The 112,112-nt window shown below is 26.2% G+C and overlaps 13 protein-coding genes across 13 annotated transcripts; 4 read left to right on the top strand and 9 right to left on the bottom strand.

Moving 5' to 3' along the window:
- Positions 1–2,510: 2,510 nt before the first annotated feature.
- Positions 2,511–3,972, bottom strand: LOC128955229 (protein NDRG3-like). The gene has a single exon (XM_054300878.1). It carries the CDS (start codon positions 3,970–3,972, stop codon positions 2,611–2,613), a length of 1,362 nt encoding a protein of 453 aa, XP_054156853.1. The 3' UTR covers positions 2,511–2,610.
- Positions 3,973–6,189: 2,217 nt separating this feature from the next.
- On the bottom strand, positions 6,190–7,575 carry LOC128955263 (TOX high mobility group box family member 4-like). The gene has a single exon (XM_054300914.1). It carries the CDS (start codon positions 7,498–7,500, stop codon positions 6,199–6,201), a length of 1,302 nt encoding a protein of 433 aa, XP_054156889.1. The 5' UTR covers positions 7,501–7,575; the 3' UTR covers positions 6,190–6,198.
- An 18,189-nt stretch (positions 7,576–25,764) lies between these two features.
- LOC128956075 (dopamine beta-hydroxylase-like) lies at positions 25,765–28,169 on the bottom strand. Its single transcript, XM_054301758.1, has 6 exons — positions 27,758–28,169; positions 27,455–27,604; positions 27,061–27,360; positions 26,849–26,992; positions 25,964–26,761; positions 25,765–25,845 (listed from the first exon to the last, which is right to left on the bottom strand). Exons 1-6 carry the CDS (start codon positions 28,112–28,114, stop codon positions 25,765–25,767), a joined length of 1,830 nt encoding a protein of 609 aa, XP_054157733.1. The 5' UTR covers positions 28,115–28,169.
- A 3,289-nt stretch (positions 28,170–31,458) lies between these two features.
- LOC128956382 (probable very-long-chain enoyl-CoA reductase art-1) lies at positions 31,459–32,729 on the bottom strand. The gene is made up of 2 exons (XM_054302116.1): positions 32,667–32,729; positions 31,459–32,594 (listed from the first exon to the last, which is right to left on the bottom strand). The coding sequence occupies exon 2, from the start codon at positions 32,505–32,507 to the stop codon at positions 31,575–31,577; it is 933 nt and encodes a 310-aa protein (XP_054158091.1). The 5' UTR covers positions 32,508–32,594; positions 32,667–32,729; the 3' UTR covers positions 31,459–31,574.
- Positions 32,730–34,160: 1,431 nt separating this feature from the next.
- LOC128956358 (protein ROP-like) lies at positions 34,161–37,621 on the top strand. The gene is made up of 6 exons (XM_054302087.1): positions 34,161–34,462; positions 34,551–34,759; positions 35,733–36,149; positions 36,231–37,028; positions 37,099–37,348; positions 37,439–37,621. The coding sequence occupies exons 1-6, from the start codon at positions 34,435–34,437 to the stop codon at positions 37,501–37,503; spliced, it is 1,767 nt and encodes a 588-aa protein (XP_054158062.1). The 5' UTR covers positions 34,161–34,434; the 3' UTR covers positions 37,504–37,621.
- A 1,402-nt stretch (positions 37,622–39,023) lies between these two features.
- Positions 39,024–39,877, bottom strand: LOC128954948 (60S ribosomal protein L28-like). The gene is made up of 3 exons (XM_054300566.1): positions 39,771–39,877; positions 39,336–39,707; positions 39,024–39,237 (listed from the first exon to the last, which is right to left on the bottom strand). The coding sequence occupies exons 2-3, from the start codon at positions 39,681–39,683 to the stop codon at positions 39,139–39,141; spliced, it is 447 nt and encodes a 148-aa protein (XP_054156541.1). The 5' UTR covers positions 39,684–39,707; positions 39,771–39,877; the 3' UTR covers positions 39,024–39,138.
- Positions 39,878–39,931: 54 nt separating this feature from the next.
- On the top strand, positions 39,932–42,069 carry LOC128956364 (T-complex protein 1 subunit beta-like). The gene is made up of 3 exons (XM_054302094.1): positions 39,932–40,399; positions 40,473–41,225; positions 41,300–42,069. Exons 1-3 carry the CDS (start codon positions 40,121–40,123, stop codon positions 41,885–41,887), a joined length of 1,620 nt encoding a protein of 539 aa, XP_054158069.1. The 5' UTR covers positions 39,932–40,120; the 3' UTR covers positions 41,888–42,069.
- A 371-nt stretch (positions 42,070–42,440) lies between these two features.
- LOC128955333 (C-factor-like) lies at positions 42,441–43,492 on the bottom strand. Its single transcript, XM_054300997.1, has 2 exons — positions 42,967–43,492; positions 42,441–42,885 (listed from the first exon to the last, which is right to left on the bottom strand). The coding sequence occupies exons 1-2, from the start codon at positions 43,357–43,359 to the stop codon at positions 42,556–42,558; spliced, it is 723 nt and encodes a 240-aa protein (XP_054156972.1). The 5' UTR covers positions 43,360–43,492; the 3' UTR covers positions 42,441–42,555.
- Positions 43,493–45,052: 1,560 nt separating this feature from the next.
- On the bottom strand, positions 45,053–49,425 carry LOC128956295 (mucin-2-like). Its single transcript, XM_054301992.1, has 4 exons — positions 49,252–49,425; positions 45,857–47,102; positions 45,432–45,565; positions 45,053–45,348 (listed from the first exon to the last, which is right to left on the bottom strand). The coding sequence occupies exons 1-4, from the start codon at positions 49,423–49,425 to the stop codon at positions 45,295–45,297; spliced, it is 1,608 nt and encodes a 535-aa protein (XP_054157967.1). The 3' UTR covers positions 45,053–45,294.
- A 5,082-nt stretch (positions 49,426–54,507) lies between these two features.
- LOC128956074 (transient receptor potential-gamma protein-like) lies at positions 54,508–60,699 on the bottom strand. The gene is made up of 20 exons (XM_054301757.1): positions 60,494–60,699; positions 60,181–60,415; positions 59,934–60,050; positions 59,741–59,801; positions 59,561–59,628; positions 59,231–59,398; positions 58,980–59,016; positions 58,666–58,727; positions 57,664–57,898; positions 57,466–57,550; positions 57,323–57,372; positions 57,108–57,204; positions 56,956–56,998; positions 56,570–56,838; positions 56,350–56,472; positions 56,148–56,221; positions 55,854–55,975; positions 55,527–55,721; positions 55,244–55,436; positions 54,508–55,163 (listed from the first exon to the last, which is right to left on the bottom strand). The coding sequence occupies exons 1-20, from the start codon at positions 60,658–60,660 to the stop codon at positions 54,508–54,510; spliced, it is 3,057 nt and encodes a 1,018-aa protein (XP_054157732.1). The 5' UTR covers positions 60,661–60,699.
- Positions 60,700–62,943: 2,244 nt separating this feature from the next.
- Positions 62,944–67,497, top strand: LOC128954958 (E3 ubiquitin-protein ligase COP1-like). Its single transcript, XM_054300578.1, has 8 exons — positions 62,944–63,536; positions 63,634–63,693; positions 63,772–63,860; positions 63,939–64,003; positions 64,115–64,234; positions 64,345–65,871; positions 66,593–66,697; positions 67,322–67,497. The coding sequence occupies exons 1-8, from the start codon at positions 63,394–63,396 to the stop codon at positions 67,337–67,339; spliced, it is 2,127 nt and encodes a 708-aa protein (XP_054156553.1). The 5' UTR covers positions 62,944–63,393; the 3' UTR covers positions 67,340–67,497.
- A 658-nt stretch (positions 67,498–68,155) lies between these two features.
- Positions 68,156–74,167, top strand: LOC128954885 (protein SCAI-like). Its single transcript, XM_054300489.1, has 9 exons — positions 68,156–68,704; positions 68,839–68,934; positions 70,637–70,723; positions 71,072–71,267; positions 72,418–72,516; positions 72,603–72,776; positions 72,847–73,177; positions 73,295–73,866; positions 73,964–74,167. Exons 1-9 carry the CDS (start codon positions 68,391–68,393, stop codon positions 74,108–74,110), a joined length of 2,016 nt encoding a protein of 671 aa, XP_054156464.1. The 5' UTR covers positions 68,156–68,390; the 3' UTR covers positions 74,111–74,167.
- A 7,129-nt stretch (positions 74,168–81,296) lies between these two features.
- Positions 81,297–81,952, bottom strand: LOC128956146 (large proline-rich protein BAG6-like). The gene is made up of 2 exons (XM_054301827.1): positions 81,807–81,952; positions 81,297–81,750 (listed from the first exon to the last, which is right to left on the bottom strand). Exons 1-2 carry the CDS (start codon positions 81,879–81,881, stop codon positions 81,340–81,342), a joined length of 486 nt encoding a protein of 161 aa, XP_054157802.1. The 5' UTR covers positions 81,882–81,952; the 3' UTR covers positions 81,297–81,339.
- Between the last annotated feature and the right edge of the window lie 30,160 nt (positions 81,953–112,112).

Raw genomic sequence — 112,112 nt, 5'->3', positions numbered from 1 at the left:
CATTGATATTGCTATTGATTTTTTAGTACATTATATACAGTAGTTATTTAGACGAATAATTATTTTTAAATAAATATTTTTAAATAATATAATTCCTGTATTTTTATGATAGCAAACACGGATATGTCATAAAAAAAGTGGTTTTTAAACAAATATTAATTATTATTCTTATTGTTTATTTCAAAAAATTTAAATTATAGCTAAAAGTACACAGATATATTTTTAAATAATTTATTATAAAATATATTTTATAGTTTTGTTTTCTTAAAACATATTTTAATATTTTGAAATATAAGCTATAAAATTAATTACACATTTATAGAGTGACCGACTATTTTTCTAATAATAATAATTTAACATTAGTTTATTATTTTTTAATATAAAAGTAGAATAATAAATATAATTTTCAATTATATATACAATTTGCAAAATAATTAATTTCAATAGCAATAATTTAATTTTTTTACATAATTGAAGTTTATTTTAAAACAAAATTTATCTAGGTTAATTTTACAAGCTATTGGTAAGTCTATATTTATATATAATGATATTTGAAAACTATTTTTTACATATAATATTTTTTTACAAATAATAATCAATCAAATAAATATATTTCAAAAAAATTTCCATTATATAAAATATTAATGATATATACAAATAATAATATTTTTAATAAAATACATCTAATTGATAGACAGTAAAGTATATAAATATAAAGAATCGACAATCTATTTGTTACAACAAAATAAAAAATTGTTACAAAATTTTTATTTTGTATAGTTTTAATACTATAATAATAATTATTATTATTGAATATCATTGAATCATATATTGACTAAAATTTTAGATTTTTTTTTAAATATAACAATGAAATTGTTTATAATTATATCAATGATATTCATCAGCTATACTGTTTGTGAAATTGATGACAACAACGAGTTTATATTAAATCAAATCAAGTATATAAACAAAAAAAAGAGTGACCAGTGATGCCAGAAATACTGTCGGTTCGGAAAAAGTTGTAAAAGTGGACGAAAAATCAAATCCAACTAAAAATGAGACCAAATCTAAACCGCCGTCAGCAGCAGCAGCAGCAGTACCAGTGGTGGTGACCGATACTGATGGCCAGAAATCACTAATGGATACTATCGGTTATGATGGCCAGCGGTCGATGTCGGTTGTGGATCAAAATGGAAAAATATATATAATGAATACCAGAAGATTTTATTTAAAAAATAATAATACCAATAGCTATAGTGTCCAGATTTCTGATGAACCTGGCGATGGTGTCTATAAATTGACAATGGTTGGTAACCTGGACCAGTTTAACCCTGGTCAAAAAGCTGAATTATTTTCTAGATTTATCCTTGATAATACATCGATTAAAAAAATGAATCTACCTAAATTTTCAGACCCTCCTAATGCTAATATATCGTTTAAAGGCAAAATTTATTATAATAAATTCATGATAGATATGATTGGTCAGCTAAACAAATTTAGCCAGGTTGAATTGGCTAATAAATTAAAACAGTATATAATTGCCAATCCAAACCCTAAAGATGATATTGCTATTAGACCAGTTATATTAATGGGAAAATATATATAAATATAGCAAATTAAAAAACTAATTGTGAATTAATTAAAATTAATTAAAAAAATAATAATAAATTTGATTTAGGTTTGTTTTATTGTTTTATTAAAATTTTTGAATTTTTTTGTTTTTGATTTTAATCTAATAAATATTTAAAGTATTTGTAAATTTGATTATGATGCTATTTGATATGTTGTTTATTTAAAAATAAATTTTAAATGTTTATTTATTGACAAATTTAGTTAAATATAAAAATTTATTTAAAATACTTATTATTAATAATAATACTAAATATATATGTGTTTATCTGTACTGTATATTTTAAAATTAAATATTAATAATAAATACAATCATACTATATATTTAAAAACTTTATATATCTAGCAGTCATGTCTTAATAAAACAAATTTATCTTAAAAACATTAATAATTTTTAAAAAAAAATTTTAAAAAATATATATATTATAATTGTAATACAGATAAATTTAGACAATAAATTATAGCATATAGTATTGTAAAATTTAATTTTTTAACATTAATATTTAGAATAAATTATTAATTTTATAAAATTAGCTATTTATTTTTTTAACCTGAATGACTTTTTTTAATAATATTTATTTTAAATATTCACATAAATTTTATTATAATTTTTAAATAATTGCATAAATATTTTAGACAAAAATTAAATTATTAATATGTCTAATATTTTTTTAATTTATTAATAATTTAGATAATTATTATAAAAAACAACACATATATGCATAATATAATTAATATATCAATTAAATATACTTTTAAATATTAAATATAAGTATTAACCAAAAAAAAATAATTTAAATAAATGTCAATTAAAGTTAATATGTTTTTAACAAATAATTAAAATTAAAATAATAATTAAAATATATCTGTATATTCTGTGCATAGATTGTCAAAACAATAACAAAAATAACTTATTATTTGCTCTAATAATTATTAAGTGTATTAAAATTGTATAACAATTAATAAAATCGAAATTAATGTCTAAATCTCATGAATCACGGGAAACGCGGCCGAACTGTGACCACCAGTTGACGGGCCGCCAGCGCTACCACCATATAAGCTAAGCCGAGAGCTGGCCAGACATGGCATCGACATTCCCATCATTAGAGCCCTCTTTTTCCGATAGGCTTTCAACGTATAGCCCAATCCTTGGAGAAACAGCCGAAAAGTTTCGGCCACTTTGTGCGGCTGTTCTTCTAAGACCATCGACGCATCCGACAACTTAATCCATGTCGAGTCGCTCGGCAACAATCGGCTGTTCATTTTGACCGATTCGTCCACATGTGCCGAATTCTGGCCACATATCACGGCAACACTGCACCGAAAGTTGCGTTGTTTATCGTCGCGCGTGATGTCCAACGCTGACCGTCCGATATACGCGTCGATAAACAGACCGAGATTTCGTTTGTTAATGAATTGGCCGCCAAAGTATCGGCGATACATATCAACCGCCTCATCGTCGGTAACCCGATCGGGAAACTCGGTGTCGCCAAACAAATGCCACATCAGATAGTTTTGAACCGATTGAGGCAAACAGCTATCGTTGACTATTTGTTGGCCGCCGTTAAGCAATTGTCGGACATTCAGTTTCTGGTATATCCATTCAGTCCATGTGCTGGCCGTTGCTGATGGATGAATGAGAAACAATCCCTCGACCATATCGGGACAGTTAAGCGCAAACCGACTCAATACGTTAGCGCCGGCACCGTAACCAAAACCGATGAACGACTGGATGGCATAATGTTTGCATACATCGTGTATTTGTTCGGCCAACTGATCCATTGTCGGATAGACGTAATTGTAGGGCAAGTCGTCGGCATTGAACTCCTGTCCCGGAGCTGTTATATGATAGACTCGGAAACTTTCCAATAGTAACCGATTTTCCGATAGACTAAAAAATGATTCAAAATTTGACGAACTATTCAGTCCGATGTCATGATAGGTTAGGATCACTGGCTTATTATTGGCGGTACCAGTGCTGCTGCTGCTACTGGAGCTGCCATTGCTGATGGCGTCCAATTTGGTTACAACCAGTGATCCATATTTAGTGATAATCCTTTCATCGTAGTCATCATCCAAGTCTTTGAACTTCAGACGACTGGATTCAATGGAAAAACTTTGACTTCTGCCAGTGGTTTGTTCGCCGATTAGCGACTGTGATTGCGATCTATTGTCAGCTGATCTGGTGGTTGGCGTATAGATGCGATTGAGTTCAAGTCCATCGCTAGAACCGTTGGACCTATTGTTGGTGATCTTGCGTTTGATACCAAACGTAAACGATTTGTTGCCCTTTTCGATGAGATTCACGTCATTTGATGTAACTTTCTTGTAATAGATCGGCATTTTTTTGTTTGTTTGTATTATTAAATATAATTTAAAATTATATAATAATAAGTATATAATTATAAATTTTTTCCACTTTTTTTTAAACAATAGTTAATTTAGTTATCGTTTGTAATATTTAAAACTATATACAGTAATAATAATAATAATAACACTTATATAAAAGTTTTATTTTTTTGCAAAGTTTATGTCTATTTCTATATAATTTATATATAATGTTAAATATGTTTATTGAAATTTTGATTGATTAACTAAATACACATCAATTTTCAATTAAATATTTGCTTTTATAACACATACAACACAAACACATATAAAACACAATCAGTGTCTATTATTCAAATCCAATGTGTAAATATTTAACAATTAAAAACAATTTTTACATATTTTATTATCATTATTATTTGTATTTCACAACTATTATATATAACTAATATAATTGAATCAAATGAAAACAACAATCATTTAGTATTTAATACTAATAAATAATAATAATAATATTATTATTAGACATAAAAATTATTTTTTGTAAAAGTGTGAGAATATAGCAGTTAATCAGATACAGTGTATATCATATACATATGTTTATATATATATATAAAACAGATATATTAATATATAATATAGATATCTATTTTATTTAATGTATGCTAAATATGATATGATATCAAAAAAAAAATCAGAGATACAGTATTAAATTAGTATAACTTTTTTTTCAACAACAAAAAAATATATTATGTGATTATATCCTTGAAAAACGAGTTGACAATTAAAAAAAATATATAAATATATTTCGTATAAATATATAAATATATTTTTTGTTTCACTGAAAATATTATTATTATTATTATTAAAACTACTGTTTTTTTGGAAGCACACTTGTATTATAATATAATAAATGAAATAAATTTATATCATAATAATTATGATTAATAAAACATATTTTTCAATATACATGTATATATATATATATATTTGTATTTGTATATATATTTATACTAGTTTGCACAAAAAAGTTACCATGAAAACCAATTTTACAGTATATTTTAATACAAAAAAAATGTATTATTAATAATACTAATACACAAAACAAATGCTTACGTAAGGCTCAGAGAGAGAGAGAGAGAGACAAACATCAATGAAAACTCATAATTTTTTTTGCTAGTGTTTAATAAATATTAAATATATGAAAGTCATTATTAAACACATATACAATATATATATACAGTATTAATTCATGTGTGCTAATAATAATAATAATATATGAAAAACATAGGTATATATATATACTGTATATATACAGTATATATAACCCATAAAAACCGGTTACACCTATGGATAATGATATACAGGGAGAGAGAGAGAGAGAGAGAGAGAGAGAGAGAGAGAGAGAATAGTCTACTTAGAATTAGGGAGACGTGACATATCATAACATTACATACCAGTGCCCAGAGTAATGGAAATCATCCAATAAATGACTATCAATTAATTAATAATAAAATATTAATAATAATTCAATAAATCAATACATTAATCAATACATTAACTTTCAATTGTTTGAAATATTTTTTTTATATGTCATATAGAAAAAAATAACCGTAAATATCAGTAACAGTTCAATATAATAATAATAATAATAATAATAATAGTATTGTAATAACAATTATAATGATAAATATTATAATCAAATAGTTAAAGAATTTAAAAATATAATTATTAAATACCGTAATAATAATAATAATGGTTTGTTTGAAAAGTTTTAGTAAACAATTTTAGTATTATAACATAAATTAACTAATATTTGTTAGAAATAATGTGCAATTTTTTTTCTTACAAACAAACTATTATAATTAAATAATGATTATATATATAAAAAAGTTTTAAATTGAAAAAATGTTTTTTTATGTATTATATAAAATGACATTCAATTGTATTTTTTTCTAAAAAAATAAATGTTAACTAATAAATAAAAATGTCATATAGTTTTTAATAATAATAATAATAATAATTATTATTATTATTACTACTACTATACTATGAAATACATTATATAAATGATTCATTCATATAGAGATTATGAGACAAATGGATAATTAAATATTCAATAAAAAAAATTGAAAACGTTTTTAGAGACAAAAATAATAATAATAATTAAATTTTAAAAAATGAAATAATAATAATAAAAACATAATTATGATTATTATTATTTTTTTGGTATTATTATTATTATTGTTGAGTAAACTGTTGTTTTTGGACCCAATCGTTGAATACGTCGGCACAGTGGCGGACACAGCACTCGGATGAACAATACTCTGAATCCCATTCGTGCGAATCGATGGCATCGTTAGTACATCCCTGACGAATGCAGTGCTGATTGGGAGCGGCGACGGCGGCCATCGGATCAATAGACGGCTGCGGCGATGCCGTAGTCGACGACGATGACGACGACATCACTAAATTTTGCTGCAAATGTCCGCAATTATCGGCCGATATGTTGTTGCCGCCGCTATTGGACGTACTGTCACATACTTGTTGTTGGCTGCCATCAAATAGCTGATGATTTTGTTGGTCATTCATCATCAGCTGCTGACTGTTAGCATCAGTGGACTGATCGGGAACAGCTGTGGTGGTCATCATCGTTGTTGATGTTGTTGTTGTCGTTCTTTGGCTGTTCTTTGGTTTATTTTCAACTGTATTGCTACCGACGCCGCCGCTAAGTTTGGCCGCAACCGATCCGGCTAGAAGTCCGGCAATCTGTTGGGCCCGACTCGAGGCCAATGTTTTCAAATAGTTTTTCTTTTCGAGATCCGCCCGCTGTTTGTAAACGTTTTTTTCCCGTTTGTCTAATGCTTCCCAATTTTTGGCCACAACTTGCGATATTTCGCCGAAAGAAGCCGACGGATTGGTCGACTTAATCAAACTTTGGGCGTCTCTGAAGAATAAGGCGTAAGCGCTGACCGGTTTCGGCGGTCTTAGCGATGCTGATGACGATGACGACGACTGTGGTGTCGACTCTTTTCTGGCACCGGCGGCGGCGGCGACACCAGTAGTCTTGGCTTTTGTCCACTTATTAGTTGCGGACGACTTTTGTTTCGGCTTTTGATTACTACTACTATTAGTACTTAAAGTCTTGTAATTTGTTGTGATATCGGCGTTGAAGTTGTTGTTGTTGTGGTTATTGTTTGATGTCTCATACGATGATGTCGTCACCAATTGATTCCAATCTTGTTGTTGTTGGTCACCGAAAAAATAGTCTTGATTTAGTTGATTGTGTCCATTGATGTTATTGTTGTTGTTGTGATAATCAAAGTCACTATTGTTTGATACCATCAATGGTAAGCCATTTACTTGTTTTACTTGTTGTTGGGCTACCAGTGCTTTGTCTACATAAGCCTCGTATGCCAGCTGTTGTCCGCACAATAATGTGTCGACAAAACTATTAGTATTTGGGTTCAGTTGTGGTGATAAACAATGACCAGTTGACTGAAGATAATTGTTAGCACAGATATCATCAAACATACCATTCATTATTAATATAATAACATATTATTATTATTTGTAAAATCAATTTAATAATCAGTTAATAACGTAAACATTCAATTCATTCACAAAAAAAATAAACACAAAAATTGATTTCAAAAATATATTTTTCATTCAAAAACTTTTATTTTATATTTTATTTTTACAGTACTGTATGTGTAGTGACTCTCTCTCTCTCTCTATATTCACTATACAGTGTACTGTAGTTAGAGATGGGCAAATAGAAAGTTTCTAATAAATTTCCGTGAGAAAGTTTCTAGAAAGTTTCTCATGAATAAATTTCTATAGAAATTTAACTTTATTGTTATACTATGGGATCCCCATATCTATAGTTATTGGAAATACTATAAATATATTAATGAGACATAATATTGTACATGTTAATATTATACAAATGGGATACTTATATAAATAAGTATAATTATCCAATAATAATCAGTTTTGTAAAATTTTATTCATCATTTTATTATATTATAGTTAAATATAATTAAATAAATTAATTTTTACCTTAATTAATAATTAAAATACTAATAATAATATTTAATTATTACTTTTAATAAAAATGTTACAAGATAAAAAATATTGAAATAACATAATTAACATGGGGATCCCATAGATAGAAATTTCTTTTAGAAACTTTCTAGAAATTTCTCTTTTTTGCCAACACTAACTGTAGTATACTATACACTGTCTAGTGTTTAGTAAGTGTACTAAGTTTTAGGGGTTATTGTCTATACTGTATAATAACTACAGTATTGATAGTCCTATTCATAGATTACGTTACATTAGATTTTTATGTTCTGTTTTTTAACATGATAAAATTTTCTATTTATATCATTCAAATACATAGTAACCACAGCTAGAATAATTTCAAATGCAATTATAGTTAATAATAGTTAATAATAATTAATTAATAAAAAAATAATCTAGCTTGATTATAATTTAAAAAAAAAATTACATACTAATTGTCAAATTTTTCTTATTAAATATTTTTTCCAAAAAAAAATAATACTTTATATATATTGTATTTATATATGAAATATAATGTTCTAAACGCTATGTTATGAGAGAAATATAATTTTTGCAAATGTAAAAATGTGTTACACATTGTATGTACAGTACTGTATGTATTGTATTGTATTGTAGGTATGGGTGATGACATGTAATCTGTATTCTTAATGTTGTTGAGAGTGAAAGAGAGAGAGAGAGAGAGAGAGAGAGCGCACTCTCTATGGATTCTGCAAAAAGGGAAGCACTGATAGATAGATAGATGTGTACTGTATATCAATATATATATATATATATATATATATATATATTTGTTTGGTTGGGAGTGAGTGAGAGTCTAACCCAGTAGTAGCAGTAGTGGCAGTGACAGTGGGCTTGGATGATGAGATGCAGTTGTTGTTAGCCATCCATCCAGTGATTCACTGGTGATGGGAGACTGAGAGAAAAATTCATACACAATAATAGTGAGAGACCAGTCAGTGATGAGTCTCTCATCACTTACTATCTCTCTTATCCGCAAAACAACTCGTTATTCAAAAATACCAAACTGACTGACTGTATGGCTATGTGTAAGTCATACAACAGAAAATCAAGTAAGTATTGCATCTCATATTTTTTGTTAGTGGGTTGGGTGGGTATGGGTTAGGGTAGTGGTGGGTATTTGGTTTATTAATTTTTTTTCTGCTGCATACTATTTAGAGCATTGATTTTTTTGTGGACATATATATATTTTTTTGCACACAATTGTATGTTCATAAATGACTATACCGATTTTTTTTTGATGCTCAGTTATGCTACAGTATGGCACACACCTACTATAATATATATGTATATATGTGTCCTATTATTATTATTATTATTAGCAATATGTGCAATTTTATTATTATTATTTAGAAATTATTTATTATCTAAAATTTTTTTTAGAAACAAAAAAATATTTATATTATTCTAAATATATTATTTAAAAAATAATGTTATGTTTTTTCTCAATTTATATTTTATTTCAAATAAATTTTATATATTAAGTTCAAATCAGCCATACATATGCCTGCTGTCATCAGTGAATATAAATTATATGTATATATATATATATATATAAAAATATATAGAGAGAAAAAAAATCGTTTTATCGCCAGTAAAAAAATAAATATATATATAAGTAAACCTAAAATATTATTTATTTGATTTGATTTAATACCTTTCCTCACACAGAGTGTTGGTTAGCTTTTTTCCCTTTTAAAAATTGGTTAAAGCTTTAGTAGTAGTAGTAGTAGTAGTAGTAGTAGTAGTAGTAATAGTAGATATATATATACTGTAGAATTATTGTATTATTTATATATAATTTTTTTATATATATAAGTATTCTACAATTGAAACTGTCCGAAATTAAAACAAATTTTAAAGTTAATTTATTCGAAAACTACAAATGATAAAAAATCATAAAATTTACATCTGTTTCATTGATTATCGCCTAATATTTAGGTAAATAAACAATGTCATTTTAAAAAATTTTTCATATGTATTTTTTGCAAAAAAGTAAAAATGACATTTTTTACATCATGTTATAGTTTTAATTGTAATTTGTTTAAACAAATATTTAAAAATACAATTTAAAATTAATCTTAAAGTACACTAACAGGACTATATTTACAACTAACAATAACTTTATATTCAGACTCTTTTATTGTGTTTTAAATTCTTTAAATCACATACTTTTAAATAAAATAAGCATCATAGATTAATTCAATTGTTTTTTTTATTAAAATTTAAATATTAAATATAAACTATTTATTATATATTAGTATATATGTCATTTGATATAATAATTATAAAATTGATAGATATTTTCAATCAAATAATAAAATATGTTGAAATTATCACACATAACGAAAATTTTTTAGTTTTAAGATAAAATTATCTACTTAAATATAAATTTGTTTTTTATAATTCTGCTTATCATTAGTAGATACTTATATACATACTATTCATGAAAGAAAATTAAATATATCTCACTTAAAGAAAAAGTTAGACATAATTTTATAAGATATAGTACATGATTCAGCAAATTACAAAAAGTCATTATATTTATTTTTATATATTTGTCATTAAGAAGAAACAAGCTAGCTCTAACAGTGTGGCATTTAAAGTCAAGTATATTGTTAGACGGATAACATGATAACTTTAGATTTTTAACAATTATATGTAACAATATAATGCTAAACAATTTAGCTTTAGTTCTGACAATTATTTTATTATAAAATTTTAAATATTAATATTAAAATTTTGAAAACTTTTCTGAACAATCATCTAGGCTAATATTATTTAATGAAATATTATCACATTGGAATTTATTATTATAACATTTAAATAATCACTATAATTAAAAAATTTGTAGTCAAATTTGAATGTCTTTTACTAAAATGATAATAATTGGTAAAATATAGAAAAACTAAATTCAAATAATTGTAAAATGTAAATATAAATAATCGACCTTTTTTATTTAAAAAGAATCACATTTTTATCTTTATTAGTTGCATCATAATAATAACGTAAAAATTGATGTACTAAAACGGTCATTACTTGTTATATAATGCTTATATTTACTGTATTTTATTATAAACACACTTTCAATAAACTGTTTGGTGAGAGTGTATGTACAGTATGTATGTGTGCTCTTAAATAGTCTCTGTGTATACAATATTACTGTTATATAAAACGTGTGATAAAATATATATATATAAGAATTGATTTTTAAAATATATTTTTAACAATATTTTCGCATCTTTTATATATATATATATATATATATATATAGTATGTTATATGTATTAAGGGAAAGGCCTCCGAGAGACTCATCAATCAATAAATAATATGTGTGCTCTCAAAAAGCTCCTGTATGTATGTATGTGTGTGTATGTGTGTGTATGTGTGTGTGTATGTGCAGGTCATAGTGTGTCTAAATTAGATAAAACCCATTCCCAGTTTGACTAACACTCACTCACCCACTTACACACACACACACACACACACACACACTAAAAGTTTAAGATTTAACTCCTATTTATATATAAATTTTTATAAGATTTGCGAAAATTTTTTTGTCACTTAAAAATAATTTTTTTTTTAAAACTTATATATACTTTACTATTACTGTTACTATATTGTTATTTCATTTGTACAGTACTTTCTATTTATATTATTAAATAATATAATCTAATTTCAATGTTAAAACTATTTTATTTTATTTTTTTCTCTCTCTTTATTATAACTATAACATTATTTATACTGTACATTACAAATTGAAATTTACAACAATACAAATTGCCATTAAATTATTGCAATTCAAACTATTTGATTTCATACAAATTGCTTAGCTATATATATATATATATATATATACTGTACATTATAGTTGTTAAGTAAAACTTAAGTTTTTTTAACAAAAAAAAATAAAATAAAAATTATTAAGAAAGAAATACAATAGGAAACAAACTATCATTTATAATAACTACACTACAATAGAGGGAATAATAATAATAATAATTGACATAACGATTCTGTGTTGACAATACAGATATATATATATATATATATATTAAAAATATATGTTATATATATTGTATTTGCCATCAATTATTGCTGACGTTTTATTGTTAAATTATTTGTTGTTGTTGTTGGAAAATATAAGGATTTTAGAAAAAAAATAAAGTTTAATGTATTTTAAAAGATTATTATTTTATTTTATTTTTCTGGTAAAAACTATCTAAAGTATTATAGTTTATATGATATTATTGCGAAATCATATGTAACAGTATATTGACTTTAATTTCTAACAAATTTATTTTATTTTTTCTAAAATTATATTTTATACAAAAATTATTATATATACTATTATATAAGTATATATATATATTAGAAATTCTATTTTTATTTATTATATTTGATGCAAATTTAATTATGTATTAATAGTATAATTACACTCAGAGATAGTCTAAAATAAATTATATAATTTACAAATTTATTTTTTATTTCATTTAAATATCTTTGTTATATATATATACAGTATAATCTATGTATATATTTGGCAATTAAATTAATACGCTAAAATTAGTAGTAATAAAAATAAAATTAATAGTGTATATACAATATATATAATTAATTACCTATAACATTGACTTTACAATTAATAATAAATATTTTTTTATTTAGTCATTTATAATATCATAAATTATGCTTGACAAATTGATTAAATTAATTTATATAATATACCTGTACATTCAAGCTAACAATTAAAGTGTATATATAATCATACCAACAAATATATATATATATATATATTTAGAAAATTTCCGATAAAAATATTTATTTATTTAATTATTACTAATTTTTAAAATTCATATATTATTACTATATATATACTGTGTGTATAATATATTTTTTGATAATAAATTGATAGTTGATTAAGATTTTTAAATTATTATTATTATTACTAACTATTATTATTATTATCATAATAATTGGTATATTGTTTTCTGGGATCAATAACTTGTTTGTCTGGCTGTCTGTGCCATCCCTGAGCTGTGCTCTCAACATATAATACATAAGTTAATGAACATCCGTTCCCTACGATTCACTGAATTCCTGAATTGCTATGAACTTAATAATAATAATAATAATATTAATAATAATAATAATAATGTGATATCTGTTTTCACTATAACACTGGACATCATTTATTTGGTAATATATTTTACTAATCAWATTTGAKTCTTAATTTTGTGTGTGAGTGAGTGAGTGAGTGAGTGAGTGAGTGAGTGAGTGAGTGAGAGAGAGAGAGAGAGAGAGAGAGTGAGTGAGTGAGTGAGTGAGTGAGTGAGTGAGTGAGAGAGAGAGAGAGAAATAGAAAGAGAGAGAGAGAGAGAGAGAGAGAGAGAGAGAGAGAGAGTTATCATCAAATTATAACTATATTAKTAATAATATAAATTAAATTAATTTTTTTGCATTTTATTATTAAATCATTTTATAATATAGAAATTATTAATAAGTTGACAAAAAAATTATTGTTTTAGTTATTTTATGTGAAACTAATTTATCAAATAATGATAATTTATGATTAATAATATAATATTTAGGTTGTAATATATTATTTTCAATATTGTTGTTTAAATTAATTTTAAAAAATAATAATTTACATTTTCATTATATATAATTTGTAACAATCAGAAAACAATATTTGAAATATAATACATTTTAATAAATAATATAAAAGTTATACATATACCGTAATACAAAAATAAAATAAAATAAAATTATTTACTCATAGCTAGCATATAGTTTTTATCGTTATTATTATGATTTTTTTGGAGATAATAATAATAATGAACTTTTAAAGTGAAAAAAACAATTTATTATTTTAAATGGGAATAGATATTATTATTTTTGTTGTTATATATATATACCTAAAAATAATTGTTTGACTCGTAAATTACCCGTTAGTTGTCATATAATTTACTGGTAGTTTTATAGCAACTAAACGAAACCCTAATTTAATGTCCAAACATATTAATGTCTGGCAAACAATATTAGACTATTAATGTAATGCAAGACTTTAATATATAAATATATATATATATATAAAGATTATTCTCAATATATTATATAAGAATTTATTTATATATATTATATATATATACGAGAGTCTAGTTTTGATGTCATTTAAGATATATAACAGTTTGAAGCAAAATACTTATATATATATATTAGTTAGTAAACGCTTGAWTTAAGTCACCGAAAAATAATCAATTAAAACCCAATTATATATGAAAATATATTTATAATGAGATAAGCTATTAATTATATATACACACTGTGTGTAAACATAATATTTTTGTATATTTTTTAAATTTTATAAACAATTTGTAAATAAATTACTTAATCAATTGTGTTTTTCTTTTTGGACAAATATGTTATTATTTAATAATATCATATAAATAAAATSAAAAAATTAATTTACCAAAAAATAATATGAATGCAATATATGCAGCAGTAGTTAATATCAAAAAATGTTTATAACAATTGCAACRAATAGTGTAGTAATAATAGTAATAATAATATTTATATTTATTATAAATAATTTCAAGAATATTCTGTATCCTATAGAGGAAAGTACCAATAAATTGAGTGAAACATTAAAACTATTAGACTGTGTATGTATGTGTGTGTCTATGTGTGTGTCTATGTGTGTGTGCATATGTATGTATGTATGTGTATAAATGTGTTTGTAGTAACACTAATAAATTGTTGCCATTTCCTTACATATGATGTATTACTTATTCATCTCAAATACTTTACTCTAAATAATACTGAAATATATTGGGTAACAAAACTTGTATATAAATGTCTCCATAAATATAAACAGTATAACCTATTACAGTATGTTTATAGGAAATATCTAAGTAAGCAATTCACATCTAATTAAATATATATATATATATAATATTATAACACATTTCCATCACCCGGTCCTTCAATTTACTTTAACTACATTTAAGCGATTTATTATTATTTCGATCAAATAGTATTACAATATATTACTATTACTACTACTATATCATAGCATTTTTCATCTTAAGTTTGTTGCTTAGGTGTCACTGTACTATAAGTTATATAATCTTTACATATACTGTATATATATATAAACCTCTTTATGGTTGCTGTACTATTATAATGATATATAAATTTATATAATATTAAGTTTATATATAAACAATATATTTCCAATTTCTAGGTTTGCATTTACATTATACTGTATATACTGTATATATATTTGCATTTTCAATATTGAATTTAATTTTACAAGTTTGAACCCACACACACACACACACACATCAAATAATTGAAAATATATTTAACAAACTTTTACAATATTATAAAAATTTCTTTATATATATTTTTTGTTTCTAAATGATTGGTTTAATAAAATTTAAATATTATTTAAACAACAAATCTACTGTATATATTAAACATTAGATTTTACATTAAATGTTTTTTTTTAGTTTATATCGTAGGAAAAATACATAAAATAAAATCTCAATCTATAAATTGTTATATAAAATACAGTACTAACTAGTAGTGTATAAACTATACTGTATTTTATTTTTTATTTTATAATAACTAAAAAACAATCTGTCAATTGATTTGACATTAATTATATATATATATATATATATATATATATATATATTGTTTTCCCAATAGTTTTTAAATAATTCATTAGTCGTTTACGGGAAAAAACATGATTTTAATATCTAAATAATGATACTATATAATATATAGTATATATACATACATACATAAAATTTTTAACATAAGACTATCCATTAATTTGTTAAATAATAACAAATTTTTGTGTTTCTATGTTATACTATATGTTTAATTAAATTAATTTATAAATATAAATTATTTGTACTATAATTATATATAATTTTTTAGTCTAATATACAGTATATTAATAATAGTTAATTAAAATAGGCTGCTATACTAATGATAAAAACCCAAAATGACTTTCAATTACTTTCATTTTCATATATATAGTATATTTATTACTTAAATAATTAATTGATAACAATAATTTAGTTTAAGGGGTGCTAACTGTACTATTAATATATAAATATATAGCAAACAATTAAATTTATTATTATTATTATTATGAGAGCATTCATTTTATTATATATATATACTATAGATATAAATATTAATAATATTAATAATAATAATATTTTTGGAAAAATTTTTACTTTATTTTTCTACTGATATATAAAGTGTATATTAGTTGTGTATACTTTATACTAAAATAAACAGTTTTTGACGGTAATTGCTATTAACACTACAACAACTACTACTACTAATATTGCGGTCATTTTATATACCATTCAAATATATAAATTTATATATAAGTGTTGACACAAACCCACTCCCAATGTATCGGTGGGTCATTACTAATACAAAACAAGTATTATTTTTTTGTCAAAAGTTGTTATCAATCCGAGAGTTGAGCTGAGATGAGATGAGAGGAGAGTTGTGTTAAATATAATATAATATATTATTGGTATTTGAGTTTGAGTTTACAAATACAACAACACCACAAATGTATATATGATATGCAATACCACCTCTATATTAGAGAGAGAGAGAGAGAGAGAGAGAGAGAGAGAGAGAGAGAGAGAGAGATGACGAGAGAGAGGGTGCTCTTCGTGTTCAGTCATCAGTTAATGGCATTTATGTTAGTCAAGTGCTCTATACTAACAGACATTTCATGTCAAACAATGAACGGTTAGAAAGAAATAAAGAGAGAGAGAGAAAGAAACTGAACACTCTCTCTACCCATCCATTTGTTATGCCATTCCTTTTTATATATCATTCCTGATATATATTTATATACCGTATGTGTGTGTATAGTATACAGATATCCATCCTAAGAGTCCAATATAGTATAATATCATATATATATATATATAGTACTCTACACACACACACACACACACACACACACACACACACACACACACACACACACACACACACACACACACACTTTGAAATGGTTTTTTTAAGAGATTCATTCAATGACTTGACTTTATTTTTTGAGATCCATTTTTTCTATGTACTGGGGATTTATTTTACACTTGACTTGTCGTAGTGTTAAATATAAAAAAAGTTAGGGCCAACCGATTGTGTATTAACTCAGACACAYACACACACACACACACACACACACACACACACACACACACAYACACATACATACATATATATATATACACACACACACACACAACACTAACATACATACATACATAACAATGCCTTATACCTTATGGTATATATATTTTGAGGGTTTGTGTGTTAAAATTAATAAGTTTTCAAGTGGAAAACGGGAACTAACTGTGCTATAACTATATATATATATATATATATATATATATATATTCCAACAATACATAATAATAATAATGCCATTTATATTTTTTTAAAAAGCGCTATAAACTTAGTTTTTTATTGTATTATATTGTGTGTGTATATATATAATATACGGTACACACTGTATATTATATGTCATACAAATCATATGTAAGATATGAGAGTTAAGTTTAGTAGAAATTATTTTTTTACACAACAAAAATTTTTTATATTCAAAGTGATAATAAAAATTCATTAAATAATAATAATAATAATATACTGTAATAAATGATTATAAATTTTATGATTTAAAAAATAAATAATTGGATATAGAATAAAGTATTTATATTTAATAATGATTATTATTTTTTTAATTGTAATTAAATCTCAATTAAATTATTATTATATCAATTAACATTATACATATGCTTGTTAGTGATTTTTTTATACATAGAGATACTTTAAAAAATTACAATCATTTAACACTTTAAAAAAAAGAAAAGATTTATCAATTTTTTTCTATAAAACTTTTTTATAAAAAACAAAAAACAAATTGATCGACATTTTATGCAATAAACCTAATTTTATTTGTAAATTTATTTCTATATATATCACCCACAAAAAATCAATCAATTTTATACACATTTATTGAAAAAGTCAAAAGTTAGACACATATTGAGATACACAGAAAAACGACAAAAAATTTGCTTATTTTACTAATAGAGAGTACAGTATTATAATAATAATTGACATCAAAAAAACTAATATGTTATTCAAAAGTGTGATTCAAACATATACTGTATAATATATAAAAAATAATGATACAAATTGATTAAAAAAAATAAAGTAAATCATTGATCATCGATTTTATAAGATAACTACTTTTTTAAGTATTATATATATATATACTTTATATACCTATATAACAAATCGATGTATTACTACTACTACTACTACTACTACTACTACTACTACTACTACTACTACTACTACTACTTGTTATCCACATTTTTATGGACACAATTTCTCAACTATTCATTTATATATATATAACGAAATATAATACACACACATATATATACACCAACAAAAAAACGGTTACTATTATTACTATTTGTGGGGAAATTCATTCATCTAATGATTTTGGATATATATATATTGTATAATACTATGACTTTTTTTTCTCTCTCTCTCTCTTTATACATACAGACTCAATGGTATTGTATAGATTGAACTGACTTTTTTTTAATTACAAAAGAAATATAACTTGAATAGACATATATATAAAAAAAATTACTAAAATTTTCTTTTATTATTAGTTATAATTTATAACCATTTAGTTTACTATATTTAACATTATCTGATTATAAAAATCTATTTATTTGTTTGTTGTTATAGTAAAACATATTGAATAGTATGCAATATACAGTATACTGTATATAGAAATATATATAGTATAAATTAAAACAATATTTAATATATTGTATAAACTTATTTTTAGTAACTTTAAAAATCATAATGCTATAAATCACACTTACAGTTTGGTTTAATAGCAATAAAAAAAATAATTTAATATTTATAGTACTTTTCACACATCAAACAGTTATGCAAAACTTTTATGACAACATTCCCTATCATTATATGTCAGAAAATATTAGCTATAAATTTAATAATAATAATAATTAATTGGTTGGTTAGTTAGTTTAGTGTAGTGTATATAATTGTTACAAACAATTAACTTGTTTGATACCTATTGTCTAATATTATTATTATTTATTTATTTAATTTATCTGTTACTGTCAATTTGAATTATAATTAGACTGTAAGATAAAACCAAATTTAATTTATCGATATAAATATACAATATTTCTAAACATATAATATTTATTAATAATATTATATATATATATACAGTATATATGTAATCTTATACCACAATTATATTTGATACCCACCTAACGTTTGAATTACTATAGACTGTATATATATATATATTGATATATGTTTTTGGTTTTATATACTATATAATACCAGTACAATACAATAAATAAATATTACAATAATACCGTGATATTAATATGTTGTATAACTACTACAATACAGTATATACAAGATTAAGTAAGCTTAACATAAATTTTTAGGAATATTCTGTATATATATAAATATCAATAGCATATTAGTKGTATATTATATATATATATTTATATTTAATATAATAGTATTGTGATATTTTTGTTGTTGTTGTTGATTAACTCAATAAATTGCTAGAAACTAATGATGAGTATTAAATCAACAACAAAATAGACAAAAAATAAAATATTTTTGACTTTATTTATAATCGCTAATAAATTTAAATACAATATACAGTATATAAATTATATATCTAATAAAATACTATGATATATTGGTATTAGCACACAATTATTATTGTACACTAATAAATAATTTATATAAAAATAAAACTAAGTTTTGTATAAATTTTAATAATAAAAAAAACTTTCATAAACAATAAATACATTGCAAACAAATTTATAATAATAATGATAATAATATCACTGTATACATACAGTACATACAAAAACAAAACAAAAAGTTAGTGTCAACTCCTTGAAAATAAAATAGATGAAAGAGATGTATGTTTTTTGTTGTTGTTGTTAATAACAATTAGCTTTTAGTTTTACTGATAATAATAATAATAATAATAAAACATTTGTCTTTATATTTTTTTTGCCAATTAATTAGTTGTAAAGAGTGAGTGTGTAAGTGAGTAAAGTGATAGAGAGAGAGAGAGAGAGAGAGAGAGAGAGAGAGAGAAGAGAAGAGAGAGAAAGTTAATGTCATTTACAGACTCTCTCTCTTTCTTTCTCTCTCTCTCTCTCTCTCTCTCTCTCTATGTTTCCTTAATGACATGACTACTAAATTAAGGTTAATATGACATGTATTTTTTGAAAAGATTGATTATCTTTGAAAATAAAATATTTTAATTATAATTTTTTTTATAAAAAAAACTACAAAACAAAAATTATTTTACAATTTTTTTTTCGCTATTAATTAATAGTTTTTAATATTTAAAAACAATATGTAATTCAAAATCTCAAGACAAAAACAAACAAAACAATTTATATGATTTTAATTTTAATTTCCCAATAAAAAAATGTTTATAAAACACATTTTTTTTTTAAAAACAACACAACTTGAAAATATAATATATAAAAATAATTTCAATAATGACAGACACAAAATATAATAGATATTTGACATATAATAATTATATTATATATTTTATATAAATTAAAAAAATTAATGCTTTTACTGCTGATGGATATGCATATTATTATTATTATTATTATTATATTGATATTATTTTATATTTAAGATATATACTGTACTAATGCATATATTGAATCTACAGTATCAATAATATACAGTAATAATACATTTTTATGTAAAATATAAAATCAACAATGATATTACCAGACATAAAAATTTGCATATCTATAATATATTGTTGCGGTTTTATGTGTGTGTGTGTGTGTGTGTGTGTGTGTGTGTGTAATAGTATTGCTTTATTATTCAATGAACTAATAGTATGGGTTGCAGTGGTTTTAAGATTATATGTTAATATATAAATAAGTTCAATGTGTTTGTGTGTTATCTTAACTTTTTTTCCTATTCTCTTTGAAGACATTGATGAGGAGCACAGTTACACACACACACACACACACATACTTAGGACAGTCGTATATAACTTTGATTAATGATGTATTCAATAGACTTAAACCCTAAACAATTCATATACACAGTGGGTAAGTGAATGAGTGAGTGAGTGAGTGAGAGAGAGAGAGAGAGAGAGAGAGAGAGAGAGAGAGAGAGAGAGAGAGAGAGAGAGAGAGAGAGCTAATGCTTTTGTCCTTTTGCTACTCAAATGTCGACAGATAACAGGTCTTCACCAGTCTTTAATAGTGTATGTATTTTATCGCACATATACTATATGGCTGTACACAATATATTCAATATAAATTATATCAATATATGGATAAAGTGATGTATGTATGTGTGTGTGTGTATGTGTGTGTGGCATATCTCATAAAAATCACTTATTATGTTTATATTGTAAGTGATATACACTGTAGAATAATACTGTAGTATATATCGTATGGAAAGTATGTATATAAAGGGAAATGGCATCACATTTTTTGACACTCGGGTGTCAAATATTATTATTATTATTATTATTATTATCAACACTTATTTAGTGATGCATTTTTTTTGTTTAGGTTTCTATAGCATTGATTAATTTTGTAGCTATTTTTTGTTTGTTTTGTTGTCAGATATTATATTTGATGTTTTAAAGAAAACTAATAAAAATCATCATATAATTCATTGCATATATACTGTGTGTATAAATCAATATATATCTAATAATATTTTAAATTTACTATTAATATATTATATATATATAYATAAATTATTTTAAATTTAATCAAGTTAATTTTTGTGTTTTTATTTATTTAAAATTTAATTAAAATTAAAAAATAAATAATAATGTACAAGCTGTGATTGTCCAAACGCAATTCTTGTGCATTTAATAACCAAGAACTGTGTGGGGACATCAATGCTCGTACACAATGCTACACAACACACACACACACACACACACACACACACACACACATACATACATACACACATAAATACACACATAAATAGATACACACATAAATACATACACACATAAATACATACACACATAAATACATACACACAACACACACACATACACACACACATACATACACACACAAATACATACACAAATACATACACAAATATATACATACATACATATATTATATGTTTATAATATTTATTATATGCATATATAATATTAATTTTAACCATATGTATAAAATTTATATACACCTATACATTTATGTATGCACTCAAATTTTTAACTATTATAATATATTTTGTTACAGTATGGTTAAGTAAAATAACTTAATAATTTATTAAATATACAAATACACATATATAATATATCAAATAAATAAATAAATAAAATTTATATAAAATGTTTTAATAAAAATGTTTTCAATTTGGATATCAAAATATGTATTGAAAAAAACATACAGTAAGTGAAACAAAACATCTGTCGCTGGTTTTGTATACAAATATATTATAAACATTTTTGACTACAAAATTAAACTGTGAAAACTTGCGGCGATTAATATAATATGATATTTTTTTGATGGTATATATATAGAAATTAATATACATTTCTATTTTTAAAAAATAATTAAATATATTTTTAGTTTCCACATAAAAATTGTAATTATAACGAAAAATATATCCGTATATATATATATATATATATATATGTGTAACTTATAGTGTTTCAATTATATTTATAATAAGGAAAAATCAATTAATTTAATGTTAGTTTTATAATTAATTTAAAAATTGCTGTATCAGTAATAATATGGTAATTTAGTAATTAGTAATTTTTAAGTAACATTAATTTTATATTTAATAAATTACACTATATATATTAGTTTAATTGTTTAACTTAAATGTACATTAATAAATAATATATAAATTATTAATAGTTAATATAATTTAATTATATAAAAAAAATTATTTTTGTAATAAAATAAAGTAGTAATGTTTAACAATATTTTTACTTTAATTAATAAATAAAAAATATAAAATATTATACTGTATAAACATTAATATAATTTTTTTGCTAAATAACAAAATTGCTGTAAACATACAAAAAAAATATTTATCAATTTAATAAAATTTATTTATTAAAAAAAATAAAAATTCTCTATTTAAACAATTTTTCTTCAATTTGTATGTATATAAAAAATAAATGTCTATTTTTTAAAATTATATACGAATAATAAAAGTGTGTATTAAATATTTAAAAAAAAAAATTGAATTCAATGTAAATGTAAGTAAAAACTCTTTTATAGGCATAAAAAATTTGGTTGTCTTTTGTATGCTCTCTCTCTCTCTCTCTCTCTCTCTCTCTCTCTCTCTCTCTCTCTCTCCTCTTTCATCTCTAATCAACATATTTATTGAGAGTAAAGAGGAGTCGTCAAAAAAAAGTCGTGAGCTGTAAGTCAAAGTAAGTTATCTATTATAATATAAGTTATATATATATATATATATATATATATCCATAGATATGGTATTTCTTATTATTATTATACAGTATATTATAACTCTAGAGTACAGTATAGACAGTCAGCTCATAGAGTCAATCGTATGTGTATTATATGATTGCTTCTCTCTCTCTCTCTCTCTCTCTCTCTCTCTCTCTCTCTCTCTCTCTCTCTCTCTCTCTCTCTCATCCAATTCCTCACTATCTATCTATACATATAATATATATTAAAAGTGCATTTTTTCGTTCAATGCATCCATTGTTATATTTGGGATCACTATTATCACAACTTATATATATATATAGAAAAGATAATATATAATAGATTTGAAATTTACTATTATATTTTCCATCGAAAGTATAATTTTTATTATTTACTTATACGGGTAGTACTACTACTATATATATATATGTGCTCTTATATTATTCAATAAACGGGATATATATAATCACCCATTTGTATAGTCATTATACTTATACATTATATTATATAATACATACTATACTTTAGGAACAAAACAACACTAAGTTTTTTTAAATAATGCAATTTTCGTGCAAAAATTATTTAACGATTATTATATAAACAATTATTTGTATTATTATTGTGTATATAAAATAATAAGCTACTTATATATAAATATAGTATAACTATTTAATAAAAATCTTTTTAAAAACATTATTGTTTTATATATACAAAAATATTTAGTATTTAATATGTATATAATATATTTATATCAAAATTATTATTATTATTATCTGTTTTAAATTTAATAGCAATTGTTTTTTTTGTTGTTGTTATATCTTAATCAATTATCTGCCAAAAATAGTAAATTACTGCCAGTAGTAAATTTGTATGGCTACTAGTACTAGCACTGGTAGTTTTGTTGAAGCACTGTTATGTTAATAGCCCTTTTATTTAGTAATTAAATTATCTCTCTCTCTCTCTCTCTTTCTCTCTTAAAATAAATGAGATTAGATATAATTAAACAAAAATTAAACTCAATCTATATATAGATATACAGTATATTGTAGCTATCGATTACACAATAGGGATGGCTTAATAACCTGCTAATAAACTCTAGATTGTAAATACTGTCAGTCAGTTAGTTAGTCTGTATTATCAATAGCTGATGAGGAACAGTAGGTTTTTTTTTGGTGGGAGTACATATATATATATATATATATATATATATATATATATATATATATATCATACATACATGTCTATTCATGTATAATACTTTATTTGGAGGATTTAATTATATAATTTATTGCTTTTAAAGAGCACTTTTGTACAATACATTTGTGCAATATATTCAATACTGTACTATACTATAGAGTAAACTGTATTGTATATTGAAAATTTAGTAAAATATAAAATAATTATTTAAATATATATATATWTAWTAATTTTTACTTTAAATATATTAGATCGAAAATGTCTTCTAGTTTTTAAATTATTAATTTATTATTATTAATAATAATTGACAATTTATATATTTTTCAATATTATCAAGTATAGTTTTATATTGTCAATTAGGGTCAAATACCTTTATATTAATAAATTAATAATTAATATATGAAAATTATTTTTGTCATTTTCTTTAATGTATTATAATAAACTTTTTATATATATATATATATATATATATATATATATAATAAGCAATTACTCAATAACATTAATTTTTCAAAAAAATAAAATATTATACAAATTATTTTTAAGAAAATATATTTAAATAAATGTTCAAACATTTCAAAATTTTTCAACTATTAATTCAAATTTAATTTTTTATTTAATAATATATATTTTTTCAAAAATATACATTCAAAACATTTATATTAAACAGTATTTGATAAATAAAATTTGTTCCCCATATTTATTTCAACATTAAAACATTACTTAATATTAGACTATATATATATATAGTATATTATACTGTATATATAATATATATCAATTAGCAATTTAATATATATAATTTATTTTTCAATTAACAACATTATATATTAAAAACAAAATTATTACACAACTATTAATATATATATATATATATATATACTCTAAATACTGAACTTTATTTTTATTTTATTTTGTTTTTTTTATATAAAAAGTATAACTAATTTTTGGTGCAATGTTTTCTTGGTGTTTCCTCTAATGGGAAATGTATCTGAGGAATAGGCATACCATTCCAATAACCCTATTAAAGGTACGGTAGAGATGTTATTAGTAATAATAATAATATTCAATAAACATAAATCAATAAAAAAATAAAAAATAGTAGATTTATAATATTATCAAATAGTAGAGTATATTACCGGAAATCGTTGACCGGATGATTGATTGCATTGCATGGACAGTGGGGCCAAACGGTATAATCTGTCCAAAAATTGTACTCTATTTGGATTCCAATGGATTGATTGAAAATTTTCCCGAACACTACCATTGGATGCTAGAGTCGACTGTCCTTCTCTGGCATTCATATATCGGAAATATGATCGCAAATATTGTGTATCCATTGAACTTTTGCATACTTCGAGCTGTGTTTTCGGATAGTAATGCAAATAATTGACACACATTTCATCGGTAATTGCATGGCCACCGAGTGTCATATTCACGCGTCCGCGAGTATCAAATCGACACGTATTGATCAGTACATCGCCGGGAAATATGGTCACCTGTTGCTTAAGTTTACGTATCTCCTGAAAGTGTGGACTGTAATGATTATCGCGATTTATTTCCGTCAATTCGACGCCACCCCTGATATGTCGGGTCCAGACCCGTGTACCAGTCAAATGCGTGTGCAATTGTGATGCAAATATGTTAATACCGTAGACGGGTAGCCCGGATCGGGTACATTCAGCCGTACAATAACCAGATAAATCAAACGACTGTTGCCCGGGAGGTATAGAATTTTTGGCCGAATATTCCAAACCGATTTCTAGGATACCGGCGTCGTGTTGTCTTAATTGTTGGGTATAGTATAGTCTAATACCGGAGCCATCGATCCAGTCGTCACGTTGTTCAGGATTATTGTAGTGTATTTCAAGCATAACATACAGGGAATAGTTGCGACCACCGACAGGTAGACCCGTTTGTTTTGGATAGACCAGTGGCTAGTAATCAATAATATTAAAAAAAATTTGTTACTTAATAATTAATTAATAATTTTTTGAAGTTATATATTTATATAAACAACAAACCCCGGCGCCCATAGCCCAGGCAGATATTACACGACTACATGCGCTCATTGCCGCAGGTTTTTCGGGTGCAAAACAATTGCCACTATAATCGCTAAGTGAGTCTTCAGCCGATACCTCGCAGTGGAACAGTTCCATGTGATGAACCTTTTTTTTTAAGGATGTGATGTTATAATAGTTTTTAAAATTTTTGTTTGTTTGTTGTCTACACCTACCAGTGCTTCATTGCCTGAATCGATAACTGCCTCATACTGTATAATATGATGTTTGGTATCTTTGAACTCTTTCGGCAGTTTCAATAGCCGACACCAATAGGTTGTCTCAACGTTGGGTATACTGACCCGATCGTTGAGCAAATCAAATCGTCTGGTATTTGATGGCAACTTTGGCATTGTTTCCAACTTCTTGAGCAACTGAACCCTTTGGTAGCCGTATTTGTGATCAGTTAGACGCAGGCCATCGATCCGCTGGAGGCCTCCCTTTCCAGTGGCATAGACTATATGTGTTGTTCCCTCCTTGAAGTGAGTGAGAGAGAGAGAGAGAGAGAGAGAGCAGTATTTTAAATAAACAAATAACTAATTATTATAATAACAATCACACTATTAATACCTCAATTATATAGTCATTGGGATCGCAGGTATCAAAATCCCGGTGATAGGCAAACCTTAATATATGGTGTTTTCGTTCAATACTCAATAGTTTACAATCGTTGGTCAGGTCGTCGACAAACACAAAACTATTGTTATCGGTGTGTATGTCCTGAAAAATGGGGGGTCGAAAAACAATACAAATTACATACACACACACATAAAATATTGACTATAACTCATATATTTTTTAAAAAAAACAATACAACACACAGGTATGTCATACGCCATACCATACCCACAGRTCATACACCCGAATTCATACCTGAAAGTGTGTCTTACGATGTTTTCCATGTCGTCTATCCGTCCAAAACATACACATATCAGCTCCGCGTATATCTCCATAATCGGAGAATCCAATGGCAAACCAGTCGTTAATGTCCGCCAAAACCAATCGCAACTCCATTGTTACCGATTGGGTTTCATAGTCGACTGTCCAAAACAATCGGTATCTATCATCGGCGTCCAGTGCCGTCTGAAATGTTATATTAGTGGTCAACGGCTGCGGTTGCGACGACGATAGTAGCCGTTCATCATCGCTATTATTGATGGTATCGATAGATGCCTGTAGTAATTGATGATTAAAATGAAAATAAAATAAAAAAATTAGCGGCGAAAACATAATAAGATTTAAAATCAACAAAAATCGCAACGTCTTTGTCTGGGAACTGTTCAGTGCAAGTGTTAGATAAACTAAACAACGATTAACAACATCTAATGAAGAGCCAGAACTGGTGGCCATATATATGATATGAGAAGCAAATGATTAAACAGCGAAATACCTCAACAAAAAAAAATAAGTCGACAGAAGTTGAAGAATGAGAGARAGAGAGAGAGAGAGAGAGAGAGAGAGAGAGAGAGAGAGAGAGAGACTAGAAAAATATTTTAATATAATATAATAAATAATAAGTAATAATAATAATAATAATAATAAATGACTAGAAAAATGCTTATTGCTATCAAATGGATGAAAATATTTTCGGTATTTCATTTCATATATATATATATATATATATATATCATAGCATATCATCATCTCTTTTATCTATTACATAATTTTTAATGTCCAATATCTTATATGTCAAACAACCAACCAAGTGATAGAGCACCGGCAGCAACAGGTTATCATCAAATAAAAATTTAGTCAATATWWATAACTATCGATATTTATCTCATTAAACTTTAATTGACACAAAAAAAATAATTTTCTATATATAATAAATAACTATTTTTTACGATTCTTATGTGAATAATTGATTATTTTTTTTAATTAATAAATAAATCACTGTTTATATTTTCACGTAAGTCAATCACAATTTTATAATTTGGTGTAAAGTGGAAAAATTTTTTATTATAAAATGATATCATAAGGTATTTAATGCAAAAACAAATCAAAGAGACCCCTCCATCACCACCACCACTATCGCCACCCACCCAGTGATAGGTTTATATTAAAATTATGTCTGTCTTTCCTTGTAATGGAAAGTGTTGGATGAGATGGAAGAGAGTAGAGTGAGTGAGTGAGTGAGTGAGTGAGTGAGTGAGTGAGTGAGTGAGTGAGTGAGTGAGTGAGTGAGTGAGTGAGAGAGAGAGAGAAAACTTACAGTGAGAGAGAGAGAGAGAGAGAGAGAGAGAGAGAGAGAGAGAGAGAGAGAGAGAGAGAGAGAGAGAGAGAGAGAGAGAGAGAGAGAGAGAGAGAGAGAGAGAGATTAGAGAGAGAGAGAGAGAGTTGTACTGTATTTGCAAAACTTATGAACTCTTTTATCTTTTGAAAAATGCGATTATTATTATTATTATTAGTTTTTTTTAATAAATGGTTGCCTAAAAATTCCTCGATATTCTGGAAGTAATATTTGAATTCCTTATTGTTAGCCATCACTCGGAGTGTCATAAAATATTTTTGATGATAAAAGTGTTTTGCATTTTTATTTTTATTTTTTTGATGACAACATTCCTCACTATTTATAGATATATAAATATATGTCTAGATATAAATTATATATTATATAATATATATAATAATAATAATAATAATCAACATTACTCTTCATCTACTTAATAGTTATAATAAGTTTTATATTATTTATCATTTATAATGTAAATTATATGGTATATTGAATTTATAGCTATTAATAATTAAATTAATAAAATAGTGTTTTATTAGAAATTTAAAACTAATTGCGTTTTTTAAATGTTAAAATGTTTGTGTGTGTGTGTCTATAATACCTGTATATTTAATTATTTTGAATTTAAAAAAAAAAATTAGCATGCTGCTACAAACTAATTAATTTTTAAAATTAATTTTTTTATAACTAATTAGCTTTAACTGTATATATAAATAAATATATATATATATACGGTACAGTACAGTAATAATAATATAATTTAAAAAATTTATAGCAATTTATTTTGTCTGTAAAATAATAGTCTTTAAGTGTTATTTTTTTTGTCTTAAAAAACACTGTATAAAAATTGTAATGACTTAATTGCTGCTTATTGTTATTATAAGATATAATTAATTATTTTAACAGTAAAACCAGTAAAGTACTTATTATTATTATTATTATTATTATTATTATTAGTACAATACAAACAAACTTAATATTTAATTAAATATTTACGACTAATTAAAAATAAAACTTGAGAATAAAAATTGAATGTTTCCTCAAAAAAATAATATTTGTTTTACTAAATAAAAAATTTAGTTTAAACAAATAAATAATTTTATTTTTTTAAAATAATACATACAAAACTAAGTAATTTATTAGGAAAATTACAACTATGTTTAGAGAGAGAGAGAGAGAGAGAGAGAGAGAGAGAGAGAGAGAGAGAGAGAGAGAGAGAAAAAAAACAAACTTATATATCAAATAAATAATTAAATTAAAAATAGTTATTAAATAATAATGTCTAATATTTCTAAACACTTATGATATTTAACAAAATAGTGAGCAAAAAAATGTTTAATTTGTAAAATCATTGTTAAAATCAATTTACTATAGTATTAACTATAAATAATAAATTTTTAAATATACATATATATTAACATGCAATTTATACAGTAACTAAATTACTATAATTAAATTGCTAATTTTATTTGTGTTATATAAATAAATAAAAAAATATTTGTTTATAATTAGATAATTATTTTTTTCAAATACTGTATATTTAGTGTATAGCATATGCACTGTCAATCATTATTTAAGTAAATCAAATAACAAATAATAATTGTATTTAAATAATATTAATAATTTTAAACAATAAATATTAAAAAATTTTATAAAGTATATTTATATAAAATTATATTTAATTAAATATAAATTATTAAAAAATTTGAAATCAACTAAATGTTGTCATTATTAGTTAAAGTATAATATGGTATGACTTAAACCAACTAATCGTATGATACAAAGTCCGCCTTAAAAAATGTTTATTATTATCACATAATTATTATATCAAAGTCTCCAGTGATTTATTTTTAAAAATAAAGATTGTTTTTTATTTTATTTTAAAATCAAATTATTAGATTAATTTAACAATATTTTTTAATATCATAACTAAATATTAAATTAAATACAATGTATTACTATATATACACTGTGTGTAAACATAAAACAAAATTATTGCTTAAATTAAATTAAGAAAAACCATTAACCAATCAAATATATATATWTATATATATATATTTAGTTGTAATTTAAATTTTAATATATTATATATAATATTTATTATAATAATATAACATCATATATATATATAAATGAAAATTCTTACAAATAATAATAATTACCGGTATATAAAAAAAATGTGAATTTTTCATTCATTTACCGGTAATAATAATAATAATTATTATTATTATAATTAAAAAAATTTGTTAACAAACAAAAATCATATATAAAATTAAGAAAAAATTCTTCAATTAAACAAACAATCAAAAAATAATATATAATTCAATAAAATTGATCCACAAATCATTGGGAGAGAGAGAGAGAGAGAGAGAGAGAGATAATAATAATAATAATAAAATAAGACTCAAAATCTATCAAATGATATGACTTTTTTCCCCTTCAATACAATCAAATCTCTTAAAGAATAAACGGAACAATTGCTTTGCGATTGCGGGGATAATTGGGAAACTCTTTCTTGTAATTGCGATGTTTGGCCAGTGCCCAGATGGCCATCTGTATGAAACCGGCAGCGGTAAACATGGCCGCCGGCAAGCATTGAGTCATTACGCTAAAAGCGGCCCACGAATACCATTCGTACGCGTAGTTCGGACACGAAACGTACTGAAACAAAATGGTGAACGGGTTGGCGGTGGGCATCGGTATGCGACGTTCGGTACTGCCGGCCGGTCGCAGATCACGGAGTGCCAAATGTATGGATAGATTGCCGAACTCGAACAGTAGGAAACCGATAAGGGATGAGTAGACTTGAAGTTTGCCTAAATAGGGTTCGGTATACAGAGGATGGTTGACATAATAGCCGATATAGAAAGCGAATCCCCAATAGTAGGAACAGTTCTTGAATAGGTTCATCAATGGCATTGTCGAGTGAGAAAATCGATGGACAAACAATGTCTCAAGTATACGTTTCACGTAATGTATTGACCAACAAATGGCGGCCAAATGTACGACATAACTGATCGGTTGTCCGGCATTGTGGCCGTATAGCCAAGCGGGTCGCGTATAGGACAACAAATAAGCAAACAGTGGTCCGGCGTATTCGCAGATGAAAACTGTTGACCAACCGATTTGCGGTCCCAAGTCTTTTATGTATAGATTGCGTCCGTTTTGTAGATCCAATGTCTTCAGTTGGACATCATCTTTGAGTGCCTTTCCTCGGGGTTCCGATCGCAGAGCTTGTCGTTCAGGATATAGTGACCTTCGCTGTCGGTAAATGGCTTTCTTGATGTCGCCGACTGTCGAGTTTGGGCTAATGTCGGTCAATGTGACCAATGGTTTGGCCGCTGCTGCCGCGTCTTTACCGCCGCTGGCTTTCAATATATCCAAATCCATTGATTATTATTATTAACCGATGATTGTCTTCTGTAAAGAAATGTCAGATCCGGCGGTGTTTTTGTAATGCAAACGACAAACAACTGACTGAATGAATGAATGAATTCAATGAATGAATGATTGAATGAAATGTTTTTTTTAATAAAAAAATTTAATTACATTTTACTTATTATTATTATTAGTTGTTATTTGAAAACTAAAAACCCAAACGAAAAATAAAATTATTATTATTTTTCCTCAAAAAAACTAAAATAATTTAATATTAAATAATAATTAAATTATTATTTTTTGTTAACAAACTTTTAATACTTGTATTCATTCAATGCAATAGAGATATACTGTATATTAAATAAACATTGATTTTTAAATGACTGTACAGACAGTGTTAACGTCACAATTAAATCAGTGATTCGTTACAAAATAATTACAAAATTTTTTTTTATATTAATTCAAATGTATTGTTATTTTTTATTTGTGGGGAATCTCTATAAATAAAAATACTGAATATATATAACGCTATTTGTGAACAAATTGTATCCAAAATATATATATACAGTTAAACGCTCGGTATAGTAGTCATAGTCTTAAAAATATAATAATATTATTTAATAGATTTTTTTAAATATTTGTTTATTTTTAAACTAAAAAAATAATAATAACTTATTTTCTCAATTCATACAAAATTTACATTATATTTATACAAATATTTATATTGTTTTTTTTAAATATAATTGTGTTTAAATTTAAAAAAAAAATTATTAAAAAATTTTTATTTAACCAAAAATAATATTAGACTTCAAGTAAAATACAGTTTATATATGAATGACGTCATTGAATGTGTGACTCATATGCAGTGATAAAATGAATGATTGGTTTTTTTTTGATAAACAAATATAGAGTAACCAAACACACACTTTAGTTTATTTTTTAAAAATATAAAAATAAAAATTATCATTAAAAATACAAATGAAAAGCACAATAAAAAAAACATTTTATTTTTTACAAAATTTAGATTTTTCAACAACAAAAAAAGTTTTTTTTTTTAAAAAAAAGCTAAATAATAATTTTTATTTTACAAATTATGTTTTTTGTGGGTTAATTAAAAAATAATTATAGTTATTCAGTCACTATACATACGTATATATTTATGTATGTTTTTTATATACGGTATGTACTGTACGTTAGGCAATGCAGATATAATATTATATGACTAACGCTATTACTATTACTACAGTATAGTAACACTGTGTGTGTGTGTGTAAAGTACAGTACAGTACAAGTATAGATTACTATAGATTAGAGTATTACAGATTGTAAAACGGTTTGGTGTTTCCCAGTATTTTTTTATTTAACCAAACAGTTAACGGTTTTTTATTATAAACCAACAAAATTTTAAATCTAGTCAGTGCTAGACAACAACAAAAAAAACATAAAAATAATAAACATTTTACTATTTTTTAAAAAATACGGTTTGGTTTTTTTATCTATAAATAGTAACAAATTTAGATTTTAACAAAATTTTTTGTACAAACGGTTTGGTTCGTTAAACAGGAACGGGATTACGATAACACACTTCTAGTACTACTCTACTTCTACACTGTATGTGTTATTAATAGTCACTGCAAGTATTGAATGAATAATAATAATAATAATACTATTAATACTGTACTATACTGTAGGTGTCTATTGGATTGCATGGAGAGTATTGATGTCAATATTGTTATGACATTTGATTTACAATTGAATTCAATTCAATCAAACCATTCATACGAATCAATCAATCAGTTTGTGATAACTGTTTGTCTCCACTGAAGATCACAACAACAACTCAGAAGACATAAGAGAAGAACAACAACAAGAAGAAGAAGGAGGAGTAAGAAGTCTTCATCATCGGTGTCGACGATCGACAAGGAGGACGACAACGACGATGGCGTTGAAACAAATGGTCGGACAAAGTAAGTGAACAATTAGATGGTTGTCTTCAGTGGTCATCAGTTCATCGATGGTCTAACTGTTTGTTTTCATCTATATATATATGTATAGAGATTATCAACGACGTGGTGAGGGCTTCCAGAAAGAAGGGCGAATGGAAAGTCTTGATAGTGGATCCGTTAGGCATGAGAATGATGTCTTCGTGTACAAAGATGCACGAAATTGCCGGCGAAGGTATCACTATTGTCGAAGATATTGGCAAAAAACGGGAACCGCTGCCCAACATGGAAGCAATTTATCTGATATCGCCCACCGATAAGGTTTGTTTTGGATATCAATTGGTAGTACTCGATGTCCAGATATTTTGTTGTTTATTATTGTTGTTGTTGTTGTTATTGTTATATATCTAATAACTAACTCTTTGTTTTGTTTTTCGTTTTTTTTTTTTGGTATCAAATTGTCTCAAAAAAACTTCTTTGTTGTCAATTATCACTGAAAAAAATATTGTTTCCATCGATTCCTTTATCCCCTAATTATTTGTGTTTTTTATTTTCTTGTAATTTGTAACTTAAAAAAACAAAAACAAAACTTTTTTGATGTCTTACTTTATTGTCTCCTATCTATCTATCTGTCGCTACTATTGATGTCTGTATACAAATCACTTGTGTCTTAATCCACTTGTTGTCTATCGATGTCTTTAATCTCTAACAATGTCTCGTAAAACTGATCCAAAAAACCCCACACAAAAAAAACTTATCTAATAATCATCGGCTTCTCTGTGTAATAATAATAATAATATGACTGTTGTTGATCTAACCGTTTAATATATATACAGGAAGTAAGTGGTCTCTCATATAAATTGTAGTTTTTTCTAATAATAATTATTTATAATAGTTTTGATTTTATTATTTTTTTTATCAAAATTTTATTAACACATTTACCCATATTTAAGTGCTTATGTATATTGTATTGATAAATAAATAACAAAATATATATATATATAACTATGAATCATATCCTAACTATCTATCAATCAGTCTATCGCTCTTATCTACCTTTACCCGTATGTCTCTCTCTCTCTCACTTTCTATCATAGGCTATGATTCATAGCCTACCGTTTCTCTCCCCCGCCGGGAGAGTCCCCCTGCACTTCCCTAATGTTTGTTTATTGATAAACTGGTTACTTATATACTGTATATATTAATATACATATAGTGTACCGGTATATTAGATAATAGTTAGTAATTAAAATTGAATCCAATTTGATTTCACAATTTGTTTTTTGTTTTGCAGTCAATAAGACTACTACAACAAGACTTCCTGAGCTCGCGTATAGCCCTGTATAAGGCGGCCCATGTCTTCTTCACCGAGTCATGTCCTGATGAACTATTCAACGAGCTCTGCAAGAGTCCCTGTGCTAAGTATATCAAATCGTTGAAAGAGATCAACATTGCTTTCCTACCGTACGAGTCCCAGGTCTTCTCGCTCGACTGTCACGAAGCATTTCATACTAACTATAATCCAATCAAACAATCACAACGAACGGCAACATTGGAACGACTAGCCGAACAAGTGGCCACTTTGTGCGCCACACTCGGCGAATATCCAAGTATTCGGTATCGATCGGAGTTCGACCGTAATGTCGAATTGGCACAACTTATCCAACAAAAATTGGACGCTTATAAAGCCGATGAGCCGACTATGGGTGAAGTAAGTGGTGTTCGGTTTTTTTTGTGGTGATAGTTGTCTTACATGGATGTTCTCTCTCTCTCTCTCTCTTTCCCTTTTTAGGGCCCAGAGAAGGCCCGTTCGCAGCTGATAATCGTCGACCGGGGCTTCGATTGTGTATCGCCTTTACTACACGAACTGACATTCCAGGCAATGGCCTACGATCTGTTACCCGTTGAAAATGATGTCTACAAATTTGAAGCGGCCAGCGGTAACGAAGTACGGGAAAAGGAGGTTATACTCGACGACAACGATCAGACATGGGTCGAGTTGCGTCACCAACACATTGCATTGGTATCGCAGAATGTAACCAAACAGTTGAAAAAGTTTATCGAAGAAAAGGGTATGCGTACCAATGATAAGACATCGATGAAAGACTTGTCTCAAATGATCAAAAAGATGCCCCAATACCAGAAAGAGTTGTCAAAATACTCGACACACTTGCATTTGGCCGAAAGCTGTATGAAAGCCTATCAAGGCTATGCCGATAAACTGTGTAAAGTCGAACAGGATCTGGCTATGGGTACCGATGCTGAGGGCGAAAAAATTAAGGATCCAATGCGTAATATTGTACCCATACTATTGGACCAACAAGTCGGCATATTTGATAAAATTCGTATAATTTTGTTGTATATAATATCGAAAAACGGTATCAGCGAAGAAAATCTGGCCAAACTGATCCAACACGCGGCCATACCCGCACAGGACAAGACTATCATAACAAATATGTCGATGTTGGGCGTGAATATCATTACCGACAACAGTCGCCGTAAGACACACCAGATTACACGTAAAGAACGCATTACCGAACAGACCTATCAGATGTCCAGATGGACTCCGATAATCAAAGATATTATGGAAGTAAGACATTGATTGTTGTTGTTGTCAGCAATAGTACCGATAATTAATGTTTGTCTGTTAATAATAATAGGATGCAATTGAAGACAAGTTAGACGATAGAAAACTGTTTCCATTTCTGGGCGGTCGGACTCAGCCGAGTAATTTTGGTCGACCGGCGCCGACTAGTATGCGCTACGGCCAGTGGCATCGGGACAAGAATGCACTGAACATTAAGAACGTTCCGCGTCTGATAGTCTTCTATGTGGGCGGTCTATCCTATTCGGAGATGAGATGCGCCTACGAGGTGACCAATGCGTCGAAGAACTGGGAGGTCATCATTGGTCAGTAGTTGTTGTTATTGATATTATTATTATTATTATCTGAGATTTGTTTTCTCACTATATATTGATTTTTTCTGGTTCTGTTCATAGGCTCCGATCATATAATAACTCCCGAAAGCTTTCTTCAAGATCTTCGCGAACTCAGTAATAATTGATTGATTGGCGTTTTGCTGACCAAACCAACCAACCAATCAATCGCTTCTATGGATTCACACCAATGTATTCAAAAAATGATGATATATTATATATATATATATATACTTACAGTATATGTTTGTGAATACCGTTATTTAGTTTTTCTCTTAAAAACAACAAAAAAATTATTACATTTTAATCATTATTTCAAAGAAATACATTTTTAACAGATTTTATTATTAATATTATTATTATTATTATAAATTTAATTATATAATTATTAGTATTATTGATTTATGATGATTAATAATGCAATTGCAGTGAGTGATATACATACCGTACAATTAATTAATTACCGATTAATTACCCGATATAATATATATATATATACAGTATATATATATATATGATTGAAGTAAATTTACAAACCATACGGCAGTTTATATATATATTATGCCGTTAATTATTATTATTATTATTCCCTCGAAGCCATTCCTATTGAAAAATATATATTATTACAGTATATTTAATATGAAATCAATTGAGGAAAAAAACATTATTATTATTACCGTATATTATAATTGTTTTTAAAAACAAAATCATTATATTATTATAGTTTATACAGGTATATATATATATAATCTACCGTAAAGTTATTCATAACAGTTATTTAATTATAAAAAATGATAATTAAATTATTTACTAAATTATATCCAAAAAAAACTAGTCATCTAAAAGAGTTTATTATTATTATTATATTATTAATTAATTTAAAATATATTTATTTATTATAATATATTATTTGTTGCATAATTGTTGACATTATTATTATTATTATAAAAGTAAAAATAATTTAAAGTATATGAAAAATTATATATATATATATATAGAAATACAGTATATAAACAAACAAAAAATTATATCTAACATTAACTGTTATTATTATAATTATTAGGGAGTTATATCACTAATGATATACAGTATATAAATATTTGATTTTGACAGCTATTAACCAATAATTGTCAAAAACTAATGTGAAAAAAAAGTTTTAGCCTAAATAAGACATATTAAAATTTAATTATAATATTATAATTAAATTGTATACTTATTTACTATTAATTAATTACAATTAATTAAATTGTATTACTGTATATATATATACAGTAAATAAATAACTTTAAAATACGGCTTTAATTTTAGTGGCTAATAGTTTATACAAATTAGTTGAAACTTGAAATTAAAGCACTTATATATATATATATTTAAAATAAAGTATAAATAACTTGTATAATCAAATGCAATAACTTATTATTATTATTATTAATTATTACTATTATTGATAACAATTATAGTAACAAAAAATAAAGATTATTACTATTATTATTATTGATTACCGAAGCTATTGTTTTTTATTTCATACACACACTTTACCGTAGTATCAGTTATTATTATCGGTACTATTGGTAACCGATATCGACTGATCATTATCTCCGGGATTCCCGGACCTATTGTAAGGACCGTTAAAAAACGATTGTTTAGTCACAAAAAAATGATTTTTTTATTTATTAAATATCGGATTTAATTACAAATCATTTTATTTTCCAAACAAAAAAAATGTAATCAACAGTTAAACGCCTGAAAACGGATCTCTCTCTCTATGTCTCAGTTTTCTTCGGAGGCGCCGCCCGACGACTCTTCTTTGTCGGCTTCGGCTTCTGACTCCTCAGTATAGCACTGGCTCTGCGAAGACAGACCTATGACAAGATAAGACACCAAAAAAAGACAATTAAAAATCAAATCAAAATTATCTGTCAAAACAACAACTAAATCACAAATCAAATCAAATAATTACATTCTTCAGGTCAGTTCGGTATAAGTTTTTGTTACAAAACTTCTTAATGTTGTTCAATGTCCGACGGGCGTCCTTATTGAGGACAATTTTGGCCACACTTTGGCCAGGTTTTTGCTGATGACGGCGTTTCTTGTACTGCAAGGTAACACCTTTTCCCGATGAATTCGGTTCAACGGTCAACGCTTTTTGCTGGTATTGGCCTTCAAATCGCGGTACGTATAGACCTTTCGGATTGAATCGCGATCGGCTAAAGTGGCGATCAATGCCGCGTACTTTGATCAACGATGATGACCAGTTGCGGGTCAATACCCATTGCAGATCGCGGGACATACCGACACCTTTGACCATTTTGTGTGTCTGTGTGTGTGTTCACTAAATCAATCAATCAAATCATGGGATCAGTTGGTGATTTCAATCATATCAATTGATACTTACAATCACTTCAAGAGTGGAGTTGTATTGATGTCCACAAAAACTGAAGAGGAAAAGGAAGTACTTTTTTAAGACATAACACAAGTTATACATCAATAATGTCTACACAAAACACGTGGTATTTATTAGTTGTATATTAAAAAAATAAATACCAAATAAAGTAAAGCAATAAATACTGTATTAAAAAGCATTGAATGACTGGAAAGCATTGCATTCATTGTCTGAATTGTTTTCTTCATAGAAATTACACCCAAAATATAATAATAAACTTTTTGATTGTTTTTTGGTTATCAATAATTATCACCGCATCTGATCCATAAAGTCAGTCGACAACAACACCGACAACAACAACAATGCTTAATATACAGTCGCGATCACTGAATCCGGTAAACATTTTGAAAGGTGAAGCCGAAGAAGAAAAATCAGAAAATGCTAGACTTTCGTCGTTTATCGGTGCCATCGCTATCGGCGAACTGGTCAAGAGTACATTGGGACCGAAAGGCATGGACAAGATATTGTTGTGCGAAGGCCGCAATGAAGGCCGTGTCGAAGTGACCAACGACGGAGCGACCATTTTGAGGGCTGTCGGCGTCGACAATCCGGCCGCCAAAGTATTGATCGACATATCAAAGGTAAGGATTGACCGACAGATCGGTTACCGATTATATTATTAATGTCATTGACTTGTATTTAATGATTCGCCAGACCCAAGACGATGAAGTCGGTGACGGAACTACTTCGGTGGCTGTATTGGCCTCCGAGTTGCTTAAGGAAGCCGAACAATTGGTATCAATGAAACTACACCCGCAAACAATTGTGTCCGGTTGGCGTAAGTCGGTCAATGCTGCCCGCGAAGCACTCGAATCGGTAGCAGTGGACAACAGCGCCGATGACAAACAATTTCAATCGGATTTGTTGAATATTGCGCGGACAACCCTGAGCTCGAAGATACTGTCGCAACACAAGGATTTTTTCGCCAAACTGGCCGTCGATGCTGTAGTCAGACTGAAAGGTTCGGGCAATTTGGATGCCATTCAGATAATCAAGAAACTCGGGGCCAGTCTTAGCGATTCGTTTCTCGACGAAGGCTTTCTATTGGATAAGAAACCGGGTGTTCATCAGCCGAAACGTATTGAAAAAGCACGGATATTGATTGCCAATACACCGATGGACACCGATAAGATCAAAGTGTTCGGCTCCCGAGTTAAAGTCGACTCGATTGCCAAAGTGGCCGAAATTGAATTGGCCGAAAAAGAAAAGATGAAAGATAAAGTCGATCTAATACTTAAGCATAATATCAATGTGTTTATCAATAGACAATTGATTTACAACTACCCGGAGCAATTGTTTTCCGATTCGGGTGTTATGGCCATTGAACATGCAGACTTTGACGGCATTGAACGCTTGGCATTGGTTACCGGCGGCGAAATTGTCTCAACATTTGGAAATCCCGATAAAGTTTGTGTTTTATTGCTATTTAATTTATTAGAAAAAAGTTATTAATTAAATGTTTTTTTGTGAATAATTTTTAGGTACGTTTGGGTACGTGTGAGCTCATTGAAGAGATAATGATCGGTGAAGACAAACTATTGAAGTTTTCGGGCGTACCAATGGGCGAGGCCTGTACTATAGTCCTGAGAGGTGCCACTCAGCAGATCCTCGACGAAGCCGAACGATCCATTCACGATGCACTGTGCGTACTGTCCCAGACAATCAAAGAACCTCGTATTATCTACGGCGGCGGTTCAACTGAGATGCTAATGGCCAACGCTGTCTCGTTGTTGGCCGCGCAGACTCCCGGCAAAGAATCGTTTGCAATGGAAGCTTTTGCCAAAGCCCTGCGATCGATGCCCACAACTATTGCCGATAACGGTGGCTACGATTCAGCTCAACTGATATCCGAATTGCGTGCCTTTCACTCACGCGGTCAACACTCGATGGGCTTGAATATGGATTTGGGAACCACTGGCGATATGCGCGAACTGGGAATCATTGAGGCGTTTATTGTCAAACGTCAGGTACTGCTGAGTGCTGCCGAAGCCGCCGAAATGATACTACGTGTCGACAATATTATCAGAGCTGCTCCCAGAAGACGCGAACCCGACCATAGAGGACACTAAATCATTGATTGATTGATTGATTATTATTGCATTAATTAATAACTGTTTTTTTAAAAATAATTTTTGGCGCATATATTATGTCATCAATTAATAATAATAATTTTTTGTGATTATTTTTTATTTAATTATCGGATAATAATTTATAACATTAATTAAAAATCAAATAAAAATGATAATAAAACTATAATACAGAATAAGTTTAATAAATAATATTTTAAAATTTTATTTTTTATAATTACTACTACTATCACTACTACTATCACTACTACTATCACTACTGTTACCATAAACGGCCATTACTTCGAGTAGCGACACTCCGACGGCGATACTGACGCCTACGACTGCCATATCGACGACCAAAACGGTGCCGGTCGGAACTGTAGGCGACGGTTCAGGCCGCGGACACCGTGGGTTTGGTGCCACAGACAAAGGGAGCCACGGGTTGGTACGGCGGTTGTTATTATTAAATTATTTTAAACTTTTTTTTTTAAACATTATATAATTTATTTATTAATTAATCAATCGATACATAATTTTATTTTTTTAAACACAAAAATTAATATATAATTTGATTACCGGTAATAAAAAAAACATATATTTATATTTTTAATTCAATTATATCGGATATTATTGTTGTTGTAGTATTTCATCAATAGATGATATGAAAATCACAGAGGAATAGGTTTGCCGTCATAGTTAAGAAAATCACCTAAAGTTTTATCATTAATCGCGCGGATAGTGTCCAACATTTTCGACACACTCTCGCCGGTAGTAATCAGGGCATTAGGTCCGCCCATATCTGTCTGTACCCAACCGGGATGTAAAGCAATTGCCCGAATATTATCGGCCTTCAGATCGATGGCCAAACTTTTGGTAATCATATTCAGCGCCGATTTGCTCGATCGATACGGATATCCACCGCCGGATGTATTGTCTTCGACTGAACCGACTTTTGACGATATATTCACAACAGCCGTCTTGCGATTAGCCGAAGCAGACTTTGGTAGTGGACATGAAATATAAAGACATTTTAAATCAATTGAATTGATGAAGACTTCCAACTAATAACAATACAATACCTTCAACAGTGGTAACAGGGCTTTGGTTAGCATCAGTGGTGTAACCGAATTGATTTCAAAGTTTTTCAACATATCTTCGGCGGTAACCTTCTGTAGGTTACTGTAGATCAAAATCCCCGCATTGTTCACCAATGTGTCCAAACCATCCGAACCGACAATTGTGGCAACTTTCTGGACAAACCCGTCGTAACTATCGTAGTCTTTGACCTCAAGTTTGAGTACATGTAACCGATCGGGATTAGTGGACACCAGTTGATCCAATTCGGGATTTGCCGACTGTCGGGACGTAACGATCAAATGTTTCGGTGGCGACTGTGTGGCCAACAATTGGCGTACAAACTCCAGTCCAATACCACGATTAGCACCGGTTATGATCACTGATTGGAGACTCATTGCGGTGTTTCGGGCGATCAAAAAAAGTGGTCAATTAATTGATTTAAATGATTGAACAAACAGACAGACAGTGTGTTTGACAAACAAATAGCAAATAGTTTTTCAATACAATAACAAACTGTGTGTTTATATACTGTACTAATCTATAGAGTGACCAAAAATTTTTTTTGTTTGTTTGCCCTGTATTTGTATATACAGTATTGATAACTATATTTATATATTAAATTAAAAAAAATATTGTATTAAATATATGTTTAGATTATTCATACAATATGTATATGATTTTTATTTATATTTTAAAAATCAATAATTTTATTATTAATTATTACATTTGATACACACACAAAAAATTTTATATACATAATTTACAGTATATTTTAATAATAATAGTAATAATACAGTAATTATTACAGTATGCACCTGTATGTTTGGCTAGATTTTTTTAAGTCTACATAAAGTACACTATTGAACTAAACAGTTATTATATTTACTATTACTGTACAGTATATTTAAATACTGTATTTTAAATGCACTAAAAATGCACTCAAACTTTTATTTTGTTAAATTATTGATATACACTATATATCTAATATTATAATTAATTATTTTACTATAATAGACATAATTTTCATAAATTAAAAAAATAAGTAAATGTTTTCTATCAAATTATTTTACAGTTATATCATTTATATATGCAGAGTATAATACAATTAATAGTAATATTTTTATTTTATATGATTAAATGTATCACAAAATAATATGTTGTAGAAAAATATAACTACTGTATAATAAATTAAAAATTAAATATCTTAATATAATTATTTTAATAAAAATTTATATTATTATAAATTTCTACTAAAACTATTAATAAAATTATCATAAATATATTTTTATAATGATTATTAATAAATGAAATTATTAATAAAATTTTATTAGTATATTTCTATATTAATAATTTATTATTATTTACTAACTGCTATTATGTATTATACTACTGTATTAAATGCACTAAAAATGTACTCAATTTTTAAAAAATAATTTATAATTAATTTTTACTAATAATATTAGATAATTTGATATTTTAAAAAAGTAAATTTTGTATCAATTATTTCATAGTATAATACATTATAAATTAATATACTAGTACTTTACATACAATATTATAATACTAGAGTTATTTTACTAAAATTTTACAGATTTATAACTAAATATAATAGATAGATATATATATATATATACGAAAATTGTTTTAAATAATTAAAAACTATTATTTAAATTATCATAAACTTTTCAAACAATTTTAAAACATTTCGACAACTTTTATTTGAGTTAATATCCATTGAAAAATTATTGATTTTTCAAAATCATAATAATTATTGTTAATTAATAATAATAATAATAATAATAATAATAATAATAATAATAATAATAATACAGTATATTTTAATTTAGTTTTTTTTGTTGATAACACAATAATAAATATTTGGTATTTTTTTGGATCATTTTGGTTTCGCACAAAAAAAATAAAATCTAATAATTATAATTATTAAATATACAAATAAAACTTTTTTTTATATATATTTATATATTAATATATAATATCATTAATTATTACACAAAATATATATTTTTTAATATTATATTCATTGAATATAATAAATCAAAATTAATTAATTATAATAATAGGCGACAATATCCGATAATACAGTAGACAATAATTATCATAAATTAAATTATATAAGTAGTAGTCGTAGTAATAGTTGCTAATACTTTGAACAAAACTAAACTGTATGTAAATTAAATATCAATTATAATAATTATTATTATAAATAACTTTTTAATTATTTTATTTTATAAATCCAATGTTTTTTTTTTATTCAAATATGTTGGTAAAGGTATGTATGGCCACACAGTTACGGTAGTCTTGTGGTTAGTTTAACTGGTAGTAGTAGTCGCCTCCTGGGCTACGGGTGGCTGAACTGCTGGCTCCTGGAGTTTATTAACAGTCAAACAAAAAACAGTTACAATACTAATAATGATTGACTAATTAGTTTTTAAAATTGTGGCTAAACCTGTGGGGCATCGGTGGTGGCGACGGCGGCGGTGGCGTCAGCGGTAATGTTGACCTCCTGTTGCAAACTAGATCGCGGAGCCGGCTGTGGACCCGATGGTTGCGACGACGGTTCTTCAGCCGATATATTTGTTACTGTATTTAAAAAAACAAATAAATTATATACAAAACAAAACAAAAAACAATTTTAATCATTGATAAACTTTCCTTAAACAGTACTAATAAAAAATTATTTGCTAATAAAATGCTAATAATAATAAACCTAATTATTATTATTAGAAGTTATTTTTAAATTTTATTTTTTTCAAATAATTAAATTTGTAAAACTTATTGTATGCCAAAGATTTTTTTCCAAAAAAAAAATTATAATATATAGCTATACTCTATGTTAGTATTGTTTGATTGATTGATGGATGGATTGATTACCTGATTGTTGTTCAATAGTTGGTTGTGTTTCAGTGGTGGTTGCGGTAGTTTTAGCCGACTCTTCATTGTTTGGTAATTCGGTTGCTGTTTGTGTTTGTCCAACACTGGTCTGATCTGTTTCTGACTGTAAGGCCGGGGTTGCCGCCGCTGTCGGTTCCGCTGGTGCTACCGATTCAACAGCATCTACTGCTGGTACTTGTGGTGTCTCAACAGCTACTACTACTGGTGCTTGAGATGTTGGTTCCGGTACTGTTGTTGTTGTTGTTGCTGTTTCTGTCGGTAATTGTGTCGTCGGTAACTCTGCTTCAGGAACTTCTGGTGCGACCACTGTTTCCGGAGTAGTTTCTGTTGGTGTTGTTGACTCTGCAACAGCAGGTTCTGGTACTACGGCTACGGGAGTCGATTGTGGCTGAACTTCCGCTTCTGAAACTAGTTGTGGTGTAGTAGTAGTAGTAGTCTCCGGTTGTGAAGTAACCTCTGGTACCGATTCCGTTGTTTGTGCTACAGTTTCGACAGCAGTTATCGGTTCCGGTGCTGACTCTGTTGGCGGACTCTGGGAAGCAGTTTCCGCGGCGATAACGGGTTGTGCTATAGTTTCGGTTATAGGTTCGGGTTGAGATACAACCGCTGGCGCTGTTTCGGGTGTCGACTCTGCAATCACTTCTGCAGCTAATTCCGGTGGCGGCTGTGCTATCGATTCTATAGGTGTTTCTGCCGACGAAATTGGTTGGATCTCAGCCGCCGCTGTGGGCTCTTGTGTTGGTTCAACCACTGCTTGTACTGCAGATTCTGTTTGCTGTTGTTGTGGTTGTTGTTGTTCTACTACTGGATCAGTTGGAACTGTTGTTGTTTGATTAGTCTGTTCAGCGACAGCTTCTACTACGGCGGCAACTGTTGACGATTCTGGCAATTCTGGTGGCGATTGTTGTTGTTGTTGTGTTGTGTCGGCTAACGGTTCCGCTGTTGGCTGTTCTTGACTTTGTTGTTGTTGTGTCTCAACAACAACTGGTGTCTCTACTTGTGGTTTGGCTGGCGTTTCGTCAGTTTTTACCGAACTCTCGGCAGGAGTTTCGGCGGCGGCTGTCGGGACTGTCGTTGTTGTTGTTGTTTCTGGTGTTGTATTAGTCGACTCTTTAGTTGGTTCACCACTGGTTGTAATGTTATTACTATTGACATCATTTTTCACAACTTCTTCTTCTTGTTGCTGTTGTTGTCCACTATTTTCTATGTTATCTGAATTGTTAGCCTTTTATAGTTAGAAATACATATAAAAAAATTACATAATTATTAGAAAAAATATATTTAAAAAATTTAGTAATTTATAATATATTCTCTAATCTTAATTAAAAAAATTATACCATATTTAACATTAAAAAACGTTAATAACAATAATATATTTTAAAAATTTAATAATAATTTGTTGCTAATTAGTTTGATAGCAACTATTACGGTAAATACAGTTATAATAAATTGTTTAGTAATAAAAGTTTTTATATATATATAACACACAGTGTTTATAAAACAATCAACAAATTTAGTTAATAATTATAAATAACTTAAAATAACTGCTAATCTCTTGCGAGTGTTGTGTCGTCGTCTACGACCAGAAAACTTGTAAATAACTAATCATTTATTTAAAAGATTTTTTAGAAAAGAAAGTGTGAATAGAAATAACAAAAAACTTTTTTGTTTTTTGTGTTTTGCACTCAATTTTCTGATCTCTCTCTCTCTCTCTCTCTCTCTCTCTCTCTCTCTCTCTCTCTCTCTCTTTCATTAAAGAGATGAAATGCTATTCAAATAAAAAAAAATCATGATATGATTTGGCAACTAATTGGTGCTTAAAAATTAAATATCAAAAACACAACAACAAACAAGTCTTTTTCATTCAAAAATTTCATGTGACGGATGCTATTCATAGAAAATATTTAGTAAATAGAGAGAGTAATAGAGAGAGAGAGAGAGAGAGAGAGAGAGAGAGAGAGAGAGAGAGAGAGAGAGAGAGAGAGAGAGAGAGAGAGAGAGAGAGAGAGACAGAGAGAGAGAGAGCATATGTTGTCCTAAATATATACTTATTTCGGATACAAACACTTGACTTATTTATTAATTTATTTATAAGTGATTTCAATGTTGTGTACGTAAGAAATACACGCGTCATGTGTTTGGCCAACGATTTCATATCATATATATATAACTAAATGATTTTAATGGTGTGTTTTCAATGATAACACACACACACACATAAATATTTAGCATAAATTTGAGAACTAATAGTTTGGTTAACCGGAAAAATAGTTTTTTTTAATAAAAAAAATTAAAATAATAATAAAGTTCTTAAAAATGTTTGTTTTTTGGCTCCAGATATGAATTGCGTGTTTTATAAGAATATTACTTATACTTTTTGAAATTATTATATGAAACAAAACTTGATTTTTTTAAAAAAATAATAATTTCCAAACAGTGTCTCAAAATAAATATGTTTAACCAAACAAAACAACAAAAATAATAATAAAATAATATGTATTTAGTTTTTAAAACACACACATATATACAAACACATATACAAACACATATACAAACACATATACAAACACATATACACACACAACACATACATACACACACACACACACACACACACACAAAAACATACACATATACACAATGATATGCGTAAATAATTATTTTGAAAAAAATTAATTTAGATCAGATATTTAAGACAAATCTAATTAATTATTACATAGTTGTCGGCAGATATAATAATAATAATAATAGGCAGCGTCAACAAAATAATTGTTAAATTAAAAACATAGTGTTATTATCAGTTATATAATTATAATTGTTTACTATTTTTATATTTAGGATGCTTTGTATATACACCCCCACAGTTATGACAAATTTGTTGGCTTTATATACCGGTATATATATCAAGAAATAAATTAAGATTTATATATACAGTATATTGTATAATATTTGAAATATATACACTTTACTTATAAATAATATATATATATAATTTTCTAGTATATTAAATATTTTAATTTTTTAAAAATTATTTTAAACTACATAATTACTGTATACAAAGTTATATATATATATGTCTATTTATTTATATATAGATATATTTATTAACAAATTAGACAAATTAATTAGATAAACATAATTAATGATAAAATTTAATTTTTACGCAATATATAGACTAAATATTATTTTTTTTGGGTGGAGAATTACAGTAGTTATAAATAGCATCAAAATTATTATAACAGTATATATACCGTATATATTATCATTAATTATACTTATAATAGAGTAAAAAAATAATAATTAAGTTTTTTTTTATTAGTTAGTTTGTAATATATATATATATATATTAATAATAATTTTAACCAAACACTTACTGATACAACTAATCTATTATTATTATCATATGATTCTTCATGTATGACATCCTCTGTCTGTATATATGAGACAATAGATGAAGATTTTCTGTCATTTTTCTTAACCAAATCGTTGTCTGCAGTATTCAAATCGTATTTTGAATGATTTCGGCTACGAAACACTTTATTTCCCATTTTTTATATTTATTTTTTATAAAATAATTTAAATTAATTTTATTATTAACAAAAAAAACAACTGTTATATTATAACACAATTTTAGTATTATTATTAGTATTTAAACAGGAGTTTTAATAATAAATATATCGTTAACTTGTATTTAGTTTAACTATTATTATTATTACTTATTATTTATTTATTTATTATTATTGAATTAAATACAAATCATTTTTTTTAATTTTTTGATGACACAACTAAAATAATATTAAATAAAAAATTAATACTGTAATATAAATTGATGTATAAAAATTAAATTAATATTATTATATATGAAACTTTGATAATGATTAATCCCTATTATGTTTAAAATAAAAACAAACACATTATATGAATATTTTATATATCTAATATTTTTTTTTAAATAACTAATAATTTATATAATCTAATAATTTATTTTAACTAAAATAATTATATATTATATAGATTTTAGAAACACCTATTTTTATTTTATTTAAAAAATTGTTTCTACTAATTTTAGTAACATATAATTATTTAATAATAATAATACTATTAAATAATACTATGATATCTAATCTACAATTAAAATAAAATAATAAATGTAATAAAATTATGACTTAATACACACAGTCATTATAAATCATTATCTCATTGAATAATAATAATAATAATAATGTAAAAAACTATGTTGCTCATAAAATTTTACCTAGTCACAATATTAATTATTATTATTAAAGTTTAGTAAAATTTAATTTTCAAAAATAATTTGTGCATATAATCAATTGATAAACTTTGTTTTTTTTTTGATGATTATCACAAAAAATAATAATTGAAATAAACTGTAAATAATATTTTATGTTTTATTATTGAAAATTTAAATGAACTAATGTTTTATTAAAAAATATATGATGATTATTATATTAAATCAAATTTTTCATAATAAACAACTTTCATAATAATAAAATAATAATTAATTTAATAATTTCAACACTAATAGGAAAAAATATTTATATAAATGTTATGAAAATCCGTTTATAATTTTTTTTACGGAAACTACTGTCAGATAAGGCATTTTGGGTTCCGTTGTGTTGATAACAAAAAACATATATTAAAAAAATAATAAAAATAAAAATTGTTATACAATAAAAAAAATAATCATTAATTTGTTTTAATGATATCTATACAGTATATATAAACAATAGGACACTCCCTTATGTATTAGGAGTTGGGGGTAAGTCCCTTAAATAGTTTATATATATATAAATAAATTTATAAATTATATAGTTTATATAAAACAAAATTATGTAGTGTAATAATTAAACACAAAAATTAACACTAATAAAACTAATTAAAACTAAAAACTAGTAATTACATTTAGTAATAATAATAATAATAATAATACATGATGATAATATACTGTACAGCAACTATCAAGGTTACAATATTGATGCTAAAATAAATAACTACTGTATTATTTTAAAGTATAGTATGTAAGGCTATAAAATAGAAATTTAAAAATATATATATATATTATTTATAAATCTAATAATTATATTGTATTATATATATATGTAATAAATTACAGTATATATATATTTATAAATCAATTAAAAATTTATATAAATAATTTTTTTTGTTGTAAAAATTTTATTTATTAAATGTTTTTCATGATCACATACAACATGATGTACAGTACAATATATATATATATATATATTAATTAATTTGACATATTTGAAATATTTTGTTAGATAAAAACAGAGATAACAAAAAATTAGTATTAGTATAACTTATAAGATATTGCAATGAAATTATTAAATTTTTTTTATTATAAATAAATGTTAGGAAAACCTTGTTTTACTCATTCAATAAACACAATACTAAATGCTTACTGTACTTCAAAAATACATTATTAATAAACTAATATAAAACTGTATATGATTAAAATAGCATCAAGGTAATAATTTTTTTTATTTTTAAGCCTTTATTTATTATTATCATTATTGTTGTGATATTATTTGATAAATTTTATTATTTTTATTGTGATATGCTATTCATTTTTGTACAACAATTTGTAATTGAAATGACAATATAATAAATTTGAGATAAATATTTTAAACTTATTTTTATTAAATATCTAATTTATATATCTGAAAAAATCAAATAAACTTGTATTAAACGGAGATTATAATTTTAAACAAAACTATTTTAATACAATTTAGTAGATTTTTTTTAAATATATGAAATTAAAATTTTAAATAATAATTTATTTATAATTTATTTATAATTTATATTTAAAACATAAGTTATACTACTTATATCCTAAACTATCTGAAAAATCTGATATTTCTATTTATTATTAGTTTTTTAAAAAATATACATAAATTGATTTATTACACGTTTTTTAACAAAAAAAAATATTCAAATTTACTAATAAATAAACTTGTCACATTAATTAAAATATTTATATACTGTATATATATATATATATATATATATATATATATATATATATATATATATATATATATATATTATAAACTAATCTATTTATTAATAGATTCATTAATAATAAATAATTTCAAATTAAAATAAAAACAAATTTAGAATTTAATTAGTTTTTAAAGTATTGTTTTTTAAAACAAAATATTGGTTTTTTTTATTAAAATATATAAATTGAATTGATATATAGTTATCTATGTTGTGACAGTGATAAATTAATTAAAAATATTTATAAAAAAATTATATTAAATAACAATATCTTTTATGGGAACTCATTTAAAATTATATTGATAGTGTTGGAACAGTATTAAAAAATAACAAAAAAAATATTGATTATAATATTTCAATTAATGATAAATTTTATAACTTTAGTTTTAGCGTAAATTATACTTATTTTTTTAATAAAAATTAAATAACCAAATATTTTTATAAATATTTTATTAGTTATTTAACAATCAATGCCAATCAATAATAATAATAATTTGATAAATCTTGAATTGTAATATAAAATAATACCAAATTTTATTCAATTTATTATTTTTTGTTTCCTAAGTTATAAATACTTTTATAAAAGATGCAATTTTAAAAAAATATATAAACAATAATAATATATTATATTATTTTTGCTAATTTACTGTTTTTCAACATATCATAATATACTTAATATATTTAACAAATTTCTTTAATACTGTTTTAAATAAAAAAAAATCTCATATATATATACATTTTTTTTGTTATTATAGTTATATATAATCTTTTTAAATGTAATTTTTAGTACAAAAATCTTTATAAATGTTTATATATATATATATATAATGTAATTAAGATTTTATTCTTATTGGCGTTTGTTTTAAAAACATAAATTAAATTAATTTAAATAAATATTTAAATTTTGTGCATTATATATATATATAATATATATAAATATAAATTTATATATAAAGTCACAAAAACTTGGCTTAAAGTTTATCTGATTTTTTATGCGGTTGTCTATGTATTACTACTACTACTACTACTACTACTACTACTACTTTACATTATTATTATTTCACAGATCTTTATATAACAAAACAAAAATTATATTGATATATAAAATTTATTTTTTAATGCTATTATCAATTAATCAATTTGTTACTACATTTTGTTGTTGTTGTTGTTATTATTATAAAAATTATTAAGAGATTTTAAAATAATATAAGATTAATGAGATTATTATAACTATAATAAAATAAATTATAGATAGTTATAAATAAAAAATTTTGAAATTTAATTAAATAAATTAAATTAAATATATTGTAGCCATAGATGATTGTTGTTTCTGTATATATATTCAATTATCTTTTTTTGTCAACTGAGAAAACCCCAAATTTTGGTGCTGATTCAATTGTGCTTGTTACTATTAGTTTTATAATGAATTTAATTATATATATATATACACTATATATATATATACTATTAATTTTAAACTTAATAGTAAAAATAGTAAAATATTAAATTATATATACTTATATATATATATATAAATTTATACATTTCTAAAAATTAATTAATTTTTTTTAAATTATAAAAACATTAAATTCTTGAAGTGATTGGAGAAAATACTTAATAGTTAATTATTTATTATAATAGTATTATAAGTATATTATTATTATTATTATTATAAATATTCAATTTGTTAAATATATAATAGCACTTAAAAACTTTTTTTTTAAACTTTTTAGTTATTTGAATAGTTTAAAAAAATACAAACTTTATCGGGATTCCCAAATGTTTCATAAATTTACAATTGTTTCCACTGGAATAGTTGTAAATCAATTGTCTATTTTGATGAACACATTTGATATTATGATATATTAAAGTATTAGATCCACTTATTATATAAACATTAGATAATCAATAGTATCAATAATTTAGTATTAATGTTAAAATTTTAATATAAAAAAATAATAACAAATATCATTTTTATTTATTTATTTTTTGTTTCCAAATTTGTAAATACTTTTTTTAAATGCAATTTTTACTTTTATATAAACAATAATATAATAATATTTAATAATTATTTTTTTTATTATAAATATTAACTGTTTTTTCAACATAATATACTTTATATATTTAACATATTTTTTTAAATACTGTTTGGAAATAAAAATTTTCTCAATTTTATATACAATATGTTTGAATTGTTTTTTATATATATAATCTTTTTTTTTGAATATAATTTTTAGTACAAAAATGTTTTTTATATATAATAATGTAATTATGTTTTTAGTTTTTTTGGCGTTTGTTTTTTTAAGAAACATAAATTAAATTAATTAAAATAAATAATAAAATATATGTCGTTTATATACAGTATATATATAAACTTATTAAAAAAAATTGGCTATAAGTTTGTCTGATTTTTTTGTTGGTTGTCTACCGTATTAATAATAAATACATTGTAAGTACAGTATATATATACCGTATGACTCCTATAATTAATTGTCATAATTTATTTCACATCCCAACCAACCAACAAAAAAAATAAACGGTTCTTAGGATCAGCTTTTCGGTGATAATTAACTAATTGATTGATTGATGGATTATATCCATTCGTTTTTATTATTTTTTTTCACTATAATAGTCGATCCTTCGGTAGTAGTATCGGACGATTCGCGATTATAGTCGGTATTATCGAAAGTATTTGATTGGCTTTCCGATAGATTGTCAAACTTGCGGGCAAACATCGATCGGCGAACATTGGCGTCCATCGACAACATAGTATCGACTACACTGGTTGACCGTAAAATACCGACACCAACACCAGTATCGCTGCCGCCGCCGCCGCCAGCAATCCCACCAACACCCGCACGGCTGCCAGCATTGCCAACAGTTAGTCCAATACCACCGCAGACACTGCCGCTGCCAATAGTATCGCTATTCATCGACTCTTGACTCCTGGAGAATGGCATCACTTTATTTCTGGTCGCTTCGATCAATTGTCGCCACCGATTGTTGTTACCGCCGCGACGTTTATTGGCCAAACCCCGGGCTAGTCGTACGAATCGATTGCGCGACGAAGTGGACGACGACTTGAGTTTGGCCGGCGATCGCGGTGACGGTGCCGGCGTATAGTCGTAGTCGTCGTCAAAACTGGTTACCCGATCGCGCATCAGAAAGTCAAAGTTAAAACCTTTCATTAGTCGCCGTTCCCGCTGTCGACCTCTTTTGCCGACTGACTGTGAAGTGCCGTCTTTGCCTACAATATAAAAAAATTGTTATACCATTGATGACAATCGCCGTCAGCGGTCAAACACCTTATTAAAAACCTATACATACCTTTAGTTCCCAACATTTCCAACAATTCATATCTAAGAGCACTGATGTCTTGTTTGATTTCATTGCAATCATCTTCGGTAACACCTCTTTGTCTCTCTTGAATACGCTGTTCGCTAGTTATATACCTCTTGACCAGCGATCGCATAACCGACTGATATCTATGATCTCGTTCGCTGGCCTTTCGTTGTTTTCGCTGTAATATTTCAATCAAATCATATAAAACAAAACAAAACAAAAAAAAATTAATAATTAATAAAATAAATTGATTTTTTTTATTGCCAACCCTAATGGTTCTCATTGCCTCATTCTTAGCTTTTCGGGTACGACCGCAAAACTTATGGAACAACCATTTGAATAGATAGATCACCGATTTGGGTGACGGTATGACATTGAACGGCGGCGGTACTGTCTCGCCATCATTAAAATAGCTCATCCAGAGCTTACTTCGGGCAAACTTCCACTCTTTGTCTGCCTGTTCCTAATGGATCCCAAACCAAACAAACATATTTGAAGATATTTGTCAAATTAGTTTTTACAACAATTACAACCAGTAATTATTACAATATTAAACAATTGAAAATTAATAAAAAAAACTAAATAATTTACTAACACTTATCATTTGATATGAATGATTCATCATTGCTATCAATAAGTTTAACAAAACTATAACATTGATAACACTGTAGGAGCCAAACATTAATAGACCCCAAAATCGTGTATAAGTTTGAATGCCTAAGTTTTGAAATTAATTTTGATTATTGATTAATATTAGTATTTAGTATAATATATAGTAAGAAAATATAACATATTGTATAACAACAACAAAAATAAAATTTAAAAAAAAGTTTTATTACAATTATTATAATCGACAATAAATTAATTAATAAATATTAGTTAAGGTTACCTGTAAGCTCAAAACTTTCCAGATCAATTAAACCAAAACTGGCCCAAAATAATGTTTGCGACGACTCAAATAAGCTAGATACATTTATTTATTTTTAAAAATATGTAACGATAAAATTAATTAATTAATTAAAAACATAAATTTTAAAAAAACTATTAATTAATGATATATTTAAAATTATTTATTCTTAATAAACAATTACTTAGCAAATCGTCTCCATGTAAAGCAAGCGTCGGGACGGGACATCTCTGTATGATTTTTGGCACCGGGTTTTGCACCCGATTGTTGAACATAACATACCTGTTTCTCCATATCGGCGTAATACCTGTGCCCGAGAGTGGGCGGGTGGGAGGTGGAGGAGGAGGAGGGAGTTTAATAATATTTTTAATTTTCAATTATAAAACAATAATAATAATAATTACCAAAGAAGTTGATTCATTCCGCAGGCAAACGAAAACAATACCAACGTATAGACACATAAAAACTTGAGTATATCGATGACCATACGGCCCAAACTTATCTGCAATGGACCCAAATGAGGGTTTACCGAAAAAATGTAGACCAACTTCAGCGAACTGAATATGTTGGCCGCGGCAAACAAGCCCTCGGATAATAGGATCGGATCAAATGCGTCCCAATATTCGCGGGGCAGTGAAGCGGTTCCCGTTTTCAATGATATCTCTTTTTGAATCTTTTTTTTAAAAAAAAATGATTTATTAAAAACAATTAAATTATTTAATTATCAAGTTTTTTAAGTTAACAAAAAATATATAACATATAATCAGTTTTTAGATATAACATTACATACTTGTAAATAAGCGATAACTCTCAATGCAATTGTTGCTACATAACTATAGTTGTTTACAAACAAAAAATGGAAATATTTGAAAAATTTTAATACAATTATTTTTTTTTAAATATTTATAAATAAATAAATAATATATATATATATAAACATACAGTGAATTTGTTATAAAATCCAGAATATTCCACATATCACTTAAATAATCGGCAATTCCTAAGTCCCACAATTGTTTTACTTCACTCCATATTAAACCTGTTTTTTTTATATATTAGTTAAAAAATATATTAAATATTTTTTGTTGTTGTTGTAAACATTAGTAAATTAAATAATTATTTTTTTTCATAATAATAATAATAATTAAATATAGTACCTAGCACCCATGCTAATATGCATAGCTCTATTGGTGAGGGAGGCGCCCCTCTGTTTTTGGAAAAAAATAATAAAATAAAATACATGTAAATATTTTTATGTTTAAAATTTTGTTTTTTTAATATAATTAAATCTGTTTTTAACCGTTTCGTTGTATTAGCCAATTCATTATGAAATAAATCGCCAAAAATATCAGTTTCAATTCGTTGTGACGCCAATATCAACAATACTAATAACCAAACAAACAAAATAATAATAATTAATTGCAAACTAATTAATAGTAGTTAAACATTTACAAAAAAATTTACAAAAAAAAATATCTAAACATTTCCAAATACATACATAAAAATGTTATATAACTGGCCGAATGGCATATGAATTTGATAAATGGTTTTTTGATGAACTGGCCTAATGTCGAGTGCGGGGCCAGTATGTAGGCAATGGACAACAGCGGAAATACTGTACCGATAACTACCAACTGTAGGGTCTGGACAATGATGTTTTTGCGGCGAAATCCTGGCAGACCCTCGTACCAGATTGAGGCCAACAATTGTTGAACGTTGGCGTGTGCGCAAAACTATAGTTAATATATATGGGATATACATGTATTAATATTATATATATACAAACAAACAAAAAGTTATATAATATTATTATACATATACATACACACACACACACACACACACACACACACACACACACACACACACACACACACACACACACAACACACACACACACACACACACACACACACACACACACACACACACACACACACACACACACACACACACACACATAAACATATAGATACACCAAAAATTGTTTGTATGTGTGTGGTGTGTCATACTAGCAATTATAAATATTGTAAATTGCAAATTAGTTATGTGTGTGTGTGTGTGTGTGTGTGTGTGTGTGTGTGTATGTTTTAAATTTACATAAAAATTTTTTCGTGTTTAATGTAAATATTTATAACAAAAAAAAACCCACAGTCTTATGGATAAAAGTACTGTATATATACAGTACACTGTATTATACAGTAATGTAACTTATAGTTTAGATTTGTTTGAAATATAAATATAAATAAATTATACAATATATACTGTATAAGCATTATATCAATAAATTATATTTCTTATTAAATATATATTTTCAATGAGACTCTCACTTATAATAAGTCACATTTCTTTTGAAACAATTTTTTTTCAAAAAAAAAAATATATTACATTTGAAATATAATAATTATGTTTATATATATACAGTATATTAAGTATCAGATAAAAATTTTTGGTATAATTTATATTTTTCAAAATAAAAAAAATTATTTAATTTAATTACCAATTTTTGTTTAACACGTATCGCCAGCTTTAGTCGCGCCAATTGCATCCGTCCGTGTGTTTCTATGGGTTATATTATATACAAACATATCATTAAAAAATTAATACAAAAAAAATATATAAATATAAATAAAATAAAATAAATAAATTGTTGTATACTGTATATACACTTTACATACAGTATCATTAGTAAAATCATTAATAATTATCGTTAACACCAAAAATTAGTAGTAATAATAATAATAATAAACAAATTAAAAGACACACACATAGACATAGACAGACATAAAAAAATTTAATTATCAGTTCAATTACCTAATGGATCTCCCAGTGGATCATAATTTAATAAAACCTATTGTGTTTTGGGTGGGGAGGAAGGGATTAGTAGCAAAAAACAACAATAAAATAATTAATGAAAAATAAATGATTATATATATATACAGTATATCATCATGTGTTGTATAGTTTTTTATATATATTTGTGTTAATGTCTATTAAAGATCAATAATGATTGCACACTAATGTGACAAATAGGTTGGTTTTATAAACAAAAAATAAAACCTGACCTCCAATTCCTCGGTGGTTCGGGTGTGGTCTAGCAGTGCGGTAGCAAACGATTGACACTGTCGTCGAAGATCCTGATATTCTGATTTGAATTCTGGCTCCAGAAACGACAGTCGCCTTAATTGCCAACTGAGCTCAAAGGCCGTCAAAATCGGATCTTTTGATGACAACTGATTAGGAAATAAAATCATTATATAATTAGAAATTTTTCTCTTTTTTCAAAAAAATGTTTGAATTTTTTTTAGTTAAATTTAATAATTATGTTAAAAATTAGAAAAAAATTTCGTATATATATATTTGTTTTCTAATGATATTATTATTATTATAAATACCGCTATCAATGATGGAGAGCACAGGGCTTTGTAGGCATTGATCCGGGATCTTGAGTGCCGTAAACAGTCTATTGTATAACAATATATTTAATAATAGTATATTATATCATTATGATTTTACCTAGTTAATTTAGTAAATTAAATTTTTTTAAAAACAAACTGATCCCTAACAACACTAACCTTCCTTATTGGCTAATCGACACTCTTTACAACCACATCGGGCATCGTGTGGGGCCGGCATCTAATATAAAAACCACACAAACATAGATAGATAGGAGGATAGGAGATATACACACACAAAAAATTATCACCCCGGTCAACAACAATAACAAATAAAATTTAAACATAATTACAATAACCCCCGCACCCCTACCGGTGAAGTTCCTCTATCTAATACAATCTTAATTATTTCGTAATTGTTTCGATGGGCGGCCAAAACCAATGGCGTTATGTCCGACGTAAAGGTTTCCCGTTCTATGGCTTCCCAGGACTTCAAGGAAGTCAAACCCAAACAATACATGAAATTAGATTCAAGAAAAATAAATCAACCATTAATTTCAGGTAAAAAACAAATAAAACTGATAATCAATAGGTATTATATGTTATTTTTTGACCCATACATGTGGCTGTCCGGGCACGTGATACTGGTCTTCATTGTCGAGCAGCAGTTCCACGGCTTCGACAAACTCTTCGTTGATGGCGTGAAGCAATGCATCTTTCATTTCGACACCGGAGCCCAACAGCAGTTCACACATCTCGAGGTTTTCGTTATCAATGGCCATCAGTAGACCACTTCGGCCGAGCGGATCGCAACAGTTGATGTTCAGCTCCTCCCGTGGCGTCTCATTCAGTGATCTATTTGGATGAGAATTGATTATTATTGGATGACAATCAAAGATACAAGTGCTCAAAGATCCAAATGGGGATCAATACCTGCGGACAGCTGGCAGATCACCTCTTTCGACGGCCAACAGGAATCGCTTCTCCAGCAATGTTAACGGTTTGTATTGCGGTGGCGGCACTTGGTTCGGGTTATTGGTGGTGTTGGTGTTGCTATTATTTGCCGATTGATAGTTCAATTTAATGCTATCGTAGTTCATAGTATCGGAACCGCCGCCGCCGATGTCCAACTCCTCATTAAGATCTTCGTTGACAATTGTCTTCGTCATCGTTGATAATGACAATAATTATATATATATATATATATAATAATAAATTTGGCGCACAATTATATTTTGGCACACATTTGTTATCAATATTATATATATATATATTTTTTTACATTTAATATTTAATCAATTTGATTTCGAAAATTACATGTTGGTCACAAAAAAATATAATTTATTAATTATTTTTCTAAAAAAAAACTTTGATTATCCAATTTCTGATATAACTGTGAACACAACAACAATAACAACAAAAAAATAGCACAAAATTATTATTATTTTGAAATTTTTATTTCAAATAATGTTTTTGACGTTTGTGTGTGTGTGTGTGGATGTATAGACACATAATCGCACTCTCATAACATATAGAAATAAGACTCTCTCTCTCTCTCTCTCTCTCTCTATCTCTCTCTCTGTTAATCATAATAATAATAACTGAGTAGTTGTCTGTCTTCACGCTCAGGGATCTCAATCCCAATCAAACCTCTTTCTCTCTCTGTCTCTCTCTCTCACACATCACATCATCCCATCTATTTGGTTGCCATAGAAACGCATCATCATTGATTTCCACCCAATACTTTGACATACATATACACTATATATATATATATATATATTGTAGAGTATTGTACAGTAGTTTGAAATCTATTATTTTTATCGATAATAATTATTTATATACATAGATATTAAATATCATTATTTGTCTTTTTTAGAAGTTTATTATATAATATAATATTTTCTCTTTTGTCATCCAATAACTTCAATCAATTGATTCAAATATTGCACAATATTTTTTTGCGCAATAATTAAGTAAATATACTGTATATATAAATACAGTAGTTTTATGACCCTTAAAAAAACCGGGGAGTCTATCGTTAAAAATATCCATTCATTACTTAAATACAAATAATAAATTGATTGAAGAGAGAGAGAGAGAGAGAGAGAGAGAGAGAGAGAGAGAGAGAGAGAGAGAGACGAAAAAACTTGAAAACATTTTTTTGTAATCAATTTAACGATTGAAATGAAAAACTAAATGTATATACAATATATATATCATACGATGATATCTAACTTGAAATTTGTATTTTTATGTTAACGTTATATACAATATATATTTTGTTAAGTTTATTATATATATATATATATATATATATATATATATATATATATATATATATATATATATATATATATATATTTCCAATATTTTTTCCAATAACGACAAAAATAAAAGATTACAGGATATTATTTTAAATAAATTTTCAATAATATAATAAAAATTTATTTTTGTTATTTTTGTTTGTAATATAATATTATATTTATAATATTGTTTTATTCAATGCATAGAGTATAGAAATTTCTATAAATTTTATTAAATTTTTTAAAAATAAAAACAATTTATTTATATAATAATAATAATAATAATACTATATTTATGACCTGGATTCTAATTATTTACCAAAAAAAAGTTTAAATCAATTTATTTTTACAGGAAAAATATATTTATATATATCTAAAACATAAAATAAATAAATAATTTTTAATATGCTAAATGTAATAATTTAAATGTGTTTGACATTTATTAAAAATTTATTATTATTTTCTAATATTTAAAAAAATACAGTACTTTACTTATCATAAAAATAGCTAATCTCTAAATCATCAAAACTTTTAGCGAAACACACACACAAAATAAAAACAAAATTATAAATGTTTAGACAAACAAAATGCATACCTAAGCTATTAACTAATAATAATAATAATAAGTATTTAAAAAGTTTTATTTTAAATTTCAATAATTTTATATTTACTTTTTGTTACAACAATTAAGTTATATATCATAAATATATATATGTTTTCCCAACACAACATTACTACATATAACTACTATACTATGGTATATAATTTATATATTTAATATAATATAAACGGTTATATCAATACATAACAATAATATTAATAATACTGTGTATATATAAACACTTTGAAAAATCTTAAAAACTTTTCTATACTTTATATACAGTATGTATGATATTATGTATTCAATGCATGCATACATTGCATACATAGTATTACATACGGGTGTAGAGAAAGAAAGAAAGAGAGAAAGAAAGAGAGTGAGAGAGAGAGAGAGAGAGAGAGAGAGAGAGAGAGAGCTATACTATACAACTGTATTGAATGTCTTAACCCAAACACAGTGTGTATAGCAATGTATTGTGTATTTTGAATGTCTTTATGTTTGCTGTATATGTTGTGTTCATTGAGTTTGCGTTTCAATTGAATATACATTTGAATCACTCATACATTCATTCATTGAAATTTCAAAATCATTGCTTTGTTTTGGTTTTTGTTGTGTTTTTGTTTTGTTTGACTCTTCAGTAGACTCTCTCTCTCTCTCTCACTCTTCGCTCTTATTGTTTGTGGTTATTGTCTTCGCTGTGATAGTTGTAGTAGTAGTCGGTGTTATTGTTGTTGTTGTTGTGATGGCAAACAACATGTGCTTCACTATTATTATTATTACCACAACAACAACTACTACTACTGTTTGCTGACACAGACATCTGATCCACTAATCAGTCGATTACTATCATTACATCGACGACAAGGACGAAGACCACTGTGACTGAAGAAGATATATCACTCACACACACACACACACACASACATATGTCCGCACAGTTCTCGCCAATAATGTCTTCGTCATCATCTGCATCGGCGGCCGCGGCGGCGGCTAAACGCAAACGACCCCATCCTCTTGTATTGAACTCTGTTAGCGGTTCTTATGAGGACAAGAGCAACGACTTTTTGTGGTAAGTGTTGGATCATCATCATCATCACCAGCCGAAACAAATGATACAATTTGATGGTCACAAATATCTGATATTAATGTCTATTGTCTTTGTTTAGTCCGCTGTGCTTTGAGATCATCGAAGAGGCCAATGTCACCAAATGTGGCCATACTTTCTGGTATATATAGAGATTATTATTGTCATCAAATCAAACCACTAATTGATTATCTCTCTCTCTCTCTATTGTGTCCAATAGTTTTAAATGTATCCAAATGTCTTTAGAGCGGAGCAACAGATGTCCAAAATGTAATTTCATTGTCGAACAGGTGTTTCCCAACTTCTTGTGTAAGTTTTTTGTTGTTGTAATGTCTTGTAATCATTATTATTGGATCAAATTGTTAATTAATTAAACAATTTTTTTAGTAAATGAATTGATTACAAAACACCATAAACTGTTGCTCCAGAGGAAGATCGATGCGGGAAAAAACGTCAGTTTATAAAAAAAAACTTATTTTATATATCTATCAATTGATTTGTTGGACACAATTTCTGATCAATAATTATCTATTATTATTATTATTATTCTTCTAATGTGACAGAATCCTCGAGAGATGCATGAATTACAGGAACTGCTTCTCCATAAATCGGATCAATTGGATTTGTCTGATGTAAACCTATTGCTCGATTCATTAGCTCAACGAAAGTTACTCTTAGAGGCCGTAAGTTTGTTTGTTTTTTGGCGCCATTTTGGTTTTGTTGTCAATATTATTATTACCTGAAGAAGTATTTATCAATTTTTTGTTTGTTTATCTAATTTGTTTAAATATAGAGTAATAAAGCCATCGAAATAGATCTACTAAAAGAATTTCTAGTACAAGTACGCAACCATAAACAGGAACAATTGGATCAATTGACAAGAGAGATGAGTCTTATTGATGAAGATTGTCGACGAATTGATGAAATGATTGCCAACGAAGCGCAAAACAAGTTGACCGTCAATAACAACAACAACAATATTAATAACAAATGCGGTGATAGTAATAGTGATAATCAGTGTAACTCAATAAACCACAACAACAACGCCGCCAATGACACCGATAATGCCGACTCGAGTTCGCTAATCGATCGGGACGTGTGGCCATCGCCCGAACCGTGCAGCAGCAGCAGTGCTACAGCATCATTTCCGAGCAGCGGTGAAGGACTACTGGACAACAATATCAGTACCGGTTCGGCGGCAGCAGTCGCTACCAGTTCGGTGGCAGCGTCGTCTTCGTCGGCGGCAGCGTTCAACAAGAATACTCTGACCACAAACTATGTCAAACAACCATTGCTGGTGTCCTCACTCGGTAGTCGGCGAAAGAAAATGCATTTTCATTTCGACGACTTAGAGGAATGCTATTTTACAACACGTGCCAAATCTTTAATGCTCTCGTCATCCACAGATGACACGTCCATCGACGGTCTGAATGAATTTAGCGATACGCTCAACAAGTTTACATCGTTTTCATCCCTACGACCGCTGGCCACTCTATGCTACGCTAGCGATATGTTTACTTCATCATCGATAGTATCGTCCATTGAATTTGATAAAGACAGCGAATATTTTGCCATCGCTGGTGTTACGAAAAAAATCAAAGTCTTCGAGTACGCCACTGTTGTCAAAGACACACTGGACATACACTATCCGATCAATGAGATGGAGTGTACGTCGAAGATCAGTTGTGTTAGTTGGAGTTCCTATTACAAGGCTATTATGGCCAGCAGTGACTACGAAGGAACCGTTACCATTTGGGATGCCTATACCGGTCAGAAAATGCGTACATTTCAGGAACATGAGAAACGATGCTGGAGTGTTGACTTTAATAAAGTCGATACGAAGATGGTTGCTTCGGGATCAGATGATGCCAAAGTCAAACTATGGGCTACTAATATGGAAAATTCGGTTACAACTCTCGAAGCCAAAGCCAATGTATGTTCAGTTAAGTTTAATCCGTGCAGTCGTTATCATCTGGCGTTCGGTTCGGCCGATCATTGTGTACACTATTATGACATCCGAAATACAAAGAATCCGCTGATGGTATTCAAAGGTCACAAGAAAGCCGTAAGTTATGTGAAATTTTTGAATAAAGAAGAAATCGTGTCCGCGTCGACTGATTCCCAATTGAAACTCTGGAGTACGTCGAAGACACCGACTGTCCGATCGTTTAAAGGTCATATTAATGAGAAAAATTTTGTCGGCTTAGCCACCGATGGCGACTTTATTGCCTGCGGTTCCGAAAATAATGCACTGTTTGTCTACTATAAGGGTTTAAGTAAACAAGTGCTGACTTTCTGGTTTGATTCGGTCCGTGTTTTTGTAAGTTTTTTTGTTTTAAATCAGATAATAATAATATTAATAATAATAATAAGAAAATCTATATATTTTGTATTATTTGATGACTTTTTTGGTGGTGTTGTTGTCCAATGATTTTTTTATGATTGAAAATCTCAAATATTGTTTAGTAAAATATATAGGAATTAGAGATTTACTGTTTAGAGTTTAGTTTCTTAATTTAGGTTTTAGTTTAGTTATTATAGTATTATTACTCTATTATTATTATTATTGTTGCGATAAATACAAAGTTATTTTCTATTTCTATTAGTATTTATACATAATATTCACACAATTGATGGGTTTTAATAGTTTTTTTTCTGTCTGTATACGAAATAAGTTATATACAAATTGTTTAATACAATATATTGTATCCGATATTGATATCTGTTTTATTTTGGTTTGTTTGGTAACCAAAAATCTAAAAGATAACACTTATATATATTGATATATAAATTTCTAATGATATTTGTAACCGAAAAGAAAATATCTATTATATTATTATTAAGATTATTATTATTGTGTTATTGATTCACACAATATTAGCTATCATTATATTTTAGTATATTATGAGAGATAGAGAAAATAAATAGTACACAAAATATTATTATTATTATTATTAGTTATATATTGTATTATAAGAAAAGAAAAACCGATTTTAACGGGAAATATACTAACAAAACATAATTTTATTGATATTTTGTAGGACAAGGATAAGAGAGAGGACGACACCAGTGATTTTGTCTCAGCCGTGTGCTGGCGCTCCGGCAGCAACTGTGTAGTGGCCGCCAATAGTCAGGGAACCATAAAGGTTTGTATATTAAGCACACCATACATAACAAACCAGAACCAGAGCACACATATACACTTGTCCTCCCTTTCCCCACTAACTTTATATCCATCAGATCAATAAATCTCTATATATAAAACTATTATACTATACCCATACCGTATGGCATAACACATACACTGTACTCTATATGTGTGTTTGTATGTATGTATGTGTTATGGATGGAGTGGTGATGCGCTCACACATACATACTCTACTAGCTCTCTGAACATAGAGTTCCCCACATATTTAATGGCAGACCGTTTTTTCCCAATGTATATACTCTATGTGTGTATATATATATAAATTATGGATAAATATTAATATATGTATTATATACAGCCCAATATATACTCTATGTGTGTATATATATATAAATTGTGGAAAGGCCTACAATATATACATATATATATATAGCAGTTTGAGATGCATTTAATCAAATTCTCGCTATACTATGGTTTCCATACTCTCACTCTCTGTATATAACAATATCAATACAATACAACACAACATACAAACATATATATATATATATATCTATATATTTATGAGTTAAACATATTTTAGTGTCTTGTTTTGTATATATATATCTCTCCTAAATTGTAGATCCTGGAGCTCGTATGACTATATATACTGTATATATATAGACCATTGACTGACTGGCCAATCATTTATTTAAAACAACAATTTTTTTAGTGCCGTAACCACACACACAAAAATTGGGTATCATTTTATTAACATTCATTAAATTCACCGAAAATAAAATAATATTATTAATTATATAATCAATTGTATATATGTATGATTTTTCTTGAATAATAATAATAATAATAATAAATTTATTTGTTAATTATTTTATATTTGAAAACATAAATATGATTAAAACATTTTTTAATATTTATTATATTATGTTTAATAATAATAATATTATTAATAATAATTGTAATAATAATGATGATAATAATATGTAATTTGGATAAAAAAATGTGTGATTAATTTTGCGGTGCATTAACATTGTCTTTCATGTATATAATATATATATATATTTATTTATATATATATATATGATGTATACACTGTATAATGTTTAATGGTTATCATTGAACCTGTGTTTATGTAATATATATATAAGTAAAAAAACACATTTAATTTTATGAAATTGATTTATAATTTATATACATATATGTAAAAAATATAATATAATAATATATAAATATATACTTTTGTAAAATTTATTATTATTATTAGCACCTTAGTACTTAATGAATTTAATTAATAATAATAATAATAATGACCAATGCAATTATTTGACTACTATTTACTACTACTATTAATAATAAATTGATTTTAAATATTATTAATTTATTTAATTTTAAAAAAAAATTAGTTCATACTTATTTAGTGTTATTATTATAATAATAATAATTGATAATCGAGTCTATGGTTATACTTAACACCCGAGTATTTTGGCCGCAAATATTTTTGTGACACCATTTAGTGTTAGAGAAGGACATCATCATCAACAACACCGACAATAACAACCAAAGTGAAGACCAAAGAGATTTCGTGGCAATCATTGGATTACGAAGGAGTAGGAGAAGAAGGATTAGGAGGAGGAGTAGGAAGAAGAGACAGAAGAGTACGAAGACGTGGAAGCGATTCGCAGAGAGTTTTGATGCAAAAGAGCAGAATATCGGCAGTAAATCGTTTGGACAACTGCTATGACTCTCGTGGTTCGCTTACCGACGACATTGCCGCACATCATCATCACCTACAACAACAACAACAACAACAATATCTTCATCATCAGCAGCAGCAGCAACAACAACAACACCATCAGCATCAACAACAACATCAGCAGACATTCCTTCATCAGCAGCATAGGTCAAGAATGGCTGTGATGTCTGAAGTGGAGGAACAGGAGAGAAAAATTGTCAACGAGTTCTGTCATTTTCTCGAAAAGTCCAAACAATTGTTCAATGGGCTCAGGTATGCTCAGAATACCCGTACCCCGTGATTGTATTTTTTCGATATGTGTTTGTGTTTGATATGGTTTTTTTTGATGGACGAGTTTATTGAATGTATTTTTTGTTTGTTTGTTGGGATCAATTTATTTTTCTTAGAGATTTACCACAATATGGACACAAACAATGGCAGCCGTATTTTGGCCGCACTTTCGATATCTATACTAAACTATGGAAGTTTCAACAGCAGCACAGGTAGATAATAAAAATTGTTGTTAAACCTTAAAACTGTACCACCAAATTAAGCATCATTATCTACTTATAGTTATTTTTTAATTGAATATTGGTTTAAATTAATTTTTTTAAATATGCAATTTAAAATGAAATTTTACAACAATTTTTTTGTTTACTTATTATAGGAATTTATTTATTTTTTTGAAAAAATAATAAAAATAGGATTTAATTTAAAAACTAATTAATTGTTTAGCAAATAGATGTTAATTTTTAATTAATTTTTTTCTGACCATTTTGTAGTATAATTGTTTCGATTCTTATCTGATTTATGCTAAAAATTTTCAAATTAAAATTATTATTATTATTATCTATTTTATTTTTAATGATTATTATTAATAATAATTATAAATTAGTTGCCAGTTATTATTATTTAGTTAACATGTGTGATATAAAAATTTACTGTATATTTATCGATATGTTTGCCAAAACATTATATTAGTCTAATAATAATAATAATAATACTGTATTTACTGTAGTAAGTGATAATGAAAATTGAATTACATGAGTATTAAAATAAAAAGTTTAATTACTACTACTTTATTGCTCTAAAACTGTTATAAATAGGTTTTATATACTGTATATATACTGTATATTACAGTTAGATATTATATACATTACTTACCGCTATTTGTAATTTAATTGTTTATATGCTATAATTTTATTTGTTTTTTTTTGTTTTTGTATTATATAGTTAATGTTTAATCAAAATTACCCTTAGTAGGAAATTTCATCTAATTTATTTTGTTTTATTTTTTTTTGTTGATAAAACTAAAAATAATATTTTATTTTTTTCCTATGTTTATGATTGAAAAATTAAAATTTAACTTTTTTGTTGTCTATTTAAACGCATAATTCAAGCTTTATTTTATATTTTTTTTAATGTATAGAAATGTTTAATAAAAAATTAGCTTAATTTTTATGAATATTGATTGTAAATATTTTTTCTAAAATAAATAATTTAATTCATTTATCATTTTAAGGTTAGAATTTTAATAATTATTATTTTTTATTATTGCATAACAATGTTTAATTACAGTAAGCATTTAGTATGTTAAATTAATAATTTGCCTGGATATTTATTAATTGATAACATTTAATATTTATGATAATTATTTTAACTGAATCATAATTATATAGCTTAAAAAAATAGTGAAAAACTAATTAATTAAAGTTTAATACTAATTAATATAAATGTTTAAAAAACCTTTTTTAAATAATAATAGTAATTTATTTAACATATAGTAGTAGTAGTAGTGCTAAAACTTTTCAACTTTAGATTAATTATTAATGATTACAATAATAATTATTATTTATATTTACTGTAATTATTATTATTTTTTTAGTTGAATTTATTTCTGTAAATATATATTGATTTTATCGATAAAACTATTACCGATATAAATAGAWATATATATATATATATATATATTGTATAATACAATTTGTATTTATATATTTAACTTGAATGCAACACATATTGAAAATATACAAATAAAAAAAATTCAATATTATTTTTAATTATAAACAAAAAAAACAATAATTTTTATTCAATTCTATAGTTTAGCATTATATTGTCAATCACTAGTAATAATAATTTTTTTTTAAATTATAAAATAAAAATCAATTATTATTATTAATATTTAATATTTCAATCAATTTGCAGACAAATTTTAGACTCAAAATACGGACTAAAGAGATGGCAAATCGGAGAAATTGCATCAAAGATCGGACAACTTTATTATCATTATTAGTAAATATTAATAATAATTATTATTTTGTGTATATCATAAAAAACTATTAATGAATTAATTTTTTTGTTTCTCTCTCTCTCTCTCTCTCTCTCTCTCTCTCTCTCTCTCTCTCTCTCTCTCTCTCTCTCTCTCTCTCTCTCTCTCTCTCTTTCTCTCTCTCTCTCTCTCTCTCTCTCTCTCTCTCTCACCTCTCTCTCTCACTCTCTCTCTCTCATCTCTCTCTCTTTCTTTCATCTCTCTCTCTCTTTCATCTCTCTCTCTCTTTCTCTCTCTCTCTCTCTCTCTCTCTCTCTCTCTCTCTCTCTCTCTCTCTCTCTCTCTCTCTTTATTTATTTATCTGATCCCAGTCTAAGAACTAGTGAAACAAATTATCTGAACGAAGCCTTTTCCTTCTACTCTGCCATCAGAACCCGTGGCTATTATAGCAAAGCAAGTAAAGAGGAAAGGGCTGACCTTATGGTCAAAAAATTACGATATTTCGCCCGATTTATCGTTGTATGCCTTTTGCTCAAAAAGATGAAATTAGTTCGCGATTTAGTGAGGGTTTGTAAATCAAATTTTTAATAAAATATTTTGTTTTTTTTTTTGAATTTTAAATTATTATAAAAAAAATAATGTTATGTTTTATATGTTTTTATGGTTAAGTAGTTTTTATGGTAAAGTTAGATAATATTTTGACTAATATATGTATAAATAGTAAATATATTTTTTTTTGCAAAAAAATATATAATTTTCTTACCTATTAGAATATAGCTGAAATAAAAAATAGTTATAATTTATAATTTAAATTTTTTAATAATAAATTTTAAATTTATTTTAGTCTTTTATTTAATGTTTTTTTTAAATGCAATGTTTGCTCCATAAAATAGATTATATATATACTGTATATATATATATATTAAAAACATTTTATATACATTGCATACGTGATTGTTATCAATGGTACCATAAAATATTTTTTTTAATACTCTATATATATATATTAAATTTATAATCATTTATATAAAAAAAATTTACCATGCTTACTTATATATATAAAGTTTATATATACTGTATATATATAAAACAATCTTATTATAGTAAACTTATCCATAAATATTTAATAATAATAAAAGTTTTTATTTTTATTTTTTTCAAATGATCCATTAATAGAAATGTTTAGTACAAATAGATTTTACAACAAAAACAAAAATAATATAATAATATTATATTTTGTAAGATTATGCATAAATTTTTAAAGTTTTGCAGTTAAATTCAATAATAATAATAATAATTTTTTGTTTATCACTGCAAACATTTTTATTTTATTTAATATCGCCCATCAAAATATATTTTTTTTTTATAAAAAAAAGTTATACATGTATTAAAACATATATGTTACACAACAATGTTATACAGATATTGAATTATTAGATTAAATCTTAATATATAATAATATCCTATAATATAAATATAATGTAAAAAATTTGTACCCAACAAAAAAACAAAACAAAAAATTTTGCTGATATTTTCAATTGACTAAAATCAATGAATAGCTAATAAATAGATAGTTGTTTATATGAATATAAATTACCGAAACTACTAAACCGGTTATTTAAAAAAAAAAAATTATTTATCAATACAGTAATTATTATTTATTTATTTTTTTAATTAATTAATTAATTTTTTTTGGTTGATGATGACCACCCACCAGGAATTGGCCAAACAGATTGACGACTATACTATGACCTACGACCCGGAGGACCAGCTCGAGTGGTCGCTTGTCTTAAGAGAAATCAAATCATTTATAGAGGTATTGTATATAACATAACAAACAAAACAAAAAACAATTAATTTATTCACAAAAAAAAACAATAATTATTATTATTATCAAAATAGGCCGATAATATAGTAACGGTAGTAGACATGGATAACATACCGTTGATTATATCTCATCGATTGAGTCCATTGAATACACCGCCTATGGAAAAGCTGTCGTCGGGGACAACGGCGGCGGCGACCAATCATTTGGCTCTACAAGAGATATTGATTGTCGGCAACTGTACGGATCAGGTGCTGTAAACAACAACAACCAAGAAAATTATAATTAAAAATAATTTTTTATAAAAAAATCAAATTGTAGGTCAAATTTAGTGAACTAACTCTAGATATGTTTCGTATGCTCCAAGCGCTGGAAAGGGAGCCCCAGGAGGACATCGCCCAGATGTACGACATTTCTCCAGCACCGGGTCGTAGTATGCCTTTTACCGATCAGAACGGCGGCGATGGCCATCGTTCAGCGTCGTCCGCATCCAAAAGAGATAACCCACACAAATACCTTCTCTATAAGCCTACGTTTAGCCAATTTTTCGTATTTCTCGCCTCCGGTTTCAAAGAGCTGCCGGCAAATGGAGTCCTTTTGCTCTATTTCTCAGCCGACGGCTGTTTCGTTAATAGCAAACACATTGAAGACGGTTAGTGTGTCCTTCAAAGATTGGTCACCAATTAATTGATTGATTTATTCATATTTTATTATTTCTCTTTTTTTTATTGATTTATTGAATGTCATCACCCATTGATCCATTGAACAGTTGGTTACGATTACGGCGGCGTCATTACAAATCACAAACTACGGGACAGCAGTAGTAGTGGTAATGTTGTCGATCATCAGTCGTCGTCGTCCGCATCCGCGTCGGCTACCAAACGAAACGCTTTGCAAAAAGATATGCACTGTCTATATCCCGGCGATCTCTATCCATTCATACGGCGGCCACTGTTCATCATTGTCGACAGCGACAATAGTACAGCCTTTCAGCACATTCCCCGATTTTTTGGCCAACCACTGGTCGTACTAATGTCGCCGGAAGAGTGTCCGCCGCCATTTCACGACCAACAACACAAGGGATCATTGTTTACATTATTTCTTCATTGCCCGCTAACTGCCATTTGTCTGATATCCAACATTATTGAACTGTCGATACAGTTATGGGAAAAAGGCCAACAACAGATCGACCGGTTTATTCAAGAAGCCGGCCGACTGTTGGTCAGGTCACGGGCCGTCGATCCGGCATTCATACAGTTCTACGGCGACGACTTTCTTCGGCTACAGATTTTGCGATTTATTTTCTGTTGTGTAGTCATGAAAATGCATCGTCTGTTCAAAGTATGTATTGGTCATCAATCAATCAATCAATTGTTTTTAGTTAATCACTATATGATTATTATCACCAAAAAAATCTGATCCATACTTTTTATTGTAGGGCCGACGAACCTATTATCCGAAATCTCATCCGCCGATACCCGACAATGATATTATTGATTCACCGTCGCTGAGACGTCTGATATTAGAAACGGCTGCCATTCTTGACATTCGCTCACTGTTTACGGATGTCGAAGAAGATGAATGACATTCAGTCGCTGTTGACATGATGTTTACACTGGCGTAGTGGAGGATAGAGGGGAGAGAGAGAGAGAGAGAGGCACTGGTGGGTAGGAGACAGGGAACAGACAGACACCAGAAAAAGAGAGTCACCAACCCTTATACACAGTACACAGAGAGTCAGAGAAAGAGAGAGACAGATCCATACATACCATACCACTTGTCTYTCTCACACACACACCCACACCCGGACTAACAGTTTTTAAGCCTTAAGAAATTTTTCGGATCACTCGAGTACTGATGACAACCCCACCCCTGCCAGAGATCTAACCGTTTGTTTGTTTTTATAAACTCTCTGCTCTATTAAATCGATATATATTTATATATTTTTCTTTTTAAAAAAAATTTATATATCGATTATAAAGAAAACAAAAAATCAATATTTTATTAATTTTATTTTTTAATCGTCACTTAATAGACTAACAAACAAATAATAAGAGAAAATTATATGCATTTGAATTATACAATATATGAGACAAAATTTTTCAAAAATAAAAAAAAATAAAATAAATGAGATATTTTTCAGTCAAACAAACTTTAAAATTACAATTAGATATATAATTAGTCAATAAGAAACAAAATGAGAGTAAATGCTATTAATTAATTAATTACCGTAATTACAAAAATATCAATTATTACTAAATTATTAGAAAACTAAATTAGTAATCTAAATGTGAAACACATTTATAAAAAAAAAACTTATTGATAGTTAAAAAAATTGTTTCAAATTAACACCCAATTAATAAATATTAAAGTGATATTTTTAATAGCTCTCACATTTTATTTTAAAAAAATTAATAATGTGCCCAGGTTATATATATATATATATATATATATATATATATTGAATATGTCTAATTGGTACTGAAATTTTACCACAATTTTTGAAATTTCTAATTATTATTATTATAATATTAAATATAACAAAACACTACCAAAGAAAAAAATATATAATATTATCATCAATAGAGAGATAAATATAATTATTTTTTTGGTGCAAATTTATATACAAAATAATAATATTCTAATAATTATTATTAATTCTTTATTATTATTATTATTATTATCCAATAATTACTATATATTTCAACAGCAAAAAAATGATATACACTATATATAAATACAGTATATATATATATAATGATATTTAAAACAAATGTTTGATGGCTTAAAATTTTTACACTTTTAAGATAACCAAAARCAAACAAAAAATATACCGTAATAACAAACATTAAAATTTTATTGATCAATAGATATAAATATATTTTAAATGGTCAAATCAATTACAATCTCCATATAATCAATGGATGATATATTTATAGTGATATTAATTATTGATATATATATATTGGTATATATATATATATATATAGTGTATATTCATTCATATATAACCATTGAGTGCCTCCACTACAGGTAATCAGATTGTTAACAGATATTTATAATAATAAAAAATTATAATGTTATTAAACAAACATTTTAATTAATTAATTAAAAAATATTATAACAATAACAACAACAACAATAATAATAAAACACATTATAATACAAACTATATATTATATTAAAAAAAAATTCTCAGACAATACTATATTTTATTATTAAATTATAAATATTTAATAACAAACAAACAAATATATATATATTTATTTTATTTAATACAGTATTATTATTATTATTATTATTATTATTATTCAGTAAAATTTAAATAACTTAGGACTTATCACTACTAGTTTTTCAAAACAGCAATTAATAAATAAATATAAATATATATATATTTGTTTAAACTTTTACTATAATTGAAATTAAACTAACAAACTAATTATATATTTTAACAAATTAAATGTCACATAAAATAGCTATATATCTATAAAAAAAAGATGATATAAAGATATTATTATAATTACGATAATAATTATTTATTTTAAACAAACAAACAAAACAAATTCACATTAATTTATTATAACTATAATAATGGCAAATAATAATAATACTAATAATTAATTATTATTATACGGTATTTGATAAATTATATTAAAAACTGATAGATAAAAATGTTGTATTTTTATCAAATTAATATATAAATTATAAATGCAAATATTGGTATAATTTATATAAAATTAATAAAATATATTATTTGTTATTTATTTTATTGACAAAAAAAAACAAAACAATTAGTGAAAAATAACATATTTATAAAAATCATATTAAATTAAATATAAGTAAATTATTAAAAAATCTAAAAAAAAATTATTTCAACGCTCATAGATTTGCATAAAAAATTAGTCAATTATATAATTATTAATTATTATATATATATATATATAAAAAATTAATTATTTAAATTTTCAATTGTGTAAATACACTGTAATATATATAAATAAATTTTAATTAGACATAATATACAAAATAAATATTATTATACAAATTATATATATATATAAATAAATAAATATAAAAATTGTTTAATTAAAAAAAATAAATAAATTGAAACTTATTGTTTTTAATTATTAATCCATTATATTCTATATACAGTATAATAATATTATTTTTTAAWAATAAATACAATTAAAAAGTATATGAAATTATCAACAAAAAAATAGTTTTGGAAAAAATGTATTTTTAAGCAAAAATTTTTTTTTGATAATTAGWTTTTTAAAAAAATAATTAACTAACTCATCTCAATCTAACTTAACTTTATTTAATACTAATTTATAGTTTACTTATGATTCAACAAAAATAAAAGTTCATGTATTGGTAATTATGTGTAACAATACGGTACTATTGAATACAAAAAAAATAACACATTTTTATTAATTCAAATGTTTTGCTAAATTATACATTTAATTATCAAAATATAATATATATATATTAAATAATAATAATAATAATACAATAAATTTTAAGTTAACTTTTTTTTAAACCCAAACAAACAAATTATAATTTTTTAATAAAAAAAATTATTGTTATTTAATATACAAAATGTTTTTTAAAAATGTTTTCGCAAAACATTTTTTTGCCGATAAAAAACTTATTTATATATATACACTGAGGGAAAAAATATTAAAATACAAGACAAATATACAAAATACTTTAGACACTTGTCTCGATTTTTTTAGACAGTCTTAAAATTAAATGACAAATGACCCAGGAAAAAACGGTATTATTTGGTAGGACATTTGTCATTTAATTTTAAGACATTAATTCAAATCAAAGGGGCTATATATGTATTAAATATTTAAAATATTTGTACTAAAAATTTAAGACAAACGAATAATTATATATATATGTGTGTATTTAAATAAAAAATTTAATTAAATAATTATTATAGACTCTTGTTATTAAAATGTTATAATATATAGATATTTAAAAAAGACAAATATAATATTTAAATAAGTTAAATTTATTTATTTTAATTAACTTATGTWAAGCAAAAAATATKTAATAAATAAAAYTTATTAATATATATGTTATTAATTTTATATATAAAWATACAATATTTWATTTTGAAATATAATCAAAATATSARTTAAACATATAGAAATAATTGTATAAATGTATTTAAAATATTAATATTATTTAGTCAATTATATTTATATTTATCTATTAAATAAATGAAAAATGMTTGTTAATAATAAATTGTTTGTCTMATTTATTTTGGACATTTGTATGAAAATTTTTATACAATCGTAACATATTTAAATGACATACATAATATTAATTATAGACAATAATATTATAAATTAGATCCAATRGTAGTATAAATTGAGTATAAATGTATAAAATAAAAAATGTTTACAAAAATAATTTTCAGTATAATTAGTAAATTATATAATAACAAATAATGTGTCAAATCAAACACACAGTCTAATAAAATTAAAATTTAAATAATTAACAGATAATAATATTAAAACAATAAATTATTTTTTTAAGGATAGTCTTGTATTTGGCACCTTTGACACTGGCTTAGGCACCTTTRAGGCTGGYTTTGACTTTTTTGGCGGCTTTGGTGTCAATTTATTGATGATAGCTTTACTAGATTTACACAGAGTGCTAACTGTCCATTGAAATAACAATTTTTCGATACATTTATATAAGATATTGTGTACTGTACCATATGAAATATCATCTAAATAATGGTATAAAAAGACAATATAAAAACACAGCATAATAGACATTTCAGGCCATATTAARAGAGGCTTTTCTGGATAAATGATATTAGCAGTCATTTCCACTAAATTAGCACAYTTTAGATCATCCAATGATGAAACYCCAGAAACGACAATATGTATACAGTTTGGTCTGTCTTGACTATCGTTTTCGCAATAAACTAATTGTTGGCCACAAATGTCTTGCAAGCAGAGCAAAGCTATAATTTGTTTGGATTCAACTAATGATAAAATAATAATACAAATTAATAAATAATAACTAACTTTTTAAGTAAATAAATATTTTTTATATATGGATATATACCTGACGTGTAAWAGTCACTGTTTTTGTATGGATTAARAAACTTYTKATAAGTTTCAGTTTTAGCGATAATTGAGTACAAAGCGGAACAATTAGAKGCATAATCTTCATAATACTCATCAGGAGTTTTCTTGCAGTTAACATAAACTGAAGCCATATTTAGTGTCCCTTTTGTTTTRATGTCATTTTCAAAGTGTTGMTGTAAAAGATTGTTAACCTTAAAATAAAAAATAAATTAAGAAATATAAATAAATAAATAAATAAATCAATTTATAAATAAATATACAGAAATAATGACATTCTTTGGATTGTTGTCTTCATTAGCCAGTTCTCTAATTATCTCTAAATTATTGATTTTAGTAGAAGTTTTTAGTGAATTTTTAATTGAATTTTTCAATTTTTTGAAATTTATATTTTTATCACCATTTTCTTCAACTAAATGATCGAYTAATTCAGGTCTCGAGTCATATTCAACTAAATTAACCAAWGATTTTGGTTTAGCGAGTGAATCAATATCTTGGACGGCGTTTTTTAAAACTGATTGATCTCTGGCTTCTGTACTTCTATTACTATTTGACTGAATTCGTGGAACAATGACTTCCAATTGTTTGTCAAAATCATTAGCGACTTTTGGATCCAATGGGTTAGGATATGAATATTTCGACATTTTTTCAATTTCTTTAGCAGTTTTTATCAATAACTGTTCGCTGTTGAGATCATTGTCGTCGCTGTCTTTGAAAACATATTCATCTTCGACTTCAGTTTGACCACTTGTCACTTCAGTTGTTGTCTCTTCAGTTGTTGTCTCTTTCGGAAAAAACTTCACACAAGTAGTTGTGAGCAATGGCTTTGTCTTTGGATTCGATTCATTGKTTTTYGCTTTTTTTCTTRTGGTAGGATTRGATCTTTCATCACATGAAATGTCATCCATTTCAACATTTTCATCTTCCGTACCATCGAGGGATTCATCATTATTTGGATAATTGTTTTCATCGTTTTTTGACACTTTTTTTGGTCGACCTCTCTTTGATGTCGTCTGTGATTTTGGTTTCGGTGAATTGAGTATTTTCATTGGATTTTTCAAACGTATCTATCGCTTGACTTGTATTGTCTGAATCGCAGTGACTTTCAGGCCGGGTATAAGTTCGGGTAGACTTTCCATATACTCCGAGATCTGATAAATTCAAATCAGAAAAGAGATTGCTTGATGACGACGATACCTTCAATTTCTTTGAACCTGAAATCAACTTATTTGTTGTTATGAATGCAGTATTGAATACATTGTTAATGATTCCCATATCTGAAAAATCAAAATCAGAAAAAATGTTTGCTATTTCTTTTGATTTTGRYGCCAACTCTTGAGAGAAAACATCGATCACAGACAGCTTTTGATCACAATTTTTATTGGACTCTTCAGACATATTTGACAATCTTTTATTCAATTATAAAATCTTCTCAAACCGTATACCACTTGAAAACAAACAAAMAAACACACAATTGATTTGTTTGATTGTGATAGCGATTGCAATCGTATTCAACTACTCGGTGGTCGTCTCCGGTAATCAATCAATCARGTCTGCGATCAACAAAAACAATAAGTCATTCGTATAAATAATTATATTATAAAATATTAACKAAAAAAATTATTCAAAAACATACAAACAATTAATTAATTTTGTAATTAAAARTATATGCAATGACTAAATATTTAATGTCGTCTGTCTTTATTTCAATTTATATGTGACTAATTTTTTTTGGTCAACAACAAGTCAACCAATGATTGATTGATTGATTAATTAAATCAATCCAATCCAATCCTATCGTACCTAATATGAGTCATATGAATATAATTTTTTGGACAAAAATACAATCATATTTTGCTAAAATTAAAAAAATAATTATGTATTTATTTAATTATTATGTTTTGTTTTTAGATTTGTATCAAAAATTTACATATCAAAAGTTTTTGTATTATACTGTATAATGATATAAAAAATACATGCATAACAGTTATAATATAATACAATACAACGAAATTAAAACTAAATGATAAACAAGACATTTCATATCATAATATATGTAATTATAAATAAAAATTATTATTGTATTGTAATTTCACAGAATCTTTTTAATTGTATAATTATTGAAACTTTTTAAAACTTTAAAATATGATTGATTGATTGATATAATTAATTATTAATTCATTTTTATTATTAATTATATAACTTTTTGTTGTTATATATATATATAATATGTATTTTTTAAGAAAATTATATAAAAATAAATATTCAAATGACTTATTATACAAATTATTAAATGTTTACTTTATTGTAATATTTTTATGTATGATTAAAGGCAACTTTAAAGGATATAATACTGAGTTTTTGTATAATTTGTTAAGTAAATTATAGTCTWAAAATATAATTATTTTTATTATTTTATTTGTAGACAAYATTATTAATTGTCATTAATAAAAAAATYGTGTCTAATATTTTGTAGACAAAAAAAAACCTACTGGGCATGCCATAATTTACCATTATTTTTAAATATAAATGTCTTTTATTTTATATACAAATAAAATTTGACTTAAAATATAAAGACAATTAGATTTATTTTATTGGACATTCCAATGCTTTACTGTAAAAACAAAAATACTTTTGAGATTTTATTGTCAGTGTACGCTATGTGTGGACACAACCAACCCGTGTGTGTGTGTGTGTGTGGCCTCTAAACGTCGGCCAAAAACTTTCCGATATTAACAAAACGGTCGGCGTTTTGTTGGCCAACAATCTGTTGATAATCACTATCCGTGGCTAACCTATTGGCCAGACTTTGGCGCAACTGTTGATCAAAAGACTGGTTGATAAGCAGTTGGTCATCGGCGGCGGCGGCGGCGGAAGCAGCGGTCACTTCGGCAACAATTTCATCGACAGTCGACGACACTATTGGTTCGACATTTACGGAACCGATGGCCCGCTTTAGCGACGAACTGATACACAAGTTATACCGCGGCGACGGTTTCGTCTCTGTTTGCGACCGCTTACGAGCACTACACTGGACGTAGGCGTCGCTCAGTGGCCGCTGTCCGCTGCCGTCGGGCAGTCGTTGGCGTTCAACGTCTTTAATGATGATATTGACCTTAAAATCAAGACAAGAGGTTAGAAATTATAATCACATTTTCGGTTAATATATACCCATTCGGTCGGACAATCGGGTAGCGGTGGCGACAGTTGCTGGCCATTGGCCGCCGCACTGTTTGTTACCGACATTACCGATGTTTTTGAATTAATTAATTAAAGTTTTTTTTTTAAAAAAAAACGATTTATTATTAATGTATTTCAATAATACTGTAGTAAAAAAAAAGTATATACATGTGTAAATACCGTAAACACCTATACTATTATATATATATATATATATATATATATTATGTAGGTTTCGGAAAGTAAATTCCCTCCCTTGTTTGATTATTTCCAAATATATTACTCTATATTCCCTCTCCCCTCGGGGAAATTCCCAGGGAATCTATTTCCTAGTCTAAAAATACAACAAATTTTATTATAAAATTTTTCAATTTAACAAATATTGTATTTTGAGTGTTGTATTGCATATATAATAGTATCACTTGAATTCAAATTTATTATTAATTTTTTAAAAAATATTTCGATGAAAATTTTATGTAATTTTTTAAAAAGTTTTAGTATTTATTGTATAAAATATATTTACCGTACTCTAACCGCAGTTAGGGATGGAATATATAATAGTTTCCCTATTTTCCGGAAAAAATTTGTGAGACATTTTATTTGGGAACTTCCCTCTCATGGAAAGTTGGCCGACAACTCTAATTGTCTGTAAAATAGAGGTGTGCGTGCGATTAATATTTGTGTAATTCTATTAGTGTTTATGTATATTACTCATAGAGTGCAACACATATTCATATAGTTTTTTATTTTTCAATTAATAGAATTCTAAATAGAATTTATGTATAGAATATATATATACTGTATTCACTAACAGTGTATAAAATCTATGTATAGACTCCGCCCACAACTATAACTAAAATATAGAGAGAATATTAACAGAATATTCGTGTTTTTTTTATTAAACAAATTAAAAATATTAAAATTTTTTATTACTATTAAATTTAAATTACTGTTATTTTTAAAAAAAAAAACTTTTACACAAAAAAAAACTATTTAGAAAATACATATTCCATTTGTGTTTGTATTTCAATAGTTCATATGTTAAAATAATTTCAATTATTGCATCTAGTAAAAAAAGTAAAACTATTTATTATATATGAATATACAAATAGGTGTACACATACACACACATACAGTACATACATACATACACATACACACACACACATATATATACAGTACATACATACAGTACACACACACACACACACACACTTACAGACACTAATATTTTAAATAGTTATAGGAATAGTGGGAAAAAAGTTATTAGTTTTTAATTTTATTAATTGATTTTTATATCTAATGATCTAATCATTAGATTTTATATATATATATCTTTTCCTAATCCTCTTGCGCTTCATTAGACTGATCTCTAGGCCCACACAGGTATTGATTGAGTGATAGTTATAAAAAAAATCTTATCAATAATTATTTGAGTGATTAGAGACTCTTTAAAAAATTATTCTCACATTTAGTTCAGCCATTGACTTAGTTTTTACTAATGATTATTATAACTGATTATAATGTTTATTAAACAATTTTGTTGTTTTAATGATTTTAATGTTTTTATTTTAACTTTATTTAAAAAATAAAACGTATGTTTATAAATCAATATTATGATTTATTAAGTAATTAATTATATTTTATTAATTTAACATTAATTAAAAGTAATAATACTAAATGAAAGTTATATTTACTTAATTTTTTAATGTTTTTGCTAACAACAACATCAAAATATAAGCCATAAATATTTTAAAAAAATATAAATACTAACAGAATATTCTATGTGTGTATATATTGTGTATTGCATTTAATAGTAGATATTTAATACAATATATAAAATTCAGATGTTAGTAGTGAACCTTTGAAAAAAAATTATTATATGATTTAATAATATCAATAATAATAATAATAATAATAATAATAATTAAACATATATTAATAATAGTAAATTAAAATATATTTAAATCAAATAATGATATACATGTGTATATTATGATAAATACGTTAATTACATTTGATTTGCAAATTTTTATATTAGTTTTTGATTTTTAATTAAAATTTCCAATTGATTTTTTAAAAATGTGTATTGAATAGAGATAACATACAAAATTACAAATTACTTATATATTAATATATAATGAAAATTATTAAAAATATAGATAATGTTTTGTGTGTGTGATTTGCATACAATAATAATAATACATTGAATTCAAATAATACAATTAAATGATAGTTATTTTTGTTATAATGTTTTCAAATTAAACTATGATTGACATTAGTATTGATAAGTTTTGCTAAATATAGTTATTATTAGTACAGTATTATTATTAATAATGTTATAATATAATAATGATTTAATAAATAACTGTTTAAATAGATTATTATTTTCATTTTTAAAAATAATTTTGCAATGTATAATTACTATTACTAATAGTATAAAATATTATTATTAATATACTGTAATATACAATAATAACTAAATTTTGGTATTTTTATTTATATACAATGTGAAAAACAAATTAAATATTATTATTATTGTTATTATAATTATTATAATAATAAAACAAAATTAATATACAACTAATATTATACATATATATTAATTATATTGTTAATTAAAAATGTTGTTTTGTCTAAAAAAATTATATTATTATTATTATTATTTTGTATTAATTAAATAATACTTACGATTTTATATACAATAATATTATTGAAAATAATACAGTATATAAAAAAATATTAGATAATTAATATTATTTAATTTATTTATGAAATTAATTATTATTAATTAAAAAAAATAATAATGTTATCTATACTATAGAATTGTATATTCAATATAATTTGTATTAAAGTATAACTTAATATATATTGAATATATATATATATATACTGTATATATATTATTAAGTTATACTTACTGTGTATATGTACTTAAATGTCAGATTAATATGCATTTCAATGATTTTTTACTTTTAATGAAAACATATATACTTGTATAACATTATAATTATATATTTATGTTATAAAAAAAAGTTTAAGAAAATAATATCAAATAAGTCTCAAATAAATATATAAAAAACACATGTAATACATCTAATAGAGAGTTAATGTTAATCTTTTTAATTTAACAAATGTTGTGTCAATTGAATGTTATTTTTTATTTTGCTGAGTGTTTTTAATACCACTATTATTATTATTTATAAGAAAACATCTATTCAGTAGAGAGGTATACAAAATATATTGTATATAATTTATTTATATAAAGAAAACCTTAATTTTTTTTTGGTGACAAAATTAGATCCATGAAAAACATGTAATTGAAAATTTAAAAAATTACTATAAATACACCTAGATTAATTTTATTTTAATTATAAAATATTATTAATTTATAGGCTCTCTCTCTCTCTCTCTCTCTCTCTCTCTCTCTCTCTCTTATGAATAATGTCAATATGTATCTAATAGATTTATCTAATTAATATAGGGAGTGGGGGTGGATGGGGGGTGACGGCAAATATTTGCATCTATTTGTACATATAATAACATACAATATATTTTTAAAAAAAAATTATTATTTCATTAAATTAAAAATTAGCAAAATATATTTGAAATGAAACTTACAATTAATTAATTAAAAAATAGCGATATAGTCTATTATGTATTTGTATCTGTGTGTGTGTGTAGGTGTGGGTGGGTTAGATCCCAGGGTAATATTGCTGTTATCAGGGCTCTTAAATGTCAGGGTTCTGGAAATTTTATTCAATGTTTGTGTAATTAATAAATAAGTCTATAGAAAATTAAAAATAAGTATTGAATAGTATTGAATTGAAAAAAAAATTGCAAACTATTACTGTGTGTGTGTTTGTATGTGTTTGTAGTGGTGTGTATGTCTTCAATCATGTAAATGTATTTTCAATAAAAAAAATAAAATTTTGCAAAATAAAAAATATATATAAACTGGAAATTCATTACATTTAAACAAAACAAAAATCTGGGGTAAAAGTCAAAAGTTTATAATTAAAAAAAAGCAAGAAAATTAATTTTAATACATATTTTTTGATAACAAATCTCTCTCTCTCTCTCTCTCTCTCTCTCTCACTCACTCACTCACTCACTCACTCACTCACTCACTCACTCACTCTATCTATTTATCTCTATCTCTCAGTTATAATTTGGTTTTAATCACAGCCGCCATATAAATCCAGTCTCGTTTTTGTCATACAAATAACAACACCTACATACATACACACACACACACCTACACACACACACACACACACACACACACACACACACACACACACACACATACATACATGACATTTGATTTAATGGATTTCTCAATTTTAATGTATTATATTTTATTTTGTATGTGTTATTTAGAAAAAGCAATAGATATGTAGATTTTGAGAAATAAAAAAAAATAATTTCTGATTAAATGCTAAGATATCTGTACAGTATATACTATATAATGTACAGTATATAAACTGTATACCAGTATATAACGAGTATTTAAAAAAAATAATTATAATGACATTTACAGTGTATAAGCTCTATATAAATGTGATGAGAAATAATATATATATATAAAAGAGTTTATTCATTGAAAATAAATTTCATGAAAGATTGAAGAGAGAGAGAGAGAGAGAGAGAGAGAGAGAGAGAGAGAGAGAGAGAGAGAGAGAGAGAGAGAGATGTTATGTATTACAGTTAGAGAGCATTGGTATGTATTATTGTACTGTTGTTGTTGTTATAGTAGTACTAGTATGTAGTGATTGAATAGTTAATATGAAAAACCAGTGGCGCATTCAGAAAAGGGCTGTAAATATACTATACTTTATATATATTTATATATATATACAGCATATATATATATATAGATATATGTTTTGTGATGAATGAGTCTCAAGAGTCAAGAGTCCGTCAAAAGGGAAGTGCAATTAAAACCACTTTTCAACACTAAAGCCGATGAGTTCATGACTACAACAACATTAACAATACAACTACTAGTTTATAGTATAGTACTGTACTATACTATACTATACTATACTATCTATACTTTCATATAACAACAACAACAACAAAAAAGTTATATAACAAAAATTATATTTTATTGCTCTCTACTAATACTAAAGTAGTGTATTTTATTTGCATTGCTATTCTCAATATATATAATTTAATGGCTATATATTTGATATATATGTATGTATTGACTAACTTATAGTTAAAGAGTCAACTATTTTTTTGTTGTAAGTGTTGTTGAGCTTTAAGTTTCACGTCATTTAACTTTTTTTTATTATTATAATGATTATTATTATTCAAGTTATAAATACTGTATTATATATGTAATATAAAGTATTCAATATATAATAGATATTTATTTTTTTTGTATTTACTATTATCTAAATTTATTATTTTTCTCTCTATTTTATGAACAATTTTCAAACAACTTTAACACTTTGAATATTTGGATATTTTTTTGTTGCTTTGAATAATATATATATATATATATACAGTATTTTCATAGTAATAGTATATTATAAGATATTGGAAAAAACATATTAAGATATAAATATATATATATACAATATTATCTAAATTTAAAGACAGGCGATTTTGTTTTATTGTTATTATTGCTGATAATGATATTCACAGTACTATTATTATAATGTTGTTGAATATACAGTATATTATTAAAAACATATAATACAATATGTTTTTAATAATATAAATTACATAATTGCTATCATTTGAGATATATATTTATGTATATATATATATTATTGTAGAGTAAATTTAATCGACTTATTAATATTATTATATATTGATATAATTTATATACAGTATATACTTGTACTATTTATTGTATATATAAATTATATATATATATAATATGTGTATAAATAGAAATTTTTTATTGTTTTTCACACCACCTTTTTTTATACAAAAACCAAACCCAGTAATAAATAATAGGGAAAAAAATGATTTTTATTTTGCACACAAAAAATAGATAATTGATCCCTAAAAATAACTATAGTATAATTTAAAAATATAGTACAATGTATATTATTGTAGTATACTGTAGTATGCAATGATGTTTTAAATTGTAATTTTATTGCCACAAAAAAAGTATATATATATATATATAAATTTGCTATCGACTTGATTTATTACATTATATATATATAAAGTATTTATTTTTAAACTAAACTAATGAGATCAGTAATTAGTGGGTTGTAGTTATAATTTATATGTTGCCCATTAAAAAATATATATACATTATATATATTGGTTTTGTTATATAAGTAGGTGAGTATTAGTATAGTAAAATTATTAGATGATACAACTATTTTTTAATTACAAATTGACATTAAAAATCTATAGGTTTTATCACAAACTAACAAATAAATAGTTAGTTATTAAATGAATTATACACAACACGTGTAAATTATTATATTAGTTTTTCTTTATTTAAATAATAAAAATAATGATAATATTCATATATATTTTTTTTATCAATATAATGAGTCTTATATTATATATATATATATGTGTGTGTGTATGTATGTATATATATGTAAATTTATGTATTTTATAGATAGAGTAATAGAAATATCACTGAAATAGTGAAATTAACCGTAAAAATAATTATGAAATTTTTAAGCAAATGAAATAATTTAATAGTTAAAAATATTAGTTATTATATTATATTATATTATATATATATATATATATATATATATTTATTCTGTGGATTATATAATGAGTTATTTTTTTTGATAATATTTTTTACAGAATGATAAAAAAATTATTACGTAAACCTAATTATTTAACTGTAAATTATAATTTATATATCAATATGTAATGTATAATATATATATATATATATATTTATAATCAATTTGTTTTAGTTTATAATATAACGAAAAACTTTTTTTTAGTAAACAAAAATAGTTGAAATATATTACTAATAAATTTAATTTATAATATATAATAATATTACAATATTATTATTATTATTATTATACATTGAACCATTGAACTATTTTGAATATATAAATACAATATTTATTGTATATAAATTACATATTTAAAATGCCATCGATGCTATCCAGACAATTGTTTTTTTATATTTATATTTTTCAATATATTGTCTATATATATGGTTATATAAGCTATATATTATATATATTATAATATGTTATTATTTTGGACATCACATCCATAAAAGTGACAATTTTTTTGTATGGATATTAATATAGAAAATAAAAATCCAAACAACATATCCATTATAAATTGCTTATACTGTATATTATAAATATTACATAATTTATGAGTCCATAAAACTTTACAATAAAAAATAAGTTACATATTTTTATTTATTATACTAAAATATTTTGTGTGTGTGTGTGTGTGTGTGTACTAACAAAATAATAATTTTAAAAAAATTATTCTTGGAATTTGATTTAAATATTTTTTAAATAGTATTTTTTTGCTCTCTATTATTATATAACATGTATTGTAATATAATAGACATTATATAAACCGTCTGTATATATATATATTGTATGTCTATATTTATTAAAAATTTTTATATAACTTTTTATATGTTGTATATTGTATTTAGTAAACTTTATAAACATTTACAGTACAGTTTGTATACTGTCACACACACACACACACACACACACACACACACACACACTTAGATTGACAATAAAATTACATGTTTAGATTAGAAATTTAATATTAAATTTTAACAGTCATATTATAGATTGGCATATTATTTTTACATAACATCTAAAATGTCATATTTAACACTTCAAAACTTATATTTATAAAGAGAGAGAAAGAGAGATGATTGAAATTTGATGCCAACTTTTATTTTGGTAAATACAATGTACATCAATATACAGTATATTTGAAAATATATGTATAACAAAATTGTAGAAATTATGTTTTTTGTGGAAAAATAATATTTTCTCTCTCTCTCTCTCTCTCTCTCTCTCTCTGATACAAACAATTTCACTATCACTCACCCACTCTCACTTACACACTTGTATTCACTTTATTTTTTTGACACATTTGATATGTATTTACAAGATAACGCTTTTTATTGATTACAATAAAATTATTTGCACAAAAAAATCAACTTTATATTTGTTTTATAATATACTATATGCTGTAAGAAATATAAATAATATCATATTTATTTGTTGAAGTATAGTTTAATATTAAATATATTATTTTGTCAACTTGGTGTGTGTGTGTGTAACTCATATTAAAGATAGTTAATCTTAATTTATTATATATATTTTAACTGTGATACTTTTTACACACACATACACACACACACACACACACACACACACACACACACACACACACATGCATACATACACTAACTGACTCACATTTTATATAAAAAAAATGAGATTACATTTAATTTTATGTAATTTCATGTGATTTTTTTTAAATATATATAATTTAATGTAATTCAATACTTAATATAGATTTAAAGTACTTCTACTGTAGGATAATAACAAATGAAAAAAATTAGTGAAATATTAATATAATATTTATGTCTATTTTAATCATATACTGTATATAAAAAGATACAGAAAGTATGTATAGATAAATGTGATTTTTTCTCAATTAAAAATATAGTAAAAATAATTACACAAATATGTCAAATTTATATAAATAAATATATAGATATATTAATAAATAGCACAGTAATTAATTTATTAATAGTCTACTAGGAGATATATGTAAATATTATTTTTATATTATAGTAATAAATATAGTATTAATAAAAAAAGTAAAGCAAATATTTACTATTATATTTTATTAATAGTTAAACTACATTTTAATCAATCATAGTTTTTTTCAAAAAAAAATAATAAATGTCTAATAAACTTACAGTATTATATACAGTATATATAAGTTTATATATAATATATCAATCTGATATAACAGTTAATAATAATATTACAGTAATAAAATAATAAAACTAAGTAAATAAAAAATTTATTGATAGTTTTCCCCCTCCCTCTCAAAAAAAAATAAATAAAACTATTTGAAATATTTTCAAATAAATATAAATTATAACCTAACATAGATTGATGTGATTGAAACAAATAATATAATAATAATAATAATAATAATAATAAAAAGTTTTATACAGTTTAAAAAAATAAAAAACTAAAACTAATACCCCGGCACAATATATATAATTAAGATTTATATTATCAATATATAGTTTATTATATTTATATTATCAATATATAGTTTATTATATTTATATTATCAATATATAGTTTATTATATTTATATTAAAAAAAACAAACCAAAAAAATAAAATAAAATTAGTATTTTATTTCTATAACACATAACGATAATCATGTTTTCTGGCAATAAATTTGTGTCATACAGTTTGGCTGACCCTTAAAAAACACATATTAAATGTTATATTGTGTGTAACAAACAATTAGCTTTTCATTTATAATATGTGTTGTACTGTAATACTTGGGTATTATTAATATTACACTACAATACCCCCATCACATAACTGTCCAAATGGCTGGTTATTATTATTATTATTATTTTTATTATTATTTAATCAAACATAAACTATTTATATATATATCATTGAACACTCATATTATTTATATACTATACACCCATCTAACAAATTAATTAATGTGTGTGTGTGTCTTCAAAATGTCAAACAAATTTTTGTTGGTAGTTATATGTATTTTATGTTTGGTCAGTCAATCGCAATCACACACACACACACACACACACACACACACACACACACACACACACACACACACACACACACACACACACACACACACACACACACACACACACACACACACACACACACACACACACACACACACACACACACACACACACATACATACATACATACATACACTTACATACATACAACACACAGTGATTCACGTAATTACTATATATAGATATACTGGACTTTTATACTTTATATTAATATATCATATCTATTGCCAGTATATATATATAACCCTATAATATATATATATATATATATTTACAATTAGTTTTTTTAGTACACAAACACATAAAACTATTTTACTACTAATCTTTTATTTTGCACAATAAATAGATATTTCATAATAAAACATATGTTCAGAAAAAACTATTAATATATATATATATAAAACCAATTGATTTGGTGTAATCATTAAAAGACATTCCACTTAAACGACTTTATGGTTTGTGTTGTTATATATATATATGTTGTTTATGTCTCCAAAAGTATAAGTGATTTCCACACACAACAAGAAATTTGATTATAAATTAAATATCCGTTTCTTTGCTTTTATTACTAAAATATAAAAATCATTGAAAACATTGTGTGGTTTATAATATATATATATAAATTTATTTTTAGATTATATATTATTTTATTTTATTCAAGTAATTATTTGTCAGTAAAATTTTTGTTGTTGTATAAATCTTAATTGTATTTTATTACTTACTTTTGTTTACTGTTTTTTAGTAAATTGTTTTTTTAATAAATTTAATTGAGATAATAATGATAATGTCCAGCAATGATTGTTATCCAAAAATAATAATAATAATATCGATTTTTGGAAGAAATATTTTATATATAAATATTTTTGTTATTATATTTTTATTTAATAAATAACATTTAAATAAAATTTTTAGGAAATAATTTTAGCTTATTATTATTTGTGGTCAATAATTAATTTTATGACATCACTAATACTATAGTTATTAGAAATATTAATATCTATATATATTTTTTTGGGTTATATAGTGTTCACATTTAAAAAAAATGTGTTTTCAATAATTCACATATTGTTTTGTGTAAAATATGTGTAAAATTACAAATGTATTATTAATACAGTATTAGAGAATATTTTATTCAATATTATTATTATTTTATGTTAATAAATATAAACCTTTATATATATATTTATATCATATAAATTATATTGCATATAAACATGTTATTTGACTGTCAGGCCTACTCATCAATAATAATAATAATAATATACACTATAGGTTGTATGAATAATATTAAAATACACTAATCAATCAATTATTTTTTTTAAAAAATATTTTTATGGAAAAGTTTTTTTAAAATTCATATTTTTTTAAATACTATACATAATATAATATATAATTTTTAGGCTATTTTTAATCTCAGATCATAAATAAAAAATGTCTATTAACTGTTAGTATAATTGATTACTAATCTATAATTTTTATTATTTTTAAATGATTATAATAGTTATTATTTAAAAATAAATAATGTTTTTTTTGTGTTTTTCGGTATATATATATTTAGTATACCAATCAATCTTTTTTTCTATGTTTTTATTTTCATTATATATTTCTATATATTTTTTCTTATTGTTAAATAAATTAAAAGTTTCTAACATTCCTGTGTTGGGTTGCTATAAAATCTTTAATTAAAAATGTTTTTCATTTAAAATTAAAAAAAAGTTGTTTTAACAAATTTAAATTTTGATTTATTTTCTATATAAGATGCAAAAATAAAATATTTGAAAATAATTAACTTTTTATTGTTGTTTGTCTCTAATTAAAACCAATATTTTCAGTTTGTATATAACTTAAAAATAAAAATTATAAAACAATAGGGATTTGTAAAAACAATAAAAATTTTTTTATCTACTTTATAGCTACATATTCCTAGCCTTTAAATGATAACAAATATTATAATTAGTATTTTTTTGTTGAAGATGTTATGTAATTTATTTTAACATTTTTATTTTTTTTTTGAAGACAAAATTTAAAATTATATTAAATGCTCTTAAAATATGAACCTTTTAGTGATATAACTTTTGTTTTAACAAAAAAAATTATGTGTCGAAAAAAAATGTTGTTTGTTTTAATTTAAATCTTATTTTTAGACTCAAAATTTGTTTTCAGGCAAACATTTTTTAACATTTAATTTAATTGTATTTAAGTTATACTATTGAAGATATTTCAAAAATTTCTTAAATTTTATTATATTTATAGTACTGTATATATAAATGTATAGTATTTATTAAATATTAAATTTTTTATTTTTGTTTAATGAGCTTGTTTGCAACTATTAGAGTTAAAGTTAAATTAAATTAAATTAAATCTATTTTATTTTATTTTTTAATACTATTATAAAATATCTTGTAATTAATTTTCCAGACAATTATTGAATTATATTTATCTAATACAGTGCTCTATATTTAAATTATGTATAAATTTCTATAACATTTAACAATATATATATATAAGTGAAACAATTAAATTAATTAAAACATTTATTTATTAATAATTTTTAAATGTAATAAATTTTTAAAAATGATTGATAATTTTTAAAAAACTTTTTATTATTCATAAAATAATAATATATGACAACAATATTTTTTAAAAGTAATTTATAGTTATTGAGTATATGATTTAACAAAATTTTATTTAATTATTTATTTTTTAACAAACATATGTTTTTAAATTTATTTGTTTGAAAAGATGACTAAAAATTTATTTACATAACAATTATTTATACTTATTTAATAATTAATTATTATAAAATTATATAATCAGGTATATTAATTTGAAAAATACAATATTTTAAAATTTTTTAGACATAAATTAATGTTAAATTATAATACAGTAAAAATAAGAAAATTAAATATTTTTTAAAAACAACATTTTAATTAATAGCTATACAATTATAGATAAAACAATTTTTTTTATAAATAATAATAATAATACAAAAAATATCATATACTCAATAATTTTTAGTTTACTGTATCTGTATATGAATTAGTTTTTTATACAAAAATTTTATTTTAAAAGTAAAATAACATTTGTTTGTTTGTTGTTTTATTTATTGATGAAGCATTTACGCTAATAATAATAATTTATAATAATAATAATAATAATAAATATTTAACAAAATTTACTGATATGTTAAATAATGATATGTGAATTGATAATTAAATGATTAATACTGTATTTTTTAGATATATATATATATTTAGAATTATTAATTAATTATTTAATTAACTTACAAACGCTTTTTTATATATATATTTATCAGTTTATATTATTATTATTATTATATACAACTAATTGATAATAATTAGTGATATATAATAGATAACAAAAGTGTGAGAATAATAATAATGATATGAATATAAATAAATAAATAATAATTTTAACTATGATTTTCAATAAATTAACTATAGTTAAGAATAATTAAAACAATTAATGTTTTTTTTCAAAAATTAGACTAAAATAATAATAATAATAACAGCATTTTGCTGGTTTATATTAAGATAATTATTGATTTTTTTTAAATATTTATATACTGTATATATATTCAATATATTAATAATAATTAACTTACAAACAATATATCAACAATTTTTTTGATGAACTTTTTCGTTTTGTATCTCATTTATATAATATATATATTATTTTTTCTCTTAACAAATAATATACATTTATTTCCAATGAGAAAGATATATATATTTATATATAGACTTCCCTTTTCCAGTGCGACAGAGTGGGTGAGTTAGTGAGTGAGTGGGTGTGTGAAAAAATAGGCAGACATAGAGGGGGTATAAGGTTTTGGGATTAAATTACAAAAAAAAATCAAATGTGGGATCAAATTAGACACAAAAGATATCTAAATCAATGGATGCGCTGAAAGCTAACCGACGGGACGACTGGTTTTTCGTGCCAAACACCAGACTTGAAGAACTCATCGGCGGTTAATGTATTGGAACTACTGGTGCGCTGTTGTTGTGGTTGTCTGACTGATGATTGACTTTGCTTTTGGTTACTATTATTATTATTAGTATTACTGTTAACCACATCCTCTTGAGCGACAAAGTCGCCAAAGACTCCGCCACTGCTGCCGCCGCCGCCGCCATTACCATCAGTTTTGACACTTACATCTTTGGCCTCAACGGGACTGTTGACAACATGTCCGTAGACTACCGACGGTTCTTCCATAAAATTTCCAGGATAGTTGGGATGTCTATCGCCACGGGGTATACCCTTTTGGTGGGCTAGCCTACGATTGGTGTCGCCAACTCTATTTCGATGGTGACCATCACCGACGCTGCCGCTACCGCTACCGCCACCGCCACCAGCCGTTGTTTCTTTTATATTATTATTATTATTACTGTTATTAACATCATTGTTGACGGAGGAGGCGTGCGGTTTGGGCTCTATTAGTATTTTGCCGAAATGTGCGGGCGAGTAGTTTTTTAGGGACTGCTTCCATAGGAATGCCATATAATAGGGATTGTTTAAAATGACGGGAATATCATTTGAATCTAAATTATTATTATTATTATTTGATTTTTGATTATTATTATTATTATTATTATTATTAGTTAATATATTATTATCGGCTAAACTTTTCATCGACGCCCTCCACATTGACCTCAATTGGCCACAACTCGGTGTATCATAAAGTCTATCTCTGGCCACCACTGGCCCGGTATAGTCGCCAAACATGAGTGATGCCGGCAAATGTTTGAACGGTTCGCGCGATTCGATGGTATGCCGGGCGTAGTACATGGATCGGGGCGGTGCGTGGCCGCTGACCAGCCCAACATTAGACGTGTTGATTATAACAACAATACCTATTATTAAATACCAGAGACCTATGGTTTGGTGATGGTTGTAGTGGTGGTGGTGTTGTTGTTGGTGTTGGTGTTGGTGGTGGTGGTGGTGCTGCTGCTGCTGATATGGGTGCGCTGCTCCTACCGTTCCCACTTTCACTGCCGCCGTCGTCGCCGTTGATTTTATAAGCATACCGGTGCTGGTTTTGGTATTGTTGGTGTTGTTTTTTTGTGGCTACAGGTTTGTTGTTGCAAAAAAAGGTTGTCCCTTAAGTGTTAGTAAACTGATGGTTATATTTGATTGAAATAGATGTTTATAGTTTAGTTGTTTTTTAAATAAAAAAAACAAGTGGTTGTTGTGGGCCAACCCAAAAAAACTAACTGATAATAAAAACAAAACGAGAAAAAACACTGATATTATTATTATTATTATAGTAAATAATTTAATATCATTAAGATATCATTGGATATCAGTAGTAATACTGGTAGTGGTTATATAATAATAGTAATAATAGTAGTAGTATTTTTGTTTGAGGTTTAATACTACCCAACTAGTAGTAGTAGTAATAGTAATAGTAGTTAAACAATATAATTGATGATTGCATGACTTGATTGAGGATTATTTTTTTTCGGACCCGATATCGGGTATTGACTAATATAATATCAACCAAAAGCAATATATATATACACACAGTATAATAATATTATATTAGATTACACACACAAACAGCCGTCACCACTAATTTTTTTTGTTACTCTGATTGTTGGAAAGCCGTTTGCTATACACATACACTCATATATATATATACCACACACCGAGAGATCCAAAAAGCAATTGGCCCTAAAAATAATAGTATACTATAGTAGTACTACTATTACGCTTTCTCTCTCTTTCTTTCTTTTATCTTTTTTTACTACTACTATCGTTACAAATTATGAATGACTGGATGGTATGATTTTTGAATAACGGTGCTCTCTCTCTCTCTGTGCACAGATGCACTTAGCTCTCTATGTGCTCTCTCTACAAAAGTAACGAGAGAGAGAGAGAGAGAGAGCGACTCACTCTCTCATTCAATCACTATATGCCTTCAACTTGTTTGGAGAGTTGCCTAATGTTGACGTGTGGGTGGATTAGGGCATGACTTATGAGCTTATGTTACGTTAATATGTCATCTATATGTTGTCCACAATTTATTAAATTGCTTTTAACTCTCTCTCTCTCTCTCTCTCTCTCTCTCTCTCTCTCTCTCTCTCTCTCTCTCTCTCTCTCTATGCCTCCCTTTTAATTATATACTATATATATATAAATATATATATTATTACTAATGTTTTTGACAAACCTATGTGTTTGCCTACTAATTCATTTATAAATTACTATTCACTTTAAGTGTATATATACTGTATATGGTATATATATATATATATATATATATTGAATATATCTATTAGTACTACTCTAGAAAACTATACTATTTTAACCCACTGACAAATGCAATCTATTTGTTGGACAGTTATTATTTTTATTTTATTATATATATATACACAAAATATATTCAGAATATATACAGAATATTTTCCTTTAATAACACTTATATATATATAGACTATAAAGTTGTATAGCAAACAAACAATGAAATAAAAAGTTTTTTATTATTATTTCTCTAACAATTCAATTGAAATCTCATCGACTTATCAAATAAAAAGTAGATTTCAATTCATTATTGTTTTGGATAAGTGGTTGTTGTTGTGGCGTTAAAAACAATTTTTTTTAATTTATAATATAAATATTCAGACAATTTTTAGTACTATATATTGTTGTATTTCAATTGTATGAAAAAGAGAAAGAGAGAGAGAGAGAGAGATTTGTAATACAAAAAACAACTGTTTGCCATTAATTGTAAACTATATACGATATATAAGATTATATATTATTTTTTGGTTTAAGCTATTATTATATGATAGCTAACAATGAAAACAATGTATTTATAATAATATTTATAGTATTTTTGTGTGTATGTGTTATATTTTGATAACATTAAGATGTGGAGCAAAAAAAATATATATTTATATTTATATATAAACATAAACTAAAAGATATTATTATATTATATTTATTTTTTGTGTTTTGTTTTTGACACTAATTTTGTTTTGCTTATACATTATAACAAGATTTTTATAATAAAAATGCATAAATTGAAGGCTTAAAGTAATATTTTTGTTGTTGTTGTTGACAATAATGGCAAATAATATTTAATTATATTAGGATAATATTTATTATTATTATTAAAAATCTATTTTTTAAATAAAACCAATAACTTAAATGATTAATTTTAGAAATTATTGTTATTATATTTTAAGAAATTTTTAATTTTAATATTTCAAGTATTTTTCAACAACAAAAACATTTATTTTATAATCAAAAAGTCTAGTAATAATATTATTATTATTATTTACGTAATTATTTTAGACAAAGAATTTTAAAAATAAAATATTTCAATAATAATAATAATAATATTATTATTATAGTATGAAAAATTATACATACAGTATTAATAATAATAATAATAATAATAATCACTTATTGCAATATGAAATCTAATATTAGGTTTTTGATCTTTCAATAAAAATTGTATTTCAATATCTCATATGTATTTAAATACAACAACAAAATTAATTAATTAATAATTTATAAATAATTTAATATAGAATTTTATTTTATTTTTATTGTTTTGTTTATTATTATAGTAATTACTTATTGACAAAACAACAAAAAATAAACAGCATTTTTATTAATCTAGAAGCTTATATATATATATTCAGTATATATATATATATTCAGTATATATATATATTCTCTATATTATATATATTTATATATACTAGAAAAATAATTTTTCCCAAAACCAACCGGTTATTTAATATATCATCAAATTCAATGTAGTATTATATTACCCCCAAAAAAAACTGTAATCAACAATTGGTATTATTTTTAATAGGTTTTTAGCAGCTATTATTTGGTAATAATAATTATAATAAATAATTCTGTGGGTATAGTTATTACTGCTAATTTAATTTGTTTATCATATAATTGTTTAAATTATAAAATTTCAATATTAAAAAATACAAATTATATAAACAATTTCCACACATCTCGGGTGTCACTCCCCGTCCGAACCTCTCGTATTGTTTACAGCACTGTTGGTCTCAATGACTATAAGACAGTGCATTAGTGCTGATGATGGTGTGCTGTGAGCCACCGAAACGATATCGATATCGTACACCAATTCACTAGTTTTGTGATATTAAGTGTTTTCAATTTAAAGTAAGTTTTTTACTTAAATTATTTAATATGTGTGAAAACAACTACAAAGTGCATAATAATACATTAAATGATTTAATTAAACATCACTACGGTCTGGACGGCATACGGAGGTGTAGGATGTGGGAAAGGGATACCTATAAAATAGTTAAGTACAAAGAAATGCTGACATTTAGTAAAAAATGTTATACATATAAAATTATACCTAACTGTCTTAAAGTTAAATCATATGATAATTATGCTAGCTCCAAAAGAGCTGCTAAAATTTGTAGTTTAATTTTCCTTAAAAATAGAATTAATATATATAAATATAAAATTAAAAAATACTATAAATTAGCAGATTTAAAATTAAAATCATTGATATATTCATTTACAAGTGATATTTTAAATAAAATTAAAACTAGAAATATTAAATATACTGAAAATTTAAAATCAAAAACTAGATATAGACTTAAAAATAAATTTGATTATTTATTTAAAATACATAATTGCAACAAAACTATAAATATAACTAATAATTACAATAAAATTAATACCCATTGGATTGTTAATCTATCAGATAAACATTTCAATAATTATGAACAATATGTTTTGAGTCTTGATCCTAAATTTCAAATAGTACCTAAAAAATTATACCCTGAACAGTTTATAGCAAATATTGAAAGTAAATTGAAATATTTAATACAGGACAAACCTACAATTGAAAATATTAGATTAGAATTATTAAATAAAATAAAAAATTATAAACCAATTAAATCTAATTTAAGTAAACAACATTTATTAGCATTAAATAAATTAAAAAATGATAACGATTTAATAATAACATATGCCGACAAAGGCAATAAAACTGTGATATTAAATAAAATTGATTATATATCTAAAATTGAAATTATATTATCTAATAATAGTATTTATAACTGTATAAATAATAACAATATTAATACTATAGCAAATAAATTAATTAATATTCTTAAAAATTATAAAATGTTAAATAAAATAAATAAATCTGAATATTATTATTTATACCCCACATATTACACAATACCTAATGCTTATGCATTAATTAAAATTCACAAAGAAAATAACCCTGCTAGAATAATAATACCATATTACAGTCATCCATGTGCTAGATTAGCTAAATATATTAGTGATATAATTAGCCCTACATTAAGAAACAGCACATATACATTAAAAAATTCAAAACAATTTATTAATGATATCTATAATTTAATTATTGATAATGACGAGATTATGATATCATTAGATATAGTTAATTTATTTACAAATATACCTTTAGAATTTACAATTAATTTAATAAAAAATAAATTACTTAATGATAACACATTAAAATCTAGAACAAAACTATCTATAGATGATATTATTTTGTTAATTAATTTTTGTATGCAAAATAATATTTTTAATTTTAATAATAAATTTTATAAACAAATATCTGGCTCACCTATGGGATGTAATTTATCCCCTATTTTAGCCGAAACTTTAGTTTCATATATTTTTGATAATAGTATAAACTGTATATATAAACCAAAATTTATTAGATTTTACGTTGACGATAGTTTTATAATAATTAAAAATAATCAATTAGATACATATTATAAATATATAAATAATTTTAGTAAAACTATTGGGAATATCTCTTTTACTATTGAAAAAGAGTCAAATAATATAATAAATTTTTTAGACATACAAATAATTAGAAATAATAATACATTAAAAACTTTAGTATACCGTAAGCCCACCCACTCTAACAGATATATTAACTTCAAATCTCATCAATCTATATCTAATAAAAATACATCTATAATAACATTAATTAATAGAGCAATAAATATTAATTCAGATAAAATTAATTTAAATAATGAATTAAATTTCATTAAAGAATCCTTTATAGAAAATAATTTTCCTGAAAAAATTGTTAATCAAATTATATATAAATGTTTAAATAAATCAAATATTTCAAATAAAATTAATTTCGATATTACAAGAGCTATACCTATACCATATTACAAAAATCTCAGTGAAACAATTAAAAAGTTATTATCTAATTACAATATAAATGTTGTTTACAAAAAAGGTTTAACTATTAAAAATATTTTAAATAAAAATCCAAAATCACTTTTAGATAAAAATAATTTAATTTATGAATTAAAATGCTTGGATTGTTCAGCTATATATATAGGTACAACATCTAGAAAATTAGGTGATAGAATAGATGAACACAAAAAATCATTGTATCAATTATATAGAAAAAGCAATGTTGCCGATCATATATTACAAACAAATCATAACATAGATTTTGATAATCCAAAAATTATTTATATAGATAATAACAAAGCATCTAGAAAGTTTTTAGAAAGTTTTTATATTGAAAAATCTAAATCTAATAATATTATTTTAATGAATGATCAGCAAAATAGCCAAATTTGTATACCAAATAATTATTTATCTCTATTATAATGATATATTTTTATTCAATTGCAATTATACTTTACAGAAACTAGCCCTAATCAATTGAAAACACTTAATATCACAAAACTAGTGAATTGGTGTACGATATCGATATCGTTTCGGTGGCTCACAGCACACCATCATCAGCACTAATGCACTGTCTTATAGTCATTGAGACCAACAGTGCTGTAAACAATACGAGAGGTTCGGACGGGGAGTGACACCCGAGATGTGTGGAAATTGTTTATATAATTTGTATTTTTTAATATTGAAATTTTATAATTTAAACAATTATATGATAAACAAATTAAATTAGCAGTAATAACTATACCCACAGAATAAACAATTTCTGTGGGTATAGTTATTACTGCTAATTTAATTTGTTTATCATATAATTGTTTAAATTATAAAATTTCAATATTAAAAAATACAAATTATATAAACAATTTCCACACATCTCGGGTGTCACTCCCCGTCCGAACCTCTCGTATTGTTTACAGCACTGTTGGTCTCAATGACTATAAGACAGTGCATTAGTGCTGATGATGGTGTGCTGTGAGCCACCGAAACGATATCGATATCGTACACCAATTCACTAGTTTTGTGATATTAAGTGTTTTCAATTTAAAGTAAGTTTTTTACTTAAATTATATAATAAATAAGTTACAATATTTTTTTTGTTTGTTTTTATTGTGATTATATCTGATTTCTGATATCTATTACACAAAAAATAAAACTTAACTCAAATTACAATTAGGATTTATTTCAGAGAAAATCGTATATATATTATATATTTATAAATTTCTATTATAATGATATTATAATATATATATATATATATATATATATATATATATATATATATATATATAGAGAGAGAGAGAGAGAGAGAGAGAGAGAGAGAGAGATGAAATTATAGTATTTTTGAGTAAATAACTCTCTCTCTCTCTCTCTCTCTTTCTCTTTGACAAAAATATTTATTTATAACACCAAATGTTAAAAAACTAATTGGTTAAATAATGACGTCAATTATTATTATTATTATTATTTACTATTTAAAGTTTAATTAAAAAAACACATTTTATTATCTATTTTTCTTATGTCATAATTAAATCCAATGTTAACTAAGTTTCTAATGGTTTTTATACGACAACAACCACAACAATAATAAATTAATTTCAATTAAAAAACATTTATTGAGAATTAATTTACTTTATTTACTACTAAATTACTATTTAGTTTATTTCGGGGAAACTTTTTCTATATATATATATATAATATAATAATTGCAATATAAACTAATTTTATTTTGTTATTATTATTATTATTGCTATATTGTTTCAACAAGTCTTACCAACAAAAAAAATAACACAATTATTATTAATAGTAAGTGTTTTTATTTTGTGTTACAACTATGTTATTGTCGTAAAGATTAACAATACTACTAACAAAACACAAAAAAAAACTTACAAAAAAAAGAGTTTTAGTTAACAGTAAAAAAACTTACAACAAATCAACTAAATGTTTATTTTATTTATTTTTAAGCAGAAATAATAATAATAAAAATAACTTATTTTTTAAAGTGAATCTGTTTTTTACTCATTTAATTATTTATATACTTTTAGTAATGATTTTTATACTTAAACTTTTAAATATTATATTGATAGAGGTTTTACCCAATTACCGGTCACCAGAGGGCAGCACATTTCAACCTACTTGTTCCCAACAGTCCTACACATGCGCACCGATACCTATACCTCAAGTCACTGCTATATAAGAGCTAACACTACTCTATTCTCGCTCTTTTACACTTTCGCCTCTCCACGAGTGCACTTCAATTATACTCCGTATAACGTCAACGTCTTACGTTAACTCCACTTCCGTTTCCTATTTCATTATATTTTATTATACACACGTGTTTTTATAATTTATCTTAATTTAGTTTATTTTAATAAAGAAGTATAAGTTATACATTTTAAACTGTGTTTACAATTAATACCCTTTCGTGATCACTATTTTACATTATATTTGGGACACATTTAACAACCATATCATCGGAGACCCACCATTGCTCGTCTGCTATTTGTTATCATTTATTGGCATCACATTCACATCAATACCGCCTCGCGTTTCACTGCCGCTCAACGCTCGTACCACCATTGGGTCAACATCACGTTTACGCCACACACCCACGTCATAAACACTCGTCACACGTCACACGTCCACGTTCGCATACACGTCACACGTCACACGCTCACGTCACACTTTTAAGTCACACGTTCACGTCAAAACTCGTATCAATTGGCGCAGAATCGGTAGGATATCCTCCGCAATAATCTTCAATCATTCGGCTTAGAAGCGGTTATCTTAAAACTGTGACATCAGCTCCTGAAATGCCAAACAACAACGCCACGCAAACGGCCACACTAATAGACACAATGACGCCAACGTATAATCACCGCCCATCGCTTGAAAAATACAGCGGACACAAAATGGTCATACGGGCAGACCTATGGTTAAATCTATTTGAGGTCCTAACTCGGTCCCAATCCAACAGCGATCGCGTATATACATTAATGGCATACCTAACTGATGACGCGCTGAACTGGTATGCTACAGAAATAGCCAACGTAGCAGACATAACATGGGACCAAGTGAAGGAACACTTCATTAAGCGTTTTGGTGCCCCCCGTCGAGACGCATTGGTTATCGCCCAAGAGAGACGTCTTATGTCAACGGAATCCGTACAGGACTACTTCGACTCAAAAATGAGATTGTTACGACAAGCGGAGCTAAATGACAACAATATCGTTGGCCAACTAACAGCAGGAATGCCAGACGCTTACAAAGGATACTTATTGTGTGCATTGCCAAATAATCATATCGATTGGTTAACGCTTGCACAGAGACTTGAGTCGTCACTTCCAAAAAGGACTGCTACAAAGGACGTTAACGTCTTCCAACGTAAGCCGACGYATGCAATGATAACGGAAACAAATTCACAACTAAGCCAAAGTCGTCCTCCGAACCCATGTCGTTATTGTGCTGACGTTGGAATTACTTCGTGGCACTGGCATAGAGAGTGCAGACAACGCAGTCCTATGATGACACAAAACATCAGACAGTCTTTCCCGAACCGCCAACAGCTGAACAATCAAAACGTAACTCAGGTTAGAACTTTTAGACCACAAATCCAAAGACAATATAATAGACCGAATAGCGCGCCCGTTAATTACGTTAACGTAAGAGAACCACATAACACGTCAACGGACTACGTTAACGTCGAAAACATTGGCGTTCGACATTCTGATCCAACGTATTACATTAACGTTGAAAACCCTGACGTTCAACGAAATGAGCCAACGTCTTACGCTAACGTCAACTTCATACGTCCTCTCAATCAAACGGCTCAAACTTACGCCTATCGTCTCGAAGGTGAAGACCCTATCAATCAGGGAAACTTTCAGGGCGGTCGTCTTTAATTGAAATTGCGGTGCGGGTCAACAATTATCCAATTCGTGCAATAATTGACTCTGGGTCAACAATTAATGTTGTCAGCAGAGAATTTATCAACGTCTTACGTCTACGTCCTGACCCGCAAACCGCTATTAACGTTATCCAAGTCAATGGAAAAACTAAATCTGACGGCCGCCTAATCGTCACTTTAACTATTAATAATACGGCTCTTAGAGTCCCCGTTCACGTGCTAAGCGACGCACCCAATTCACTTATCATCGGTATTCCCACTTCTTCGGATTTCTCACTTCATTTGGATTTTAAACGTCGAATTGTATCTCAAGAGAATCCCTTCACGTATAAACGGCACGTTTGCCTCGTAGCTAAGCCTACCCACACTCATAATACTTTAACGTCTTCGGTACAACGCATTCTTAATAAGTACCCCTCACTCTTCTCATCGGACCCCAACGAAGTTGGACGGATCCCCAACGTGGCCCACACAATTCGCCTGTTGCCGAATCAGGCCCCAATTCATCAACGCTCTTACCGCCACTCACTCGCAGACCTAACAGAAATACGGAGACAAATTCAGATTCTCCTCGACAAACGCCTTATTCGACGATCTACGTCCTCATACGCATCTCCCGTGACCCTTGCATCAAAAAGGGACGGGACCAAACGTCTCTGTATCGACTACAGACGACTCAACGCCGTAACGGTTGATGAACGTGAACCGTTACCCAGAATTGTTGACGTGATCGATCAACTTAGTACGTCAACGTACTTCACAACCTTAGATATGGCATGGGGTTACTGGCACGTACCCATGGCCCCGGAATCAATTGAAAAATCCGCATTCGTTACACCCGACGGCCAATACGAATGGCTTGTCTTACCCTTTGGCCTCAAAAATGCACCGCCAACTTTTCAACGGATAATACGTCAAGTAGTTGGTGATCTACTCAACTCAGGAGTCATACCATATTTGGACGACATCATCATTCACGCGTCAACTAAAGAAGCTCATGACAAACTATTAGACGTAGTACTTCAACGTCTAAACAACTCTAACGTCAGACTTCGACGTGAAAAGTGTAAGTTTTCAGTCAATGAAATCGAGTACTTAGGGCATGTGATAAAAGACGGTAACGTTATGCCCTCACCATCAAAGTCCAAAGCTGTCAGCGCATATCCTCAACCAAAATCAGTCCATGACATTCAGCAATTCTTAGGGATGTGTAATTTTTATCACCGTTTTATCAATCGATACACAATAATAGCTGAACCGTTAACTCGACTACTTCGGAAGGAACAACCATTCGTATGGACTACTCAACAAAATAACGCTTTTATTCAACTAAAAACAGCATTAACAACCCCTCCTGTTATGGCAATCTACCGCGACGATCGACCTGTAATCATCTATACCGATGCCTGTAAGATCGGGATCGGAGCAATACTAATGCAACCCGACGAAAACGGACATAAGAGGGTGGTATCATATTACTCCCGACGGCTCAACATTCACGAATCAAAGTATACAACATCAGAGATGGAATGTCTCGCAGTGATTGAATCCATGGAGAGATGGCACGTCTACGTACACGGAAAGCACGTCGACGTATTTTCGGACCATTCGGCTTTGCAGTGGCTGCTTAACATCAAAAATACTTCCAACAATCGACTCTTCAGATGGTCCATTAGATTATCAGTCTATAACTACACTATTCACCACAGATCGGGAAAACGCAATCAAGCGGCCGACGCCTTATCCAGAAATCCCGTTTCATTGCTCATCAACGTTGACGTACTCAAGAAAGCTCAACGTAACACGTCAACGTCCGACGTATCAGACGACGTCAACGTCCCATCAAAATTTTATAAGGATAATGAAGGCCTCGTGGTTCATCGACACCGCGGCTTAAAACGATATTACGTACCACCATCTTTACAAATGCAAGTCCTTCGCCATTATCACGACGACCATGGGCACCCCGGAATCGCTGCAACCACTCAACTTATTGGTGGACACTACTGGTGGCCATCAGCAACTGATATGATTTCCTCATACGTCCGCTCATGTAGAAACTGTCAAATAGTAAAACCAAGTAATCAACCACCATTAGGAAAACTACAACCAATTCAGACACCCGATCAGCCAAATCAAATTTGGGCTATGGATACCATCGTTATGGGATCGACGTCAACGTCGACGTTAAAATACATTCAGTTAATTGTTGATCATCACTCACGGTATGTCTGGGCATACCCCACATCTGACAACAAGACGAAGACAGTTATCCGACTTCTTAAGAACCTTTTCAAAGATATTGCGATTCCAAAACAACTTATAACGGACAGAGGATCCAATTTTACATCCAAAACGTTTGGCAACTTCATAACCACAAACGGAGTACGTCATGTTTTAACGTCGACGTATCATCCCCAAGCCAACGGTCTGTGCGAAAAGGCTAATGATTTAATCGTTAGAAAACTCCGTTTAGCAAAGCAGGATAATCCTCGAAACGCGTGGTCAGCTCTACTACCAAAGGTTCTACACAATTACAACAATACGCCGCACGGATCCACCGGCCATTCACCAAATTATCTACACTTCGGGAAACCATGTGATGCTCTATGCGATACAGTCCCCTTAGAAACTGCACGTATCGAAGCAACTGAAAAGTCAAACAATGAGAAACGTCAACGTAAGGAAGCCTTCGACGAAAAACATCAATCCTCAGCTTTCGATATAGGAGACCCAGTCATACGTAAACTGGCTACTCATCACCCGTCACATAATAAGCTATCGCCAACTCATACAGGGCCGTACGTCATTCTACGTCGACTTGGTATGGAGACGTATTCCATTGGCCTATTCGACTCACGTGGTATTACGACGTCTACGTCAGCGCACTCATCTCAGCTCCGTCGCTTTCACTTACGTGCGCCCCTCTACGGCGGGGGAGTGATAGAGGTTTTACCCAATTACCGGTCACCAGAGGGCAGCACATTTCAACCTACTTGTTCCCAACAGTCCTACACATGCGCACCGATACCTATACCTCAAGTCACTGCTATATAAGAGCTAACACTACTCTATTCTCGCTCTTTTACACTTTCGCCTCTCCACGAGTGCACTTCAATTATACTCCGTATAACGTCAACGTCTTACGTTAACTCCACTTCCGTTTCCTATTTCATTATATTTTATTATACACACGTGTTTTTATAATTTATCTTAATTTAGTTTATTTTAATAAAGAAGTATAAGTTATACATTTTAAACTGTGTTTACAATTAATACCCTTTCGTGATCACTATTTTACATTATATTTGGGACACATTTAACAACCATATCATCGGAGACCCACCATTGCTCGTCTGCTATTTGTTATCATTTATTGGCATCACATTCACATCAATACCGCCTCGCGTTTCACTGCCGCTCAACGCTCGTACCACCATTGGGTCAACATCACGTTTACGCCACACACCCACGTCATAAACACTCGTCACACGTCACACGTCCACGTTCGCATACACGTCACACGTCACACGCTCACGTCACACTTTTAAGTCACACGTTCACGTCAAAACTCGTATCAATATAAATATATACACACATAAAAAACATGTCTCAATATACGTAAGTAATATAAAAATATATTTACATCATCATTAAAATTTTAAAAAAATGTTTTTAAACAAAAAAATAATTCAAATATAATGCGACTTCAAATAAATAAACAAAATTTAAATGAGTTTTTTTCAACAAATAAAATAGTATTTATAGACTAAAAAAATTTTTTTTATTGATGAACCAAAACTATTGTCTATACAGTTATTATGACATATACTGTAATAATAATAATAATAATATAAAGTTTAAAAATACTATTTTATTATACATTTTATAAACGTATATTAAATTAGATTCATTTTAATGATCACAGTTTGGTTGATCCCAATTCATGTTAAAATAAAATATATTTATTTTAGCTATAAATAAAATGTTAATAATTTTACACAAAAAAAATATTATTGTTTTTTATTGCAATTTATTTAAATTAAAATTTTTTATTTTATGTCTATTTTTGGTATATAAAAAAACAATAGCTTAAAGATTAGTAGTAAATAAAATTATTAATAAATATACATAAATAAACAATTTTTATCTCTTAATTTTAATAATTTTATAAATGTATATTAATAATTTAATAATATCATAGTTTAAAATACTATATTATGTATTAAATGATAAATAATCACACAAAAAATTTACGGGTAATGTTTATAATACAAAGTTAATACTGTATTTACCGTATATTATACTAGTATTTTGTATTTAATATTTAATACTTAATAAATTATTATTATTATTAAATATTAATAATAATAATAATAATATAATAATCTTTCGCTATATATATATATATATATAATAGCACTTAAGATTAAACAAAATAATATGATTTTTTTTAAATATTCATAAATATTTATTTTTATAATGTTGTTAATAAATTTATTATTATATATTCAAAACTAAAGATTAAAATATCATTATTTTTTTAATAATAAATATTCAAATATATATTAATTAAAACTATCAGTCAAACGTAGGAGTAGTTGAAAACACATTGAAAACAAAAAAAAATGAATTTTGAATTAACTTTTTATTATTATTATTAGTATAATGAATGTACACTAAAAAAATAAGTTAAAATTATAGATAAAATTTTTTTTTTATTTATTTCTAGTTATATATAAATTTATATACATTTACAACAACAACAACAACTACTACTATTACTACTACTACTACTACTACTACTACTACTACTACTACTACTACTACTACTACTACTACTACTACTACTACTACTACTACTACTACTACTACTACTACTACTACTACTACTACTACTACTACTACTACTACTACTACTACTACTACTACTACTACTACTACTACTACTACTACTACTACTACTACTACTACTACTACTACTACTACTACTACTACTACTACTACTACTACTACTATTACTAGCAATTCAATGGCAATCAAATGTCTGCCAAATTATCCATACACTGCTGCTGCTGCTGCTGCTGCTGCTGCTGCTGCTGCTGCTGCTGCTGCTGCTGCTGCTGCTGCTGCTGCTGCTGCTGCTGCTGCTGCTGCTGCTGCTGCTGCTGCTGCTGCTGCTGCTGCTGCTGCTGCTGCTGCTGCTGCTGCTGCTGCTGCTGCTGCTGCTGCTGCTGCTGCTGCTGCTGCTGCTGCTGCTGCTGCTGCTGCTGCTGCTGCTGCTGCTGCTGCTGCTGCTGCTGCTGCTGCTGCTGCTGCTGCTGCTGCTGCTGCTGCTGCTGCTGCTGCTGCTGCTGCTGCTGCTGCTGCTGCTGCTGCTGCTGCTGCTGCTGCTGCTGCTGCTGCTGCTGCTGCTGCTGCTGCTGCTGCTGCTGCTGCTGCTGCTGCTGCTGCTGCTGCTGCTGCTGCTGCTGCTGCTGCTGCTGCTGCTGCTGCTGCTGCTGCTGCTGCTGCTGCTGCTGCTGCTGCTGCTGCTGCTGCTGCTGCTGCTGCTGCTGCTGCTGCTGCTGCTAGTACTAGGAATTGGCAAACTTTTTTATTTTGGAGGAGTGAGGGGATCAACCAAAATATATACAGTATATATACTGTATATAAAACTTAATGACCCAAACAGTTAGTTATTTTATTGACCGAAAATAACTTTTTCAAAAAGTACAATATATTACTACTCGGTATTATATACTATTTATACATATATACTCTATGTATATAAGTTTATACAGATATTACTTTTTCATTTGAAAAACAAAAATTTTTATATTTAATAAAATTTATAAACTATATTAACATTATTTTTGAAAAACTTTTTATTATTAATCATTTTATACTTTATTATTATTCCAAGTATTTATATTTAAAAACGTTATGTGTTTAGTAGTAGTAGTAGTTATTTACAATATTTTTGATGGCACTTGTATTTTGTCCACTACTACTACTACTACTACTACTACTACTATTAACTGTACTACCAATTGAAGTGTTATTCAAAAATTAAATTGTTTTATAGTAAATTAACTGATGATGATTATGGTAAATTAAACATTACATAATTTATCGTTTTATTAAATTAATTTTCACACACACACACACACACACACACATATTTCAATGCAATAGTTAGTTATAGTAAAATAGTTATTTAATATAATTATTATAATAACAAAACTTTCAAAATTTTTAAAATATTATTAATGAATATTTTACTCCGGATATGTGTTTTACTGACATAACACATAAACTATTGTATGATATTATTATATAATATTATATATAAAATATATTATAATGACTTTACTTAT

The sequence above is a fragment of the Oppia nitens genome, unplaced genomic scaffold (genome assembly GCF_028296485.1).
Source record: "Oppia nitens isolate AA-2021 unplaced genomic scaffold, nextdenovo-longstitch-racon4-pilon3 scaffold2_pilon_pilon_pilon, whole genome shotgun sequence".
NCBI classification, from domain to species: Eukaryota; Metazoa; Arthropoda; class Arachnida; order Sarcoptiformes; family Oppiidae; genus Oppia; species Oppia nitens.
Note: the sequence above shows the minus strand (reverse complement) of the source record. Positions and strands in the feature narration are given on the sequence as shown.

What these genes read in the sequence shown, in the direction of transcription:
- LOC128955229 (XM_054300878.1), bottom strand. Translation starts at nt 3,972, where the DNA reads ATGCCGATCTATTACAAGAAAGTTACATCAAATGACGTGAATCTCATC.
- LOC128955263 (XM_054300914.1), bottom strand. Translation starts at nt 7,500, where the DNA reads ATGAATGGTATGTTTGATGATATCTGTGCTAACAATTATCTTCAGTCA.
- LOC128956075 (XM_054301758.1), bottom strand. Translation starts at nt 28,114, where the DNA reads ATGTTTTCGCCGCTAATTTTTTTATTTTATTTTCATTTTAATCATCAA. An exon ending in ATCGTAAGACACACTTTCAG is followed by an intron (nt 27,605 to 27,757) that starts GTATGAATTCGG and finishes CCCATTTTTCAG; the next exon opens with GACATACACACCGATAACAA. An exon ending in CCTGGGCTATGGGCGCCGGG is followed by an intron (nt 26,762 to 26,848) that starts GTTTGTTGTTTA and finishes ATTGATTACTAG; the next exon opens with CCACTGGTCTATCCAAAACA.
- LOC128956382 (XM_054302116.1), bottom strand. Translation starts at nt 32,507, where the DNA reads ATGGATTTGGATATATTGAAAGCCAGCGGCGGTAAAGACGCGGCAGCA.
- LOC128956358 (XM_054302087.1), top strand. Translation starts at nt 34,435, where the DNA reads ATGGCGTTGAAACAAATGGTCGGACAAA. An exon ending in TGATATCGCCCACCGATAAG is followed by an intron (nt 34,760 to 35,732) that starts GTTTGTTTTGGA and finishes TTTGTTTTGCAG; the next exon opens with TCAATAAGACTACTACAACA. An exon ending in ATGAGCCGACTATGGGTGAA is followed by an intron (nt 36,150 to 36,230) that starts GTAAGTGGTGTT and finishes TTCCCTTTTTAG; the next exon opens with GGCCCAGAGAAGGCCCGTTC.
- LOC128954948 (XM_054300566.1), bottom strand. Translation starts at nt 39,683, where the DNA reads ATGGTCAAAGGTGTCGGTATGTCCCGCGATCTGCAATGGGTATTGACC. An exon ending in ACCGAACTGACCTGAAGAAT is followed by an intron (nt 39,238 to 39,335) that starts GTAATTATTTGA and finishes ATCTTGTCATAG; the next exon opens with GTCTGTCTTCGCAGAGCCAG.
- LOC128956364 (XM_054302094.1), top strand. Translation starts at nt 40,121, where the DNA reads ATGCTTAATATACAGTCGCGATCACTGAATCCGGTAAACATTTTGAAA. An exon ending in TATTGATCGACATATCAAAG is followed by an intron (nt 40,400 to 40,472) that starts GTAAGGATTGAC and finishes ATGATTCGCCAG; the next exon opens with ACCCAAGACGATGAAGTCGG. An exon ending in CATTTGGAAATCCCGATAAA is followed by an intron (nt 41,226 to 41,299) that starts GTTTGTGTTTTA and finishes AATAATTTTTAG; the next exon opens with GTACGTTTGGGTACGTGTGA.
- LOC128955333 (XM_054300997.1), bottom strand. Translation starts at nt 43,359, where the DNA reads ATGAGTCTCCAATCAGTGATCATAACCGGTGCTAATCGTGGTATTGGA. An exon ending in CCCTGTTACCACTGTTGAAG is followed by an intron (nt 42,886 to 42,966) that starts GTATTGTATTGT and finishes CCACTACCAAAG; the next exon opens with TCTGCTTCGGCTAATCGCAA.
- LOC128956295 (XM_054301992.1), bottom strand. Translation starts at nt 49,425, where the DNA reads ATGGGAAATAAAGTGTTTCGTAGCCGAAATCATTCAAAATACGATTTG. An exon ending in ATAATAGATTAGTTGTATCA is followed by an intron (nt 47,103 to 49,251) that starts GTAAGTGTTTGG and finishes TAACTATAAAAG; the next exon opens with GCTAACAATTCAGATAACAT. An exon ending in AACTATTGAACAACAATCAG is followed by an intron (nt 45,566 to 45,856) that starts GTAATCAATCCA and finishes TTTTAAATACAG; the next exon opens with TAACAAATATATCGGCTGAA.
- LOC128956074 (XM_054301757.1), bottom strand. Translation starts at nt 60,660, where the DNA reads ATGAACTACGATAGCATTAAATTGAACTATCAATCGGCAAATAATAGC. An exon ending in TACGTGTTAAACAAAAATTG is followed by an intron (nt 57,899 to 58,665) that starts GTAATTAAATTA and finishes TATTAACTATAG; the next exon opens with TTTTGCGCACACGCCAACGT. An exon ending in CAGTTATATAACATTTTTAT is followed by an intron (nt 57,551 to 57,663) that starts GTATGTATTTGG and finishes TTTGGTTATTAG; the next exon opens with TATTGTTGATATTGGCGTCA.
- LOC128954958 (XM_054300578.1), top strand. Translation starts at nt 63,394, where the DNA reads ATGTCCGCACAGTTCTCGCCAATAATGTCTTCGTCATCATCTGCATCG. An exon ending in AAGAGCAACGACTTTTTGTG is followed by an intron (nt 63,537 to 63,633) that starts GTAAGTGTTGGA and finishes GTCTTTGTTTAG; the next exon opens with TCCGCTGTGCTTTGAGATCA. An exon ending in AGATCGATGCGGGAAAAAAC is followed by an intron (nt 64,004 to 64,114) that starts GTCAGTTTATAA and finishes CTAATGTGACAG; the next exon opens with AATCCTCGAGAGATGCATGA.
- LOC128954885 (XM_054300489.1), top strand. Translation starts at nt 68,391, where the DNA reads ATGCAAAAGAGCAGAATATCGGCAGTAAATCGTTTGGACAACTGCTAT. An exon ending in CAACTTTATTATCATTATTA is followed by an intron (nt 70,724 to 71,071) that starts GTAAATATTAAT and finishes ATCTGATCCCAG; the next exon opens with TCTAAGAACTAGTGAAACAA. An exon ending in TAGTTCGCGATTTAGTGAGG is followed by an intron (nt 71,268 to 72,417) that starts GTTTGTAAATCA and finishes ACCACCCACCAG; the next exon opens with GAATTGGCCAAACAGATTGA.
- LOC128956146 (XM_054301827.1), bottom strand. Translation starts at nt 81,881, where the DNA reads ATGTCGGTAACAAACAGTGCGGCGGCCAATGGCCAGCAACTGTCGCCA. An exon ending in CCGATTGTCCGACCGAATGG is followed by an intron (nt 81,751 to 81,806) that starts GTATATATTAAC and finishes CTTGATTTTAAG; the next exon opens with GTCAATATCATCATTAAAGA.